Source organism: Hibiscus syriacus, unplaced genomic scaffold, assembly GCF_006381635.1.
Source record: "Hibiscus syriacus cultivar Baekdansim isolate YM2019G1 unplaced genomic scaffold, ASM638163v2 tig00112206_pilon, whole genome shotgun sequence".
NCBI classification, from domain to species: domain Eukaryota; kingdom Viridiplantae; phylum Streptophyta; class Magnoliopsida; order Malvales; family Malvaceae; genus Hibiscus; species Hibiscus syriacus.
The window spans coordinates 4,063-120,084 of NW_024063267.1; the positions used below are offsets into that span (position 1 = coordinate 4,063).

Here is a 116,022-nt window from a genome sequence, read left to right on the forward strand (position 1 = left end):
GAAGAAAATGTCGTACTCCATTAAATTGGTATGAACTCAAAGACCGAAGTGTTCTTGGTCCGGATTTAATTCAAGATGTAGAACAGAAAGTTCGAGAAATTCAGCATAACCTCAAAGTGGCCTCTGATCGGCAAAAGTCCTATTCTGATCTTAAAAGGAAAGAAATTGAATTTCAAGTTGGAGATAAAGTGTTTTAAAAGTGTCTCCATGGAAGAAGGTGTTGAGATTTGGTCGGAAAGGAAAATTGAGTCCTCGGTTATTGGACCATATGAGATTGTAAAGAGAGTAGGACCTGTAGCATATCAGCTAGTTTTACCACCTGGGATGGAAAGATACATGATGTTTTCACGTTTCAATGCTTCGAAAATATAGATTGACCCTTCTCATATCGTGACACCAGAAGAGATTGAGGTTCGTCCTGACTTGACTTATGAGGAAGAACCGATTCAAATTTTAGCCCATGAAGTTAAGCAATTGAGGAACAAGACCATTCCTTTGGTCAAAGTGTTGTGGAGAAATCACAGAGTAGAAGAAGCAACGTGGGAGCGTGAAGAGGATATGCGACATCAATACCCTCATTTGTTCGTGCAATGAAAATTCGAGGACGAATTTTCTTAAGGGGGAGAGATTTGTAACATCCTCCATGCCGGGTTAGTGATTAATTGCAAAGTTTCAACATTTGGTGATTAAAGTAGAACAATATAGTTTAAAAATAAAGGTTGGTAAATATGAGATTAAGGTGAGGACCAAATGGTCATTTGCAAGGGGAATTTTAATTAAATAAAATGTTATGGGGTATATATGATACCCACGTGTGATTTAGATTTCCAGAACCTCCATTTCTTCTTCATTCTTCCTTATTTTTCTCTCTTCTCTCAACGTGGGGCTGCATTTAAGGTAAGAATCTGAACTTGATAGTTTCTTTGATGTTTTATGATTGGAAATAAAAGCTTGGATGTTGTATAAGCTAAAGGAAAGCTTATATGACATTAAAACAACAAGATTAGTGTTTTAGAGAATGATTTGGAAATGAGTTTTTAGATGAGATTTTGATATGGATGAGTTTTGATGTTTGAATCAGAATTTTGACCTGTCAATAAGCTAATTAAGAAGTATGAGGGGTTAGAATTCAAATTAGAACATATTGGAATTTGAGTTGGATTCTTAAATTCTACATGGAGAATTAGATTCTAAGTATTAGAGGTATTTAATGGATAGTAATTAGTTTAAGTAAGTGTATGAGCTAAGAGTAGTAAAAGGATTGAAATAGGTATGTTTGAGCTGAAATGGGATGATTTCCGAGCTCAAATTAGGAATTCTGGGTTAGGGGAATCGGTACCCATTCAAGGGGAACCGATACCCTTCAACAAATATGATTTCCAGAATGCTAGAGGGGAATCGGTACCCCAGGGGGGGGGAACCGATACCCCCTCATCGTATATGAAATTCCAGATGCTTGAAGGGAATCGATACCCTAAGGGGGGGAACCGATTCCCCATGACAAAAAGAAGAAGAAAGAAAAGAAAGCAAGACTAAGCTATAAATTCTTTAATTAGTAAGCTATTAAAGCTTAATTGCAATACATCACATTTGATGATCATCTTAAAAATTATGTTTATGTAGATACCGAGCCTACTCGAGTTCGGGAACAATCTACAAGTAGGATCGATCGAGGAAAAGGCAAAGAAGTATAGGTGAGTGCATATGCATAGCATGAATATAGTCGTATATTCAGTTCTAGACTTGTGATAAGTCTAGATTCCATATTTTGACACATGATTACATTCCATATTATGATACATGACATGAATTTGTATTAAATGTATTACATGACATGAATTCATCTTATATGTATTACATGACATGAATATGCAGAAAAGTTCTATGCACTATGTGATAAAGGTATGTAAATGATACGCCTATGTGTTAAAGGTATGGAAATACTATGTCTACGCGATATGAACTACGGGAAATGTATAAGCCCATGTTATGTAGATGAGAACTATAGGTATAGTTGGCATGCCAAGGGTAGAGGGTATACTCGGTTCTTTAGGACATATGTATATCCTTTGGAACCTGTGTGAAGTCTTGAAAGACACATACTTGATCCATAGTATATGTATATGATTCTTAAAGGATTCTACGTGGTCCTTATGGACAAAATTCTACGGGCACTTCGGTGCAAATTCTACGGGCATTCGGTGCAAATTCTACGGGCACTTCGGTGCATTTATACGAGCTGTGGTGACAGCATAGTGCACAACCTCACATTACTCAAATACCTTAGGTTCTCAATATGCTATCATGGGCCAATAAACTTATTAATACTGAATAATGAATGTTACAGTCATACGCTTACAGGTATGGATATTGTTAAAGTATACTACATTGATTAGTTACATGTTTGCATCTCATCTCATATGATCCTGACATATTCATTACAATACATTGCCTTATTATTGTTGCCTCACTAAGTCGATGACTTAGCGTGTGAGTGTTTCACACGTAGGATCCGAGGAAATTAGACGAGACAGGTGAAGCAGCTTGACAGTATTACTCCTGCAACCATCAGATCAGAAGCAACTTATCAGTAGGTCATTTGTTATGTAAATAGCAGTTGGCATGTAATTAAAGAGTTAAGTTGTGTATGCTCTGAATATTTTTGTAAACTTATATTACAGTATGTATATTATTGTATTTTCTTAATACAAGTCCCATATTTACTATTTATTAAGAGTTGTGTTTTAAAGTCAATGTAGTATCTCTGACTCATATCGGGTCGGGTATGGGTTAGGGGTGTTACAGTAAGCCACGCTCTTTCAAGAAGCTTAGGAATCTCTGACCATTTCCCTCCTGAATTCGAGCTCTCGAGTGAAGAGATCGCATAGTACATACTTGAAAGGTATGATGAGAAGAATGGTTGCGGATGTTAAAAACACTAGTGCAACCTCGGTTGTTATCTGCAAAAAAATGTTTAAATGAATATATTTGATTCCAAATTTGCCAAAGCAGTATAGAATCACAATGTTCTTGTCGTGTTCGCATTCGTTAATCATGGCATCGTACCTGAGGCTGACCGGCGAGGAGGATCGTGCGTAATTTCAGGAGAGTAGCGTTCGGATTCTGGAGAAAATACTCCACGTCTCGGATGCCATCTTTTACTGCTATGATCTTTTGAATAGTATTTGAAGGTGGCTGATCACGTATAGTGACTTTGCCGAAAGATCTACCGAGACGACCTTGCTCCTCGAGGCCTTTAAGCGTTAGCATGCAGGCGGCTAAGACATCAAAGCCATCGGAAAAACATATGGCAGCAGGTTTCTAGAGCATAAATGTTCAACACATCAGCCTACCAGTGCTCAAATGTAGTGATAAGAGGGAAAATAACAACAAAAGGTAGCTGTACAAATAAGACCGCCGCCTTCTATCACAAGAAAAAGCTCACCCTTTAGCCATGAGCTAAAGCTCGAAAGTGAAGTAAAAATTTCTAAATGAAGAGACCAAAATATAGACCACGAACCTGAAAATAATTGTATAAACAAATGCAAGGAAAGAGAGTCAAGTGTGGCTCCTCCCAGCGTCTAAGCTTGTCAATATTCCGAGCAGTGATTGTAAAAGGAAGAATAAGTTCTTGTATAAAGAGAGAGCTTGAGTTCAATCGATGGACGTATAAGGTTATACGTAAAAAATAAACAGGACATGCTGAAACAAGAACAAACGCATGACAAGAAGCCAAAAAACATAGTAAAATCGATGCTGAACCTTGAAAAGGTCGACATTACTGGGTATCACTTCAAGTTTCGCCGCATCGATGGTGGCTTAAGTTTTTCCACTGCCTGGTATTTTTGTTTGCAGATCCTGCTGCCCTTTCAATGAGAGACTTATCAGCCACAACAAGATTTTTATTAAGCACTACTGCTGGTCTACTTGAAGAATGCTTCCAAAAACCAATGGAAGCACTAGAAACCCAAGACGGAGATCTCATCCACTTCCGTCGATGTCAAATACATGATCGCTGATGTCTAACGACGCCGATTCAGAAGGGCTTGTTCCTTCAGCTCGTTGATACCCCGCATCCGTAGCTTTACAACTAATGGTCCACCCCAATAATTCACGGCTAGAGTTTGAAAGACGAGGTCACCATGGGGTGCATTTTGCAAAAAACGAGAAGTGAACAAGTTTGATTGGATCATCCAACAACTTTCGCATGAACTGGAGTGCTTGCAGTCTAGCAATGCCATTAACGGCACCGGTCGTAGCCTTTTGCTTCCCTTTTTGAGAACCGAATACTTGAGACAGCGATAGGTCATTATCATCCGGTCCATACTCACTACGAAACTTGTGCAGAGTTATAATTTCACCGATCGATGCGTGCCAACATCTCGCCTCAATTCACCTCCCAAGTCGACAAACTCCAACACCCATGTTTATGTTCTGTATACAAGTTCAAAAATATAATTATTTGTTTAAGAGGAACTCCAATGGAGAAAAAATGGACCTTCACCTACATGACTAAGTTGGCAAAAATATAATCGTTTGAGCATAGTCCAACACCCTTTAATTATATTATGTAGAAACGAAAAAAGTATTTTGTTTCGTTGCTGCTTTCTAGCCATGTGATTTTGGGTAAATGGTGGGCCATCACTTGGACCCACTTTACTCCCTTCTCTGCAACAAAGGGATCCACCGCCCATGAATTTATTTTATAGTGTAAACCACAAGTTTCAACTTTTAACCTCAGTAGTCAACCCTCCTTCAAAATTCAGCAGTGCATGGAAATTTATTGCCTAGTATCTGTGGTACTTGAAAGTAAGCCTTGTGGACGGGACAACATTTTTGAGTGAATTTGTTCCAAAATAGAATTTGATCCGACACGTCTCGAGCTTAATCAAGACCCTCTCTGGCTACCTGACATCAAGGTCTAGACCCAAAAAATGGAAATTAAGCTGCATATTTGAAATAGAATTATATCATTGCATTCATGTATGAATACGTGCTCGAACATAGGATTGCATTGCCCATTACTAAGGCTTTAGAAATCTGCCCAACAAAATGGGGCTATATGAAAACATTAACCTAATACATCATTGCTTAGCCATGAAGCAGCCTTAACAATGAAATCAAATGTGTTTTAGCTCTTATTATCTAATAGGGACCCATGTTCATTGACCTTAAATCCTCACTTTCATAATTGTCATGTGATCTCTCACATGCCCACTCATGTGGAAGCATAGCATCATATCATGTTCATGACACATTTTGACATTCTTTCGTATCTTTTCACATCATTACATTCAAGGACAGAGCTATCTTATAGTGGGAGGGGCTGCCCCTCATTTTTTTGGGTCAAATTATTTCCGGTCCTTCATACTTTTGAAACTAAGAAAATTAAGTCTTGTCCCAAAGTTTTTGAGTCTAGTTACTTATAAGGTCCATATTAGTTTTGGAAGTAGAAAAATCAAACTCTTAGCCCATTTTTTTCAATTTAAATACTTATTAGGTCCTTATCTTGAAATTAGGCAAATTAAGATTGATCCTTATTTTTTTGGTGTAAATACTATTTACACTCTTGTTAATTTTAAAATTAGACAAAACAGATTCCGACTCTCTAATTTTAAAATTTTATACAGGAGGCTTGACATTTCGGATCCCATTTTATTATCATTTATTTGTCTCTCCTGAAGTTTCATCTTGGTTTCCTCCCTGATCACACGGATTATATATCTTGTGAATTTTCTTTTTCATTTTGGTCAGTTAATTTGTACTGGAATGGGCGGGCATCGGTGGATTGTAAAATAGTGATATGTCCAAGGAAGCAATCACTTACATACAAGCAGTGTGGATTTGATGGATTGAGGGTTTAAAACCCAAAACTTGTTTGTTTTCAGATTGATTGAAGGGGAATGTTGAGAGTTACGTGTATGCTTGTGCATGTTACAGCTGAGATGGTTCTAGAAACGATCTAGAAGTTAGTTAGTTAGTTATCATAACAGATTGTTGTTATGAAATTCTGTTAAGCAGTTTTAGCTTGGTAAGCTAGTATATAAGGAGCAGAATATGTAAGGCTTGTGATCATCTATTAATGATAGAAAAGTGTTTGAATAAATTCTTGAAACTTGTTTGATTACTCAATAGGGAAAATGGCACTTGAGTTCTCTTTCATTGTTCTCCATTCTCTTATCCACAAATGGATCTGAGAAAAAAAGGAAGAAAAAAAAAAGGAAAGAAGGGGGAGGCAGAATTCAGGGGAAGAAAGAGGCACAGAAACACTTCACATGGTTCGAGTATTGCAAAAGTAAATCATAGGCCAAGAAGACGATGAGAAGTCCCTAAATGGGAAAGATCAATTTTTTGTGCCCCCTATCCCTCCGCTCCCCAACCCAAAGATTTTGGTCATTTTTGTATTGGTTACTTGGGTTTTAAGGAAGAAAAAGAAAAAGGGGGTTGTAATTGGCATGTGCAGTGGGTGTATGCTATACTGTTCCTAATCTTAATCAAACTGGCAAAGTATCTCTCTCTCTCTCTCTCTCTCTCTCTTTGTGCTGTGATGTTTCTGCCATGATATATATACTAAAGGCCAATGGGGCAGCCATTCTATGTTTTGATGACAGCTCTTGCCCCATGATTATGGAAGCTCCACTTGAAAGAACATCAACCCCACACTTGTGCAGTGTGATAATGCTCATTACCAACAATAAATGAAGTTCCAAAGGTTAAGCTAAACTGCATACAAGGTAATCCAGGGGGAATGCCTCTTAGGAATGATGTAGTTTAAGACCAATGCCAACATTTTCATCCTGTAGGGAATTGAAAAACACCATCATCAAGAGCAGAAATCGACGGTGCACATCAGCACCCTTAACCAATGTTTCGGACTGGAATTAACAACTTCTGGTTTCTCCACAGCAGTTAAAGATAGAAGATAATGATTGATCAAATTGTTGGAAGTCTACCATCTCATTTCCAGAGCTGGGAAAGAAACCATCAACAAGTGGCTGCCGGAGTTTATTTCTTCTATATGGAAGATGCCGTGTCGTCTGACCATCTTCCGGAAGACACAATGTTGTCCGACTATCTTTTAAGAGCATTGTGAATTTTTCCATAATTGAGATAAAAAAATCGAAGACAACATTTTAGAATTTTTTTTTCCAACTGCCCTATCTGGGGATTCAATTAGAATGATTTGAATTTTAAATATTAATTTAGAATATGAATTCTAATACAGACATGTTGGGGAGAATTCATAAAAAATAATAATGGGAGGAAATGACCTAACTATCCCTACATTTTATAATAATGCGACTAAATGACCGCGAGTACACGTAACCTATCGCCTTGCAGCGCAGGTTCATCTTTCCCTCTTTTCTTCTCTCTCTCATTGCTCAGTGCTTCGCTTTGCGTTTTTTCAGCTTGAATTTTCCTCTTATCCAATCAGCGGAAACAAAGGCAAAAGGCCAAAAAGGAAAGACAGATGAGCAACGAAGTGGAGAAAATAGAACTGAAAATACGGGGCTGTCATGGCGTCTTCCAAGGTGATTACGTCCACGTCAAGGACGAATCCCGACGTGCCACGTCAGCCATCCCTATGCTCTTCGCCCTCCACTCTCCTCGCTGGTCTCCAAAACCAACAAAACAACCAAAACCAATCTCAGAACTGCCTAGGCTCCATGACCATGGACGATCTTGAAAAACATCTATTCGTCGACGCCGCCGCAGCCGACTGCTTCTTCCGACGCCCACGCACAGTTCCTCGGCGCCTCCATCTCACGCGAAGGTAGTTTCTCGCTTCCGAAGGATGTGGCGAACAAGTCCGTCGACGAGGTTTGGAAGGAGATCGTCGCCGGCGGAGGAGGCGATCAGAGGCAGGAAGGTCAGCTGGAAGAGATGACTTTGGAGGATTTTTTGACGAAAGCTGGAGCGGTTAGAGAAGAGGATGTCGGGGAAGTTGTTAATCAGGTGGGAGTAGGTGCAGGTGTTTATCCTGCGGATCCCGTCGTTATCAACGGCGGTGGAAGTCAGTTTCCGGCGTTTGGAAACAACGGCAATGTTTATCATCAGCCATTGGTCGTGGTGCCAGCTGGTGGAGGCGCGATGAGAGGTAAACGACGCGCCGTCGAGGAACCTCCTTTGGATAAAGCGACGCAGCAGAAACAGAGGAGGATGATTAAGAACAGGGAATCCGCTGCTAGGTCTAGAGAACGCAAACAGGTCAGGCCCTCCTTTCTAAATTATGTTTGGTTGCCTAGAAAGTGAAGAGAAATGATATACTTAACTTTATCTCATTGAGATTTTAATTGTATTGCTATCCTTGTTGACATTTAGGCATATACTGTTGAATTGGAATCTATGGTTTCACATTTGGAAGAAGAGAACGCTCGGTTGCTAAGAGAAGAGGTATATATGCAGCTATATTATATGATCTTAGATGATCACATTCAAGAATTTCAATTGTTTCCCGTTTACCCAGCCTAGTGAACTACTTAAGTGCTATGATCAAAATTAAAATGTGTCTCAAAATAATTCCAAAGCTAATCAATATACATAAATCAAAATGATGTATTACCATGCTTCCTTTCAAACGTATTCATTGGTAACATGAACTGAAATAGCGGAGATTTTGGTCCACTTTTCTTTTTAATCTGGTTTTTAGTCAATTAGTATCTAGACACTTAATCTCGATGAATGTATGAATCATCCTTAGGCGTTAGATCATAAACATTTTGATTCTGAATTGATTCTCAAAATACATTGCAGGCTGAGCTGAACAGGAGAGGTTTAAGCAGGTATGTCACTTTGTTTAATCTTTCAATTCAGTTACATTATGTGCTTCAATTGTCTCAAGATTTATTCAATTTATTTTATGAATCATCAATTCATAAAAATCCCATCATTGGTTTTGTGATCAATGTTTGGAGATGTCTTTTATTTGCAAGTAAATGAACATTTCAGCAAACATTGAGTGAATATTTCACTTTGGAGTTGCTTTCTTTTACATAATACTCATAACGAGTTAAGAGCTCATCACTATGACTGCAGTTTGATTTTTTTTTCCTGCCATTATTGTAATGATTCGTATTTAAGATGTGCTATGGCTTTAAACCTTGTAATGTCATCCTCTTTGCTTGAAAGATGATGATGCTAGTACCAATTGATGACACCTTGAGGTTGACTCTAACGCAGTTGATGAAGAACCTCATCCCCGTCATGGAGAAGCAAAGACCACGTCGTGTTATCAGGCGTGTTCATTCCATGGAAAAATGTACGGCAGCAGCTCCTTATCTTTTTTCTTGTCAATTCTCTGTCCATAATTGAAGCTATAGGAAATAACTGCAAGAACCAAGCTGAAACTGAAGTGGGGTATAAGTAATGAAAGCAAAAACCAAGTTTCAAGCTTGATCTAGATTTTACCCATGTGGAAGATCATTTCAGAAACTAAAGTTTGAGGTGTGGAAAAAGACACATTTTGCTTAGGTTAGGTAATTTGTGAAAAAAAAAGGAAGAAAGAATCTCATTAGTCATTTATGCAAGTCCTGTCAGAAGGCGAAGATGGTAGGCCAGGCTCAGAACTGATCTAACACAAATTCTGAGTGTAAAAATTCATTAGAATATTTGAATGGCCTCGCTTCCTTTCCCTATATTATTATGATTGCTATCATTTATAATTTATAGAGTTATAATAAAAGCTGAACGTGGAGCCATTAAGTTTTTGCTGCGCTAAAAATGTAGAGGAATTGATGGGTGGCAGAACACCAAGCACATCTATTATTAACTTGCAGCAATGATCTGACAACAGCAAAGCTAATGGTCCTTCCAATGTCTTCCAACCATCACTGCCATTGCTTTTGCCATGCCAGTTTCCTTCACCAAATGCCAAGGTAACCCCTTCTCCCACCTTTCACATTTTGATTGGGAAAAATATATCAATAAAGTAGCGTGCATCTGATTAGTCAGGCATGAATTAAAGAGAAAATAAGAGTTTCACTATGTTGCAAGCCTGTCATTCTGGTGATGGCATCAAATTAGCTTACAAATAACACAACAGTGTCAATTTTCCATACTACCAATGGTTACCCTAAGAATAAGAAGTGACAAAAAAGATAGGGACAATGAAAGGAATGAAGAGAATTAATGATTGTCATTAATCTTTTTTTCATGTGTTTTAGGGGGACCACAATCATTATTTGGTTTTCATCATATGCTCTAACCACAAGCCAATTTGCTGTCAACTGCTCATGCCATCTTGGGGGCTTGTTTTTGAGGATCAAGGGTTTCATTTTCTAATATCAATACTTCAATAAAAGAAGAAGAAAAACAGAAGGATATGTAGTTTACAAACGATGAAACAATCTAAAACAAAAAGGGGAAATAACAAAACTTTACTCCAACCATTTTCCATTTGTCTCTATCCACACTATTTTCCCTCTAAAATTTTGTAACATATTTATTCCCTTTTCCGAAATCCCTCATAGTTTGGTGAAGTCCTTAACGCGTACTATTGTTGTCGTTGTTACTAATATTAGAAGTGGTATCATCGCAAGGAGCAACGACAACTTGGATAGCTCCATTGTTGGAACAGATCTTGTTTGATGAAACTGATTGGTTCATTCTCTTCATCTCTTGGCCTTTTCCCCACAGTACAACGTATAGTCCCACCACAATCAGCACTGCTCCTATTATGCTGTGATTTAGACCACGTTAAACAAGATAACATGATTGATTAATCGATTGATCAAGGAATTAATTACCTTCCGAGATGGAACTTTTCTTCGAGAAAAAATGCGCCCGCTAAAGCTACTAAGACGAGCAACAAAGGGCTGAAACTAGATGCGTAAAGCGGACCTCTCATGCGCACGCACCAAGAGATCAAGCTAATCATCAACCCCGACCCGAAGATTCCCTGCTAACACACATCAGTGCACATTTAGTCTCCAAATTAAAGCTTAAATTTTGATTAGATCTAAAAAAAGGTATTCTCTCGAAAACGTACCGCATAGGCAACGGTGAGAAGCCTGATATTCCATCCCAGTTTCCATTGACTCCAATCTTTCTCCACGCAAAGTGCAAGAGCAGTTGTTTGTATGGCTGCCATTGTGCATGTCAATGCTGTGCTCGAGTAATAACATGGGTATTTCTCGCTCATCTTCGTCTTGTATGAAAAAAATTCAAATATAAACATTAAAAAAAACAAAGAGATGACCCGCTTATATTATTCATTAGTTTTACATGCAAAGATAATACACAGAGAACAAAATATATTGCAAATGAAATGGAGTTAAAAGAAGACCTGAATGTTCAACCATATAGCATAAGAAATACAGCTTCCAAGAGCTAGCAAAGCTCCCAATACATGATGAGCAGAGCCTGGATGTGAATTAGAAGAAGAAGAAGCCACATGGTGTAGGTGATGTAAAAGATCTAAATGGATGGATCCCATGCCAATTCTGAGTCCTTTGAAGAATGTGAATATCATTGCCCCACCTAATCCAATTAATGTTCCCAACACCTTCGCTTTCCCTGCCCTTGTTCCAAACCCTGCCTTTTCCAATCTGCATGCCACAAACAAACATGGGATTGAAGATGAACCAAACTATTAGTTTGTGGGTCTAATTGTAAAACTCATCCTTGTGCTTTTTAAAAATCCAGAAGTTAATCTCTCTACTTGGATGACTCAAATAAAGGATATACATACCCAACGGTGACGGCCACAATGAAAGTTATGGCTGGAATTAGATTAGTCGTAGCTGAAACAAATGTTGCTGATGTTAATGCCATGGCTTCTATGTACAAATTTTGAGCCACCGAGCACCTGCATAATACCAACAAATTACAGAATTAATCTTCACTTTAAACTTAATTAACCTGTTGGTGGCAAATAACCTTACCCAAGTAACCCACAGAAAAATGCTTGAACTAGTATAGTCCGAGTTAGCTTTGGGCTATTCCTGCGGAACAAACAAACATTGCAAAAGGAAAAGGTTAAAATTACCATACGAGATTAAATAATTTACTTAATTATGATAAGATTCAAACCTCTAACCTAAACTCGTCGGTGTCCTCAGTAGAGTCGAGAAACAAAACCGAACATCATGAAAATAAAGCGAAAGAGAAACGAAAAGAACCTTTCAACAAGGAGAGCAAGAGGGTTCATAAGAGCGGAGGCAAATATGAAGCGATAGGCAACCGTAACCTTCATGCTCATTCCATCGCAAACAGCCAATTTATACAACACATTAACACCTGCAAACACTATTTGAACCACCACCTTCAACATTGCAGCCTTCAAGCCATGCAATATCTCAACAATCTGCTCCATCCCTTCTGTAAATTCACCAAACTTCAAGCAAAACTCTCGTGCCTTGAAGATATGGGGAGCTGACGATTTATAAGCTACGACACTCCTAAATACACTTCCCCTTCCTGTGTTTAACCACGTCACCGTGTACGTAATCGCCTCCGCACATGCTAAACTTCCTTTTCTCCGTAGCCCTAACACTCGGGCCACACGTGTGTTGTTATATATTTGAGATTTCATGGCATGGTTCAACCACGTTACTACTGCGCCTTTCTTGGCGACTCCTTTAAATTGTTTTGTTTTTCTTTTCCTTCTGGTAAACCTGGAAACTCCGAGGATACATACCATATGGTTGTGAAATGAAACCTCTGTAAGTGTGTTTGGTAAGTAAGAAAATGATGGGAAAAGGTTAAAGAAAATGGCGTTTCTAAATAGTTAATATCAGTGTATTTTATTTTACGTAAGATAAGAGTGGTTGGGAGATATGTTTATTATCGTTAATAATGTTTCTATCATTGTAAAAATGGGTTGATTAGCTATACGTGAAAGGTGTTGTTGGCTTGTTCTACTACGCCTTTCCCATAAAAGCAAAATGTAATAAAGTTGTAAAAGGATAACACAGGAGCTTTTTTCCAGGCTGACGATGGACTAACTAAAGTTTGCTATATTGACGCTGTTTCATTTTCTTTTCATTTTCTCTATAATACAATTAAAATAAAGGCAAAATGATATTTTTGTCCGTGTAATAGATCTAATTTATCATTTTTGCTCCTATTGTATATTTACCTCAGTTCTCTAAGTTGCTCGATTGCATCAATGTTTTAAATATTTATTATTATTTAGGGTTTAGGGTTTAGGGTTTAGGGTTTAAGGTTTAGGGTTTTAAGTTAAGATTAGAGTTAGGGTATAGGATGATGCAATTAAACAACTTTGAGGGTTAAATTGATGTGAAAATACTATAGGGCGAAAATGATAAATCGAATCTATTACGGGGCAAAGGTTACCTTTTGCCTAAAATAAATTTATCTATCAATTAATTTAACGAAATAGTGTATGAGAATCTTTTAATTGCAGTCGAGAAAGTTAAATTATTTTGTAATAAATCTTTATAATATTTCATGGAATTAATGACTCGTACATGAACTATCACAGAGGATTATTCTAAAAGAATACACACTCAAACTTTTAGAAAAGATTTTCCACAACTTGGAAAATACTTGGCTTGCTGGGAAACACAAAAAAGCTTTCTAAATTCTATTACCTTTAATTTGTAGGTAAAGCCTTTTAAAGGAACCACTTTTGCTGGCTAATTCTTTTGACGAATTTGGTAAATGGACTAAGAATGCATTGCTTTTACTTTAGAATATTTTCCATCAAAAATGGCGGCTGATTATACATTTAGAAAAATTATAAAAGTTAAATTGATATAAAAATACGATAGAGATAAAAACGAAAACCTTACGTGAACAAAAGTTATCATTTTTGCCTCTAAAAAGAAGCAAATAGTCTTTGTTCTCCCCTAACAAATGAAGGCTTTTAGACCATTAGCGATAACCCCAACAAGCGAAGACGCCGGGCTGTGTCTCAACCTTAATATCCGACGTAAAATAGCATGGTATATATAATATATATTTGTTTTTTAACATTATATATGTTTGATAACTTTAAAATTATTCGATAATAATGTTTATATATTCTTACAGCCGTTTGAACTCAAAAATCTTTAAAAAAATAATTATTATTTTTAACCACTAAAATTATTTGATTCGTGTCTTAGTTATGATATTATACTATAGAAAATCACAGAACGTGAGAGATATGGATAGAATTGAATAGGAGGAAGAACAAAGTCACGTAACTGGCTTGTCCCACGAGATAAGGAGGTGTCGAGTTCATGCAATTATTTTAAAACAAAGGGAAACCATGTCCAAATATAATTTATACACGTAATATGAATTTATACTTTTAATTTATTTATATTGGATTAAGATGATTTAAGCATTTAAAAAAACAACGTAGTCTTTTTTTTATTATTTTATTTTTGAACGACAAAGAAGAGAAAAGAAATGGTATTTCTCTATCTCAAAAATACACAATATTGCAAGGAAAAAGATAAATTCAAGCGGTTAACTTAGGAGGAGCTGGCATGCACATAGGAGAAGTTAGATTAACTGGGTTAATATTATTCTGAAAATTACAATAAAATTCATCATGCCAGGGTGAATATAAAAATATTTTTATTAGAATTCGTCCCGTTCCTAAATAATTTACTTTGTCCTATATTGAGCTAAATAATTAACTCAAAATTAATTCGAGATCTACAAAAAATATTACAGTGTAAGGGAAACTCATCACACCCACATAATGAGTTTTTCAAAATAATTTTTTTTTATTTAAACTCATCACGTCATCGTGACGAGTTCTAATAAAATATAGTTTTTTGTTAAAATTTATCATGCAAGTGTGAAAAATTTGAATAAAATATTTTTTATTAGAACTCGTTACATTGACATGACTAGTTCCAAGTCAATGTAATAAAGGCCGTAAATCCTTAAATAATTTATTTTATGTTGTATTGAATTAAATAATTACCTATTGAATCAATTTTGCCAATATTTAGCCCATAATTGGGCTTAAGTGTCATTGAGCTTCAAGGCTGTTGTTGCCAATGTCAGCCCACTCTAAGATCTTCGCCTCCACAAAACCCTAAAAATTTATGCCATCGTCACTGAGCTCTGTTTTTTTGTTCATGAATCCTTTGATGGAGAAAACCGGTCAACACGAACGGGGGCCGAAACTAGATACGCCGTTGCCCCTTCAACGAACCGCCGGCAGCTCGAAGCCGGCCCCTAAACGGTTCGTCAAGAACCAAATCCCTGACTCGATCCTCAACGACGACTCCCTCAATGCTGCAATTTCGATTCTCCCTCCCAACTACAATTTCGAAATCCATAAATGCGTTTGGCGCGTCCTCTCCACTGGCGCCAAGCGCGTCGCCCTCCAATTCCCCGAGGGTCTCCTGATGTACTCCCTTGTAATCTCCGATATTCTCACTTCTTTCGCTGACGTCACACACTGCTTTATCCTCGGCGACGTCACTTACGGCGCGTGCTGCGTCGACGACCTCTCTGCCGTGGCTCTTGGTGCCGATTTGTTGATTCATTACGGCCACAGCTGCTTGGTTCCAATTGAGGCGACAAAATTCCTTGCCTTTACGTCTTCGTCGAGATTAAATCAACGTGGACGGTCTCGTCAACACGATTGAGCACAACCTTACTAGTTCCAAGGAATCAATTGTACTAGCTGGGACGATTCAGTTTTCCTCGGCGATTAGGTCGGCTAAGCCCGAGCTAGAAAAACGAGGATTTAGGGTATTAATTCCTCAGTCAAAACCGCTATCAGCTGGTGAAGTTTTAGGCTGCACCGCGCCCAAAATCAGTTCCATTGCAAATGCAAATGAATACGTGGCGGTTTTCGTGGCGGATGGGAGGTTTCATTTGGAAGCTTTTATGATTGCAAATCCAGAAATCAAAGCTTTCAGATACGACCCTTATTTGGGGAAGCTGTTCTTGGAGGAGTATGATCATAAGGGAATGAGGGAAACACGGAGGAGAGCTATAGAGAAGGCGAAGGGAGCCAAAAGCTGGGGGATAGTGTTGGGGACATTGGGGAGGCAAGGCAATCCTAGGGTTTAGAGAGGTTGGAAGGTAAAATGAGGGAGAAAGGATTTGACTATTTTGTCATTTTGATGTCGGAAATTAGTCCGACTCGAATTGCTTTGTTTGAAGATTCAGTCGATGCTTGGGTTCAAATTGCTTGCCCTAGGCTTTCCATTGATTGGGGTGATGCATTTGTAAACCTTTACTGACTACATTCGAGGCAGAGATTGCGCTAGGGGAGATATCCGGATGGTGGGAGAGAGATGGTTGTGGTTCTTGTGGAAATGGAATGAGTTGCAGGGAGAGTAAATCATGTTGTGATGGCAACGGAATAAAGGATTTTCACGGTGATTATCCCATGGATTATTATGCACAAGATGGTGGGGAATGGAATTCCTCTTACATGAAAAAGTCGGCTCGTCCGGTGAGGAGAAATATTGCAGCTCCCTCCTGCAACAGTGCTGTCATTTAGCAGCTTGAAGAGACTTTGGAAACACAGTACGTGAGCATTGCTAACTCTACTTAAATGTCATTTCCATGTCTAATTTATAAGAGTTTTGAAGGACAAGATCACAGAATGCCTTATACTGCAATACAAATAGATCAATTGGAGTTAAATGTTTTTGTTGCTGAATTTTTTGTTGTTGCCACGAAGTTATCCGGTAGAATGGAAGTATTGCATTATGGAATCAGGGTTCTTTTTTCTAGATAATGATGATTTGAATATGTGCATGTAATATTCCATTTTAGGCCAATTTTCGGGTATGTGCTTCAGTTACCAGATCATTTTTATGCCTTTTATCTTGCTATTTGCATCGCTTATCCGTACTGTATATAAAATGGCTGGTTGAAATGCTGTGACGATTATGATATTGATTCTAAGATTTAAATTATAGGTTCAGATGGATGATAACAAAGAAAATCTTGTTCTATTAGGCATTGGAGACTTCAAACCATGCCTTGGCTTCGTCCAGATATACAAGTTTTGTCATCATAGAAATGCCATCTTCTGTCATTTTAGCACAGGGAAAGAAAAGCGATGTAAATAGCAAGACAAAATTCCTTGTATCAATGTTTTCGTATAGATCCTTCCTGATATCAGCATCATACTTAATAATGGAGTTATATGTAGTTTCATGGATTCCGGCAGCTGCTGTTCTGATCAGAGATGTCTGGAAGAGTATTAGGGGCAATGAACATCTCTGCTCCAATAGTGATCACTTGCCCATCGGTTGATTTCTCGTTCTGCAGTCTTGAAAGAGTACCTTCTTTCGGTTAAGATCTTCATCAATGAATCCGTAAGATCATGACCAGCAAGGTCTAACTGGAAAATTGCATGGAGAAGGGCATAACCTTCACAAATTGGCAGTATGACTCACACCATCACCAGAATCCAAGGCAATACCCATTCGAATATATGGGAATAGAGTACTATTTGAAAGGAAAACAAATTAACCATGCAGAACAAAACGAGAGATTCACGGCAATATCGAGTTTGCGGTAGTAAAAAAAATGGGAAGATCGATAGAACCAGATAATTGTTGTATCAAAAGAACTGCCTGAACAGCAACGTACATAGCACAGGCACATTGAAAGTTTCAAACACAATCTGGGTCATCTTCTCCTTATTAGCCTTAGGTTGAGTGGCGCTTCCGCGAGAAGTACTGGATGTTCTTCAGATTCAAAGATTGAAAATGGAGTATCTAAGAGATTAACTCATGAACGTTCTTAGGACACAATGGGGTCGATGCCATGTCAGCATATCGGCTAAGAGTTAGGTGGTTGGAGGGTGGTGAAATGGAGTTGTGCCTGTAGCCGACGAAAAAATTAATAGATCGGATCCTAATACATTTACGCAAGTGTTGTGAGAAATATGAAAATATGTAACAATTTTACAGTAAATAAAAAATAAAAATTATACACTACATGGATTAATCTTCAATGAATTAGTTTTACAGTAAATAACAAATGAAAAATAAGATAGCATAGGTATGGCATCAAATGTTTTTCACAATCCTCTTTGTCATCTTCACCAACCGTGAATTCGGTGCCTACTCCTTTATTGCATTGTATAGAACTATATAATTCATGTATCTCGATTCCATCTATCGACTATAGGCTCCGTTTGATAAGATCCGGTCACAAAATGACACATCTAAAGTGGTGGATGTGTCTCTCGCACCACGTTCCCAAATGGAGCATGATTGTTCGTAACACTAATACGGTAATATATATCGAATTACTTACAACGAAACTTGTAGTTCTGAATTCCCGACTTGTAAGGGAACTGATCGTAGTCTTATATCGGTGCATTGCTACCGAATGAGCTTCCTAGACTAGGGTGAGAAGCTTGATGAAGGGAGATTCGGATGGTGTGGCTTTGAGATGATTTGTATATATCTATACACTCCTCAAGGTCGGCATCGCATGTCAAGAGAACCCATTCATCATCGTCGTCCAAGTACTTGAGATCAATTCGGGTGACGTCTTTGATGTTAAAACGCCTAGCAATCTCTTGTTGCAAGTCTAAGAAACCCCAACTCGGTTGCAAGATGAACCGTATTTTGACTTCTCCAAACATAGCTTTTACTTTCAAGGTGCCTCCTGCCGGTAAATTCTGGCTGACAGTTTTCAGGAATGAAGGTCGAGTCTCGAAATTAGGATGTTCAACTATTGTATTTGGGTTTTCGGTTCTTGCAGATAGCTTCGGCTCTTCATGATTCAAGGAGTGCAATTCAGCATCACCGAGAACACTCCTCCGTGCTCCTTCGGGATCTTCCGATGCCAACCCATCTGCACTACCCAAGGCATTGATACTGATACTGTGCTGCTTCGCTCCAGTGGAGCAACAGGTACTCGAACCCGAGCTCTGGCTGGATGAGGAAGATGGAGATTTTGAAGCAGCAGCTCCTCGGCAGAAAATGCCGCTGTCAAGTTGAGGTTCAGATGGCATTGAAAGGTTACTGATCTTCAACATTGAAGATGGACAGCTGCTAGAAAAGTTAGGTGAGCTCAGTTCGGGGAAGCTTGAATAGAACGACCCTAGTTGAATGGCTCCCTCAGCACCTTGAACCGAGTCCATCACAAGTTGGAGTTTTCTTAAGGAGTGGTCTACCTTCTTAATTTTTCGAGACGGCCACCGAGTGATCCCATGTTGCCTGCATATCCTTTTGAGAGTAGTCGGGCACACTGCAATAGACTAAAATCAGTAAGCAACTCGAACGAGCATGGTACTCTTACTCTATACTGCTAATGTATGGATGCCAAGTCCCTTGTCGTTGTTTTCCGTAATTAAATTTCTCGGGCTATAAGATTTTTCCGAGAAATGAGAAGTTACCTTGATCAACAAGCATTATTTAGTTAAACAGAAATCGAGACATCAGGCAAGAATACAAGGCTTGTAACTATAATGGAATATTTTCTTACCACCAATACTCTTAGCAGCATCTTTAAGACTCCTGCAAAGTACTGCCGAAGATCCTGCAAGCTGATTGTCTTCTCCATCTTCTTTCGTCTCTCTCACCTGTTTTTTACCTGCTAAAATGTGATGCTGACCAGAAAAAGAGTCGCTGCCACCCCCATCGACAGTACCGCGGTTCCGGAATTTTGGTTAACATGTCCAAAATCCGAAAGTACATGCTTATTGTATAACTCTAGCTGCGTCTCTTCCCAGTGGGTTGTCACCTTGAATTTCTCTTTCGGTTCTTCCTTTGATATTCCCACGAGACAGAAACACCTTTACCCTTCTTTTGGGCCTCCATCATGTGTGCAATCCATGATGACTCCTGGAGAGTTCTCTTTCGACGAAGAAATCCTAAATTGAGTTTCTTCTTTGTTCGATCTCGAATCCGAGGAAACTTCCATTTCCTTAACCGGAAGTATCACTTCTTCCTCAAGCTCTTTGTCCACAATCACGTGCCAGCTCTGGCAAGCCTGTTGCATAAAACTGGACAATGAGTTCAGCGTATGCTTTTGTGCTTCGCTGTCACAGCAATCCTTCGGCAAGAATAATTCCAAAACGAATGCAACCGATCCTGTAAAAGTGCTTTGTAGCGGGACAGCTACAGCAGCACGCAATCCGAACATCCTTGCATGGTGAGAGAGAGGATAATTCGTCTTACTGAAGGCAGTTATATCAGTTGCAAAACATTGCTTGTTTGTCGTGAATGCTCTGCCAACTATTCCTTGGCCTTGGAACAGGTGATGTTCGGAGCACGCTTCTAGGAAGCCCGAAAGACCTTCATCAGCCACGAAGCAAGCGGAATCCAAGGTGGAAACGCAACGATAAAAGTTCTCATCAGAATGTCGGCATCCACTTTTACCTTGATTGAGGCACGGTGCCCATGTTAGAGCCAAAGGCAGCATATATCTCTTGCAGATGGATCTTAGAACCTCGACTATGTCAGGCAATGCAGCTTGATACAGCTCGTTACGAGCCTGTGAAACCAGATGAGTTGTTTTGTCTCAGAAAGGAACAATAAAAATTTCAAACAGTCGAAACTATAGGCTTAAGATGCCATTGTCTTTACCTCAACACCAGGTGGAGTAAAGCCGTGTGAGCTCCTTAGATCAACGGCCTGCGAATAGATACAGTTTATTTAAACCATAACAAGAGGATAGAAGAGGGCCCTATAGGTGACAGATGAGTAACATAATAAACAAATACATGACCATTGGCTCTTCTGAAAGGGTTTTTTTTTATGTATTTAATTTACTTTTCTAAAAAAATGAAAAGTCAATTACTATATATGGATGCAACAAAGTTATTATAAAAATGAAGAAAAAATGAGAAAAACTAAGGACAGTTGGTGCATTAAAATACGAAAAATCCGTAATGGACGACTATGAAGTATGGCAGCAGCACAACACATCACATACAGAAAGCAATCATAGAATCAGAAAGATGCATAAGTAGAAACAATCCGAATTTAGCAGCTACAAAGATGTCTACGATGCTAAAATGACTCATGAGGTATATTCGAAACTTCCGACTAGCAAACTCTCCTGAGTTAACGGCTAAAGGATCAGAATATCAGACGATAAACAGAGAACATGGAATTATGAAGGAAAAAAGAGGAGACCTCAAGAGCTTTGCAGACGTGTTCAAGTTCCGGGTGATAATTGATCTTTTGAGTAGTTGTGACGACCTCAACAACACCCAAGCAAGTCCCTTTTCCCCTCTCGAAAACAGGAAGAGCAAGAGATCCGCCAACATTGTACTTTTGTGCGAAACTAATACGGGGATATTCGTCGCTTCTGAAGAAACGAACATCAGGTGTCCACTCAGGTAACTTCCCTAAAAAGACACGGCCAGGCAACCCAACAGATTCCTTTGAATCCTCCTCGGCTGGGAAGTTGTAGGATTTGGAGACATCTCTAAAGATTTCGAGACTCTTGCAATTTGTATTGAGTGAGTAAGGCTGACCCTCGGTCGTAAGAACATGCTTCCCTCCTCTTTTTACAGGCACCCAGATTTGTATAAGGACATCCCTATCTTTTGTAGATTCCTTCAAATATCCAATAGCCTGCATTAGTCTCTCTTTCACAGATGACGAAGAACCGGATTCCGCCCTTGGTCCTATCCACCATCTATTCCCCAACTCGGTGCCTTGGACTACAAAACTTCCGGGTTGTGGCATCAAAGTAGCGTTTCCAACAGTTGACCAGTTTTCCGATCGACTTCGAGAATGTCCGGAACCATTGTTTCCACCTGACCTTGATGCATGCTCTGAGAAGGGTCATTCAGATTCGGACCACTAGATGTTGAAGGACCAGGCTGCATAAAGTTGAACACATCTCTAGTCTCCAACCAGCATCCTTCAAACAATAGTTCATCCATAAAATCGAAATCCATGGAAGCGGCAGCATCGGAGAGGTTCCCGAATGTAGAATTCGGTGCGAATCCGCCATCGCCTTCCATGTCGAGAAAATGATTTCGGAATTCGCTTCTAAACCAGAGCCTATTAGCCTATATTACATTCCAATTGCAACACTATCATGAACCGAAACAAAGAAGAAGAGTGAAGATGAAAAACAAAAGATGAATTTCCCAGTAAAGATATTTTCCCCGTATCCAAACACCCAATCTGTCCCAAACTTAGAACAAATCATCCAACATCAGCTTCCGCATGCAATAATCGCAGGCTTTGAAACAAACAACAGATTAAAGAGTAAAACCCCATAGCTTAAACACTCTTTTTTGCTCACAAGTTCCAGATTTTACAGTTCAATGAAAAAGAAAACAGACAAATAAAGACGTAAAAACAAAGAATGAGATGAAAGCTACTCACTTTACAAAGAATCTTTGAGAAAAAAAACCCAGTTTTGGTTCTTTGGCTGTGCACTGTTAGAGTGAAAGTTCCCTTGTTTTACACCAAAATCAACAAAAACACACAGAGAAGCAATTTCAATCAGTGATTTAATCATCAGTTCTTGATGGTACCCTCGGTTGTGCCTTTATATAAACTACAAATCTCAAGCCATGCGCGTGAAGAATATTCTCTCGATGAAAAGAGCATAGGGCCCCGCTTCAAGAGTCAAATAAGATATTCTCATTTCTAAAGATTTAAGATTCCAGTGGTAAGAAATTTGATAGTAAATTTTTATAATAGAAGAAAAAGTAAAAGTAAAAGAACTTCCTTTTCTTGTTTAAAGATCCGATTTTTATCAACTCCGAATATGATCCGACCACTTGACTCAAAAGGATCTTTCCATGATTAGTAAACCCCAATTGGAAAAGTTACATGTGATCGAATCTACGAAGGGTCAGTTTCATGTTTTCATGCAGAAAATAGTTAAAGCTCTTCCCAAGGTGGCTCTCAAGATCTCGGGAGGCCCTGGGGCATGGCTCAGTCGTCCTGTTTTCGCTCGAGTCGCCGCGTCCGAGAAACCGAGTTAGCATTTAGCCATTGAGTTGTGATTTTTAAACGAATTAATTATATGTTAATGGTTCAAACGTGGAATCCTCCTAGGGTTCCTTAACTGTGATTGCTTGAGGAGAACAGGCAGGGCCTACACCTTGTTGCTTTCTCAGGGAACAATTAGCAGGTTTTACCTATGAAAAAAAATGTACTTTTTCTCAAATCTCAAAGCTTGATGACCTCATAGAGTTGATATAAACAATGGATCATATAAGCTTAGGCCTGTAAACGAACCGAACGCACACGAACGGAGGTATGTTCATGTTCGTTCATTTAATAAATAGACGAACATAAACGAACACGAACATAAACGAACAAAAATTTTTTTGTTCATGTTCGTTTATTAAGGAATATAATATGTTCATGTTTGTTCATTTAATAAATAAACGAACATAAACGAACACGAACATAAACGAACACGAACATAAATGAACACGAACATAAACGAACATAAACGTTGGAGACCCTACCTTCCATTGTTCTTTCATGAAAAATAGTCGACAATGCAAATAACCAAATCTACAGTGATAAATAGCGTAAGAGTTTATTAGCAGTGATGAAATGTTTGAAGATATCAAATATTTTGATCGATCTTTTAAAGATATTAAATTATTCACACAACTTTAATTTAACACTATAACATTTATCTTAGTGGTCCATGATTACATATGAACAATCATTTTTCGCTATTACACTCTTTTCAGAAATTGCATAGAAACATTTGTTTGTTTTCTGGCAAATTCTATATATTTTTCTCTTTATTGATGCTCATATACTTCCGATTGTTACCTTTATCTTCCCATCTATTTCTAGAAAGAAGTATGATGTTTTCTTGAGTTTTAGATGTGAAGATACCTACAATAACTTACATATCAACTATTAAGCCAAATAAAACAGAGAAAGAGATGAAAACAGACCTGTAAAACTTCATATTGCACTATAATATAACTTGTTTTGAAGCTTTCAGCGATCGTCTCCACTCTCTAGTGAACACTAGGGTTTGGGGAAAAAAGGGGAAATGAATATAGGTGCGATGTGCCTCACATGTTAACATATTGGATTTAATCTCCAAATAAAATTGGGTTAATTATGGAGTTGGTCATCAGAATATCAGATTAATTAATATTTTAAGATACTTACAAATTGGTCACCAAATTGATTTAAGAAGATTGAGTTAAACATAAAGGAATGAACATAAACGAACATAATCGAACGAACATAACAAACATAACCGAACGAACATAATCGACGTTCACGAACGTAAATGAACGAACGAGACCTATGTTCATGTTCGTTCATTTAATTAAACGAACAAAAAATATTGTTCATGTTCGTTCATTTAATAAATAAACGCACATAAACGAACTTCCCGCCGCACGGTTCACGAACGGTTCGCTGAACGTTCAGTTCATTTACAGGCCTATATAAGCTGATTATGTAACATGAAAACGATGTTCTATTATATTTAATTACTTTGATTAGTCATCGAAAGTGAAAGAAAATGTTATGTTAATCCATCTTCCAACCAATTACTTCCATCCACAAGTTTTAGTTGCTGATTTCATTCACTAAAAAATTGCACGCCCAAATAATTTTTTCTTAAATTATGATAGATTAAATCAAGCAGAGTTTTAAAGATAATAAACTTTAGGGTAAAGTACAAAAATGGTCCTTCAACTATATGACATTAATTTGTTAAGTCCCTCAACTATTAAATGTTACAAAATGGTCACTGAAGTATTCAATATGTACCAAACTTGTCGTTTTCTATTAAAAAATAATGGTAGTCTGAGTTGGATGTTAATATGTTGTTTGAGATATGATAGTCGTTTGAGATTCTGGGATCATATTTATCATATCTCAGACAACATATTAACATCAGCCCAGGTTGTCGTCAATTTTTTAACGAAAAGGATGAATTTAACATAATGAATAGTTTGGCGATTATTTTGTAACTTTTAACAATCGAGGGACTCAACAAAACACTCTTATAATCAAATGATCATTTTATAACTTTTAATAGTCTAATGACTTAACAAAGCAACATCATATAGTCGACCATTTGTATATAAAAAATTTAAAAAAAATGTGCTTGATAGAAAGCAAGGACGGACACATGGTTTTATATTAGGGGATGAATTGAACTTATAAACTTCAGTGGAACAAACTTAAAGTTATAAAATTCTAGAGGGACGAAAACATATTTAATAGAAATAGGGGAGACGATCTCCTCCCAGCCCCACCTAAGATTGGAGGGTGAATTGAAAATTCTAAGTCACTTAGCTACAATATGATGAAATAATAATAATATAGTCAAGGCTGTGGATTGCAAAAGCAATCGGAATCAATGGCAGATACTGATCATTGCTGATGTCTATCCATTATTCTGTTTATAGTTGAAACAGAGATTCTTCTGCTGGTAAGGGAAGATTTTTTCCTAAAATATTATTTATATCGATTTATTACCTATGAATTAAACACTTATTATGAGAGATTATTTATCTCATTCCATTAAACTAATTGATAATTTTTTCTAATATTGATCGGTGGATATTGAAGAAAATCCCATGCAGATTATTGAGTGTTCACCCACATACATCTGACGTGGGTTGAGTTGGAGAGAAGATGAAGATAAAGATTCCATCAGAACTTATATAATATTTACAAATATATCAGATGAGCTTAGGTCATGACATGACACACAGTTGGTTAGCAGTTGGGGCATTTGAAATTTTCAACTTATTTTTCTCATTTATAATTTAACTTTCTTTATATTTCCCAGGTGATTAAATTGATAATTCTATGGATATTTTAGAGTTAATTGCATCATATGTCCTCAAATAACGACTCTCATTTTAAATTGGTCCATAAACTTCTTAATGTTTCAATTTCATCCCGAAACTACGACCCTCTTTCTAGATTAGTCCCTAAACTTTTGAATATTCTGATTTCATCCCCAAATCCATCCATGCATGTAATTATATTCATCATAAATTAACCTAAGATTTGTTTTTCTTCAAACATATAACAATACAACATGGCCTAACGATTTTATGAACAAGAATTTTGATCGGTATATGCGTATAGTATGGGATGAAATCGGAATGCTCGAAAAGTTTGGGGACCAATTTAGAAAGAGGGTCATAGTTTAGGGATGGAATTGAAATGCTCAAAACTTTAAAAACTAATTTAGAATGAAACTCGTAGTTTAGGGATGAAAATAAAATATTTAAACGTTTAGAGATCAATTTCAAATGAAGTTAGAGAACATACGACACAATTAACTCTTATTTTAAAAATAACCATATTTTAAAAGTATTATAATTAATTCGTGATACTGACTAAAGTTTAAAATAGCATCTCAATAATGTAAAGAAAGAAAAGATTTTTTTTCTGAGGTAAAATATTCTTCTCCACTTTACAAACAATATTGAATGATTTGCTTCATACTTTTATATACCACTTTAAAGGATTCATAATATTATGCAAATTTAATTGACTGTTTACATTTTTATCATTTTATAAATTAAAACAGATACGATCTCAATGGTAAAGGAATGATTGTTATTCTTTAATGTTCCACGTTCGATAGTCAGTTAGGCCAAATTAATATTTTATTTATAATCGATTTTTAATCCGACCTGACTCTGAAATAAAAAAGTAAACAGATATGAACTGAAACTATTATTCAACAATTCAATTTGGACCAACATAAATACACTATCAATTATATCACTCACTATACAGAATAATTCTAATCCTACATTACACAAACCCCATTTAAGTTCAACAGAGATGGCTGATAAAAGAACTTTCAAGCGTTCATAGACTTGAACTCAAATCCAAACCTATGCCTGGAGAATAATATGAGGAAGAAGATGAATCGTTTTCAGCAGGTCCAGCAGCAGGCAAATTTAGGTCCAAACTGCTGCAATCTTGCCTTGATTCGATGAGGTTCGGCCCTAGGTTTGAAGACGGCTCATCGGCTCCCAGTGGCATCTTTTGCCCACCCAAGACTTGACCACTGGAGAATACCCTCAAGCAAATGCTGCACTTGTGGCCCAGAAACATCATCAATTTATTCTCGTTTTCTTCCGCATTTTCTTTCGCTAATCCAAAGTCCCCGATGCATTCTTGTACATTCTTGTGGCTTGCCCTGTGGCCACCCAACGCTTGGTGGGATCCAAAAACCTTCTTGCAACTCGAGCATTTGAACCGGAAGTTGGCGGGATTTGACCCGAAATGGTGGGTTCTTGAACCCCGGGTTGATAACTTGTACCATTCGCTCTCACTAACGGCAACGGTACCGTTAGCCAACATCAACAAGGACGCTGCATAACTGATCCTCCTCAGTCATCAAGGCCAACGTATTCTTGATGCTTGGGGAAAACAGGACGACAATTCGGAGGGGGTTGATTCCACGCCATTGTCGTTCGGGTGACACCGCATGTGTCCGAAAAGTGCTTTCCAAGACCAGAACTTCTCCCGCACGCACTACATGCGGAGTGATATTCGGTGCATCAGGGTTGGGTTTTTTGGTATATTAGGCTGGAAAAGGAGTCGAACAGGTCGGAAATTGACCAGTGTCGATCTTAATCAATTGGGTCCGTTTCTTCTGGTGATCCGGATGATATTTGACTACGTTACCCACGAAGAAGCAATCCAGCCAGGATGGTACGTTGGGTAGTAGAAGAATGGAATGAAACCCCGGATCATTGGAACCAACGTTTTCGTTTTCTCGAGACAGAAGCAGAAGGGATGAAGCCAGGAGAAACAATGAAGAATTGAAGAGGGAAAAAAATGCAAAACGTGGTGGAAGTATTGCTTTGTAGGAAATGTCGTGCCAGCAGTTACTAAAGATTAAGAGGGACAAGTTTTGAAATTGGGCGGGTTTTCAGTTAGATGTTGGAACATGGGGTGGTTACCTTGGCCTTAGCCAATTACCCTGGATTATGCTTCAGTGCATTTACAAAAGTAACATCACTAAATATCTTTTTTCTATATATATATATATATATATATATATATATATATATATATTTTTTATTCTTCAAAATAATATATATCAAAAGAAAAAAAAAAGGACAGACAAGGCTTAGCAGCAGCAGCAGCAACTCAAAGGATCATTTCAGCATATGTGACAATACAGTTTCGAAGTCGATACGATCCTTAAGCTTTTGTCTAGGAAAATACATGGAATATCGAGTTTAAAAACTACACTAAGTTATCGCAATAGCCTCCGAATGCAGAGAAACTAGGGAGGAAGGAAAATCTGAACAAGTCTGCACTTTTGTTCGACGGCTTTCTATTACAACTTACAACACTCATACCTGAAGATCGCCTTTTTTTGTATGATTGGTCCGGTTGATTGCAGGGTTGTGCTTTAGCCATCTTCATAATTTTCCCAGGACATTTAAGACGGCAGCACGCTGCAACTCTTTTGCTGCGAAACAGGAAGGAAAAAACGTTAAGAGTTAAATTCTGCTGTACCATAAAACGAAATATTAATGCCACTAATTTCATGCCTTAAACCATTTCCAGATAAATTACCAGCGCTCCGAGTCTCCGATGATGGTATGTTATTATTTATAAACATGGTATACAGCATATAGATACACAGCACACGGAAATTACCTTCCTCCAGTGAGAGCTGAATTGATCTTTTTTCGAGTTCAACAGCTTTACTTGGTTCAACTGCAGAAAGCGATCGAAGCACTGACAACACAACATCAAACAACTTTAGAAGTTTGTAAGAATTTTAAGATCAGAGTCGATATGGTAAGAAGGATTCACTAAGCTAATAGACATACTCTGCGCGTAATCCTCTAAATCGGACTGGTCCAACTTTTCAATGCATCTGCAAATTGATAATACCGTTCTTCAAAGTGAAGCTTTATAGTTCCCTTTGGACTATCCAAGCCAGAGGCAGCAGAAACGACTGTATGCTGATTGGATTCTACAGGTGCTAATCCAGTAGCAGGCTTTCCGGGAGGTAAAGGCATGGAAGGTTTGCAAGACAAAACTTGTCGAGGATGCCATCTGGAGTGGTGCAAATGCCTGAAAACAAGAAACTTTAGGCTCCTTTATTTCGGGATTTTGTTGGTTAATTCCCTCTACTTGACTAGCATGCTTAGGCCGTTGGCAATTATTCATGTTGCTACAGTTGAAAGCACAGTTCTTCCCTAGTTCAGCTTCGGGTTTTCTACGGACATAGACAAGATGCCCGCTTATAGAACTAGTGCTTGGTGATTGGCAGTGCGAAGGACTCACAGGGCATTCGGGGATGGTCTCTTAGTTCCAGAAACCTTAGTAGGATCAGTAGCTGGTCCTCTGTCTTTAGAAATCGAAGAGCTTCCCGTAGAGTAAGGCACAGTTCTATGTTCGTTCTGCAGATCTCTCAATGGCTTCTTCTTTGCACCAACTAGAGGTTGTTTATCACATGTGGCTGAGTTGTTTTCAGGATTCCGCAGTCCGTATTCACTGATTTTGGGGTCTATTGTTTGTTGTCCCATCTGGTGATTTTAATTCTGGTAACAAGAAGACCAAGACCATGATAATATAAACCAAATTAAAACGAATGATGCAGTTCTTAAACTAAGAAGGAAAAAGAGATTGTTGGAGTCTTGGAGATATAATTTTTCAACCCGATTGACCAAATATAGCTTTTTCATGGAATCTAATGCATACTGCTTTCCATAATTGACCAGCAAGAACCCAGACCACTAAATATATTAACATTAGCCTTTGGCTTAAATGGAAAATAACTGTTATATGAAACTAGGCACCCTACAGCTGTAATCATTACCCCGATAGTAGATCACAATGGAAATTTTATCGGATACATTAAAGCCAAGCAAAAATGGCGTAAATACTAGCAACAAGAGACACATTTTGTCAGCCATTAATTCACACAAATAAGTGGTAATACGACTACCACACAAGACCACCAATGTTCTAAATTGGCCAAAAAGAAAATCCTAAGAACCAAATTCTAAAGAGACTGAAACTTGTTTATCGCATACAGCATTTACCTCTTGAACTTTCTCTTCATGTTTGGGATAGTGTAAGATAACAATAATACACAATAGCCATTTAAAACATTACAAAAGAACAAAGTTTATTGATGATTTTCATGCAAGGAGTTTGACCTTAGGCAGAAAATGTCTCAAGGGATGTGAATAGTCAACAGTTTTGGGATCTCTTCCGGTTTGTGGTTATGGGCAAATATCATGACAATTCAATACTAAGGATCGAGGAAAACGACCTACGTCCCATAAAATGTAGGCCTCTGGTTGTGTTTCCTCCCTGATTAGTGCTAATAAAACCCATATAATTTTCTTTACAGACTACACATATTGTTTCCGATGGGAAGATAATGGAAGGCAAATGATTGGAACAAAAGGCATGCAGGTACCACCCTCACCTTTGTCAAATTTGAAATAGTTTTATCTGATCATTAACAACCACCAAACGCGGAGAAGTTATTGCTAGGGTCGTAAATTAAAACGAAATTAATGTTTTAAAAAATGAAACTCATATCATTTGAGAATAACATTTATACTTCAAACCATTTACATTTACATTTACAAATAAATCCTCATGTTTGGAATCAATATACATATATATATATATATATATATATTTCAATTCTAAACAAAGCAAACTATAGATTTCCAATAAGCTCCACTACATTCTGCTGAATTCATCGAACAATATCTAGGTATACTAAGAAATAGGGAATGCAATATGACCAGATGCATACACTCTCCATGCGTTTTAAGTTTAATTTACTCTTTCGAGGAAACAAGATACAAACTTGGCATTACAATATATAACAAATTAGGTTAATTTCACCAGAAATCAAACAAAGAACATTTAACTCAATAAACGTCAGAATTAAAGGTCATACCAATTTAACAAAAGTTAACAGAAAGAAAAAAAATTAAAACTGCAAAAACATGATAAATTGCAGAAAATACAAAGACCCAGTGTCTAAGGTGCTTCATTTAACACAAATTAATCAACTTTTCGGGACATGGGTTCTGCAAAAATTCAAGGAACGATACCCATTGAGTCAGAATGCATAATCAGCAGAAAAAATCGAAATATTCATGAAAGGTATCAAAGTTGATCATATTCAAAACCCAAGATTACCTAAAAAATAAAAATAAGGAAATGAATCGCGGCGAAAGAAAACTAGAAGAAAACATTGAATCAAAATAAAGGCAGACAAACATTTACCTTAGCTCATTTAAACTCGGAGAAGTAGAGAAAAATAAGAGCGAAAGATCGGTATTAGGAGCAAGGGAACTTTTGCCTCTAACGAAGTAGTTTTATTTACCGTTTAGACCTTTCGAACATTTTAATTTTAGTTTCCAGGGGAATATTACATTGTGGCACCCTAATCTATTGGATATTTCTATTTCCCCTAATTAAGAAAACTATATAATCTCGCTATTGCCTTTCTTGGGGTGTGTGGCATATTGGATATAACAGATTGAGTAGCAAGAACTTACAATTCCTTGCATAAGTATTCATGTTTGATTCATGTGAATCACAGCTCAAGAATTCAATATGGACGTTCCTGCAGTAGCACGTAGTGCTCTGATGATCTCTTCCTGTATAGGAAACCGGTTTTCGTCTTCTCGGAGAACTGGAGAAACAAAGAAGATGAACAGCTTGGACGGATTCGATCCTTGCTGATAAGGAAGTAGAGGGTAGCTCCGTGTTTCCAAAGATACTTAAACATGCATAGTCTCCGAGGGCTGAGACACCTCAAGGGATGCAACAATGGAGAACGTTAGGTAGCTACTAATTTTAGTAAAAACTGAAGGCTTACATGTTCACCACCACCAATGGATACATCCTTCATACTTTCTTTGACGGTCGGCCTCTCTGTCGGGTTGCGGCAGGCGTATTTTTGTCGGCCTCTCAATGTCCCTAACCTCATCAGGATCCAGATCAGAGAAATTTTGGGAAAGAACTTGTTGATGGCATGTCACTAAAATTGAAATCAATTTAAATATTCGGGTTAAATTATTTTAAATTAGGATTGAATCATAGAATAGATGAGTATTGAATGTGTTATATACATATCACTAAAACACCAGAAGTTACATCACAAATTAGTCAGATGTAAACATTTATGGAAAAAGTTTCCATTAACAAAACCACAAATGGCTTCGCAAAGCTCGAAAGCTGTAAAAACACGGGTCCTGGTCCTCTTAGTCTTAGCCTAGATCTAACTGAACAATAAGGAGATACACAACAAGTGATTTAGCCGCTAGAATTCAAGATGTTGGCATAATTGTGAGATTCTGGAACCAGGGACTGTACAACTGAGCCAGAACTGATCCTGTGTCCAGTCGCTAAGCATTTTGGGCATTTGAAGCTCTGGTAATTCTCACTGCCTAATGGAAGTTGCAGAGATACAGAAGATAGTACTCTCTTGTCTGATATTTTCTCTTCTTCCATTGCTTCTTCGATTTCTCTTGAAGATTTGGGTGCCGCCATTGATGTCACCAAAGCCTCTTTTGGGCTGCAAAATGAATTTGTTTCCATGGATGATGACAGAGGAGAAGATGATGGAGATGTGTGGTGTTCTTCATTAACTTCAACTCTTCCTCCTTGCTGCCCTTTGCTCAAGAACTTTCAATGATGTTGCCTTCCTGTACACCTTGCACAACACTACATCCTGCCCAATATCCATATGCTTTTATCAGAAAGTCTGGTATGAAATAATTAATGAAAAATTAAGTATCGGAGTCAAAAGTCAAGTCTTTTTAGTTACTAATGAGTTCATAGGTGTAATTATGCTTCCAGTCCCTGTACTCTTTGAAAGTTTGAAATTGATTCCTACTAGTATACCTTGGGCAAGGAGCAACCATCAGGGAGACGGTACTCGTTCATCACCCAATCAGTCTTGCTTCCTCGTGGAGCTCTCCTTTATAGAACACGAGAGTCTTTTTCAGGCCAATAACGTGCTTTGGTTCGGATAAACTCACGATTTTCCGATCGGAGCCGGTGGCTTCCAGAACCCATTCTTGGTAGTCCATTAGGCCTCCCACCACTTCCATGCTTCCTATCTCTCGGCACAAAGAAATACCATTCCCTCTCTCCGATCTTCGACAACCCTATAAAGAAACATTGTTATTATTCGCCTATATATATATATATATATGTATGTATATACGTACCAGGCAAGTCCCAGGGATCGTGGCAATAGATGTTGAGGAATCCGATTACATCGTACTGGAACTTGGAGTCGTAAATCATGTTTTTGAGGTAAAATTGGAGGAGTTCTTCCTCTGTCGGATGGAACCGGAAGCCTGGAAGTTCAATCTTCGAGTTGTTATCATACTGGACTGCTGCTCATTGTGGTTGATTCTTACACTGATCCTATATATAATATAATACGAGAATGTAAGATGAAAACTTATGAAAAATGTTTGCTCAATGCAAAAGACAATGTTTGGTCCGTGAACATTTGCTTATTTATACATGTTTCGGACAGGGATAAACAGGAAGCATTTACCAAGTCATCAAGAAACTATTGGTCAAATTTTATGAAAGGTCCCTGTGCTATTTGATATTTTCTAATCCGTACTTTTTACATCGTCTATTTTCAATTCTAAAGGCATTTTTTCTCATGAATTCCATTAAATAATGTGACATATACATTTGCTACAAAACCAGAACTCAAAAATCTCCAAGAAACAATGTTGAAGAAGAAGTCAAAAGTAGTAATACATTACAAACCTGAAAGCAAGAACCACAGCCAGCTCCTTGTTTGTAAAGGGAAGAGACACCAGCTGCAAGACTTCTACCGCTAAGATTAATGCCAAGGAACCATATCCGCAAGCTCCAGCTGCAAGTAATCAAACCCCGAAAACAAATGTTACCCACCAAATTTTCACAAAACCATGATCTGGGTCTTTGCCAGTTTTGATTTTAAAGTGAGAAAACGAGTCTAGGTTCTCATCTCCAGTTGCCACCATCACAAGGGAGCAACTTCTTGTGCAATATCAGTGATTGAACTCCGGAATCATAAACACTCCAGTTTTCCCAGCTGGGAGCACACTCTTTGTCCAAATCCCTTCCCAACGTACCAGATGTTACCACAAATCTTAACTGCAATGCACCATCTGGGACTCTGCTTGTATCCCAAACTGCCCCATAGTTCCTACTCATGAAACTCAAGTTCGAAGACCACACCTAAGCTACATCAATGGCAACAACCTCTGTTTGACTACCTTGGTACAACAATTTGATTGCCAGGTAATGAGGCTTTTGGCTTGATTCTTCTACTCTAACAGCTAGTTTCTGGTTTTTTGTACTACATGGTATCCTGTTTTCACATATTCATCAGCTGAACATTGTTTATTGGGTTACAGAAAAGGAATTTAATGAAAGATATTGGACCGTTGTAGCCATTAATGAGCCTGTAGCCTGTAGGGTGTCTTACAATATGTTAACTGGGTCCATACAGAGCTTGACTTTTTTATGTGGTGGTTGGAACAAATCATCGTAGGGTAATTTTTTCCATTATTTAATGTTGAATGAAGCTACCTTTACATTCCACGTCCACAATCCCAAGTTTCAAAACTTCTCGGGCCATGCCCTGGTTAGCCAAGGCCATGAAAGCTCTGCTGTAAGAACAAAGTCAGTTTGGTTATTGCGACTGAGATCAGTTAGTGTCACCTTAGTCCCTCTACTGCTGCACAGTTTTGGATCCTTGCATCTTATCTGCAAAACAAAAACATGTTACAAAACCAAAACTCAAATCTCCAAGACACAATGTTAAAGAAGAAGTCAACAGTAGTGATACAAACCTGAAAGCAAGCACCACAACCAGCTCCTTGTTTGTATAGGGAAGAAACACCAGCTGCAAGCGTCCACCTCCAAGACTTAATGCCAATGAACCATAACCACAAGCACCAGCTGCAAATAATCAAACAAGAAAAACAAACGTTACCCACGAAATTTTTCAGAAAACTATGATTTGAGTCTTTTCCAGTTTTGATTTTAAAACTGAGAAAACGAGTCTGGGTTATCATAGTTACATGAAAGTGGAGAGTCTGAGGAGAAATAAGCAGAGCCTTGGATTGGTGTACGCATCGATCACAGGCAGTAGCAGAAGAAAGGAGAACGAAAAGTAACCAAAGCGAGTGAGCCATTTTTGGTTTGTGCAAGAAAGATGGGGTTTTCAGTGTATTTATAGGTGAAGATCAGTGTGGACTACAGTTCAGCATTTCCGGAAAACCATGGATTGGTATTTTTTTTTATACTTTGAATATTGTTTGCTAAGGCTTACATAAGAAAGAGACGGGAATTGTGCTTAAACGCGGAGGGACCAGAAAAGTGGACGAAAGTAAATGGATATTTGTCACCGACTCTTTGCCTATGTCTGAACAGCTGTCTCTGTAGCTGTAGTAAGAACTTAAAGACCGAAAAAAGATTGAAATTTGTCACTTTTAAAGTCATTACTTTTAATGAGATGAACTTGATAAATTATTAAATTGTTCTCAGCTCAGTGCCGCAAACTTACACCCATTTGTTCCCTGTTTTTAAAAAACCATAAATCCGAGTATAGAAATAATGAATTGGATCCACTATCTGCCGACTTTTGACCATCCAATATATTAAGAAAACGTGTGCCTCTTGCATTATATAATGCGGACACAACTTGTGCTTTATCTAGCGGCCTGAAGCTTGATACTTTATCCATCCCCCTTTCGGGTCACAGTCAAGCAATCCTGTCCCTTAAATTTTGTAGCAATGGATATGGGATTTGACTAACAGCAAGTGCTGTCCATGGCCGAAAGCTTATTGGGTTTTTGCTTCATCTTTAGGCAATAAAACCTGCCAACTACCAACCGAGAGGGTGCTGACAAACAAAAATAAAGGGAAAGTTGGTGCCTAATAATAGTAGGATCACCATGAATGGGATGACATGATTTATCAGAAAAGGGATTTAAAAATAAAGAAATGTGTTTTATCCGGCCGCCCGACACCTAACTGAGACCCGTCACATGAGAACTCTTTACTCCTTGCCCAAGGATACCTCGTGAGTCAACCTTTTGATAGGCGAGAATACATCTTGTTTGACAGAATCTGTCTGCAATCTGTCCTCATCAGTCGCCACCATATCATGTGAGTTTCATTCATGTATCCTTTTATCTGATACATGAAATACAAAAAGAGATCTTATGATCTCTAAAATTAAAGTGAATAAAACATGGGGAAAGGGAATATGATGAAGATATTGGACCGTATAGCCATTAATGAGCCGTTGGGGGTCCCATTGTAGGTTGATTCAAGCAGGGATTGACATTTTTTTTATTATTTCAATGACACGGGCCACACGGGTGGGTGTCCCATTTGCGACAATTCTAAGGAGAAAGCTTCTTGCTTGGAGCCTTGGAGTGATTAGGTTCGTCCTCCTTTCATTGCTCCTGCTAAACCGGATATTAAGAACGCTCCTGGGTTGTGGTTGGAGACTAGGATCAAGAGAGAGTTCCTTGGCATAAATTGGTTTGGTTTCCGCTTCATGTGCCAAAGCATGCTATTATTGTCTGGTTGGTCATTTCGGGGAGGCTTAATACAAGAGACAGGCTCATTCAAATGGACATGATGGTGGATGAGTCATGTATCCTTTGTGGTGGTGCTGCCGAGACAAGGAATCACCTATTTTTTGGCTGTTCTTCTCAAAGGCTATTCGGAGGAAGGTCCTGGCTACCTGTGGCTTGCAAAGGCCTATGGGTGGGTGGGACTTTGGGCTATAGTGGGCTGTTAAGAAGCTGAAATGTAAGTCCTCTACATCATCCTCAAGCTTGCCTCGAATGCTCTCATTTATTTCGTTTAGCTTGAGAGGAATGGAAAGATTTGGTAATCATGTGAGCAGTGGTGATGATTTTTTTGAGTTTTTTTTTGGGAAATTGTTAGAATTAAGGCTGATGGTAAATATATAGATAGAAATGATGGGGTAAATTCTTCTCTCTGTATAGTTTGGGGTATACTTGAGTTAGCTCCTGTTTTTTTGTATGGTGCTCTGTTCCTACTCGTGGAATTCCAGTAGTAAGACCCAACCTGCAAATCATAATTAACATAACGAAAAACACATTAAACACTAATGAAAACAAGAGTTATATAAGCAAATAAGCATATAGTTTTAGGCTAGCCTCAGTCAATGGCTACAATCTCAGTCTGACCGCCTTGATAAAGCAATTTAATTTGCAGGTAATATGGCCTCTGGCTTGGTTCTTCAACCCTAACAGACAAGTTAGGTTTTCATACACAAGGTATCCTTTTGTATTCCACGTCCACGATCCCTTGTTTGTAAACGTCTCAGGCCATGCCATCGTTAGGCATGTCTAGTAAAGCAAAGAAACCAAGAACAAAGTCGGTTCGGTTGTCGTAATTGTGATCGATTAGTGTCACGTTAGCCCCTCTACTGCTTCAGAGTTTTGGATCCTTACATCTTATCTGCAAAAACCATGTTGGTTAACAATCAAGAAACATAAGAAATGTTTTCAAAAAGTGGTTATACAAAATACCTGAAAAGCACCACAACCAGCCTCCTTTGTAAAGGAAGAAACACCAGCTGCAAGGTTTCCACCGCTGAGGCTTATTGCGAAGGAACCGTATAAGCTCCGGCTGCAAATTTCAAACGCAGAAAACAAGTTTTACCCACTGAATCTTACGCAAAAACTATGATGAAGATCATGAAACTCGGCAGATTATTATATGTAAGTGCAGAGACTGAAGTGGCGAAAGAAGCCTTGGATTGGTGCACGCATCGATCACAAGCAGTAGCTGAAGAAAGGAGAAGGAACAGCAACCGAACCAAGTGAGTCATTTCTTCTTTGTTTAGTTGCAAATGTGAATGAGATACGAGTAGCAAAGAGAGATTTTTATACATTAAGGTTAGTATGAACAATAAGTTAAGCATTTCCAGAAAACCATGGGATTTGAAAACATGTGCTAGGTTTATATGAGGAAAGAGCCTCTAGTTGTTGAATAAGAACATGAAGACTTGTGTAGTTTTAAATAGGTTTAAATATGTAGGAGCTCCTTGATTTTTTGAAATTTTAAAATTTAGTTCCAATCCTTTAATTTGGAGACATTGAGTTGTGGATCGCCACATCAACACATGTAATGGTAAACGAAGGAAAACATTGGTCAGAGGGTCACATTGAATTTGTTTTATGAGTTGGAGGACATAAAAGAAAAATAATACGATGTTCATATTGATTTTTTTAAAGTACACAGCTTGGGGTGCTTTTTGCTAAGAAAAACTAAATAACTTTTAGCATTCAATGTTTATAGTTTGTCAATCCGGTCCTTACCTTTTAACTGCTCGGCGGCAACTTTAGTGAATCAGCATCCACATCAGGACTCAACCAGCACCCTGGAATGGAATGTTCGAAAGAAAAAGTCGAGAAAAGTCGTGACGACACTTTACTAGAGTAGCACATTTACCTGATTTGTGATGTTCCTGCTTCAAATGCTTTGTTGCAATCATTAATGCTTTAAATACTGCTGCTTTTGTACGCAAATCAGCAACTTCATTTCTCGACGTTCGTAACTCCTCTAAGAGTTTTCTACTCTAGGAGTCACTTCTTCAGCTTTCACCTGCAAAACAATGCTAAATAACATCAAAATCTCTAATGGTGGTTAAAGGAAAATGTTTCAAGGATGAAATAGTTATCGTGTTTCCGGATGGGCATTAATCTTTCACAATGAAGCATGTTGGGAGAAGGTTTCAAGTTATAACCACAACTCACCTTGAGCATCGAGCATAGGTTCTTCATTTGTGATTCCCTGACATTGATATTCGATAAATGCTTCGCCGGCAACAGCTTCTATACATCTGACCCCAGATGCAATCCCTCGCTCGGAGATTATTTTGAACACATGTATTTCGGACGTATGACGCGGGTCCCACCCAAGCTCCATGGATACACCAGGAACTTCCACGACTTACCTACTGTATTATAAAATTAGGAAGAACTATATCTATTAGCAAGTACAAAGCCTGTAAACATCCAAGTTCTAGCTGGACATTTCATGGTACTAAAGAAATGGCTAGGGTATATGGGTGCAATCTTGTCAAAAGATGAACTGAAAATGATTCATAGACGAGCTAAACGATGCATGCATAAACTGCGTTGGTATTCTGAAGAATGACACATACCTGCTTGCCATATTTCTCCCGAACATTGCAATGGCACCAGCTTCTTTTGCATCCTTAAGAGGCATCACCTTTGTTTTAAGAAATGTTGAAGCCTCGATCCAATCATTGATCAGTCGTTCAATCTCTTCAAGCTCAGTCAGCAAGGGCATGGCCATAGTTGAAATCAAACCTGAGCCGATCAAAAGCCACTAACGAACCAGCTTGTGATATTTCCTGGCTAATTAATTTCTTAAGTGCTGATTGTAGCAAATGAGTAGCAGTATGATGGACCTGAAAGAAGAAAAGAAGAAAAACAACTTATGATAGTTTATGTTAGATGATATGGGTAATTGTCCTTATGACATTGAAAGTCACATAGCCATAGGGAAATTTGTTTAATTCTCTCTCTCTCTCTCTCTCTCTCTCTCTCTCTCTCTATATATATATATATATATATATATATATATATATTTTTGCAAAAGAAAGACCTAGGCCACAATTAAAAGCCGGTACGCTGCTGCAGTTTTGCATCCACGGCAGCTTGCACTTCTCTGCCAACTTCCAGAATTCCTTCTTTGATAGTCCCCTTATGAACAAATAGGTCACCTAGGGATTTTTGGACATCCTTAATCTCCACAACAGCTGTATGTTGCTTTTCACTTCCAGTAACATATAGAACGCCATGGTCTCCAATTTGACCACTGGATTCCGCATAAAATGGTGTTCTGTTCAACAAGACCTCTACATCATTTTCTTCGGAAACCTGTATCACTGGACTCCCATTCACCATGAGGCTTTCTACTACTGCTTGAGTGGAAAGGGTGTCATATCCAACAAATTCAGTTTCGTTTATAGTATCCGTAAGATTAGCACCATCTTCAACTGCAAGTTTAACAACATTATGTGCAGCCCGAGATAGGCACCTTTGGTTTTCCATCTCTATATCAAAACCATCCATATCTACAGTAACGCCTTGTTCTTCAGCGATTTCTGTGGTTAACTCCACCGGAAATCCGAAAGTGTCGTACCAAAGAAATGCATCTTTTCTAGATAAGCAAGGCACGGTCCCACTTTTATTGGCGTTTGATAATGCATCCACTAACATCTTTCCGAGTAAAGTTTCTCCTCCCTCTAGAGTTTGAACGAAATTAAGCTCTTCCTTCTTCAGCTCCTCAAGGACGCTTTAATCTTAACATCTGAATCAATATGGTTGCTTAATTCTATTACTTTTCGGCAATTATAGGTAAAAATGCTCCTGCAGCCCCTTTATTCCAAGGGGCCTGCCAGCTCGAGCAACCCTTCTGATAAGCCGTCGAACCACGTAACCTCTACCAATATTTGATGGCAAAACACCATCCGATATGAGACATACTATAGCCCGTAGATGATCTCCAACAATCTGTAAGCATCTGTAAGCAACAGAAAATTTTAAAAACTGAGATATAATTATAAACAAAGAAACTTTTTTTGCAACAATATCTTAAATCTAACAAAGGTTGTTACAAGCAAACCGAAAACTTTACCTTTAATTTCACTTTGTTTGCTCATCTGCCGAGGGATACGAGATATTAGCCATTGTCGATGCCTTTTCTATGATTGGATAAATCAAGTCGGTCTCATAGTTGTTTGGAACCTGCAAAAAAAAGAATGAGAAAAAAGCTTATTTTAATTTTCAAAGCATATAACCTCACAAATGATGCTAATGAGGTATAACTTCGGTGAAATATGATTTTAGTTGGACATGAGAAGAAAAGAAAGAGATCATAAATACCTTCTGAATAATACGAGCCAAACGCTCCAAGCCAAGGCCAGTATCTATGTTCTTTTGCTTTAAAGGCTCGAGTGTTCCATCATCCTTTTTATTGTATTCCATGAATACAAGATTGTAGAACTCTATAAATCTCGTATCATCCCCGAGATCCTGCATATGACTCACCCAGGTTAAGGGAAACAAAAGAACCGGAACGAGTAACCTTACCAATGGCTGACAGAACCTTAATAACCACCTTCCTAAATGAAAGAAATAAAAAGAATTGTCTGGAGTAAGTACCAACCGCATCAGCAGTTCCCCTCTCAGGATGAAAATCATAATAAATTTCAGAGCATGGACCACAGGGACCAGTAGCACCACACATCCAAAAGTTGTCGTCTTCACCCATTCTTTTTATACATTCAATGGGAACGCCAACCTGATGAAATATTATATCATCAAAACCATTTAACATAACATGTAAAATATCATAGTCCAATCCATCCAAAGTTAAAGTTGTAGCTTCTAGAACACCAGGCACGATGGAAGAGACACGTTGATACATGTACGACAGGAACATTCATAAAAGAAAAACTCTAACAAGTGCCTAATGCATCCTGGATTACCTCGTTGTGCCAGATTTCAAAAGCTTCGTCATCATCCTCGTACACACTTATCCATAATCTTTCAGGTAGCAACCCAAATCTGTAAGCACAAGCAACTTTCATCTTCATATGGAAGAAACTGAATGTGTGATAAGGAACGACCATCCTTGAGAAAACCAATGAATAGATCGACCTATCTTAAATTTGCATCCAAAAGGGAATACTATATCCGTGCTTACCCCTTGGTGGAAAGCTCCCATGACCATTTGATTGCTTCCTTCTTAATGTAATCTCCGAAGGAAAAATTCCCAAGCATTCCAAAAAATGTATGATTTCTTGATGTTCTGCCGACATTCTCCACGTCGTTTGTGCGTATATACCTTTGTGCAGTAGTAGCACGAGGTACTTGTCTGAGAATCTGAATATAAAGAGATAGTTTCGTCACATCAAGGTAAAACAATCAAAATAATGCCAATTTAAAGTTTTATCCCGTTTGACGAGAGATATTAGCAAATCTCAAAATGGATTCATTAAGGATCTTATCCATTACCTTCCCAAGGAATATTGGCTTGAAGGGAAGCATTCCTGCAATTGTCAGTAGAACTGTTGGGTCATCTGGCACAAGGGAAGCACTAGGAATAATCTTGTGACCACGAGAAGCATAAAAATCAAGAAACCACTGACGAATAGAATCTCCGCTGATAAAAGAATCCTTTGATTCATCCTCCGTCAATTCCTCAGTTACACGCTGTACCGATGCTGAAAATTCACATGGTAACGAACATATCCACTGATAAAGAAAGCTAAAGCATGACTAAAAGTACACATAATTGACTAAAGCAGTCTGATCTAATTCTCGATCTATTGCTCTTAGCTCCTCTCAAAGAACAATTTCTGCACACCAAGATGCCAGGAGAGAAACGCGTTAAGGTTCTTGTATGAAAGCCTGCATTTACTCGAACACAAAATATCTAGGAATTAATGCATAACCCTAAAAGATATTCTGCCTAACTAGGGAAAAAGAAAACCAGTGGAAGATTAAAATTAAATATGCAAATGTAGATTTCAAGAAATTAAACAAATATAATTGCAAAGACTACGTAAATACTCGAAAACAATGACTCCAGTTGTACTTATTTAGAGGAAGAAGAGACAATGATGACCCGAAATCAACTGAAACATGATAAGACAGGTTCAAAGAGCATTCAAACAGAAAACTCATATGATCGAAAGAGCTCAAAAAACTTAAATTCCAGAAGAAGAAAAATCTGGGAATGCATAGAATGAATCAATCTTTCCCCATCTTGAAAGTGTTATCTCCCTGCTTCCCAAGCGAAATCAAGGACCCAGGAACAAACACCTTGTGAGCTAAAAAAACCTTAAAGCTAACTTGAACTAAATAGAAAACACTTCCACCATTCAAATAACAACAGTTTTCACTCAATAACTAAAACTACAGCTTAAATTTGAAGAATTTGCATTTAAAAAAACTAAAACTTAGTGTTCTGTTTTCTTATCATGAACCATAAAGAGAACAAGAATGTAGAAGATGAATTTACAAATTAAAGAAGAGAGAGCAACGATTAACTATATCAATCACTTGGGTCTTGTCCAAAGAAGTTGTACTTCATCAATAAACATTTTTGAATAATGAAGAACAGTGAGAAAGGACGAGAAAAAGAAGGAAACTTTTGCTTACCAGTTGAAGTGGAGAAACTGTAATTAGAGAGGGGATGGGAAGGTGGCCTTGGAATCAACATGGTGGAGTCGGGAATATGAAGGAGAGATTGGCGTCCATGAACGAGGTTCAGGGATGCCATTTTTTTTTTTAATAAATTCCTCATATTATTATCCAAAAAGTAGTAGAACTCAACAATACAATGCCCAAAAACAGCACCCACCTCCTAGGAGGAGTTAATTCCCCAAACTAAACAAATATCCCTGTTAACTACGCTACTCTTTATGGCTATACGAATAGATTTCATCCTAACAATCTCTTTAATACAATTCACAATATTATCAACACCTCTGTTGTTACCCTTAAATTGCCTATGATTTCCTTATTCCCATATACATATGCATACCAGGCTATTCTAAATATAAAAATAAGAAAAGTTTTGCCCTTAAATCTAGAGATCGCCCATCTTAATTCCTCATCCCAGCTTCCCACTGTTCTGTCAACATTACACAGTCGAGTGATTATCCCCCAAGCAACTTTCGAATAAGTCTGTCAGCCGTAGGTAATATGTTAAGGATAGCCATCCAAGCAATGAGAGAGTGCTTGAGAATATGCATAGGGAACCAAACAACCTTGTGCCATTCCACCTTCACTGTCATCCCCCTAATCTCCTGCCACAGCCAATGAGCATTAACCTTCCCCCAGTCTGCAATCCCCGAGAATAGAGGTCGCACTTCCTCTCTAACCTTCAAGATTTTACGTATGCTCCAATTGAAAGATGGTTTACTTTCAACAGAACAGAGATCAACCCCTTTAAAAACGTAAAATCTCACCCAAGCAACCCAAAGTGACATCTCTGCCATAAGAAGCTCTTTAACCAGTAGCAACATGCAGGCCTTGTTCCAGCATGTTAACTGTTTTAGGCCTAAGCCCCCCCTCAGATTTAGGTGAGCATATGCATTCCCAACTCACTCGAGCTCCCTTAGCTGGAATGTCACCTTCTTTCCAAAAAAACCTTGCACAGAGCTGATTCACCCTTCTAATCACAACTTTGGGTAGGATAAGTTGTCTACACCAAAAGTTGGTAATGCTCAGTAACACAGATTTCACTAGCTGCAATCTACCTGCATAGCTCAACCATCTGTTAGATCAGAGCCCTATTTTTACCTTGATTTTCTCCACCAGACTAACACAATCTTTCTCAGTTAGCTTCCTAGGCACAAGGGGGACCCCAAGGTACCTAACAGGTAAACAACCTAGTTTAAATCCAGTAACCTCATGCACGAGAGTCCTCATATCATCATTAGCACCCGCAATAAAGATTTCAGTCTTTGAAGCATTTAGTCTCAACCCTGACATCTCATAAAATTTTTCCAAAACACAACTCACCCCAATTATTGAGTCTACATTACCTTTACAAAATATGAGCAAATCGTCTGCAAAGCATAAGTGTGTTAAATTCACTCTTTTGTACTTAGGGTGGTACTGGAAAAAATTTTCAAAAGCAGCCACATCCAAGAGTTTGGAGAGCACATTTATGGCCATTACAAACAAGTATGGGGATAGGGGATCCCCCCTGCCTGATACCTCTTCTACCTCTAAAAAATCCCACTAGACTTCCATTTAATACAATAGAAAATCTAGAGTTCATCACACAAGCTTCAATCCACCTCATAAATTATTCAGGTAGCCCTAAACCTTTCAAAACAGCAAGAAGGAACTTCCAGTTTAAGGAGTCAAATGCTTTCTGTAAGTCAGCTTTAATTACACACCTAGGTGAGATGGAACCCCTACCATAACCTCTAACAATCTCTTGAGCCAAGAGGGTGTTATCTTCAATTTTCCTTCCCCTCACAAAGGCTGACTGGTTAGGAGCTATCATCTTGGGGAAATAATTGATCAGTCAGCTCACTAGGATCTTTGTAACTGTTTTATAAAACACTGAGCAACAAGATATAGGCCTAAAATCCATGGCTCTACAAGAGTTGGGCTGCTTAGGAACTAAAGCAACAGCAGTAGAATTAAAAGCATGTAACATTCTAGAGGTTTCAAAAAAAATACCTCACAGCAGCCACAAAATCAACTCCCACAATGTCCCAGGCAGATTGAAAAAACCCAGCTGTGTACCCATCAGGGCCCGGGGCCTTATCCTTGCCTTAACTTCAAATGGCCACCCTGATTTCATCACTTGTGACAACCTTAACCAGATCAACCTTTGCATTTGCTGGCAAGGCATAGCCCAACAAGTCTCTCAGGAATAGGTCAAAGCACCCTTGCACATTACCATTCACAGTGCCAATCTGCCTTGTGAAGTAATTCACTAATTCATCAGCCATTGAATCAAAGGTATCCAGCTTATTACCCCTCTCATCAATCAACACTCTTATAGTATTCCTTTTCCTTTTAACTGCAACTTGGGAGTGGAAAAATTTAGTGCATTGGTCTCCATCAAGCAGCCAATCAACTTTTTCTTTCTGTTGGTAAAATAGTCTTTCTGCTTTTTCTAAATCCATGAGCTCAAAGTATATTTGCCTCTCTTCAGCCAAATCACCTGGGTTTCCACCAGTTAAAGTCATAATCTGTTTTCTCTCTAACTGTTCTCTCTTCTCAGCAACTTTCCCAGAGATGTTAGAATAACACCTTTTATTGAAAGCTCTAAACTCAACCTTCAACCTCTTCATTTTGCAAAATAAAGCTTGCATAGGGTCACCCTGCACAACCTCAACCCAAGACTTCCCAACAACCTCCTTGAAGTCAGGATGTAATGCCCAAAAGTTGAAATACTTAAAAGGCTTAGGCCTTGAAGCAAGGCTCTCATGAGAGTACCAAGTGACAGCCAAGCTATGATCAGAAACTCCAGGGGCTTGAAATTCCACATGGGAGTTAGAGAAGCCCTCACACCAATGATCATTCACTAACACTCTATCCAGTTTCCTAGCCAGAAACCCCACTCCATGCTTATTTGACCAGGTAAAGACAGGTTCAAAGAAAGGGTGGTCCACTAACCTCAAATTAGTCATACAATTTTGTAAGTCCTCCATATATGAGGATAGGTGCCCATCCTCAAAGCTAGAACTTTCCAAAGCTTCAGCAGTAACATTAAAATCTCCCTCAACAATCCAAATATTACTACCTACCAAATCATTAACCTCATAAAGCTGATTCCACAGTTCTTTCCTTATAGCTCCACTATTACTGCCATACACAGCAGAAATATAGACATTTCTGCCACCCAAATTACCTTGAATTGTAATAGATTGATCAGCCACTTTCAAAACAGAAAATTGTAGATTCTTCTTCCAAAGAATCCATATCCTGCTATTATCATGCAATTATAATTCCAACAGTAGTTCCAATTAGAAGTAAACTGTGCAATGACGTCTTGAGCTTTATTCTCCCTTATTCTGGTTTCAAACAAACAGAGAATTTCCACTTGCAACTTCTCTACACGATCCATAACATTTTTTTGCTTTTTGGGATGGTTAAATCCCCTTACATTCCAGAAAATCACAGTCATGAGACAGAAAGATTTACTACACCTCTCACTTGCTCACCAGTCCTCTTGATTTTATCCAAGGAGTCTTTCTTTTTGGTTTTCATTTTTAGCAATATGTTTGCTACACCCTGAGAAGCAAGCCTAGGCTTCCTCCCCACGCCCTCAACCTCTTCCAATATAGACCCCAAGACCTCAAACTTATTGACAGAACCAATACCAGATGATCCATTTACTTTCTCACCTTTTTTGCCCTTACCTCTTCTATCAAGAGGCAATGAAATGTCAACTTTAGAGAGCATACTACTACCAGCCTTATCCTCAGTACTCCCCATTTTTAAATTCAACCCAACAGCTGGCTGTTCCTTAATGGACACCTCACTAACCCCTATATTATCCACCATTTTATCAGCATTCAGATGTGATGCAGGGTTAGGAGGCAAAGAAGCATTAGCCTTAGAATTCACAGAGCCATTAGCCTTATCCTCTACAATACTCAGCTCCACATTATTCACAACAACAACAGAGCTTTGCCCAACATTCAGAGCTTGTTCCTCAACCTCAACCACTGGCAATCCCATATCAATTCCCTCTTTCTCTCGAATCAAACCGCCCAAACTAGTTCCAGATGCCTTATCCTTAACTCTTAATTCCCTCTTTCCTTCACCACCACCAGCATTGCAAGTCTTATCCGAATGCCCGAATATCCTACATTTTGAACAGCTTGTAGGGAACCAGGGAATGACCACCTTCACAGTGCAAACTGTTCCATCTTGCAGCTTAACTTCAATTAACTGAGGCAACCGAGCACCAGCCTCAACTTCAACACAGACATTGGCAAATTCCAACCATTCCTTAGAAGCTGTAACTGAGTCCATGTACAAAGGAACACCAAGGGCACTAGCAATATAACTAATCCCTTTTCTGGAAAACAGCTCTAATGGAACATTGAAAAGCTGAATCCACACAGGCATCCTTTCCAGATTAAAATCGAGACACTTCAGGTTAGGTTCCCACTTTCTCAACACCAACGACTTGTGCTGGAAGTGCCAGGGACTATTCTCAAGGACCCAGTCTCGACTAGCACCATTTAAAAAGGAGAAAACGTAAAGATTAGAACCAGCAATGCTCACCTTAGTTGTTAATTTCCCCCACACTATTTCCACCAGCTTCTGCAAGGAACCAAAATTGGGCGCCGATCCAATAAATTGTCCCACTAATGAGAACTTCCACTCTGAAACCCCTTCCTCAAACACCGTCTTCGGATGAACCACCGTCAAGGAACCCTCATGACACTCCGGGGGAAAGAAATCTAGCGACTGTTCCTCAGCACCCGCGAATAACCTCTGCCAATCCATAGCTCAAACAGTCACCAGGAATACATCGCGAGCCAAACGCACAGTCCAAATCAGCAAGAACCAGGAAAGAAACCCTAAAACCCAAGCATAATAGACCATCTATCGAGAGAGAGAAACGATTTTTCCTATTTTTAGGGATGCCATTTTGTGTGGTAAAATCATATGTTTTCTTTCGTTTTTTTTGAAGTGGTCGTTTTAATACGTTGCTCTAACCATGACAGCTGCAAAGATGTGAGTGGATAAAGATAAGCCTTTGTCAAACAACCACCTAATTTTTTCTTATTTATTTGCCTTTTCAGACTAAAATTATATATAAAATATAAATAAATCACCTTGGAGGAAAATAAGAGAAGAAATTGGGAGACAAAAGTTATAAAATGGTACTTTAACTATATAGTGGTATTTTGTTGAGTCTCTTATTATTATAAGTTATAAAATAATCACCTAACTATTCATTATATTTTAAATTCATCATTTTCTGTTAAAAAATTGATGATATTCTCAACTGAATGTCAACCTACTGACTGTGATATGATAAAATATGATCCTAGAATCTCAAACACATATTCTATCTCACTTATCATGTTAACGTCCAGCTTTGACAACTGTCAATTTTTAACGAAAAAGGACATGTTTGAAACATAATAAATCGTCGAGTGGTCATATTGTAACTTTAATAGTTGAGTGACTTAATAAAGCAACATTCTATAATTGAATGACTATTTTATAACTTTTAATAATTGAGAGACTTAATAAAGTATTACCCTATAGTCGAGAGACTTTTAATATTCGAGTGACTATTTTTTAACTCGTGTATTTTTTAAGTTGTGAGTTCAACACTTATTAGAAGTAAAATTCTCTTTCCCGATATTATTCAAAAAAAAATTAAAATAAATTTTATAATTAATAAGATCGACTTAAATTCGGATTAAGGTAAAAACTTTGTAACACAAAATAATAATATAATTATCATTTATATCGTTAATAATAATTATTTAATGTCCGTCTTTCTATATTTTATTGTTTAATTAGTTTTTTAGTTTTCTAAATACAGTGAAATGAAGACATGTTTGGGCTTAAAAACGTGTGGTGGACTTACCGTAATGTATCTTAATCCAATGGTCTTTGAGCCTTCATGAGTTAATGTATCATAATTGTCTTGTTTCATTGCATGTCATAGTATGGATAAATCTCGTATTTACCTCATAATAATAATAAAAATAGTATCAATAAATCTAATATTTTTAATTTCTGTAAATTCTGAATGTAAAAATTTATTTTTAATGTTTGAATCTATATATTTCAACGCATATCAACCATTTTAAAACTTTTATCTATTAAAATTATCTCAGTGGTTAAAGAGATAATTATTATCACTAGATTAAACTTAACGGTCCGTCATAATTGGATTCATTTTGAATCACAAAATAAAACGTTAAACATCCAACTAGAACAAAATAAACATTAGACACTAAATTAAAAAAATAACATAAATTAAACACATTTTATATATTTAAACCTTTTTTTTTCAATCATCAATACATCACATCGATATAGTTTCATAAATGTCTTTACCTTTCATATTCGAAATGTGTAGTATCCGACCAGCCGACCTATGATGTTTCTCTACGCCTCATCTTAAATTCTCGATCACGTGAATCAAACTCCACATCTATAAATTATATGTGTTCTCGTTATTATTATTACGTCCAGTAATTAAATAGTTATAAATGAGGTATCCGATCCCTAAGAGACATGTAATTTCATCTTATGTTAATTTTTTTTATCTCAAGATTTTATTTTGATTAATTTAAATCAATTTATGTTGTACATCAAATTTTGATGAGTGATTTTATTAACGAAGATTTTTTATATACAAAAAAACTCGAACTCACAACTTACTTAAATAATAACAAAAATATTTATCACTTAAATAAACCAAATTGATATTACACCTATGTTATTAATCATACTAATTTGTGTTCATATATGAGACGTCAGCCATATCCCACATCGATTGTGGTATGTATCTTCTGCACGATGTCAGCCTTTAAGCAACTAAAGATTCTTTTCCATTCCCCGCATCCCAACCGTTAAATAATAATTTACAACTCTCACTACTTTTAGCGGTTCAGATTCCATATTAAATAGACCAAGATGGAATCTTTAAATGTAAACTACGTGTTTATTATTTAAATTAGATCCGTTTTAATATTTAATTTTTTTTAAAAAATTATATCTAAAATTTAATTTTTATTTTATTTTAATATATCGCCATTAAAAATTTAGCTTTTGTTTTATTTTAGTACTTGAAAATTTATATACTAAAATGAATCAAAACTGATAGTTTAAGTACTAAACATGATTTTAATAACAGGTACTAAAATAAAATAAAAATTAAATATTAGATATGATTTTAAAAAAATTAAATGTTTAAGTACTAAAACGGATTAAAATTGATAGTTTAGATATTAATTGTTTAGTTTACCCAATCTTTAAGTCCAGTTAATTCCTTTAATCGATCGACGCTTATGGATGAGAGCACATATCATTGCAAGTACAAACGTCCGCTCCCTAACCCTTCACGTTCCCCGGCAAGAGAGTTAGCGGCCGTTTGGTCCCTTTCACACGCAAACAAAATTGGCGCCATGTCATCGACTCACCACGGGCTTATCTGATTTCTTCTTCTTCACTGCCACAACTGGTAAAGAGTAAAAACCCAACATTTCTCCTTCTTTCTTAGCAAATGTGCGGCTAAGGGTTTTTTTTCTTTCTTTCTTTTCAAAGCCGGTTCATTCTGTTAAACATCATGGCAAGTGAATATTCCGACGACGGATCCGGTCAGCAGAGCGAGCGGTGCGGGATCTACAGTATGAGCGCCGACGTCAGCGAGTCCGAGAGTTGCAGTAGCTTCTCGTGTCGGCGTCCCGACGGAGAAGGTTGTTCGAGTTCGATGACGTCATCCCCGAGGTTAATGGCTGCCGGAGGGTTCGGCTTTCAGGTGCCGGTGATTGGCGGGAGGGATGTCGTGATTTGGGACGATGATGAGAAGATTGAGAAGCATCACGCCGATTTGTCCGGTATTTCCGGTTTCTTCTTTCATTCTGCATTTCCCCCTATTAAAAGTAGAATAAAAGATTGCACCTTTCACTGCTTTTTGTTCCTATTATGTGCTGATTCTGGGTTTTGGATAATTAAGCATTCATCTGGGTTTTGTACCGTATTCAATGTTATATAGGAATTGAGATGATGAAGGAGAGATTTGCTAAGCTTCTTTTAGGAGAAGACATGTCGGGAGGTGGGAAAGGAGTGTGTACTGCACTCGCCATTTCAAATGCAATCACGAATCTCTCCGGTTAGTTCGATTTTTCTTACAATTCCTTATAGTATGTAAATATGTAAACGGCTTCTCTTCTTTGTAATGTCAGCTACCGTGTTTGGCGAGTTGTGGAGATTAAAGCCGTTAGCACCGCCGAAGAAGGCCATGTGGAGGAGGGAAATGGAGTGGCTCTTGTGCGTGAGCGATTCGATCGTTGAACTTGTACCATCGATTCAAAATTTCCCCGGAGGAGGCACTTATGAAGTCATGGTGCCAAGGCCAAGGTCGGATCTGTATATAAACCTCCCCGCCGTCAAGAAGCTCGATGAGATTTTGGTCACCATGCTCGACGGGTTTTGTGAGACGGAGTTTTGGTATGTTGATCGTGGGATAGTTGTGGGCGACGGTGGGGACTGTGTTGCTTATTCTTCATCTGTTTCTGGAGGGAGGCCCTCGATTAGGCAGGAAGAGAAGTGGTGGTTGCCATGTCCGAAAGTGCCGCCTAATGGTTTGTCGGAGGACGCGAGGAAGAAGTTGCAACAATGTAGGGATAGCACAAATCAAATACTGAAGGCAGCCATGGCGATTAATAACAGCGTGCTCGCCGAGATGGAGATACCTACTGCTTACTTGGAAACATTACCAAAGGTTAACATATTTTCCTTGTCACTTTGGCCTACTTTTTCTTACATTTGCTTGAAGGATTAACACATTTTCCTTGTCATCAGAATGGAAAATCTTGTCTGGGAGATATTATCTACCGCTACATAACAGCGGATTGTTTCTCGCCTGAATGTCTCCCCGGTTGCCTTGATCTGTCAACGGAACATCATGCTCTGGAAATAGTGAACAGGATCGAGGCAGCAGTACATGTTTGGAAGCAGAGAGACCAGAGGAAACACATGAATCGCATGAAAGGTAAGCACTCTTCATGGGGAGGAAAGGTCAGAAGCCTTATGTCCGACAGTGAAAAGAACAACTTTCTATCTCGAAGAGCCGAGACCCTCTTACAGAGCTTGAGGGTTCGGTTTCCTGGTCTTCCACAGACAGCATTGGATATGAACAAAATTCAATATAATAAGGTATTTTGAACCGGCATTTCTAGTTTTTGAACGTCATCGGAGAAATATTCTGACCTGTCTGCCTAACCATGTGGCCTAATAAATGGGATCTGGTAGCACCTTAGGAAGGATAGGACCAACTTAATGCTGCTTCCTTGTATCTTTTACCAATGTGTACCATCCATGATCTTGGGAGCACAGCATTTTCATGGGGGATAATGGGGCCTATATTGAGTGAATATACAAATAACGTTTATCTCGTTTCCACTGTCGCTAGATTTGAGGTTTGAGTCGACCTCGTTGTTTTAATTGCAGGACGTTGGCCAGTCAATTCTAGAAAGCTACTCAAGGGTGCTGGAGAGTTTGGCCTTCAACATTATGGCGAGGATAGATGATGTCTTATATGTTGATGATGCTATCAAGCACTGTGCTGCAGCAGAATCGAATTCCCTTTTCAGCAGGAGCGGCTTGAGAAGTCGTCCGATCCAGAGGCAAATGTCTCCCAGCCCCTTCTCAGTTCAGCACACCCCTAATGCCTCTCCTTTTGCGACACCAACCTTTTGTTCTTCAACTCCACTTTCCGGAAGTCCAGGAAGGGCAGCTTCCTCTTTGAAGAGAAATGGTTCTGAGGAAGAACCTGAATGGAAACACGAAACACCATATGCGCCGAGTTTGAGAAGTGTGGTCTATACAGGTGACCTCAGCGCAAAAAGAGTTTCGGAAAATGCTCTCGTAACACAGATTATATGAACAGCCGAAAAAGAAGTTAGTTTCATTGGGTGTTTGACAGGTTAAGAGGTATGGGCTAAATCTAGTATTGTATTTTCTTGCATATTTCTTCCAATGGTGAGTAACTAGAGACTGACCCGAGGACCGAGTTCGATGGTTCACACATGCATGACTATGATGAGTTCGGTAGACTAACTCGCGCTGAAATTCGTGTTATTTGATATGAAAACCCAAGAGCAATACAAACTAACTCGAACTAGTTTCAGCAAAGATCAAACAAAATAAAAGCAAACAAAATAAGAAAATTGCAGATGTTATTGATTCAATCCGAGGAACTTACTGATCTTGATTCCATCAAATATTAACCGAAACCTGATCTCCTACATCAGCTGGGATAACCAATTCTTCACAACTTGTCCTTTGGCTATAAAACAACCGATGTTCTTCCAATCAATTTTCATTGGACTCTTCATTCGAATCATCATCTCTTTGATCAAAATTTTCACAGGTGATTCTCCCCTAACACTGCTGTGCTTTCCAGATCCACAAACAATAGTAATTTGTGCAGGAATCACGCATTCTTCGACTTTAAACCTGCGTTTCATCTCCTCAATCCACAGCAACATTATCACATAAGCCGAACCGAGATGCATACCATGTAAGTCTAGTTTTAGCTCCAAATCAGTCCATTCCATTACCTCATCCAATACTGAAGAAGATTCAACCAATTCCTTTACCCGAAAATCTCAACCAGCTCCGCGAGCAAAACCGGAAATCTACCCTAGCCTCGAACCAAAGACATGATCACAGGACATGAATTCAAGACAGAATTGCAAGTCCTTACTGAGAAAGGAATTCCCAAAGCTTTCATTTTTTGCAGCCAATGAACTATCTCGGAAAGTTTCGTATAAGCCCCGTAAGACGAAAGAACCATATTCGAGCAAATAGTATCCACTTCAACCCTTCCTTCTCCATCTTGTTCGCCATTCTCTCCATATCTTCAAAAACATCCCATTTTCCCATACCCATACAAAACAAACCTAAACTCGAACAATGAAGGTTTAACCCCATTTTTTCTCATATCTTCAACCACATTCTCAGCCTCATCAGGCTGACCCATTTCACATAAACTACTAACCATTGATTTATAACCTTGGCGTTTGACATACACCGATGAAGAATTACGAACAAGTTCAGACAAGTAACAGTAAGCTTCATTAAACCCTTGCTTTGATTCATGTTTAGAACAAGATTCGATCAAATTGCAATAGAATTGAACAAGATCTCGCTCTCGAGACTTTAGCTTCGAAACGGCTTGAGAGATTAAAGCCTCGGATTCATCGTGCTTACCTTGTATATACAGCAGAGGAATTAACTCTGCAACTAACTTTGGGTTCCAAAGGTACCATGATGTTTCAGTTATCCTAGTATACAACTGTTAAAAAAACACGACCCCGTGTCAGAATTAAGGGGAAAAAGTGGTTTTTGCTGTCGTGGAGGAGCGTTCAAAGCAAGGGAACTTACGGGAAACGCGAGGTCGGAGAGGTGAGGGTGACAATTGCGGGGAGAGAGAAGATGAGACAGCGCGTTCAAAGCAATGGACTTTGGCGATGATGCTACGAATTTCTTTATCAACCGGTTAGTGGTTATTGGGTCGTCGACGTCGGCCGTGGACGCTAATGAAGAGAGGAAGCGGTGACCTTGCTTTGGTAGTGGCACTCCCCCGCTCTCACATTTGATTAACGGTGGCGTTGGCCGGAGGCGGTGGTGGTTCCATGGCGGGGGAATACTTAACGTTAAGCTTACTGCTATCATCTGATCCTCTCGAGTTCCTTGTCGTTGAAAGCTTCCTTCTTTGTAGCAAAATCTGACCGTTGAAAACACTACGTGTCAAAAATCACTAAACTCCAAAGCATCCGATTATACCTGTTGAAGCATTTCTTGGATTTCAATTAACGGTCTCTTACTCGTTAAAAAAAATTTGTTACTCAATCTGATGTTAGTTATGTTTATTAAAATTTTGTTCGATTCATATTTGTTAAAAAAACATATTGTTCAAATCATTACTTGTTAAACTCATTGCTCGTAAGCACGATATTCATTGTTGGCCTCGTTACTCGTTAAATCCATCAAAACTTTTATCTTATTTTCTTAATCATATATAAAATTTAATAATATATATATTTATATAAATATAAATTAATAAATTTAATCGAAAAAATATGAAAGGAGCGTATAAAACAATTTCAAAGTATAAACTTCATGGTAACAATTCACAAATAGTTTAAAATAATAAATAAGGTTTGATTTTTTATAATAAAAAATATTAATTAATAATTTAATATTTTTTATTGTTTATTAGAAAATTAATAGATTGATACCTTATCATCTTTTTAATTATTTATTTAAATTAGTTATATTTTAACGAAATATTTTTTTAAAATAACTATAAAGAATTATATAAAAAAATTAAATAATTACTCGTAAACTTATTGAGTTGAGTTCGAACTTTACATGATATGCTCATAAAAGTTTTTAAACCAAAAGTGTTTTTCTTTATGAAAAAAAGGTAAATTCTACTATTCTATCGTTTACAAAAATAAAATTTTAAGTTTGTTCAATTATAATATTAATTTCAATTTCGATTATATAATTAGTTAAATTTTAGGGTTAAATACTCAAATAATCCCTTAACTATAAGATGATGTTTTGTTAAATCCTTTAACTATTAAAACTTACAAATTAGTTCACCGACTATAAGATGTTGCTTTGTTGAATCCTACGACTATTAAAGTTACAATATAATTACTCGACTATGCATATGTTCCAAACTCATCATTTTTCGTTAAAAATTGATGATCTTTTAAGCTATAAATTAACATATTGATTGATAGATAATAGTCGTTTAAGATTTTGCGATCAAATTTTATTATATTACAGTCAACATGTTAATGTTAACTCAAATTATCGTCAAAATTTTAATAAAAAATGATGAGTTTAGAATATATGAATAGCCGAGTGACATTTTGTAACCTTTAATAGTCGAAAGATTCAACAAAAACAACGTTATATAGTCAGATGATTATTTTGTAACTATTAATAATCAAAATATTCAACAAAATAATATCCTAACGTCTATATAATTTACACTAAATTTTAACAGCACATGACGTAAACAAAACAACATTAATTTTAACAGCACATAACATAAAATAATGTACTCAAGAGGCGTTGTCCTAGACTATAATTTTACTAGACATACATACATCATTTTTCACACGCTTCTGTCTAAACCCCATGCACCTCGCTGCTGTTTTCACTCGAATCTAAAGGAGCATTCCCTATCGTCAAGCTCAAGACGAAGGCGATCGCCTGTGCCATAAAAGCCGGAAAGAATCGGTTTAGTTTCACAAGACCGGATCGGAAACTGTAAAAAAAGATGGTTGCTTTTATCCCAAGTAAGAAGTTCATACTATTGTGATAGAAATGCAGAAGATACTAAAGCCAGGGAAATGAAATGGTGCCTCTTCAGATAGGAATAATGCTGCATAACAGAACAAGTCGGTGTTTATTTGGCCTTCAACAGTTAAAAAAAGAAAGTAATTTATTAGAAAACACCAAACTTCACAAACCTGTGAGAGGACTAAAGATCAGTGGAGCAATGATGTTGGCCAATGAACTCACTCCTGAGATGCATCCTTGAGCCTTCCCCTGCTCCGTGGCACCAACTTGTTTCGAAACAATGCTGCGTAACTGTATAATTCGTAATTAGTCGAAGTCTTTCTGGTAATAGAGCAAAGCTCACCATGAGATGGCATCAAAAGAAACAACTTACAGATGGTAGTACAAAGACCATGACCGCAACGAACGCAGTACTTGCATATGGAACCTGCAGGAAAACACCGAATCGTTTGAAGGAAAGAGTTAGTTTATAAATACGGGTAAGCGGTTATCACGGAATCGTGACAGTATGAAAGAAACATGAGGAAATTACCCAAGGTGACCAGGCCAAGCCGTGAAGAATGGCCTGCAAAAATAAAAGCAGGTAAAAAAATTCATCGGTAACTTGTCTTCCAAGCATGGGTACAATGTGATCAGCATAAGTTGAGAAATACAACTCACATGTATAACTGAAGCCAAGAGTCCTATTGAAAGCAACATTCCATCTCCTATGCGAGATACCAACAAGGGCATGATAAACAGCTGCAGGAATATGATTCAGAAACATATAGGGAATAACCATGTTTCACCGTTTCTAGATTGACGAACGAATCGGAATAGGTACGAGAAATGTATCGACGGTGTTTTCATACCTGCGAAACGGTCCCTATAATTCCAAAAATTGCACTCAAATCAGCAAACTGGTTCTTGTTAAAGTGGAAACGAGCCTTCAAAAAGTACTGCAGGGTTTGAACTATAATAAGAGACTATAAAACTATGGTAAAAGTGATCATTATTTTCACATTTGGAAATGAAAAAAAGCATACCAATGTCGAAGTTGGCAACACACCCTCTGCAAGATTATAGAAGAAAGCAACAGCTGCTGCTCGGGTAAATGATGGACTGAAATTACAACTTCATCAGCCATATCGATAAACCAAATATATGTATGTATGTATAGCATAGCAATACCTGCTCTTGAGAAAACAAATAATGTCCCGAGGGATGGGATTTTCTTGAACACAGGCTTCTTCCTAGACAAGCATCGATGCCTTCGCCTTCTTTCAAGATCGGTTGTGTCATACTCATACTGTCATCTCCATCGGTATACTTTCCTCGAGGAATACTCTCATGTAGATTACCGCGACCATCGATACAACCGTAGCGACCAGAAATGCGGAGCCAGGGGAGAGCAAACGAGCCGCAAAGCTTGCACATACAAATGCAGCAGAGGAAGTACCTGTGAGGATCCCAAATGCAGATGTCCTTTGGCTATCTGGTATAGTGTCCGCCTGCAATTGCAAAGTAAACACCACAACAACTTGAGCTTTATATAAACAAAATATGAAGCTTGTGATTTAGGGATGGGTACCAGATAAGCAAGGGCAAGGCACTGGGTGCCGTTTTCAGTGATCATGGCAGTGAGTGTCTTGAGCACGTAATACACATAAAAGTAACTGGTTGTTCTGCTGCATGCCAATACAGCTGCAACAAGACAATCCATGTATATAACTCAAAGTATCCGTATTCAACACAATTCTGATAATATATATATACACTTACCGAAGGGGATTATGGACAAAGTCAAGGGTAAAGTGAGGAGAGATTTGCGGCCATACTGATCGGAAAGATTCCCAATAAGTGGCAGCATCAGGGCCGCACCTACTCCCGTCACCTGCAGGCTTCCATCACATCACACTCGTCACAAGTCACAACACTGTTGTGACTTCAATTATTTTCCATGCTCTACATGTCATTTGCTTCGTACCAACACTACGTCTACATCCTTCTCGATAATTAATTTTAGGTAAATTAAGCGTTTAGTACTTAAACTATCATTTTTAATATGTTTTAGTATATAAACTTTTAATTTTTTTTAAATCATACCTAATAATTTTAGTTTTTATTTCATTTTAATATCTATTGTTAAAAACTTAACGCGTTTAGCACCTAACTATTAGTTTTGGTTCCTAAACATTTATTTTCTTCAAAACTTAACGTTAAATTTTGAACGGGTATTAAAATGAAACAAAAATTAAACTTTAAGTATGCTTTTAAAAAATTGAAAGTTTAAGTACTCAAACGAACCAAAACTAATAGTTTAGGAGCTAGATATGTAGTTTACCTTTAATTTTAAAACAATAAGAGTTGTTCTGTTGTATGACAACTAATTTAAGATGATTTTTACTTAAAATCTTATCATGTTAACCCTAAAAAATTATACAAAATTTTAACATTCTTAGTTGCAAAATAAAACATTAACATTGTGGTGATTTATACTCAAGTAACAATGAAGTTAGAATATCCTACGGTTACTGATGCTCGAACTTGAAACTTCTAAAAATAACAATCATCATTTTAACCACTAAGATCACTTTGTTCGTATATTAAAGATAAACTTTTAAATGACCCTTTTGTTTAAGCTGTCCCAAGTTGCTTGGATTTTCATAATAATACGAAGTTTTTGTCACGTTTAGCTAATGTGACACAACAAAGACACATGATGTCCAGTGACCAAAGAGGGACAAATGTTCGAATTGCGACCGTTTTAATTGAATATGTATTAAGGTTGCACGTTTCAATTTATCCCAAATAGCACCTTGCGTATTAGGGCATATGTTTGCTTACAATTGAAAGGTACCACCCCACCAAATATACCATTCATTTTAAATATTTAAAATATCAACATCATATCAATAAATTTTATCTTAGTGGAAATTGTCCCTTGACTATAGGGGAACTACTTTATTAAGTCACTCGATTATTAAAAGTTACAAAATAGTCCTTCGACTATGGAGTATTGTTTTGTTGAGTCCCTTGACTATTAAAAGTTACAAAATGGTCGTTTGACTATTCATTATGTTTCAGACTCGTCTTTTTTCATTAAAAAATTGAAAATTGTTTAAGCTTAATGTTAATATGATGATTAAGATATTATACTCTTTTGAGATTTTGGAATCAAATTTTATCATATCACAGTTAACCAATTAATATTCAACTCATAATATTGTCTATTTTTTAGTAGAAAAAGATAAGTTTGGAACATAATGAATAGTCGGGTGACCATTTTATAACTTTTAATAGTTGAGGGATTCAACAAAACAACACTCTATAGTTAAAGGACAATTTTATAACTTTTAATGGTCGATGGACTTAATAAAATAGTACTCTATAGTCGGGGACCATTTACATTCTTTACCCTTTATTTTATTAATTTAATCGTTAGATTAAGTCTAATGTGAAAAGGCTGAATATTTTAAAACGTGCATACCTGTTGCAGGGGTAGCTCGGATCAAACATGTTAAAAATAGAGACCATGTTAGTAAAGTTTAAGAGGGTTATTCTTTTTAGGGTCAATTACATCAATCATCATTAAATTTTACTTCTCTCCTATTTCACTCACTGTATTTTAAATTTGTTCAATTTCTTCATTGAATTTAACACAATTAGCATTTCTGGTCACTTAGTCGTTTTTTCACTAAACGGTGTTATAAATCAGTTGTTATATAGATGCAAAACGACGTCGTTTTAACGCCGCTAAATATTTAACGGCTGAGTTACCAAAAACACTAATTGTATTAAATTCATTGAGAAAATTAAACAAATAAACAAATTTAAAGTATAGTGAGTGAAATTGATAGTTAATTAATTTGAGCTTGTATTTAATGTTCAAATCGATAGTTAATTAATTGAATGGCCTAATTGATATGATATTAATATTTTTTATGATTCAATTAAACTTTTAGAAGCTTAGAGACTAATTAGAAGTTTAAATCATAGTTTGATCGTTTATGTAATTGACCCAAATAACAACTAAATATTTTTTTACCGTTGTTTACAATCACTTATTAACTAAAAATTAAATTCCGACTCAAATACAAAATAATTCTCGAAAATATATTGTTTTTTACGAATATGTGTCTAAACTAATTTTTGAATGATCACAGTGTATAATGTTACAGATGTTACCACTTTAAATGTTTAGGCTGTGAACAACATTAATTTCTTTCGTTAAGAGACAAGTGTCACAATCTAGTAATTTTAAAATTAATTTTTTAAAAAATATTAAAAATATTATTATAGTTATAAAATCCTAATTTCTCTTAAATTATAAAAAGTTCAAAATCCCTGCAATTCTCAAATACTAACCCTAACTTGTCATCGCCGCCGCAACCCTTTCTAGCCACGACACCGCAACCGACGTAGTTCCTGTCATCTTTCTAGTCATACGCCGCTATAATTTTCATCGATTGTCGTTAGAATCGCGTGGGATCGCGATTTTCATCCTAGGGTTTGTTTGTTGTAAAACATCGATTTGTCATCAATCGATCGTCAATCGATCACAATTTCATGGGGATTTCGATCGCAGGGTGATGTCAAGTATAGGGGTGTATTCGGTTCGGTTCGGTTTTTTACCAAAAATTGAACCGAACCGAAATAAACGGTTTTTCAATATTTAAACCGAAACCGAAATCGAATAGTTAAAAAACCGAAAAAACCGAAACCGGTTTTTTCGGTTCGGTTCGGGTTTTTTAACGGTTCGGGTTTTTCGGTTCGGTTCGGTTCGGTTTTTCGGTTTTTCAATGAAAAATCACTTGAAACTATAATTTTTTACAAAAATTGCCTATTCGGTTCATATGGAATAAATGGGTTCCATATGGAAAACCCGAACCGAACCGAATCAAAAAAATGAAGCCTTTAAACCGAACCGAAACCGAACCGTTTAAAACCAAACCGAACCGAACCGTTTTACTCGGTTCGTGTCGGTTTTTCGGTTTTCTCGGTTTCGTTGCTCACCCCTAGTCAAGTAGAGCTTTATCGACGACAAATGAATGTGACCGACATGGGTTTAGGGGTTGAAATTGATGTTTTCAAAATTTTTGGTTATTTCAAAACTTTTATGTGTTTTTAAATATAATTTTAGTCGAAGAAAATTAATATTGTTGATGGTCCAAATATCTAAAGGGATAATATTTAGTATCGAAATTATTTTAAAATGGTTTAAATACCTTCGTGAAGAATAGATTGGACATTTAATAGTACTTCATTATACTAAGTTAAAGACCACACTCAAGGAAAGTCTGAAAATGGTAAATAATTTTTTTTAAATATCTATTATTTTAGTTTTCATACACTTCAATTGCAAATTCATTTGTAATTATAGAAGTTAATTAAACAATTTATTATCAGTTTTGCTCTAAACAATTTGAAGTTTTTATTTGTGGAGGGGAAAGGAAAAAGTGAAACTTTCCCGGAAATTCCTTGCATAAACAGAAATGGAAGATGATAAATAAACGAAGGGTGAAGAAGAAACGTACGGCTTGCTGGAAACCGGTCAGGTAAATGGCGAAGGAGCATTCGTCGGTGCCGGGGCAGACGGCGAACATGGTCACATCTGTCATTACCGGACTCACTATGCAGATCGCGAACACCGACATGAAAACGGTGACGTATAGATGGCTTAATGCTTGTATCGTCTTCTCCATTTTCTTCTTCTCTCTCAGTTATTCTTTGAATAAATGAAAAAAAGAAAAAGAAAAAGAAAACTTCTATATATGAACGCTTGGATATGTGGAAGTGAGAATGGATATGGGGATTCTCCTTCATATAAGATAATGGACGAGTCTAATTTGCTTTCAGTCCCTGTAGCTTTTTTATTTTTTAATTTAGTCTCTCTTCGTTTATTTCCAGAAATATATGTTTTCTAGGTTCATATTCACACTAATTAAATTGCCTTAGTGGTTAAAAGAAATATTATTATTTTTAGAGATTTCGGGTTCAAGCACTAGTGACTGCAGCATGGGCAATTGAGTGTTCATTGTCAAATAATTGATAGTATTAAGAACAAATACTATTTTGTAACCATCTTAGCTTAATAAATCAAACAAGTAGGAATTAAATTCTTTGAATTAAAAGTAAGGAGAATAAATTTCAAAATCTCAGAAGTACAAGGACTGAAAACATATTTAAACCATTAAAAGTGAGTGGTAAGAGATTCATGACTTAGAAGTTAGGTTTTCTTTGTTTTTTCCCCCTGATTATTATCCTAAAAACAGAAATTGCACCAAGAAAAATATCAAACATAATATTTTTGTTTTAGTATTTGACTATTATTACTTGTACCGACATGCGACTCAAATTAAATTTTATTTTTTTAATTCAAATTAGTCATTCTGTTATTAAAAGGATCGGTTATATTCTTATATCAGTAAAAATCAAATAAAGTTGTTATTTATTATTTAATATATTTTAATTTTTAAAAGGTCCTTACGAGTTTATAAATGATTTTTTTTTAGAATTAAACTATGAATAATTGAATAAAACTAATAAAAGTGTTATGTTGCACTTACAATTCATTGTACGGTTATCATCATCCAAGGCAGCCGGAGGTGGCTTTCCACAGCCACTTCCATGTCAATTTTATCTTTTTTTCAGATGAATATAAATTTTGTATTTGTAACACCCCAATTTAAGAGTTAAAATTAAGAAATTATAAAGGGTAGATTTAATTTGGTATTTTGAAAGAAACTGTGGGTTAAATTACAAAATATTAAAGTTGACAGACCGTTTTATGAAGTGCAGGAAGTTTAGTGGCTAAACTCTTGTTTTAACCATTTTTAATTATGAGATGATATAAACCCTCAATTTCTCGTATATTTCTGAAAAAAATTTCAGTTTTTCCTCTCCCGTCAACCCTCTTTCAACTCCGATCTACTCACCATCCGATCTCCGATCGACGAGCCGAAACCATCATCGTGTTCGTTGTCGAGCAAGGAAAAAAACCCCTCAAAGCTTTTGTCGTTAATCGTCGCCGTTCGTCGTTAATTTCAGTCGGAAGTATCGTCGGTAATAACTCAATTTCAATTGGTTTTTCTTCGATTCACGACGATTCGAGCATCTATTTACGACACCTCCCGCACCATCGTGTTCCTTGCATCGTTTCGAGTCTGCCGGTGTCATCCTTGGTCTCCATCGACGGCGGAACGTGAGGAGGTGAAGCGGTCAAAGTTTCCGATTTGTTGAAATTGAGCTCTCCGCCGTTCGAAATTGTGAACCGAGCTTTGTAAGTATCTCGAAATCGCTCAAAATAATTTTTAAGAATTTTTCCGGGAATTTAACACTGTTCACGCGCCGCCACTGCGCGTGGGGACAGAAAAAGTGACCGGTTTGACTGGTCACAACCCGATCTGTTGACCCGACCCGACCCGTTGACCGTTGATCGGTATTGACCACTGTTGACCAAAACATTGACAGGCTTTGACCGGGCATTAAACGACATTTGACTTTGACCAAGTATACATATCCTGACATTTTTCGACGTTCTAAATCCGATTCCGCAGTCTGTTTTTCAAAAATCAAACCCGAAGACCTCGAAATTACCGGTCAAACCTGTTGACTTTGATTTTGACCGAAAATTCCAAATTTCTGAAAAGTTATATTTTATGCTTTCGACGTCCTAAATCCGAATCCGAAGTCTGTTTCGCCAAATTCAAACCCGATAAGCTATTTTTCACTGATTTATCACCCGATTCGATCCGTTTATCGCAATTAAGCTCAGTTTCTGATATAATTTATGTTGATATGTATCTGAGGAATTATTGGAAGTTGAATTGAAGATCAAATGTGTTCGAATGGAATTTTTATGGCCAATCAGTATTGCACGAAACTCGAGGTAATACTTTACTACCTCTTTATGCTTTATAGAACATGTTGGTATTGGTAAATGCATGAATGAAAATGTTTGGTCTCATATGTGTAATTAATGAAGATCTACACTAGATAACCCATTCTGATCTCCTGAACTCAGTCATCCGAAATATTTGTCTGAACAGAAAGTTCATTGTCCGTTACCATCTGAAATATCAGTAGGATATCTGCTCAGCATAAAAATCTGTAAATGTTCGGGAAATAATAAGGATATGTATGTTTATCTGTATCTGCACGTTCTTCAGTATCATCTGGTAGTTCTGTATTACTGAGCTTTTCGAAGCTCACTCTATTACTCACCTTTTCAGGTTAAAAAGAATTGTACCAGTGCATCTATCGACTTCAGTAAGGGAGTTCTTCCGGCGTTGTTGCAGAGTATGGTACATGTGATTAGGGGGCATGTAATTATATTTTGATTTATATACGAGTCTGGAAATCTGTTTTATTTTTAAATAGCGACAACTGATTTTATTAGTTTACATGTATTGATAAAAAAATTTAAATTTTCCGCTATTTTTACAGTGGGTCGCTCCGGTGGCCCAAATGTGACATCCTGGATCGGATCTGGTTACTCGCATCGGTATGGGGGTTACATTTAGTGGTATCAGAGCTTTGGCTTGAGTCAAAATTTTTCAAGATAGACCGGCCGGTCGAATGTCAAAATATGTCTGATCAGTACATTCCCCTAGACTGCAATCGTACTTCTCTGAGCCGGAACTCCAGGGCTGAGTCCCTATCTGTAGCGAGTAAACCAAAGTTTCTATCGGTTAAGGCTATACTTGTACAAAAAGGAATACCAGTAACATCTGTTTAAACGTTGTGAAGTACCTCACGATCCATGTGAGAGTTATTTATCTGAAAATTTCTGACTTGACTCCAAAAATGAAATTGAGATATGCCACTGCTCTATGAGTCTATTCTCGTGACAAAGACTGAATTGATTATTCAAGGAAATTTTCGTTCGGATTCTTTGATTGAAATGAGGAAAAGTTATGATAAGAATGTATGCTCAGCTGGTTAAGGATTAGTGGAGGATCTATACTTTTGTAAAAGCTACTTAAAGATATGAGAGAACTGATGAAAGTTTTATTTATGCAATTATGTGACATAAATGAATTTCTGGGACGAAATTCTTTTTAAGGATGAGAGAATTGTAACACCCCAATTTAAGGGCTAAAATTAATAAATTATAAAGTGGTGGATTTAATTTGGTATTTTGAAAGAAACTGTGGGTTAAATTGCAAAATTTTAAAGTTGGCAGTCCGTTTTATGAAGTGCTGGAAGTTCAGTGGCTAAACTCTTGGTTTAACTATTTTTAATTATAAGATGATATAAACCCCCAATTTCTCGTATATTTCTAGAAATTTTTCCAGTTTTCCCTCTCCCGTCAACCCTCTTTCAACTCCGATCTATTTGCCATCCGACCTCCGATCGACGAGCCGAAGACACAACGTAATTTATACTTATTCCACCGGAAAATTCAAGTTGCATAGTGTTCTTGGAGTCATCTTCTTTACACTATAGTAATAATCGTAGATCAATAAATAATATGATGAGAGTTTAATATGAAAAATTCTTTTTTCCCACTGCTCTACACGAGCAAAATTCCCGAATTTATCGGGACAAGACAAGATCCCACAACACATATTTATTATTTATTTTTTTTATGTCAAATCTTCCTTATAGATTATATTTTTTTTACAAACGATGTGCCATTATGGAGCTTTAAAAAAAGCCCTACATTTTGGGATTGAAGTAGTTCATTTGGGGTCCTACAAAAAACCCAACTAGCTCCTCTTTCCATAAATGCAAAATAGAAGAAGAGGATAATAGCAGTAGTGTGGAGGGTAGCATGTCGTTATTAAAACCAGAAAACCAGATCTTACAAACCTTACGATAAGAAGATAGATCCCACGAGTGATGTGTCCAATTCTAATGAAAACTACAGTACATATAAAACCATCTTCTCTAGGTTTGGATAATTGCTCAACTTTCAATAATGTTGAATTTTAGAGATAATTCGGGGCAGTGGTGGGACTTGGTGATAAAATTTGGGGTCAACTACTCGAATCAACTTACCTCAGTGGTTAAATGAATCGTTGTTTTTACTAGAGGTAACGGATTCGAGCACCGACGACTGCAACAACGTGATTGAACATTCTTTATTAAATGGTTGAGAGTATTTAGAACATATACTACTTTGTAATCACCTTAACTTAAAAAAAAATTGAGGTCAACTTAAAAATTTAAAGAGTTAGAGGTTTAAATTTAATTTTTAATTTTTTAAAGGGTTCAAATTACATTCTTTTCCCAAAAAATATGATCTAACTAAATTTTTTGAAATTTTGAGAGGCATAATGAGAAATTTTATAAAAAAAAATATGAGAGGAGATTCAATTAAGAACATTGAATATTTTATAGTTTAATCTGAATTTCTAAAAATTTCAGAAGATCAAATTAATTTTTTTGAAACCTTTAATGGTATATATTATAATTTTTAAAATATAGAGAGGCTATAGTCCCACTAACCCCTCTTGTATTTAATCATTGATTTGGGACATAATTTAAAAAAAATTAAAAGGATTACTATGATATATTTTTTTTTAAATTTAAAGTATGCTTAAAAATTTCCTTGACACAATTGCATTCCCTTAATTTTTTAATCCTAATGAATTATCTGGCTTAAAGAGTCTTCTTGCTTTTATATATATATATATATCCTCTTACAACCAGTGTTTACACTTTGTGTAAAACTTTTAATTTTATATAATTTTAAGATCATTGGACGAGGAAAATTCAAATATTAAGATTAACTCTTTGTTTTTAGTGAATATCTTCTTATTTTCTACTATTAATCTCAATATTTTATTTCTCTTATCTAACAACCCTAAAAATTTAAAACTTACAAGTTTTACATATGTAATTGGATCCTAGTTATACACAACATTTATATATCGGTTAAGATCCACTTACATTGTGTAAAACATTTTTAATTTTATACATTTTTAGGATCGTTTGATTGATTGAGAAATCCCAGTTTTTCAGTGAACATCTTACAATTTTCTACTGTTAATCTCAACTTTTAATTTATTTCAACTGATGGTCCTAAAAAAGTGTAAAACTAAAAGAGTTTTACACATATGTAGGACTGTTGGATGAGTGAAACAGATGATTGAGAATAAAAATATGAAATGTGAAGATATTTATTTGAAAAAATTAAAGAGTCAATCTTAGCCATATACTTCACTCATAAAACGGTCATAAATATGTGTAAAATTAAAGAGTTTTACATTATATAGGTGGATCTTAACACACACACACACATATATATATATATATATATATATATATATATATATATATATATATTAGAATTTAGCAAAATTGTGAGGGAAATACCTATTTGATTTATTCGGGCCTTGACCCAATGTAATCAAACTTTTGTAAAAGGGCCTTGATCCAATATAATCAAACTCGGATCAAGAAAACTGACCCGCTCTTTTCTTGGATCCGATAGTTTTGAGTTAACCGTGACCACTTGAAGCCGAATTCAATATCCAGCCCTAGCGGTACGCAGCAGGCAGCGCTGCTACTGATTCTTGGAAAAAGAGGAAAATAACAGAAAATCTCTAATTGGTCGCGTTGAATTTTTTGCTTTGTTTCAAAAGGTAAATTTTTAAAATTTCGCTTTCTAAGCTCTTATTATTTCACTGCTGAGAAATTACGACGAACAATAAGGTATATCTTTTAATTTGAATTTCGGATAAGCTTTTCTTGATTTAGCGTTTACTTAGTCGTAAAACTAGGTTTTAGCTATAAATTTGAGTAAATATTAGGTTAATCAGTTGAACGTAGTGGAGTTATAAGCTTCTTTAATGTTTCAGTTCGGTGTTTATTCTGTGTTTAAATTCCTGTTTTTTGTTTGTTAATAGCATATTAGAAGTGAGAAGAATATGGATTTTGATGAATATGAGTATTTAGAAAAGACAGTTGAAAATCCTGAGCATCAAAAGGTGAAGAAGGACGATGGTAACGGCAGGGTTGATAATGTTAAATCTGATGAGAGGAATCGTAGTCGGATTTCGAAGCACAAGAGGGGAGAGAGAGCCTATGACAGTGATGATGATCATAGTCACTCCAAACGCTCAAAATCACGTGATGAACCACTGCATGATATTGACCGGCGCAAGGAACAAGGTTCATCTTGTCACAGGTCACGGTCTAGAGATGGTGAGAAGGATAGGCACAGGAGTAGCAGAGAACATAGAGTCAAGGACAGGGACAAGGAGGAGAGTAATGGGAGAGACAAAGAGAAGGAACATGAACGAGATAGGAAAGAACGTGATCGCGAGAGGGACAGGGAGATAGAGCGGTCAAGTCGAAGCAGGAATCGACCAGAAAGTGAACGTGAGAAGAGTCAGGACCATGAGTTTAGAGAAAGAAAAAAAGAGAGAGAGCCAACGGAACGGGACAGAGAAAGCAGGTAACCATTCATTTCATTATCATTTACATTTGTTCAGCTTTTGGCTTTTTTGTGCATATTTGTCTTCTTACATTTGGCTTGAGAATTGCTGTAATAGTAAACTGTAAATATTGGTTTGGTGTATATATATAATTATTTTAGTTTGTTCATATTTTATTAGTAACTTTAACAGCCAGATCTCTTTCTATCTTCATTGAAGCAGTACTTGTGTACACTGGTTCAGATGCAACATGGCTTTATCCTAGATTGTACATTTTACATGCCAATCTTGAGTCAAAAAGGTCTAAATTGACAGTGTCTATTTGCTTGAACAATTTTCCCATATTTTTTTTGTGTGTTGGGTGGGGGGGGGGGGGGGGTTAACAGCAATCATTTGCTTGATACTTAAATTTGTGAGGTATTTTTTTGACTGATTTTATTCAAAAGTCAATTTCATCTATAACTATGAAAAGGTTGAAAATTTCATTGACTATTATAGCTTGCTTTTATTATTATCTTATTGAGAATGCTAGTGTAGGATTCTGTCAAAAAAGGTGACCTACCGGCTAGTGAGGCTACATCTCATGCTGGTTGCAATTTATGGTATATCAAGGAAGTTATTATTGAGCTGCCTATGTGATTTTAGCCACCCCTAGTTTGAGGAGACATGGGAAATGGGATCTTGGGTTGACCTTTACGTACATTAAACATTTTTTCCTAGTTAAAAATGTAATACAAATAGGGGTGGCTGAAATTGTATATTATTTGCAGTTTATGTTGTGCACTGATATTGTGATTTGATGATTGTTGCATATGACATTAGAATTGATTAATAGGTGGGTTTTCTTCTCCCTCTGATTGTGAGTAGGTTATGTTTGAGAGCTTTTAACTTTGAAGATAGTGAGTTTCTTCATTGTGTTCTAGATGCTGCGATTGGTTATTGTCAGTGATGTGAGCAATAGTTTATTAGTTCATTTAAGCAAGCTATGTTGTTCTAGTGAGCAATGTGATATAGATATTTTTTCTCCCTTATTGGTGTCCTGTCTCCCTTTGTCTCTCAAAAAGTTGGCGTTTCTGTATATGAGACCCATTCGACACCACATCCATCTGACGTATAACCACGTAGAAGATCTAGATAATCAAAAGCTTTACTCTGCCATAGATACGCTCTACCAATTGTTTCCTTGAAGTATAGTTCTCCATTGCTTAACGGGTTTTATACTTTATCTAAATCAGTTCTTGAGTTTTTTCTACAGCTCTTAAGTTTTGTATAGCTGTGTTATTTATTCGGTCTTCTAAATTCTGAATATTGAACATTAGATTCTGGGAACTCGCAGATGTGCTAGAGCAATGCTCAGATGGTCTTTCTGGCAATTGGGCCAGCCACTGGAAAATCGTGTTATGGGTTTTAAATGTTTCTTCCTAGACTGTATTTGAAAGCTTGCATTGCAAGAACGGAGTTTCAGTCTTGGAGGTTTTGACCGGAGTGGTGATATCATGTTATGATTTCCGTATCCCCCACTTTTAAAAAAATGAGTTTCTTAATCGTATCTATTATGTTGCAGAAATGCTGGTGAGGGTATGATGGGCTTTGCTTAAGCTTTAAAGAAGCAGTTCATCATCATGTTCTGTGGAATACAAGATTGGCCACCCCTTTTTATTTTTATTTTTGCAGGATAAATCATTAAAACATTGTCTTGAAGTTTTAGGTTTTAGGTAACCATGGTGTTTCCTTCTATTGTCTCATGTTTGATTTCGATGTTATAGAGTCAAGGTGTAATGTTGACTTTGTGTAGTTCCCTGCAAGACCATGGAACAAGGGTTTGACATTTTTATGCATGTTGGAGAGAAAATATTTTGCCATTCTGGATTTTCCTTTTGTTTTTGTTATTTTTTGGGCAGTGATTGCATGAATTGTAGGTTCGAGATATTTCTTCACTTCCCAGAATCAGAAACACTTTTGCCCCTACTCGTCTTCACCTTTTCTTGCACATCTTTATAACTTGTGTTTTGTCCCTTTTAGACAATTAAATAATTTTTGTGTTTTCCTCCCTTTTCCCAGGAGGTATAAAGAAAAAAGGAAGATGCGGCAGAGGCTGAGGTTGATCCAGAAAGGGATCAGAGGACTGTATTTGTGTATCAGGTATTAACTCATTCTCATTTTTGTGGACCTGATGTATTTTCTTTCTAACTATTGATTTGTGAACAATTCTTGACAGATATCCTTGAAGGCTAACGAAAGAGATGTTTATGAGTTCTTCTCTAGGGCTGGCAAGGTGATCTCTTATTAACTTCATTTTCCAATCTCCATTTTTTATTGTCGTGAAACTTATTTTCATTTCATTACCGTTTATTCATTTATTGAAGGATTCGTTAGCAATTGTAATCTGTATGAAGGATATTAAATTGGACTTAATTACCTGAAGGTTCTGCTGTAATTCTCTATAGCGATTAGTTTACATGTAGCTATAGTCAATTATTTTTATTATAATTCATGCCTTCAAATTGCTTTTGATGTTATATTTAAACTGGTTTACTGATCTTTTAATGTGGAATCTGATTGAAACTATTTAAATCACATTTAATTCATAGAATGATTTATAGAAAGAATCTGTTGATTTTGTTTATACAAAATTTTTGAAGAGGTTAAATATATTTATAATTTGAACTACCCAGATTCTTTCAACAGTAAACTTGAATCATCTCATATGTAGATAAATACACTGACAAGTTTGTGTGTGTATCTCTATGATGAATGCTGTTGTGTTTTCCTTTCTTTTTCCCCTGCATGCTTATTAATCACAATTTTCAGGTTCGAGATGTTCGCCTCATAATGGATCGAAATTCAAGACGTTCCAAAGGAGTTGGGTAAGTATAAAGTACTAAACCTTAATGACTAACTTGCCACTTTTAGGTGCTAGTTAGTTGTTGCATGGTATAAACCTTCTATTTTGTTATTTAAAAAATATTTATTTGTTTATGTACCAAACAAATCTTTTTCTTCATTTGTCTATGCAGGTATGTTGAGTTCTATGATGTAATGTCAGTCCCTATGGCTATAGCACTTTCTGGACAGCCTCTTCTTGGCCAACCGGTGATGGTGAAACCATCAGAAGCTGAGAAGAATCTTGTTCAGCCAACTACATCTGTGGCAGCTGGACACACCGGTCAATTTGCTGCCGGGGGGAGAAGGTTATATGTTGGGAACCTACATTTCAACATTACAGAAGAACAACTACGTCAGGTAAAGATTTTAGGGAGTGTAGTGATGTAAACCTCAAAGTTTGAGACATGATCTTAATTATTGGTTTCGAATGCTCTAATTTTTATTTACACGGGGTTTGGGTTGTTATCTAGAACCTTTGTTTATGATTTGGCTAACATGCTGATCTTACTGAAGAAGAGTTAAATAAAAGATATATGGAGGGAAATATTCAAGAACGTACAAGAGTGCAAAACCTAGGCATGGCATTCATGCGTCTTTAGAGCTTCAAAGGATGTTAACTATGGAAAACAGAAACTCTTAAATGTGGTAAAAAACTTGGTTGCAATGTTGAGTTGGGGAGAAAAGTCCCAACTTAAGAGACTAAACGATCTAGTGTCCCTTTTCTTGTTCCTTTTCCATGTTGTTCATGACCAGTTCTTACAAATAACAATAATATAGCTGTTGACCTCAAGTCTCAAGTTTCCTCCATTTTACATTCATTTGCATCGGTTTGACCTGAATAAGTGATCAAGTAGGTTGGTAAGCAATATGAAATGAGTCCTTAGATATGCTTTTTTACATGATGTATTTAATGTTAGGTTTGCTAGTCTTCTCATTCTTGAGGTATTTTGATCAATGTAGCTTCTCTTTGTCATCTTCTATAGATTTTAGTTCCCCTTTCTATCTAAACCTCAAATGAAGTATTATCACTATAACATACTTCCTTTTGATCCTCTATACTTTTTGCTGAATTGATATTGCTCATTTCCTTCTTGTATAAAATGCTTAGGTTTTTGAACCTTTTGGTACTGTGGAGCTGGTTCAGTTGCCCCCGGATGAAACTGGTCATTGTAAAGGTTTTGGTTTTGTCCAGGTAATACTCTGCGAACAATCTTAGAATCGACTGTGATTTTTCTTTTTATCTGTACGGTATATTGAGACTGGCAGTGTATGTACTCCCCCGGACCCCCTCACCCCCCCCCCACTAAAGAAAAAAGAGAGGAGAAACTTCGATCCTTATTAAGGAGGACCTGGTACATGCTTAGATTACTCTTGAAAAATGAGATGGCCTTATTTCCAAGATACTTAATGGTGTCTTCTGGAAAGTAATTGAATACTTGTTCTTCTTGCAGTTTGCGCGACTGGAGGATGCTAAGAATGCCTTGAATTTGAACGGACAGCTGGAGATTGGAGGTCGAGTAATCAAGGTTAGAAGACATAATGAAATGATGTTTTAGTTTCTTGTGGGCAGCATATATTCATTAGTATCTTATTTAAGGTTCCTACCTCATTTGGACCATCAACTTCTGAACTAAATTAACTAGTCCTTTAAACGTCTAACCATTTATATTCTTTTGTCAGCAACTTTTCCTTTAGTTTCTGTTATGTGAACCTTAAATACGGTTGTCAATCCCACCCCATTGGACAACTTAAGATTGATTCCAATATACACAAGTACCTCAACTAAGCTTTAGATCGTAATAAGAGGAGTGTGAGAGTTAATCTGAATGACATATACATCGATTGCATGATCAATAATAAACATTATTATCATGTAAGAGCAATTTGGACAATAGAAAATTGCTTCTCTCGAGTACATATTGAATACCCAAAAAAAATCTTTTCCGAATGGTTTAGAGAGATATATAAAATTTCTGATAACTATATACTTTGATAAATTTTAACTAAATAAATTAAAACATCAACGTATATAGTATAAGACTAATCAAATACTTTCCACACAAGACAGGCATTATAGGATGCAAATCCTTCCTCTCCTGTAAACCATACTTTTAAACTTAATTATGATAACATAGACTAGAATATATTCTTTTACTTTAGTCAAGCTTAGATTAATCTTAGAATAGACTTAATAGGTGACTAATCACACCTAAATACTCCCCGACTTGCGATTTATGCCTAGCTTTCCAAATTCACGTTCAACATGTCAGAACAACTCTCAAACATGATACTCTAATCATGCGAGCTAAATCACTTTCAATATGGAAGCAAAGGAACCTCGTTATATTCACCGGTGGAAATTCTTGTTTTGATGATATACTTTTGTCTGGTTATCTTCAAATTTCACATAGGAATAGAGGCCCTTAACTCCAATCATTTACCGTGAAAAAAAAGGCAAAAGAAATGGACCTACAGAGATTTTAGTTATTATTTATGTGCGTGTTTTCTTTTCCATCTGTTTAGGTATCAACTGTTACTGATCAAGGTCCACTGCAAGATGCTGGGACAAATGCAGCTGATCTTGATGACGATGAAGGTGGCTTGGTTAGTATTATTCATTCTCCTCCCTTCTCTCTTTTTCGGCAATGCATCTAAAGAGGTATCGAAGGGGCAAGAATGGTTGCTGTTGAACCCAGCTTAGAAGATATAGTTCGATTTTGAGAATGCATATGAAGTAAGATGTAAACTCACACAAGCATCCTCAGATAGTCAGACACCAACATATATTCGAGAATAGGCCCTTTGGTTGTCTTAAGAATGATAGACAACCAACCAGAAGTCATAGAGTACCCTTGGCTGTCCTATATTTGTCATTGTTTTGCTAGTTTTATATGTATTTTACGGTTTGGATAGTTTTGGCACGTTTTTTCCCGATTTTTTAGGAATCTAACAACATTGTTTATGATTCAGTCTCTGAATTCATCATCTCGAGCACTTCTCATGGCAAAGTTGGACCGCAGTGGCACTGCATCTAGGTTTGCCTCCAATCCTGTAGTTATTTTATTTATAAGTTATTTGTCTGACAATGTGTCTCTATTTGCAGTATTACTGGCTCCATAGGCATGCCTTTTAATAGCACCAGCCATAGTGCTACAACAGCACCAATCCTCGGTGCTGCACCTTTGGCACAATCCCTCGTTCCTGCTACTCTACAGGCCTCTATTCCTACCATTTCTGGACTTCCAGGTGGTCTACAAATCCCTACTAACGGCATCCCTATTATTGACACGATTGGAGTCCCTAGCGAATGCCTTTTGTTGAAGAATATGTTCGATCCGAGTCTCGAGGTTGGTATTGTAGCTAGAATTGCGTAGAGTTTCTTTTTAATGTTTTTGTCTAATCATATAGTATTCTTGTGACAGACGGAACCCGATTTTGACTTGGATATCAAAGAAGATGTTAAAGAAGAATGTTCAAAATTTGGAAAATTGAAGCATATCCATGTAGACAGGTAATTCCTCGTAACCTGCCGCCTTTTCTTTGTTGCATCTCATTTTTAAGAAGAAAAAATCATTGTTCCCTTGAACAGGGACAGTGCTGGGTTTGTCTACTTACAATTCGAAGATATGCAAGGTGCGATAAACGCACAACGGAACCTACATGGAAGATGGTTCGCCGGAAAAATGATCACCGCCACATACATGGTGCCACAAACCTACGAAGCGAAGTTTCCAGATAGTAACAAATAGTTGAATGGTATGTATATAACCCGACACTATCTTAAATCAAGAGGGTTATATCTCTGTTGGGAACTATATACAGTACAAAGATATATCAGCAGGGAAGTAATTTGTATGGTAACTTTAAAAAAAAACTATATTTGGAATTAGATGCACTAATTTCATATTTCTGTCTGATTAATATACCAATCTGTGGTACCTTGGCTAAATGTGTAAATTATGCGTTTAGTACCTAAACTATTAGTTTTGATATGTTTTAGTATTTGAACTTTCAATTTTTTTTATAACCATACCTAAAGTTTGGTTTTTATTTCATTTTAGTACCCACCTTAAAGGCTTTAGTTTTTGTTTTATTTTAATACATGCTCAAAATTTAACGTTAAGTTTTGAAATAAATTAATTATATTCTTATTAAAATTAAAATTAAATAATAATAAAGGATTAATTGTTGATAGGTCATTATATTTTTTAATATTTATTTAATAAGGTGTGCATCGGTATGTCACATTAGTGGTGTATTTCAGTGTACAACTTGCACTCTAGGCTCATCATTCTATTAGTTGGTAAATTTTCTAGATAAAAATAATATTAATGTTTAGAAAAAAAATAATATTATTATTTTTAAAATATTAAAATAATTTTTTAATATTATTTATGTTAATATTTTTTAGAATATTATTTCTATAATTTTATAAATAAAAATTATGAGTAGTATATTTTTTAAAATAAAATATTATAAAATATAAGTCTAGGTACTAAAATGGATAAAAATTAATAGTTTAGGTACTAAATGTGTTAAGTTTTTAATGTGGGTATTAAAATGAAATGAAAATTAAATGTTAGGTATGATTTTGAAAATATTAAAAGTTTAGGTATTAAAATTGATATTTAGGTGCTAAATTAATGTTATGAAACATCATTGTTTTGTTCTTTTTAATGGTAATATTATCATCAGTTTTGGTCAGATTATTTGAAAGGTTTGTTTTCTTACGATTTAGTATTTCTTTAATTATTTCTTTTATAATTTGATCATTTATAGTTTTTTTTTTTGTTACAAATGATTAGTTTTTTTAATTAGTTAACGGATAAATTACATCTCTGGTTAAAAATATTACATAAATTTGCATGATAGAATTAACATAAATGAAGTCAATTGAACTTTTTTTAAAAAAAAAGTGATTGAACAATCATGAACGATACAAAACCTTTGAAACCAAGGTATGTTTAGGTAAAGGGTACAAAATTACCAACGGAGTTTCGTAGCATAGCTCTAAGATTTTGTAAAGCTTTGAACCCAAACCAGGCATCATGCAGCCGAACTCAACCCAAATGACTTGACAATGGTGCTCACTCCATCTGAAAAAGTTCTGGATGCATTCTTTTTACTGGGAACGTGAAATGGGTTCCAGACGGCATCGACATATGCAGAGCGTGGAACCTCCTGAAAAACTTTACATTTGAAAGCAAAAATGAGTCTGGTTCCATAATAGAAGTCCTTGAACCATGTAAGAATGATCATTTTGGTAAGCAACCTTTCGAATGTTACAAAATGGTCTTTAAACTTGTCAAACTATTACCAATGGACCTTAAACTTTATCAGAATTTATTACTATTTTAATGTCGCAAGAGACCATTTTGCAACCCTTAGAAAGTTGGAAAAAGGGTAACTTTTGCCCTTGTAGTAGAATCAACTTATCAATTTCGCCCCTATCATATTTTCGCATCAATTTAGCTCTGTAAGTTGCTCAATTGCATCATTCTATGTCCTACCCCCAACTTAAAACCTTATATTATAAACCATAACACCATAACCTCTAAACCTTAAACCCTAATTTAGGAATTATGATTTAGGATTTTAAATTAGGGGTAGTAGGATATAGAACGATGCAATAAACAACCTTGAATGACAAAGGTGCCCTTAAGCCTAGAAAGTTAAATGACCATTTTGTAACAAGTTAAAGGTCAATGACCAAAAAGATCATTTTTACATTGTTCAAGTGTACTTTACCCTAAAATGTTCAACAACCATTCCTTGATAACATTCCTCCACTTTAAGATGCATAATTACTAGCAACGCAACATCCTGTTAACTTCATCACCGATATTCATCCAACAAGATAACATAGAACAATCAAAGCTACAGTTCTATCGAGTAATTTTAGCCACCTCATCCGAAACAATAACAAATAATACAATCCCACATGGTTAAATCTACAATAGAGCCTATAAAAAACTAGGAACTCAGCAAATATGCATAGCTAAAATATGTTTAGTTTCAGCAGAAACAACCACCGAAATTTCCTGGAGTTTCTATAGAACTTAAAAGTTTACCCCTCCAGATTTCCCCGTTCTATTATTTCCATAGATTGTCATCATCTCAGACTGGAGAGTACAGCCTTGCATTACCTCTAGATGACAGGCTTATAGCTAAATCCATTCAATACCGATATAAACTCAATGCAACACTAGGGCACGCATGCTTTCTAGATTACCAATGTTCTTAAAACATAGCTATACAGTATGGAGCCATAGTGTCGAAAGCTCTGATTACGATAAGCGATGACGGAGAGGCGAATAAATATACCACGAGAAACAAAGCATCACTACAAATCAATATTGTCCATCTCCGCCGCATAAAGCAAACAAAATCGAAATAATAGATTCATAGGCTTATAATACAATCCTAAACTCCTACCATCATTGTCAGGAACAGAAATACTTACATTTCTGACATCGGCATCTCTAACATCTAAATCAGTTTTCACTAAAATGAACTTCACCTTCGTGTTAGTTAAATAACCATAGCTGCATCCAACACCACCATACACAACAAGTTAGACTTTGCAACACTCACAAATCACAACATCATAAGAGCTCCAAATCAAACGAAAAACGAAGTATTGAAGTTAACTTCTTACACTTTATAATTTTCAGTAGGATAAAGCAAGCCCAAGAACGTCTCGTTCAATGTCGGCCGGATTTTTTTCGGATTGTTCACCACAAATATATATATATATATATATATAAACAATAGTATGATCCATAACCTTATCGATCTGTTCGATTTTAGTCCTTCAACCATTAATTTTTGTTAACCTCCTTTTGTCTAAGTCCATAAAATGCCTGAGGGATTAAAATCAAACGAGAGTTAGCGATTGAGGGACTAAAATCAAATAGATTGATAATGTCAGGGACTAAAATCAAATAGATCAATAACATTAGGGATCATTCTCTCTTAATTTTTAAATTAGTGACCAAAGTCGATCGTACCAAAAACATAGGGGACTATCTACATAGTTTATCCATAACTATTTAATAAAAAATTAATAGATTTGTTTCCTATTTTGTAATAATTTGAGAAGTTTAATGATGATTTTGTAACAGAAATTGTTTTTGATAAAAAAATGTTATTTTGATATAATTCAATGACCTTGATATATTTTATATTAAGAATTATAATAATGTCATATTATAAATTAGGATAAAATATATAAAAAGTTATTAAGCTAATTGTAATATGATACTTCAAACATATCAAAAGTTGGATTGATTTCGATTCAATTAAATTAAGGATAAACTATGCATTGGATACCTAAGTTAACAGTTTTAGTCTGTTTTAATACTTAAATTTTATTTTTTTTAAAGTATATCAAACGTTTAGTTTTTGTTTCATTTTAGTATTCGTTCAAAATTTAACTTTAAGTTTAAAAAATTAAAAATTTAGGTACTAAAACGGACCAAAACTAATAATTTAGATACTGAACGCGTTAAGTTTTTAACGGCACGATACTAAAATAAAACAAAAAATAAACATTATATATGATTTTATAAAAATTGAAAGTTTATGTATTAAAACAGACCAAAACGGATAATTTAGGTACTAAATACATAGTTTACCCTTAAATTAAAGTCAAAATCTTCAATTAGTCCCTAAACTATGCATAAACCATGAAATTAAGAAATCAAAACCTCTATAGTGGCTTTCTTTGCTGTAGTACAAAGAGGGCAACAATCAAGAAAAGCTGCACAATCTTGGCATGAACAAAGATGTCTGCAAGGAAGGAACAAAACACACGAGCTTCGAGAATCGCAACATTTGCACACCATTAATGTCTTCTTCTTCGTTTCGACAAATCCTCCGTTGTCGTTCTCTTCCTCTGTTTCTCCACAGCAAGACTCCGCATCATCGTTGAAACAACACCCGGCTTGGTCTTGTTGTAATTGTTCGAGCGTGTTTTTCAAAGAAACGACGATCGCTTCGTTCTCTTGCGCCACTCTTCGCAATGCTTGATTCTCCATCTCCAGTCTGTTCAAGAGATTTTGAAGCTCCATTGTCCTGTTCGCTGCTTTCGCGAGCTCTGCTTCTTTGTGGTTGAATAAAAGAGTTGCCTTCGATTCTAGCTTTTCCGCCATTAACGAAACTTGCCGCTTTCTTTGCTCTTGCAGTAAGAATCTCAATCTCTCATTCTGGGGGGGGGGAATCAAAACCTCAATCATAAATCTGGTAAAAAGAGGACAATAGCTTCGTGATATTTACACATACGCTCAAATTCTAACCTGGGAATTGATGAACTGATCAATCGATTCATCACTTTCTTCAAAACAAAAACTTTGATTTCCAGGCTGCTGGATTTGAAGCTGCTGCTGTTGCTGTTGTTGTTGTTGTAGTTGTTGATTGCCGAAACAGAATTGATTAAACCCACCGTTACCATTACCATCAAGGGAACAGCACAACGGAAACCCGATATTATCCGAATACAACTGAGCTTGTATGGCCATCTTCTTCAACCTTCAACCTTCAACCAAACAAAGAAAAAACCGAAACTTTTTTCTCCAGGAAACCTCTTTCCTTTTCACACAGAGAGAGAAAACGAAACGAAAGTGGAGGGTGATGGGTTATATTTATAAGGCCGAGATGAGAGTTATGAACATGTAAACATTATATAATATTAATTCCTGGCTTAATTTTCTGTCTAATTAAACAACTACGTACACATGCAGATTTTGTGACTAAACTGTCGGGTCAGAGATTTTAGAGGGCATCTGTTTTGCTTGCCTTTGAATCAAAATTATACATAAAAATGGAATTTCTAAAGTGGATATATTTTATCAAATTGGGTGAATTAAAATTAAACTAAAACACTTGAATCGGTCAAATATTTTTTATTTTCTTTATTTATAGAATTGGATTCTCATCATGGCTCTCCCTTATTTATTTATTTTTTATAGAATTTTATAACAGTTTAATCTAATAATTGTGAACATTTATTTTGGTCTCTATAGTAGATTAAATTTAGACAGAAGGGTAATTTTTGTCCTCGTTGTAGACCTAATTTATCAATTTTATTCCTATCGTATTTTTGCATCAATTTAACCTTCGAAGTTGTTTCAATTGCATCATTCTATACCCTACCTCTAACTTAAAATTCTAAATTACAATCACTAAACCCTAAACCCTAACCATATAACATCTCAATCATGCATTCTAAACTCTAAACCTAACTTAGGGTTGCTAATTTAAGGGTTTAAGTTAGGAGTAAGGTATAGAATGATGCAATTAAACAACTTCGAAGACTAAATTGATGTGAAAATACGATAGGGGCGAAAACGATAAATTGGGTCTACTACGGGGGCAAAGGTGACTCCTAAGCCTTAAATTTATCATTTCCGTCACTATCGTATTTTACATCGATTTAACCCTCAAAATTATTTAATTGCATAATTCTATATCCTACTCCCTAATTTAAAACCCTAAATTATAAACTATAAGTTAGGGTTTAGAGGTTATTGTTTAGGGTTTATAATTTATGGTTTTAAGTTAGGGGTAAGATATAAAATGATACAATTGAACAATTTCGAGGATTAAATTGATGCGAAATACGATAAAGACGAAAGTAATAAATTAAGTCTACAACAAGAGCAAAATTTACACCTTTTACTATTTTATTGCACCATTATTAAGCACTCTTAATATACATAGTTTAATCTAATTAAGAAAATCAATTGTGCTCAGCCATAGTTGAGTATTTAATTAGTTTGGTCACAATCAGTGGTGGTTTAGTCCGTTTGATTGATGACCTAAAATTAATTATAAAATAAATCTTTTCGAACTGATAAAAATAAGGGTAAATTACACCAATCATCATTGAACTTTACTCTTTTTTTTTACTCACAATACTTTAAGGTCGTTTACTTTTTTCACTGGCTTTAATACATTTTATTTTTTCTGATCAGTCATCATTAAATAGTTAACGTCGTAAAACGATGCAATTTTAGAAAAATGAAAATTTCACCAAAATGACATTGTTTTGTATTTATATAACAATCAATTTATAACGCCGTTAGTAAAAAAACGACAGAGTGACCAAAAAAACCAAATGTATTAAGTTCAGTGAGAAAATTGAATAGATTTAAAGTATAGTGAATGGAATATGAGAGAATTAAATGCAGTGATGATTGGTGTAATTTACCCTAAAAGTAGAATTGTAAAATCTTTATTAGTCGTAAATATTGACCGTTCAATCATCTAATTGTAAATTAATTTATCCTCCCTATTATTTCATTAATCTATTTAAATAAAGTCAGAAATATGGGTGAAATTAATTTTTCAATGAATTAAAATATTTTTCATATAATCCAACATTTAAATTTGGGTTGGTTTCTGATTTTCGTCCATTAATGCTGTTCGCTAAAGATAACAATAATTTTATGCATATCTTCTAAAGGTTTAACTCTGTCTTCAGTCCTTGTACGTTTCAGACTTTGAAAACTACTCCTTTGATTAGTTCTAGGAATTTATTCTTTGTCTAATTTAAAAATCAAAATCCAATCGATAAACGTCATTAATTCTAGGATAAAGTACATAAATGGTCCTTTGACTATGGGATAATGCTTTGCTGAGTCTTTTGACAATTAAAAATTACAAAATGGTTCTCTGACTATAGGAAGTTACTTTGTTGAGTCCCTCGACTATTAGAAGTTACAAAATGGTCATCTGACTATCAATTATGTTCCAAACTTGTCCTTTTATGTTAAAATTTTGATGGCAATATGAGTAGTACGTTAACTTATTGATTGAAATATGATAAAAGCTGATCGCATAATCTCAAATTAATATCATATCTCAATCAACATTTTAACATCCAACTCAGACGACCATTCAATTTTTAACAGAAAATTTGGAACATAATGAATAGTCGAGTGACCATTTTATAATTTCTAATAGTCGAGGGACTCAACAAAACAACTCCCTATAGCCTAGGGATCATTTTGTAACTTTTTATATTCAAAGGACTCAATAAAGCATTATCTTATAGTATGGGGACCATTTATGAACTTTACCCTTAACTTTAATGGAAACTCATTAATAAAATTAGTGATATCGATTAAACTTTAATTATTAAATCAAATGAGTAGATGGTCTAGACTCTGAAAGTCCAAAGAGTTGAAGGAGTAGGGCAGAATTAAACCTCTTCCAAATGGTGAAATTATGAGTTTCTGAAATTGTCAAACAAGGCAAGGGAAGGTAATTTTCACGTACAAGACAAATATTTGTCTAGAAGAATCATTTGTAAAAAAGGCGTGTAATGTTCCGAACCCATAACTCTCTAGTACTCCACATGGACAAACCTTGTTGTGTTTGGTAACCAGGGATGATATCATAATTTTACGTTAGGTAATAAATTTAAACATATAAAATTTTAAGGAATCAAAAATATATTTTAATAAAAAATACATTTAAAAATATAAAATATAAGATGATTTTAAAATTTCACGATATGACTATTTTGACCCATTAGGTCAATCCCTATTTATGAAAACACGGTTATTAAGGATTTTTGTTTTTTAGGACGTACTGTTATTTTCACGTATGAAATAAAGGGTAGCAAACGGCAAAATCTTTAGTTTGAAAGCAATGTTTCCGTTTGGATTGGAGTAGGAAGCAGAGGGGAAACTTATGGCGAGGTGAGAGAGAAACAGCACATCGGCACTAAGAATTTGTGAAATGTGTAAAGTTTAGTTATTTTTTTATACACAAATTATCAGTTTTGATCTATTTTAATATTTAAAATTTTAAATTTTCAAAATAACATTTAAAGTTTAGTTTTTGTTTTATTTTGATACCCGTCGTTAAAAATTTTAGTACCTCCGTTCAAAATTTAACTTTAATTTTTGAAAAAATTAAAAATTTAAGTACTAAACACGTTAAATTTTTAACGACATGGTATTAAAAATGTGAAGACACCAAGACCAAAAGTGTTTGCAAAAGGACCAAAAGACAATTCAATCTGGTATTTGGTGCTAACAAATGCAGCTTCCCAACTAATTCTCTTTGCTTTTAGGCAAAGTGGTTTAGTGATATTGACCCAAGTCCCATAATGGAGGGCCGTCCCCACTTCAGAGCTTGTGTTCGAGTGGTGCATGCCGAGAGCCTATGGCTAAAGCTATCAACGTACATAGAGACAGAGGTTGAATTTTATGCGAGGGGGATGGATTTTTTAAAATTTAAGAATAGTCAAGTTTATAAAATTAGAAGGGCAAATGTAAAATTTCAATTAAAAATACATAAAAAATTTAAAATATATAATAATTTTAAATTTTTAAAAATGATTGTGCCGTCTGTCCCTCGATCCGTCGTTGAGAGCATAGGGCAAAAAGGTCGCCGAGCTTTTTGTCCATGTTTTCTATTTGATAACGACGTAACCCTCTTTTTCTTAGTTTCTTGTGTAGGAAACACGGCTTTGCTTTGTTTTCTTTTTCAAGTGAAATAACTTGGAAAGAGGGGAATATAAATCATGAAAACCCATGTTTTGTCCGGTTCAAACTTGATAATTTGTATTGATAAATATCTGGGTAAAGTACACAGATGGTCCCTGACTATAGGATACTTCTTTATTAAGTCCCTATATTACTAAAAGTTACAAAATAATCATCCAACAATGGAATGTTGCTTTATTAAGTCCATCGATTATTAAAAGTTACAAAATAGTCATCTGGCTATTCATAATGTTCTAAACTAGTCGTTGAACATTAACATGATGATTGAGATACGATAGTCATTGGAGATTTCAGGATAAATTTTATCATATCACAGTCAGTAGGTTAACGTTCAACTCGGAATACCATCAATTTTAACTGAAAATGACGAGTTTGAAACATAATGAATAGTAATGTGACCATTTGTAACTTTAATAGTTGAGGACTCAACAAATCAACACTCTATAGTCGAATGACCATTTTATAAGTTTTAATAGTCGAGGGACTTAATAAAATAGCACCCTATAGTCGGGATCATTTGTGTAATTTACCCTAAATTAAAATTGCATTTAGCATCCATTTTCTTGGAAGCACATGAATTGCGCCAAAAACATTTTCACTTGGGCAGGTGGGGCTTGTTTTTTCTACGTGCCTTAATTAGGCATGCATTGACAAATGACAAAATCCACCCTGAATTAGGGGATTTTATTCACTTTTATCATTTGTTAAGACATTAAATAATAGGCGAACGATTAACCACTCCTACTTTCTTTGGTTTAATTCAAATTCCATTTTGAGTTCTCAACCTAATTCTTCAAATCATTTCTAACTGCTGACCAAACTCAAATTTCAACGTATAACTATAAGGGTAAAGTACACAAATGGTTTTCGACTATAGGATACTATTTTATCAAGTCCGTTGACTATTAAAAGTTATAAAATAATTTATTGACTATAGGGAGTTGCTTTGTTGAGTCACTAGACTATTAAAAGTTACAAAATGATCACTCGACTACTCATTATATCCTAACTTGTCATTTTCAGTTGAAAATTAACGGTTATCTAAGTTGGACATTAACATGCTGACTGAGATACGATAGTCATTTGAGATTATGATAACATATTTTATCATATCTCAATCAGTAAGTTAATGTATAACTCATTATGTCGTCAAATTTCTTACGAAAAATGATGAGTCTGGGACATAATGAATAGTTGAATGACTATTTTGTAACTTTTAATAGTTAAGGGACTTAACAAAGCAACTTTTTATAGTCGGGGATCATTTTATAACTTTTAATAGCTAGATACTTAATAAAGCAAGGATAAAGTATACAAATGGTCCCTTGACTGTAGGATATTGCTTTATTAAGTTCCTCAAATATTAAAGGTTACAAAATAGTCCTCCAATTATATAGTGTTGCTTTGTTAAGTCTCTCGACTATTAAAATTTACAAAATGGTAAATCGACTATTCATTATGTTCCAAACTCGTCATTTTTCATTAAAAAAATAACAATATGATGAGTTGAACATTAGCATTCTGATTGCGATATGATAAAATATGATCATAGAAGCTCAAACGACTATCATATCATAGTTATCTGTTAACGTCCAACTTCGACAAACGTTAATTTTTAACAAAAAATGATGAGTTTGAAACATAATAAATAGTTATATGACCATTTTGAAACTTTTAATAGTCAAAAGACTTAAAAAATAATATTTTTTATAATTAGAGGACCATTTTATAATTTTAAATAATTGAAGAACTTAATAAAATATTTCTCTATAATAAATGTACCATTTGTGTACTTTATCCATTAAGCGAAATCATATAGTCAAGGTATAGAACTTGAATTGTTTAGTTGGAGCACGGAGGCTGCACCTGCACCTTAATCGAGGTCCCATCCTCGTGTGACCCACCGCCACCCTTTGCATTTATTAAAGCCGTATCATGTGAACCAGCTATCCCCAATTGCCCACAATTTCAGACTTCAAATGGCATATTCATAATCATGACCGCTCCCATTGTTCAAATGTCACAAACAATCACGATTGAGGCATGAAACGAAATGAAGGTCTACTCATGGTGCGACATAAATCTACTTAAATCCAGGAGACGATGACCCATCAAATTTGTCGACTTTCTTAGAGAGTTTAAATAAAGATAATTTAATTTAAAGTCGAGAAAAAATGTGATTGAAAATGTTATTATTTTTATAATATTTATTAGTTGCATTTAGTTTTTTATTATTTTTTAATTTTAAATTAGATTAACGTAGAATAAAACTATCTCATTCACGGTATGCATCTTGGGACCATAAACACACATGCAAGCCGTGTTAATTGTGACAAATATTTATGTAATGAAAATTATCATTCAAATCGGAGATAGCATATTGGTCCCGGATGTGTAGACGAGTATTAATGCGTAACGTCTCCATTGTCGTTATTCATGCATGTCTACATAAAAATTTAGGTTCATACATGTACCAATAATACCAAAGTCCATGAAATTATAAATATAGTGATGGCAAATATCGTTATGAAACCTTTGATTGATGTTACTTTTAAATCTGATTCGAGAATTATTAATTTTAGATCCGATTCGAGTATTATTTATACTATTTATCTTTAAAAGGTTAATAAATTATCTTCGTGTGTATAAGACATGCAGATGTTTACTTTCTAACGTAATTGAAAGCCAGAAAATGGAAGCAATGAGTAACTTGTTGAAAACGAATTGGAAAAACCATTCAATGAAGCATGATCACAAAACCAGTACTCTTATATCCTTTTAGACTTATTTCCCATTTTTGTGATGATATATACGATAATGTATATGAGATGATCGCTCTCTTGTTAGGGTTTTGAGCCATGCATTGCATTCTGCAACTCATGAAGACAGTAAATAAAATACTGCTCGTGATGGTTTAAAACTATGGTTCCCAATGCTCGATCATCATCATCATCACGTTACAGAAGAAAAAAAACAAGAGTTGCAATATGTCAGGTTTCTCTTTACCGACACACGCAACTCATGTTTACTGTAGACTATAGTGTTTTCTTTAATGGAGGTGTCTCAGTTTGGGCAGTCTGCCTCTGCCCACTCATCCTTTTTCAATGCTCTTCACGAAATATATATATGTGCTTTGCTTTGCATTGAGTGCTGCTCGTGCTGCCTTGACCTACTGTGCATAAATATATATTTTCAGTCTGTCTGTTTATGATGCTTTATTCTAGGATATAAATAGCTGATATTTACACATGCTATCTTTATGGAGAAATTGTGGTTTTAGTCCTTCATGATGTTAAAGTTTAAGATTGGATCTTTGTGTTTTGATTTGGCTTAATACTAAAAAAAATACTTAAACTATGCTTTTTTTGCTTTAGGTACCTTCACTATTTTTTTGGTCAAACTAGATACTTAAATTATTATATGTAGCCACTTTCAACCCTCATTCAATGGTGTAGAAAACTTGAACGAAAGCCCTTGTCATCTTTTGTTTGAATCTCCCCGTTAATGGGGTCGTAACGTTTCTTTGAAGTAAGCAAGATCTGCTTTTTTATTTTTCCAAGTTTGACCAAGAAGCACAGTTCCACCATTATAACTTAGCCACCAACAAAGGCATTGACCCTGACCCTGACCCTTCTTTTATTTATTTTCTTTTTCTATTGGGTACCAGGTTTTTCTCTCTTCTGAGGTTTGAAAATTAAGCAAGATAATGGATCGGTTTTGTTGAAAATGACTAATCCAAAGTAGACTCCATATAACAAGAGACTCGAGACACCGATGCTATTGCAGATTCTTGATCTATATATGTATCAAAGGCCAGTTTAACTATACTGCTGTAAAGCTAGTATACGATGGCTGCTTGGGAACAAGACAAGAGTCTCTAATGCTACGTGACTCAAAGAACAAGAGTACCGAGTAAATCTACAACATGAAGACGAACAAAGATTCAAAAGGAATTTCAAGATCTAATAGTTATTGAATCCTCAAAACCAACTACAATTTGATACTTGATAGCCACATTTTGCTTTCCAAAGTATACATCTTGCAGCCTTCCTAAACAGGATGCCTATGGCAAAAGCAAGCTTTCTGTGCTTAGTCGATGCCATGCAAAACAGGAATAGGAATGGCTGAAAGCGATGCAAGCCAACCTGCAGCCTCCCATGTGAATCACATGCTACATCTACAGTGAGTATAAGCTGTAAACACCCACTAGGGGCTCGCGGGGCTGAAACATCAAAGATATTCCATCTTCCCTAGTTCTGTAATTCAGCAATAAAAGAATCCACGAAGCTTAGAGAGAGTACCATAACCTCAACCCAAGCAAAAGGTGAAAACAAAAAAACGCCATTCCACACAACAGAAAGCACAAATAAATCCTCAAGCAATAAATCCTCAAGCAAGGTGAGTAAGAAGATGAGATAAGGCCTTTTATTCACTTGAATTTAGCTTGCTAAGAAATCAGACTGTCGGTCAAACGATCGTAAACGGTACAATGTATACAAATCCAGAGTTTGAGCTTTACAAGTCTGTCTGCTTTAAACCATAAACTAAGAAGACCATCAACCAACCTCTAATAACCCATAAGTAGGGTTAAAAACCAAAAACAATGAGCAGACACTGAAAAAGATAATCAAAAAGCAATGCACCTGAGGGAAGAAGGTTATGCATCCCAAGGAAAAAGCCTTTTGGAAGACATATTTAAACTCCATGGACATAAACTAAAACCACAGCAAACCTATAATGACCCATTATTAGGGTTAAAATGACAGCACAAAATGATAAAAGGAATAATAAAAAAGCAATGCAACCTGAGGCAAAAAGGTGTTTCATCCCAAGAAAACTGCTTGTTAAGGACTGGATAATGCTCATCTCAACAGTTTTTCAGCCAGCTGTAGCTCGTCGAACTCCTACCAAGAAAACGAATATCAGTATCATAGCCAAAGCATACTCGAAAGCAGAGTGCTACACATTGTATGCAGCAAGAATCAGTTTGGAAACAGCCAATACAGCTCACAATATTCAGAAGTTCCAACATCTTCTAAGTAAGGCTCGTGCACCACAAGGATTTGGGCATTTCATACATTCAACAACAAATATGCTACTTTTCTTTAAAACATATAGCACTCACCATTTTTTAGCTTTGAACAACTAATGCAGCTATAAAACAACCCCTAAATATTCAAATAATGTTCCATCAGTCGCACGAATAAAGTGACATTGGTGGGAAAGGAAATGTTATTATTCCTTAAGGTTCCGGGTTCGAGCATCAGGCATGTCAGGGATGTGAGCGTCCAATGTCAAATGGTTAAAAATTATCTTTGAACAGATACTGCCTTGTATTTGCTCTAGATTAATAAAAGAAATGTTTCATCAGTCATTTTAGTCCTCATTTCTAAAGCAAATGTTCTCTCATTCCTCTATTAATCATTCTAAAATTTAATAATTGATGTCATTATAAACCAGAATTACCATATGGTTGACATGCTTAGAAGTTAGAACAACAAACAAACTATATATAGTTATAGCAAATAACTTCAACATAACAAGAAAAATACTCCTTATAGCAGCCTTGACCAGGTACAAGAACAACAAATTGAGCAAAAAAAAACACCTAGAAGATTAAAAACACCAAGCCACAACTAGATAAGTAAATAACTACAAGCAATATAATAGTTACAGATGATAAAATAAATTAAGAGAAACTAACTTTCCAGTATTTATCATAAACTATATAAAGAAATTAAGAGAAAGAACTCTAAATTTTACCTTTCCTCCTTTTATTGCCAGAAGAATTGCCTTTTGACCCTGCACTTCCAACCCCACCTGTAGAAAGCTCCTCTGCTCCAGAGTCATGGTTAGCAAAACACTGATAGTTGTCAATGTCACACCCATTAAATCCTTGCCCATTCAAGGCTGCATCTTCTCCTGCTCTACTTTCAACTCCAGGATGAGGGCAAAACATCTGATCATTGCATTGTACATTGCAAGGATTCATCACATAAGCACCAGGAACGTTCATCGGGTTAACAGTAGTGGCTGGTTTCTGATACGGAAACGATCCGATCTCGCCTTCAATTCTTCCTCGGATATTGACAAGCAGACACTTAAGCCTTGCAACCTCAGCCTCCAATGCAGCCTGACCTTGCAACCTCTTCAACAGCTGCTGGTTCACAGCCCTCAATCTCATAACCTCATCCTCCAACGAGGCGGCTCGCGCCTTAACCTTCTCCCTATACTTCCTGGCAGCTTCTCGATTACCCAGAGGATGTTTCTTCGATTTCTCCTTAGACCCAGCAGTGTCATCACTAGCAGTCCTGTCTTCAGTTGAGGCAGGCACAATTTTGGTATGAACATGGAAACATGTATGTGTATGAGAGTTATCAGGACCAGGTGGGTTGCACGTATGTGTATGGGTACAGGCATGAGAATCATTCAGCAATTCATCGAAAAAACTGTCCATTGAACAACTGCTTGGAATATCACCCATATCATTCCCGGAAAACACTTCCTGGTTCGAAAAATCAAGCTCCCCGTCGTCCATTACAGGCAGAAAACCTAGGTGAATCTAAGGTAAACACTTGAATGCAAATAAGGAGAGACCAATGTTCGATTTTGAAACTGACCCAGATAATAAATTGTGCTCAATTACTAAATTGCAGGGAAAAAAGTCTTACTCAGATTGAACAACCTGGGATGGCCCGAACAGATCGATAAAATAAAGGTTCAAGAATAAACCAAAGCAAAGAATGGAGGACAGAGCAGCAATGTTACCAGATATTCGACAATTCGAAACCCTAAAATATAAATGGCGGCTTAAAAAAGGGCACAAAGACTTGATAGCGAATTAGAAGAAAAGTGATGATTGGGTACCAAGAAAGTGAAATCTTTTACAAGAGAGCAAAAATCTGAACTTTTTTTTTTTAAATTTAACAAAAAAGGTCAATAAAATTGTGAGTTTATGATCCTGAAATGGACGGACCAGAAACAGAGCATAGTTTCAAGGAGTATTATAGTATTATCTTAAGTAATATCATATATTTTTCAAAAAAAAAAAAAATATTTACTCAATTTTAAATTATAATTAATATTACTAAATTTGTAACCTTACCACGTTAACTATAATTTTTAACGATTCTGTTAATCAAAACTGTTTAACATTAATGATTGGATTAATTAATATGTTAAATGAACATTTATACTAATTAAGAGTTAAAATTAGCAGTTATAGATTTTTTTAAACACCCTTACTGTGAATTTACAATAGAAGTATGATAAAAAATATTTTATAAACATCCGATTGTTCAAGTACATCAACTTTATACAACTAAAACAAGATTAAGGTTAACAAGTACATAAAAGTACATAATGAAAATCAACTAGAACAACCTTGTACATTACATTAAACTATGACACTTTGTTCTTTCCTATTTCACTAACTGTACTTTAAATTCGTTCGATTTTCTCACTAAATACATTTGATTTTTTGGTTACTTCGCCGTTAAATAGTCAACGGCGTCAAAATAACACCGTTTTAGAAAAATGAAAATTTCTCCAAAATGACATCGTTAACTCACGATTCTCCCGTAACAACATATTATTTTTTATCATAACTTTGAGAAGAATATTATTTTCATATTTATCTCCATCAATCCAACAAAAGAATTTACATTTATCTTCTTGCACCACATTTCATAAATCCAGTTCAAAATAATAATAAAAACTCATTACCATTATCACAAATTTCATAATAGTGTCACATATCATCAATCCATGAAGAAGAAATAACCTAGAACCAATTTGGGCAATCAAAGAATAGTTGGCCTTTGGTAAATTCTTTTATGAAAACACATATTTCAGCTTTTTCCCACAATTACAAAAAAATTATCGACGATTTCTTTCTTTTAAGTTTGAGGAATATGGTGACATCTTTTAAAACAATTGAATGAAAAACAAAATCAAAACAAATAAGCAAGACAAAATTCATATAACCCAAATGAAATCGAAAAAACCCTAGAAACAATTTTGTGAGAATACACGAATGAAATCAAAAAGAACCCTTAATCATTTAATATCAATGCAAAATCGTGAAAATATTCAAACAAAAACCTAAATGAAATAAAAAAGAACACTTGTTTACATGAAATTTTAGAACACAAACATTGATTGATTCCAAATCAAATCCCTCAATTTTTTTTTTGAAGAAAGTCTTTATATAAAATGTCTGTTGCAAATGTGGAAAAATGACACTGTTTAAATTTCACGTGAAAAATAAGGGGAAAATGAGTTTTATTTATTTCAAAAAATTATTTGTTTAAAATGTCACGTGTCATTTTGCTAGTGGTTATAGAATTTCATGTCACTTTCTATGATAGAAGTGGATGAATCCGTTAACGATAGAAAACATTATGTATGTATAAAACTGAAAATTTTAAAATATTATGTATGAAATTGAAAATTTAATATACTTTCATGTGTGAATGGAATAATTAACCCTAAAGTTATTCTCCTATATTCATACTTTTATCGTTCGTGATTGTTTACATAAATGCGTACTTTTATCTTTATAATAATTTTTCTTTACTTGATGTTATCTTAATTGACTAATCCAGATCGGGTGTTGTAAAGGTGAGGGTAATCTTCTCGGCCTAATTTGTTCCATCCGTAATGACCAATATTTAAATCCTTGACTTTAGTTAAGAGATTTAGTGCCTCATCCCACTACACAAATAGATTGTTGGTAAATTCAATCATTTTTAATCAATGTGATTTATCATTTAGTCCAAAATTTAGTATATTAATCAAATATATTAGACAAGGGCTAAGTCAAAGATCTCCATAATTAATTACCCAAAACAGAGAAGAAATGCCTTCAAAATCGCAACAGATAAACAATTCAAATTAAAAAAATAGGAATTTGACATAACAGAAACCCCAATTTTCATGCAACACCCGGGACTCAATCGTCTACTTCTGCCTTCCATAATGTGTGTTTCACGTAGATTGTTAAAGGAGCTTCGCAGCCATAGAGCTCCCCCTTTTATACGGTTCAAAGAAGATTGCTAGTATCTTCTAGACATACATTTCGGTCCGGCAAAAATCATTTTGGACTGATTGCTTAACGAGCAACGACGGAGGCAATGTCGATATCGAAACGTATCCTTTTAGTAACCTTTTTGTCAACCCTGTTGATTGCTTCCAGATTTGCACAAGGCAATAATACGACCGATGGCGGCGAGGAGGAGGAGGAGGACGGTAGCGCAGATGAAGAGGTAAAGGTTGCCAATGCGAATACAGGCGTCACGTACGACGGACGATCTTTGATCATTAATGGCAAACGAGAGCTTGTGTTTTCGGGTTCCATTCATTACCCTCGTTGCCCCCCAGAGGTAATGTTGTGCAGTTGTGCTAATATGCTTTTCATGTGACTGATGCTAGTATGTTGTGCTGGACTATTTGGAGTGCAGTACTGGGAGGACCTCATTGGCAAGGCTAAACGTGGAGGCCTCAATGCGATTGAGACGTACGTTTTCTGGAACGGTCATGAGCCGGAGAAGGGGAAGTACTATTTCGAAGGAGATTATGACTTGATAAAGTTCATTAAGTTGATCCACAAGCATAAAATGTTTGCGATCGTGAGGTTCGGTCCGTTTGTCCAGGCTGAATGGAACCATGGGTAAAGGTTCAAAGACTTTCTCACATCCTTATTCAATCCACACAGCTTCAAACATTCCTAACACCGTAGCTTTTATCATGTTGACCTTTCAGAGGATTGCCTTATTGGCTAAGGGAGGTTCCCGGCATAATATTCCGTTCCGATAACGAACCGTTCAAGGTAATCTAACATAAGCAGAAATCATAAGATGACTCGTAAGTTTCTATAACGAACTCTTTTATGTTGTGCAGCATTACATGAAGAAGTTCGTTACCATGATCGTTGACAAACTGAAAGGAGAGAAGTTGTTTGCTTCTCAAGGAGGACCTATCATTGTAGCTCAGGTTTGATTGATAATACTCTAATTCTCCCATGAAGCCTAGATATATCATTGATTCTAGTTTTGGTTCATCATACGTTTCGTAGATCGAGAACGAATACAACACTATTCAACTAGCATTCAGAGAAAAAGGAGAAAGCTATATTCAATGGGTTGCAAAGACAGCCGTCGACATGAACATCGGTGTCCCATGGATGATGTGCAAGCAGAAGGATGCACCAGATCCAATTGTATGTTTATCATTAACTATAAGGAAAATGTATGCATTTTTTGTTGCTTTATTAGTAATTTACACTTTCATTGTTATGCAGATCAATTCCTGCAATGGCAGACACTGTGGAGATACTTTTGTCGGTCCAAACAAACCCAACAAGCCTTACCTGTGGACCGAGAATTGGACTGCACAGTAAGCGTTTGAAGACGTTCACTCGAAAATTCAGAAGTTGTGTATTTTCAGGCTAATGATGTGATTGTTTCATTCTGGTTCAGGTACCGAGTATTTGGAGATCCGCCATCTCAACGGTCCACGGAAGATTTGGCATACTCGATCCTTCGGTGGTTCTCCAAGAATGGAACTTTGGCTAACTATTATATGGTAGGAGGAATGACAATCTTCACTAAATGGCAGCCTTTTTAGACATAGTTCTCACCGTTCCGTTTTCCCTGTTTTGCAGTACTACGGTGGCACAAACTATAACAGAACAAGCGCGGCTTTCGTGTCGACACGATACTATGACGAAGCCCCTATCGATGAATATGGTAGGATTATGAAACATGTTTATCTGATGACCATTGGATTGAAGTCTTTTATACAAGCTAGTGACATATTTTTCTCTGGATACTGTAGCATTAATCAGAGAACCAAAGCATGGCCATCTCAAGGACGCTCATAGGGCAGTAAGCTTGTGCAAGAAGGCACTACTTTCAGGGACTCCTTTGGTCGAAAAGTTGGGCCCTAAGCTAGAGGTAAGCGTTTATATATACAATAATCTAGCTGATTCAATCGAAGGAATCGGTTATGGTTACTTGGAGCTTAAGCTATTCTACAATGCAGGCTCGAGTCTGGCAGGTGCCGGACACAGCAATCTGTGCTGCTTTCTTAGCCAACAATGACACGTCTACACCGGCTACGGTTCGTTTCAAGGGAGGAGAATATTATCTGCCAGCTAACTCCATTAGTGTCCTCCCTGACTGCAAGACCATGGTTTACAGCTCCCACTTGGTTATCCCTCGAACCGTTCTTTTATATCATCTGATATCTACATTTATGTGCTCGTTCGACACGGTTAAACATCATTTGATTGTTTAACACAGATCACAGCACAACATAACTCAAGAAACATGGAAAGATCAAAAGTTGCTAACAATTTTGAGTGGAAGATGTACAAGGAATCTCTTCCAACCCAATTTAAAAATAAGGCCAACCAGCCGGTGGAGTTCTATTATTTGACCAAAGATATAACGGACTACGCTTGGTACTCGACCACCTTCCCTTTGAGTGAACGCGACATGCCACTTAAAAAGGATGTCCGACCGATCATTCGGATCGCGAGTGAAGGCCATGGTATTTATGTCTTCGTGAATGGCGAATACATAGGTTTCGGACATGGTAGCAAAGTCGAGAAGAACTTTGTGTTTCAGAGAGATGCAAATTTTAAGACTGGGAAAAACACCATTCATCTCTTGTGTTACACTGTGGGATTTCATGTGAGTCTTTCTTGCAACTTAAATGATACTTAAAACAAGCATACCGATGAGAAATTTTCTTCTTCATGAATTATAGGATAGCGGTGCCTACTTGGAGCGTAGGTATGCCGGGCCTCGTTCGGTCACCATTCTCGGTTTAAACACCGGTACGGTCGATATATCGATGATCGGTTGGGAAACCCTGGTGGGAATCGAGGGAGAAAAGAAGCAAATATACACCGAGAAAGGCTCACAATCAGTACATTGGGCAACTCTTACCGGTGATAAACCCCCTATAACATGGTACAAGGTAAAATCTAAATCCACAAAACCTGGGAATTGAATTTCAACGTTAAAAAGAAAATACTCTAACATGTCGTTTTTATAGGCATATTTTGATGCACCTGAAGGGAACAACCCCATAGCCATTAGAATGACTAACATGGGCAAAGGCATGGTGTGGATCAATGGAAGAAGCATTGGCCGATACTGGATGTCTTACTTGTCTGCTCTTAAACAACCAACTCAATCAGAGTACGTCTAGACCACGACACACACACCGATTGTCGCATTAGGCCCCGATTCCCGGCTAAATCCGTTATTCATGCGTCGTGTTTTCAGGTACCACATCCCAAGGACATACATAAAACCAGAAAAGAACTTGATCGTGGTGTTCGAGGAAGAGGGAGGCAATCCTATGGAAATCGAGATCGTACTGGTCGACAGGAACACGATCTGCAGTCTCGTAAGCGAAAAACACACGCCGTCACCGAGGCTATTCAAGAGCGTAAACGGAAACCTACGTGCGAAGTCGAATGAGTTGAAGCCCAAGGCAAAACTAGTATGTCCCAAGGAGAAGAAGATCGTCTCCGTCGACTTCGCCAGCTTCGGAGATCCCTACGGGACTTGCGGAAACTTCTTCTTCGGCAACTGCACGTCCACGGTATCCAAACAAGTTGTGGAGAAATTCTGCCTGGGAAAACCGGACTGCACGGTTCCGGTGGACAAGGGGCACTTCGGCGGCCAAAACGATGCTTGTTCCAATCTGAAGAAGAAACTGGCCGTCCAAGCCCAGTGTGGTTAGCAGCTTGACAACATTTCCGGGCATTGGGACAGAGCCGAAAACTAGTTTCTGAACCATTAACATTTTGTAATAGGATAATTGTTCACTTTCCAAACATCGGAATTTATTTATTTATTTTATTCATCCAAATTTTGTTTTGTATATATTTGTCTGTCTCTCTTAACACAAACACACTCGTGTGTCTGTATATTCAATTTTGAACAAATAAACAAGCCAAAATGGCCATTTTGCAGACTCATTATCATCTGGAAAGCCATAAAAGTAAAAATGTATTATAAGTATATATTCATATATAACTCTCAACATTTAGATATTGAAGGTTTTTCTAACGTCTATGGTGCTCGAACCTAAATCCTCAAAGAATAACAACAATTTCTTTATTACGGAAGTTAGTTGGTGTTGTGCTATGTATGTTGTGATATGTATTTCATATAGATGATTGAAACAAGGGTTTAGAAGGTATAATATAAAAGTGGCCCCCAATATTTATTAGGTCTCTTATTCTAATTTTTTTAGACAATTTAATCCTCAACTTTTCACTTGAGACAAAATGATCTCCTTATAGATGAAAATCAAACACACGATTAACACTCCAAGATAAGAGTTTTTTTAACTTAAAATAAAACGTTGAGGGCTAAAATACCCCTGTAAAAATAAGAGATAAAGTGATTATTCTTTTAAATGTTAGGACTTTTTTGACCTAAAATTAAACGTTGGAGGCTTATTTCAAAAAAAATAGAATAAAAGACAAAATAACCATTTTTATAAACATCCAAAAAAAATTTAACATCACGCCTACAATAAAATTTATTTTCAAAAAATATACAATAGCTTTAAAATAAAAAAAATAGTGTTCAAATTTATTATTCAAACTTTATTCGATTCAATTCGAAAAGATGATAATATAGCCTATTCATAGAGAATTAAATTTAAATAAAAAATTAGAATCTATGATGATGCTATCTAAAGAGACTTATAATATTGTTGTTCATATGATAAATTTTTTATATTGTATCTAGTAATTTTGACATCAAAAGTAAAACCAGTGTAAAAAATAGTAGGAAAGGTGAAAAAGTAGGTGAATTGTGACATATATATGCTACCATCCACTTGATTTTAATGATGATGAGGTAAGAGAGAATTAAAGATAGGAAAAGTCATGTGTAGTAGTTGGTAAGTAACAAATACTAATAGGGAAATTTGTAGGCTAATATTCAAAAAGTTTATATTATAAACAAGTATCTAAAGTTTATTTTTTTATTTATCTAAAATATTTTTTGTTAAAATAAATACTTAAATTTATCTTTCTGGTACGTATTTAATTTTTTTTATCTAAGTTCTAAAAAATTGACATGTGATATTAATTAAATAATACTTCAGATACTTAGATGAAAAAATCAGATACTTTAGATACCTATTTTGATAGAAAAATAAGTTTTAATATTTATTTTAACTAAAAAATAGTTTAAATATTTAAATGAAATAATAATATACTTTAAGCAATTGTTTTTGATATAAGTCGTATTCAAATGAGGGTAAAGCTTGGTAACTAGGAGGCTATATATTAAAGGTTTGGGAAAAAGCAAAGAAATTGAAGTTTATCTTAGGGGTATATATGTATTAAGAGTTTTAGTTCAGTTGACATACATGGGTATTATAGATATGAATGATTTTTTTAGATTAATCATTAGTATTTAATTTATTAATTAAAATTAAAATTTGTTCTTTTAATTTTATTTGAAAGATTTAGTGTTTCATCTCATTTGATCAATTAATTACTAATGAATAATTTTAAATATAATTATCTTTTATTTAAAGACTTGAAAAAAATATAGATAATTTAGATATTATATTTCAATAATGTGTTTTATATGGTTCATAGATAATGTATAAGTTAGTGTATTAAAAATATATTTAAATAATTATTATATTAGGGGTTAGATCCTCACCCACTTTATTTAATGTATTAATTTATTTGAATTATTTTTCTATGAACATCAAGAGTGATTATTCTTTAATGGCTTGGAACGAATCAAGTAGTCTCAATGATTAAAAAGACAATGATTATCCCAAAAGTTTTAGATACGAACACCAATGATTATAGTATATTTTTAATACATTAAATAAAGTGGGCGAGGATCAAACCCCTAATATAATAATTATTTAAATATATTTTTAATATACTAACTTATATATTATCTATGAACATCAAGAGTGATTATTCTTTAATGGCTTGAAACGAATCAAGTAGTCTCAATGATTAAAAAGATAATAATTATCCCAAAAGTTTTAGATACGAGCACCAATAATTATAGTATATTTAAATTTTAATTATCAAATGATTGACAGTCTTTAAAACAGATATTATCACTTATTATCGTTTTAAATTAATTAAAAAATTAAAAAAAAAGTGGCAGGTGAACCAATGACCAAAAGCAACAAAAACCCAACCTCCAAGTCTTCTAGAAACCCTCATCTTCCCCCTATCTTTAATAGTATACGATTCTCTATATGCATTATATGGTATAATTATAGTCTTATAGATCCTTAGTATACCAACCCAATAAAGAATCACAACTACCATCTCCCTTTTTTATTTATTTGTTTACCTTTATGTTGAGCGGTCATTGTAATTATCATTAAACCTAGAGTATATTTAAATTAGTTTTCACGAGCATAGACCGACTTATCTCAGTAGTTAAAAAATTTATTATTGTTTTTAGAGATCACGGGTTCGAACATCAACAACTACAGCAAGTTGATTGAATGTTCATTGCCAAATGATTAAGAGTATTTAAAACACATACTACTTTTTTTATATAATCATTGATATTCGATCTATTTGATTGACTAATCCGAATCAGATACTGCAAAGGCAATGGCGACCCTCTTACCCAGTTTGCTTCATTCGCAATTGTCAAGATTCGAACCTCTGACATTGTTTAAAGGATCTAGTGTCTTATCCCACTAGAGAAACTGGTTTGGTGGTAGAATAGATATTACTTTGTAATCACTTTAGTTTAATAAAAAAATAGTTTTAGGGTAAACTATATATTTAGTACCTAAACTTTCAATTTTTTTAAACACATACTTAACATTTAGTTTTCATTTCATTTTAGTGTCACACAGTTAAAAAACTTATTGTGTTTAGTACCTAAACTATCAGTTTTACTCCGTTTTAATATCTAAACTATCAATTTTTCAAAACCTAAAATTAAGTTTTGAACTAAATACTAAAATGAAACAAAAACTAAAGTTTTTATCGAAGGATACAATGTAGTAATTTAAACAAGTATAATCATTTAAAAGTTCGTTCATATAAAGGTATAACATTTAAAATGACCTAATAATAATTTAACGTTTTTGAAACGGTTCAAATATGAGAATAATCTTTCAGAAAATCAATTAATGCTTTAATATTTTTTAATCTACTCAAATAAGAACATAACCCTTCAAAATGTTCAAAGAAATGCCTAATATTATGAAGCCTACTTAAACAAAAATCAAGGGTAAAGAACCCCAAATCATCCCCTAACTATATGGTATTACTTTATTAATTCTTTTGACTATTAAAAGTTATAAAATGATCATTTGACTATGGAGTGTTGCTTTGTTGAATCCCTCGACTATTAAAAGTTACAAAATGATCACCTGACTATTAATTATATTTCAAACTCGTACTTTTCCATTAAAAAATTGAGAGTTGTTTTAACTGGATGTTAACATGATGACTGAGATACAATAGTCGTTTGAGATTTTGGAATCTAATTTTATCATATCACAATCAACAAGTTAACTTTCAGCTCGGAAGATCTTCTATTTTTTAATGGGAAAGGACAAATTTGGAACACAATGAATTGTTGGATTATTGTTTTCTAATTTTTAATAGTCGATAGACTCAACAAAGTAACATTCTATAGTCAAAAGATCATTTTGTAATTTTTAACGGTGGATGTAATTTTAAAAGGTTAGCATTTTATTTTAGTAAATTTGAAACATTTTATATTTTAGTGTTTATAATTGTTCTCTCAAATATTTTATAATTTGATATTTAAATTTCGTACATATGTGTCACAATAATATATATTTAAAATTTTCAGAGTGACATCCCCTTAATTCGATTAGTCTGTATATATATGCATAAGATCAGCAGCATAGCAACAAGATATAGATTCCATTGCTGTAATCTGGACTTTTCTTTCTTTTTCTCTGGGTATATCTGATGGGAAGGTCTCCTTGTTGTGAGAAAGCTCACACCAACAAAGGTGCATGGACCAAGGAAGAAGACAATCGCCTCATAGCTTACATCCGAGCCCACGGCGAAGGTTGCTGGCGCTCCCTCCCTAGAGCCGCCGGCCTCCTCCGCTGCGGAAAAAGCTGCCGACTCCGGTGGATCAATTACTTAAGATCTGACCTTAAACGTGGCAACTTCACTGAAGAAGAAGATGACCTCATTATCAAGCTCCATAGCCTTCTTGGTAACAAGTAAGGAACCCCTCTTTTTCCCATTTATAATTGCCTCGACTTTCACTGGATATCATAATATAAATTTTGGATTAATTGCTTCAAACGTCCCCAAACTATGGGATGTTCAAAATCTGATCACTTGTCTTATTGGAGCTAAAGTTTAATGCCCAAATTAACGATTAAACCAATAAAAGGATTAGATGAACATGATAGGGATATTATGAGGACTCAAATAGAATGTGTAAAGACTTAGTTTAAAGACATGCAATTAATCTGTAAATATTTTAAAATACTGCTTGATTTTTTTCCCTTTCTATTTAAGTAGGTGGTCTCTTATAGCTGCAAGATTACCGGGAAGAACAGACAATGAGATAAAGAATTACTGGAACACACATGTAAGAAGGAAGCTACTGCGTCGAGGGATCGACCCCTCGACTCACAGGCTGCTCAACGAAACTGCAGCGGCTCACGATGTTAACACGATATCTTTCACCGGTGCTAAAGATGCTGCGAAAGATTACCCTATTGAAATATCCCTAAAAAAAGATGAGAATATGAAGAAAATCTCAGTTGAAGAAAGGTGCCCAGACTTGAATTTGGATCTCAAAATTAGTCCCCCGACAGAGCCATCGACAGAAACCGGCAGGAAGTCGACTCTTTGTTTCGTTTGCAACCGGGGAGTGAATAACAGCAAAGAGTGCAGTTGCTGCAACTTTGCTGCTACTGCTCATGGCAGCTCTAGCAGGCAATGGAAACAGTAATGGTTATGAGTTCTTAGGGGTTTTTGGATTTTAGAAGTTTGGAATTGAAATAAAGAGAAATTAGTTTTTTTCCTTTAAATTATAATATATGAAAATGTGCAAACACGAGTTGAACAATTACATCATATATAAGCACTAAAAAGAAGAAAATATAAGTCTTGAAAGTAGCTAAAACTCAAATCGACATAACCAAATACGTTTCGACCGCAAAGGGATGCCCGGGGCGATGGAGATACGAGACATCAAACTACGTTTCTTTAGGGGCCGGGGCCGGGGGCTTCTTTGCAGCCTCTGCAGCTGCTTTCTCGGATTCAATCTCAGCAACAATAGCATCGATTTCGGCTTCTTCTAGTTGCCGCAGTCCATGCTCTTTTGTCATCACGGCTACTTCTATGTTCTTTCCACCACTCTCGACAACCTAATTGTTAGAGAAAGAAAAGTGGAAATCAAAGGCTAATACATGATCACCAACCATTAGCAAAACATTATAAAATCACCATTGCCACTGAAAATTTTGTTCCACGAACACAATAACCAGTGTATGCGGAGCAATAGAACACAAGTAACCAAAAACAGGCAGAACTACATTTGACACCGAACCACATTATCATGACGAATACTAAGCAGTCTAGGCTCTAGATTGCAGCTCAGTTCAACTTTACACTATTTTGTTTTTAATTAGCTTTTGAGCTTTCTTATAAATGTCTCGACATCAAGTTACAGTAACAGCACTCTCAGAAGTTACAGCAAGAAACAAGTTGAGATAGTTTCAAATGGGTAAATTGTTTATGTACAACCAGTGGGATTGGGGTGGGTGGTGTTTGACTGCAGTTCACCCCTTTGGATTTGAGTGGAGAGCCGTTAGAGAGGACTTGGAGACGTCGGTTAATGGCAGTTCACTCGATTCTGTTTGGGCGGAGAGCTGCTGGAGAATGATGGCGACCGGAAGTAGGGGCACAGTATCAACTCTCTCTCCTCTAGAGGGATACTGTCATCCCCCAACCCCCGTCGGTTCTAAGCCCAAACCAGATGGGGTGAACCGTCATTGACCTGTCTCCAAGTCCTCCCCCAGCAGTTCTCCGACCAAACCCAAAGGGATTAACCACAATTAAAAACCACAAACCTCCATCCCACTAATTGTACATCAACAGTAACGATCAATTTAATATCTCTTTCTTTATGTCCACGGAATGTTCATGCAACGCGGTCAGTAACTCATATGAGCATTCCTCTATAAACCATAATATAAACACATGAAACACTATACACACAAACGAAACACCGCGTTTTATAAGAAGAAACAGCTCCACGTTAAGTATAACTAATGAATACTGGAGCAAATAGATCACACAATCTATTCGAGACAAGCAAATCCAATATAGATCACATCGGTTTCGTTAATGTAAAACTACTAAACCAAAGCCATTCATGCACAAGTGAAAAGCAAAACTCACTTCAAGCAAAGCGCGAATCGCTAACTTCACCGTTTCCTGTCCAGAAGATTCTTTATAATTCTTCTCCAGAAACTCCCTCATCGAATTAGAGTTTCTCCCAGTTGCATTAGCTTTCCAAGCTGAAAATGTCCCAGATGGATCGGTCTGGTACAGAGATGGAACACCGGTATAGGGATCAAACCCGATGATCAACGTGGAAAGACCGAATGGCCTAACACCGCCGCTCTGCGTATACTTCTGTTGCAGACCAGCAATGTATCGTGTTATATATTCAACAGTTACAGGATCCTCAACCGTAAGCCTATGGCTCTGGCATTCGATTCGAGCCCTATTAATCAAGACTCGAGCATCGGCTTTTAAACCCGCGCAAGCCAGAGCAACATGATCATCCAAAGACACGATCTTTCTAACGCTTCTGTTAGTACAAACGATAAATAAATCACGGTAAGCACATAATTTGAAAATCCCATCATTACAAAAGTGGCGATTCGATAGATTAACCCTAATTTGAGAAGATCGTGTGAAAGGGGAATTTGTACCTGGAGTCTTGGAGCTTGGCGGCAGATTTTTTCTCGACGCCGAGGACGACGATATCGGTGCCGCGGACACCGACTGCGGCGTTACCTTTACGGACGGCTTCGAGCGCGTACTCCACTTGGAACAAATGACCATCAGGGGAGAAAACTGTAATTGCCCGATCATATCTCGCCATTTTTCGGTAAGCTTTTTCTCTAAATAACAAAAATTAGGCCTTTGAAAAGGTGAAGAGAGGAGTGATTTTAACTGTGAGAACTTGGGGGCCAAGCCAAGACACCGAGAAGACTGCGTGCCATGAAAATCTTTAAAACGACGGCGTTTAACTTACTTTTATTTTTGGGTAAAGTACCTATTTAGTATCTAAACTGTCAGTTTTGATTTATTTCAGTATCTAAACTTTCAAGTTTTTCAAAACCATACCTAACGTTTTTCATTTTAGTACTCCACAGTTAAAAACTTAACGCGTTTAGTACATGAACTATCCGTTTTGATCCATTTTAGTACCTAAACTTTATATATTTTTTAAAAATTTAACGTTAAATTTTGAACGATGAAACCAAAATGAAATAAAAACTAAACTTTAGGTATGGTTTTATAAAATATTGAAAGTTTAGGTACTAAAACAAATTAAAACTGATAGTTTAGGTATTAAATACTTAATTTACCCTTAGAATTAATTGTGTAAATATTATAACATTGGACCAAAAGTGTCTTTCCTTAGAATTGTGTAAATAATTTGATTAATAATTATAAAAGGTCCCTATACTTTCCTTTTGGTATGGATTTTAGTCCTACATTTTGATGGATTAAAGTACACTATAGGTCACTAAACTATGTAAAAAGATCTTTTTGGTTAGATATCTTTCAAATATTACAAAATGATCGTTAAACTTCTTGAATAGTTACAAAATAGTCCCTATAATATTAATAGTAATACTTTTATAAGTTTAAGGATTATTTTATAATATTTTGATAAGATTAAAGACCTTTGTATAATATTTTGATAAATTTTAGTGATCATGTTATAATTATTTAGTTAGTAGTTTTTCAAATGTTATAAAATACATATTCCAAAAGGATAGAAGATTAGAAATTATCAAATTAAATTAGTAAAGTACAATACAAATAATTAAATGATATAAAACTAATCTTTTTAGTTAGTAATTTTTAAATATTATAAAATAATTATTAATATATTTTAAAATATCACAATACACAAATTAATCACTAAAGAGAAAAACAATACCATATGACAAAAGGATTAAAAATTCAACCAAATAATTTGATATAATGATATATAAACAAACATAATTGTCGATGATGAACGATAAACATCATCAACACTAACATAAAAATTCATATAACAATGAATTAATGATAGCATGTTGACAAACTGACTTTATTATGCCGTAACCGTGACATACCACTGGCGATTGTAAATATCTATCAATATAATAGAACTAGTTCAATATTTCCAAACAAGTATAGATCAACAAGATAACCAAATAGAGGCTAATTATAAAAACCAATTCTTCTTCTTCTTACTTTACGCTACGTTTTCTATAAAAATACAAATTTTACTTAGATTGAGCTCAAGATCTCCCACTTACTAAACGAGGTGCTTTAACTAACTGAGTTATCAGAGCTTGTTGAGCATCGTGTATTTATATTGTATCGGGATTTGTCCCTTGATATCAGAGCAACTTAAACAAATATTTAATTGATTTTCAATACATTTAATTCAACTAAACTTGAAAATGGTTTGATCAAAAGAGGCTCAATATGTTTGCTTAGGCAAGCCCCGCTTGATAAAAGTTGGTCAATTTTTTTTTGGCGATAAAAAATATAGGAAGTATTTATTTGAGTTTAAAGTCGATATTGAATGGTTGACAATCAACTGATTTAGTGGGATGAGTTATTAGATTTCTTAAGCAATGTCAGATGTTTGAATTTTGATTTTTGCATATAAAGCAAACTAAGCTGGGAGGGTTACTCCATAATGAGCCTCTACAACATCTAATTCAGATTAGTCGGTGATCCTGTAACCTGACATTATTCATGTCTTTAAAAAATTATAGAATGATCATTAAATTCATTGAATTGTTATAAAACGATGACTATGATATCATAATAAGTATAAAAATTCAATAAATTTAACAATGATTTTGTAATAGTGTAATAAAAATAATGATCATTTTGTGATAGTTTGTTAAATTTTAACAGTTATTTTATAATAATTCAATAAATTTAATTATTATTTTATGATATTGGAATATTTAATAAGTAAAACGATTATTTAAACAATTATTTACATAATTAGTTGGTCTAGTGGGATGAGACACTACATCCCTTAAGCAATGTAAGGGATTTAAATCATGACGATTGTAAATGGAGCAAACCGAGTTAGTAGAGTCGTCATTCCTTCTGTAATACCCGATCTGGATTAGTATATCAATAGATCAGATACTATGGTTATAAAAAAAAACTAGAAAATTAGTAACTACCATATGGGTTTACATGTTGGATAACGTAAGTGAAATTAATCATCCGAAAAGGACTACTCACCAATTAAATCCATTATGTTTTTGGTGTCATGAGCTGGCAAACTTGGGGTCTACCAAGAAAGGAAAAGTTAATTCAAATGGGTACCAAAAGCCATTTCATTTGTCTCATCTTTTATTTTTTTCTATAATTATCGATATTTAATTTATTAATCTAAATAAGATAGTATAAAGTTATATTATCAAACAGGTCCTTAAATCTCTTACATATATTCACATTGTTAAAATTCGTACCATAGCTTTATTTAAAAGACGTGACACTATGATTTGACTGAATTCGTTATGTATTGTGTATTCGTTATGCGTAAATAATATGGACAAGAGAAAGAAGAAGACTGAACAAGTTTTGCTAGAGAAAATAATCCAATTTAGGGTTTGATTACCCCACAAGCAATTATTAGAGCTTTCGTTAAAAGAAAGAGTTGGTCCATACTTAGTAGTGATAATTCGAATAAAAAAAGACTCGAGTAAGTGATATAAAACTATTAAAATTCAGAGCGATTAGAACTCTGAAATACCTCGAAAATTTTAAAATTCAAATTAAACTCTCTCAAAAGGACCAAATCTAAAAATAATAACTAAAAGGCATAATGCAAATAAATACCCCTAACGTTTGGTAGTATTGTCAGATTTTTTTGTATTGTTTTTGCTTTTGGAACATTTGACCCCAAACGTTTCATTATGGGTCGAAAAGAACATTGATGTGGCGTGTCCGGATCATGATAGATGATGACATGGCACTGTCACGTTAGATTTTTAAATAAAGATTAAAATATTATTCTTAATATTTATATATTTTTATTTAATATTTTTTGTCCAATGAGATAATGATACGTGTCAATACCATATTGGTTTAAATTTAAACCAAACAACCTCTTAACTACGTGATTTTACACATAACAACACACTGAAAAAGTATATTCTTCAATCTGTTACATTGTTTTGTATTGATTCTTCTTTTCAAGGTATCAATACCTACCGATAAGCTAAGTTTTTCGGTTGTTAAATATTTTAATATTTCTTCATGATTTCCACCTACAACATTATTATTACTCAACATTTCTGGTAGCATTAAATTGATTTTGTTAAGTTTCTTATTATGTTTCTGGTAATGTTGTATATTAACCGTATATTAATCCGCATTTCTTGACACTTCTCCCAAGCCAATGGGTTAGGGTTTCAAGATATAATCTAATAATAAAAAACATTTGCAACCCTAATTTCCCTTTTTCTAAATTCTTTATAGTTTTTTGTTGGGTACTTTTTAAGTTTTAAATTAATTAAAAAAATATTAATTTGTCAATATAAGATTCGAAGAAAAAAATCACAATCTATACTAACACTTTTAATATTTTCTTGGAAATAAATTCTAATATATATGCTCGTAAATCTAACTTTAAATCACTAATTTTGTGTATTGATTATGTATTACGAACATTTAAATTTTATGTGCTTCATATATAAATTTTTAGAAAAAGTGAACTAAAAAAATAAAAAGTATATGAACCAGGTACTCGTGATCCAAAAATGAGAATATCCGAATTATACAAGTACCTGACTAATGGGTACCCGGAGAATTAGGTATCCAATTTTGAACACCCTTGCGAAGTATGTCTGCAGCTAACTCAACTGTATGGCTAACTTGCTGTTGTAGTATACTGGTGACAATTCTACGATGTGAACTGGGCTCGAATCCCAGCAGCCACATCAATTTGTTTTTTTTATACAAGACAGAACCACTCCATCACATGGGCTGCCAAATAGATAACTAAATGAAAAGGGGTCAATGTCTTTGAAGCAACAATGTCTTAATTTTTTTAAAAAAAATAAGAACGTCTTAAAAGTTTAAAAGAGTTCTAAAAACTACGTTTAATCTCAATGTCAATACAAGAAGCCTTGAAACACAACAGACACTAAACCACCCATCTTTCGGTTACATATTTTTCTTACACTGCTAATATAGATTTATAGACCTCGTCGATACTCCAGTTGCTTGGTATTCTCTAGTAATACCTGCCGAGCAAAGCAATCGACGTTAATCTCAAGTTGCTAGGCACGGTTGCCATACAATTCATGGACAAGAAAATTTCAAAAGAAATGGAGGACTTGACAGATAAAAAGGAATGCCCTTACTTCTCTAATGTAGTTAGCTACAGCCTTGCAGCCTTCGACCGCAAGTCCCATGACGTTTTCGAAGATATCCACCGGTAACTTAGCATCCATCTGTATTTTGGCTTAGTCGATAGTCTCATGTAAACCAAACCCGAATAAAAAAAGTGAACAAGAGAACGGAGTCATAGCAAGCAAAAACCTGAAGTAGAGTCACTTTGTCCAACTTAGGCAAGATCCCCACGGTGACATCGGGGCCTCCAGCACTGTCTTCAATGTAGTTCAAATCTGCATATTCAACAAATATTAATTCAATTATCCAAATAGAATAAAAGAAGAAAAAAGGAAGTGGAGGAAGAAGAAGAAGAATTCGATTGACCTAGCAGAGGAGTGCTATTTAGATACCCAGCACTGCAAGAAGTGACGATATCACGCATTGGGATCCCAGCATCAGCGAGGGCTAAAGTTGCAGCATTGATACATGCCGATCTAGTTCCTGAAGATACATTTATTTTTCTTATGCTTCTTTTTTCTTTTATGCAGAGAGAACCAGGTAATAGAATAAAGAAATAAAGGAAAAGCACAGAACTACGTGGTCGAACTGTGCAATGGTGCCATTAAAACACAAGTTGTTGGTTGGGGTGGAGAACAAAGTTGCAGTTGCATAATATGAAAATGTAAACTAAGCCAATGATCAACAAGAAGTTTGGATGCGCTTCATTTTACCTCCATCGGCTTGAAGAACTTGAACAAATATATCTATCTGGTAAAAAAATGCGAGTAATCAAGAACAACTCAGAAGAACAGAAAATAAATGCTAGCTGTGGTATATAATTAGGGTATAACTCGAACCTGAGAACGAGGCATTAGATGAGTCAAAATGCATGCCTCCATGGTCTGGCGGATGACAAGAGATATCTCTGTCGAACGCCTAAACATAGAAAGAAAGATCCATGTCAACGAGTTATATAACTTATTCTTCACAAACCTAGTATCAATCAACTTATCATGCATAAATACTCTGTAATTCTAACATCTCCGTGTGAAAGACATCACCGTTGACACTACTAGAACGCCTTTAAAAACATGAAAACGGGCATAATTCACTTGTCTCGATCCAATGTTCCACAAATAAATCATTCCTCCTATCGGATTGAACACATTGTAGTCTAACTTTAACATCATTATAAAAACTAGAAAATAGAAAAATAGTTCACCTGTCACCCTTCGGTTTCCTCATTCGATCTCCGGTACTAAAATTAGCCATACTGTATTCACAGCGCACCTGATACCCATCACATATAATCAAATTCGAAGTCACAACTACAACAATCGGACATACAGACGTATAAGAACATTACCAGTGCATGGTCATTAAGTTGTTGGCTCCTATTTTGCACCTGGAAAACAGATAATCAAATTCAGAAAAAGAAAAGAAATCTCAATGTGAAGATTTCCATGGAAGCCATGAAATCAAAAGGTTACCTCTCGAGGGCCATACACTGCTGCAATGACTTTGGTGTTGCCCATCTCAAAAACAGCAGAGCTGTGAATATTAAAATAAGAAAAACAAAGAGAAAAAGGCTGGGAATTATGGAGATAAGTAAAAACAAGTAATGATTTCGGTGCTTACCCATTAGCTTTGGCGACGGTACCGATCTCTGCACGAAGTTGTCTCATCTGAGAAGGAGAAAACCAATGAAAAAAAGGGTAATGAATCAGAAGAAAAATGAAGAGAGGAAGAGGAAAGATTACTTCCATGGGACGGCGACCGTCCAATCGGAGACCTTCGGGGCTCACGTATTCTGTCTTCGACATTAGAGACTACCTACAACGACCCAAGTGCTGATGTTTTAGGGGAAAATTGACTAAATCCTTCTGGGTTTTTGCTTATCGGTGGGCTTGGGCCTACGTTTATACTAGTATCGTTGAGATTTTTTTTTTTGAGGTCAGTCTTAGAGTTGTTCAGATATAAAATTATTATTAATGTGGACAATTACAAGACAATCCTCAAGTAATAACAATTCTTTCATCGACACCAAATTGTTAAGTTGTAACCGTGGTGATGTCATGGAGCGTGCTCATATCAAAATTTAAATTTTCTTCGATTAATTATTTATTTTATAGATGGTCTTCGATTAATTATTTATTTTATAGATGATGTTCATTCTAAAATTTTTTGTACACACTTTGAAATCTAATTTTTCTTCGATTAATTACTTATTTTACTAACGATGTTCATGTTGAAATTTTATTTGTACCAACTCCATTTAAAAATTTTATGTTGTTGGCATATATGTGTTCACTCTTAAAAATAGTTTTGAATCTACCACTGCTCACTGCTCCTACCATCTATGCTACGGCACTGTTTTATATTTATAAACTTGAATAAAAGAAATGAATCAAAAGTGAAACAAAAAAAAAATGAAACAAAAAACTAAAGTTTTTAAATGGTGGTTACTAAAATAAAATAAAAACTAAATTTTAAGTAATGTTTTAAAATATTGAAAGTTAGTAATAAAATAGATCAAAAGTGATCATTTAGCTACTAAATGTATAATTTACCTTTATTTTGACCTTGAAAATCCCGTGAAAGAATTGCAAAAGCATGGAAGAGGGAATAGAGAGAAATAAAACTATAATGCTGAATTCAGAGATAGAATCAATATTTTATGTTAATAGAGTAAACTTAAACTTAAGGGAGCGAACTAAAATTTTAAAGGGTGAGGAAACATATTTTCAATGGAAAATACATAGAAAATTTTAAAATATATAAAAATTTTAAATTAAAAAAAAACAACTGTCCCCACCCGCCCCTCGATCCATCCTAATGATGATTCTTTTTGTTATTTTTATTCTATTGTAAAATTGAAAAAGTATCCTAGTTATCATTATTTATGGGCCATTAAACATTAAATGGTAGTTCAAATGTCATTGTGATGTGATAATTAGGTATGAAATTGGTGTAAAATCTTTTAAATACTATATAAGCGGAAGACAAGATGTAATATAGGAAGATCAAATACAATGATGATTTAGTCACTTAATTATAGTTCTTTAGGTATGAACGAAATATTATAAGATAAATTATGTATTTAGTACTTAAATTGTCAGTTTTAATCTATTTTAGAATCTATATTTTTATTTTTCAAAATCATACCTAAAGTTTAGTTTTTATTTCATTTTAGTACCCCATTCAAAATTTAACATTAATTTTTTTTTAAAAAGTAGAAACTTAGGTACTAAAACGGACCAAAACTAATAGTATAGTACTAAACACATTATTTTTTAAATGAAAGGTATTAAAATGAAATAAAAACTAACTTTTAGGTAAAATTTTAAAAAATAAAAAAAAATAAAATACTAAAACAAACTAAAACTGATAATTTAGATATTAAATATGCAATTTAACCAATATTATATTCTAACACATAAAAAGAGGATTCATAAAAAAAGTAGGTATAGATATAATGACGAATCAAGCCCTTTGCTTTTTGAAAAGAGAAAATCTACCAACGTTTGGATCATTATGAGTGTATTTTCTTGCCATATTAGTTGGTTGGGTAAAGTACACAAATGGTCCCTTGATTATATGATACTATTTTGTTAAGTCTCTCAACTATTAAAAGTTATAAAATGATTAGCTGACTATAGGACGTTACTTTATTGAGTCCCCCAACTATTAAAAGCTACAAAATAGTCATCTTACTATCCATATGTTACAAACTTGTCCTTTTTCGTTAAAATTGATGATCATCTGAACTAGACATTAATATTCTGACTGAGATATGATAGTCGTTTTAAATTTTGGGATCAGATTTTATCATATCTTAGTCAGAAGGTTAACGTCTAACTTAGATTGCCGTCAATTTTTTAAGAGAAAATGACGAATTTATAATATATGAATAGTTAGCTAGGTGACCCTTTTAATGGTTAAGGGACTCAACAAAACAACTCCCTATAATCAATATATCATTTTGTAATTTGTAATAGTTAGAGCATTTAACAAAACAACATCATAGTCCATGGACTATTTGTGTACTTTACCATAGTTGTTATGTAGTAAAATGGTTACTTTCACCAAATTTTCTCACCTATCAACTATTCAAAATATTCTTAATATCATCGACAATATTAAATAATGTACAATTATAACTCTTCGCATATCTATATGAACAATGACGGATTTATAGGAAAATGCGAAGAGTTACAATTGTACAATATGAATATTTGTGTTGAAGAGGATTGGACCTCATGATATCTACTTATAGGTCCTTAAATTGAAGAGAAGATATCATTTGGACTAATTTAGAAAAGAAATTATATAATTTGGACTAATTAATTAAAAAAATGTCCTTAACTGGAAGATGGAACAGTTGAACAGGTACATATCCAAGTTAGAAATTATGCTTAGCTTGTGCATGGACTATTATTAGTACACATGATTAAACCAACAAATTAACTACCAGCACTGGTCGGTCTCCCAATTCCTACCACTGTTATAACCACAAAACCCCGACGCAGACGCCGGTGTTGCGGAGGAATAAAACTGGACGTTCCGTCGGTAAAGCTTCCGGTCATAATCCGCACGTTTGTTCGGGTCTGATAAAGTCGAATACGCCACATTGATCTTCACGAATAGGGTAGCTGACATTTCTTTCTGGTTCATGGACACGACATCGGGATGACACGTTCGCGCTAGTCGTCTATACGCTGCCTTGATCTCGTTCCCGTTCGCACTCATCGGGATCCCAAGAACTTCGTAGAGTGATGTGGATGAGGCCATTTCGAAGGCGGAGATTTCGTCGGAGGAAAGCAAGCTGATGGTTTCGGGGTTGAAGGGATGTGGTGGGGATTTATAAGTGGAACCAATTTAACCTTTTGGTCGCATATGATTGTGTTTTAGTTTCTTATCCACAGGGTGATGCTGTCGCTTGCTGAGTCATCCCACTGTTCCATGTGGATAGGCTTACCCTAAGTGATCATTGGTCCCAGTCCCACATCGATCAGCCAGCCCATAAATGATGAGTAATGAAACCTTGTTCCACTGCAACTGGGAAACCAATTTCACTTAGGATTCCATTCACCTCTCCTGGAGATAAATTCAAGGAACACGTTTAAAGAAAAAATTTCACCGAATTTTCTCCAGTCGTTTTGGTATTTATTTAGGGATCTAAAACAACGTCATATTAATGAGTCATCACGCTTAGGGATATACACGGGACTAAAACCCGATCGGTTTCGATCCAACCAGATTGAGACGAGCTTTTTTTTAAAAAGAAATTGAGTTCGGGTCAAAACGGGTTGGATTGGGTTTTTAGAGGATATATTTGGATTGGGTCGAGTTCTAGTTTATAGTAAAAAAATATTCAACCCGATCAGAAAAATAATATAATCACACCTTATATATTTAGGGATAATTACAATAATACATATCTTTATATTATTTTTTCAATTAAGTCACTATTTTATTGAATAAAAATTAATAATTTTATATTATTGTGGATCAGGTCAAAGTCATGTTTTATCTCAAAAGTCGAGTGAGTTTCGGGTCAGGTCGGTTGAAATTACTCTAAACTTGAACCGGGTCGAATTTCATGTAAAGGTTCTAAAATTTTCAGATCAGGTTGGCTGAAAACCCGACCCGACCCAACCCGATCCATGTCCATCCCCAATCATTCTCTTATCCATGTCATCGCACCATTTCGTATTCAGCAATAAAGTGACCAAAACATGAATGATATCAAAGTCCAGTGATTAAATTGAAAGTTTTAAAACTTTAACTAGTGTTTCTTATAAAGACGACTTAAATTTCACATGGAATGTCACAGACTCCTCTTTGTAATCTTCTCTCAAAAACTGGCAAGTGGCAAGCCCATTATTTTTCACTTGGTATCAGCCAGAACTCTTCTTTGTCATTTCCCTTTGTCAGCACTTATCTCTTTTGTCAATGCTACATATATTCTTCGTCTTTATCACATAATTTCTATGTCAAAATCACATCATTGGAAAAGGATATTTATCTACCAAATCGCAGGCCCGTTCCTGAGGGGTAAAAGGGCACTAGCCCAGGATCCCCGCTCGTTCAGAAATTAAAATTATAAATTTATACATAATTTAAAAAATAAATTATTTATTTAGTCACTCAATCATTATTTTATTTCTGTTTTGACCATCTAATTATTATTTTTCTTCAAAATCATATGAATTGTTACATTTTTTTGTTACTCATCATTAAAAAATTAATAACGATACTAAAGTGACATTTTTAATTTTTTTTTTCACATTTCACTTAATTATTCTTTAATTAATTTTTTTAAAATACTAGTTATTATGGGTCTAATTTCTATATTAACCCCAGGCCACTAAAATATCATAAATAGGCTGCCAATACGATATTGTCGGCATGTTCTACTCACTGAAACTTCATTTTATATACAAAATAAGTTATCTTTTTAAGTGAAAAAAATACAGATTAACCAACTTTAGCATTCAAGGGTTTTGGAGCAGGCAGGTGCTGCTGCCTGATGCGGTCTTGGATAGAATTGATCAATTTTGTATAAGGCTTCTTTGGAAAGAGGAGAATAGGCCTGTGAAGGGAGTGCGAGTGAACTGAGCGAAGATTTATTGTCCCAAAGCTGAGGGGGTGGCTTGAAGAACATTCGGAATTGAAATCAAGCATGTTTGATTTATTTGATCAGACGGCTTCTTCTTAATGATGACTCGACATGGATAGTTTGAATTGGCTTATATACGTTGAAAGGTAGATCCTTTTAGCAAGTGAGCAGTTCGGTTAATTGTGGTTGGGTTTGAAAGTCGTTGCTGAATTTAAGAGATAAAGCAGCTGTTATTAGGATGCCTTGGTTGGCCCCTCAATGTCGATTACTGACATCTGAGAGACTGTTCGTGAGCGTGGAGAGCGGGTGTCCTGGATAGACTGATATGGTAGTCGAGCCATATTCCCATGAACTTTGCTATCGCTTGGATGATAGTTTTGGACAGACTGCCCACAAGCCTGACGTCGTTTGGCATGAACATTGGTGGTATTTGTGTTTTATGTTCAAATGAGATTGAGTTCAGAGACCACCTGGTTTTTATTGTG

The 116,022-nt window shown here is 35.7% G+C and overlaps 12 protein-coding genes, 1 long non-coding RNA gene and 11 pseudogenes across 17 annotated transcripts; 6 read left to right on the plus strand and 18 right to left on the minus strand.

The window, feature by feature from the left end:
* Window positions 1-2,799: 2,799 nt before the first annotated feature.
* LOC120175671 lies at window positions 2,800-7,088 on the minus strand (annotated as a pseudogene).
* Window positions 7,089-7,362: 274 nt separating this feature from the next.
* Window positions 7,363-9,666, plus strand: LOC120175680 (annotated as a pseudogene).
* A 788-nt stretch (window positions 9,667-10,454) lies between these two features.
* LOC120175675 (WAT1-related protein At1g68170-like) lies at window positions 10,455-11,962 on the minus strand. The gene is made up of 6 exons (XM_039182275.1): window positions 11,883-11,962; window positions 11,690-11,806; window positions 11,285-11,546; window positions 10,988-11,146; window positions 10,746-10,897; window positions 10,455-10,678 (listed from the first exon to the last, which is right to left on the minus strand). The coding sequence occupies exons 2-6, from the start codon at window positions 11,770-11,772 to the stop codon at window positions 10,483-10,485; spliced, it is 852 nt and encodes a 283-aa protein (XP_039038206.1). The 5' UTR covers window positions 11,773-11,806; window positions 11,883-11,962; the 3' UTR covers window positions 10,455-10,482.
* A 3,071-nt stretch (window positions 11,963-15,033) lies between these two features.
* On the plus strand, window positions 15,034-16,579 carry LOC120175674 (annotated as a pseudogene).
* Window positions 16,580-17,917: 1,338 nt separating this feature from the next.
* On the minus strand, window positions 17,918-21,934 carry LOC120175679 (annotated as a pseudogene).
* Window positions 21,935-26,703: 4,769 nt separating this feature from the next.
* On the minus strand, window positions 26,704-27,408 carry LOC120175678 (annotated as a pseudogene).
* Window positions 27,409-27,974: 566 nt separating this feature from the next.
* Window positions 27,975-28,586, minus strand: LOC120175681. Its single transcript, XR_005521267.1, has 2 exons — window positions 28,506-28,586; window positions 27,975-28,314 (listed from the first exon to the last, which is right to left on the minus strand). It is a non-coding gene; the product is annotated as an uncharacterized LOC120175681 (long non-coding RNA).
* Window positions 28,587-31,931: 3,345 nt separating this feature from the next.
* Window positions 31,932-35,235, minus strand: LOC120175677 (annotated as a pseudogene).
* Window positions 33,932-35,047, minus strand: LOC120175478 (annotated as a pseudogene).
* Window positions 35,236-38,261: 3,026 nt separating the features above from the next.
* On the minus strand, window positions 38,262-43,220 carry LOC120175479 (annotated as a pseudogene).
* A 379-nt stretch (window positions 43,221-43,599) lies between these two features.
* LOC120175480 lies at window positions 43,600-44,960 on the minus strand. Its single transcript, XM_039182106.1, has 3 exons — window positions 44,777-44,960; window positions 44,246-44,676; window positions 43,600-43,992 (listed from the first exon to the last, which is right to left on the minus strand). Exons 1-3 carry the CDS (start codon window positions 44,958-44,960, stop codon window positions 43,600-43,602), a joined length of 1,008 nt encoding a protein of 335 aa, XP_039038037.1.
* A 280-nt stretch (window positions 44,961-45,240) lies between these two features.
* LOC120175481 lies at window positions 45,241-46,595 on the minus strand. Its single transcript, XM_039182107.1, has 2 exons — window positions 46,447-46,595; window positions 45,241-46,393 (listed from the first exon to the last, which is right to left on the minus strand). The coding sequence occupies exons 1-2, from the start codon at window positions 46,593-46,595 to the stop codon at window positions 45,241-45,243; spliced, it is 1,302 nt and encodes a 433-aa protein (XP_039038038.1).
* Window positions 46,596-50,497: 3,902 nt separating this feature from the next.
* LOC120175359 (rop guanine nucleotide exchange factor 1-like) lies at window positions 50,498-53,335 on the plus strand. The gene is made up of 5 exons (XM_039181992.1): window positions 50,498-51,009; window positions 51,168-51,284; window positions 51,358-51,896; window positions 51,977-52,330; window positions 52,625-53,335. The coding sequence occupies exons 1-5, from the start codon at window positions 50,739-50,741 to the stop codon at window positions 53,057-53,059; spliced, it is 1,716 nt and encodes a 571-aa protein (XP_039037923.1). The 5' UTR covers window positions 50,498-50,738; the 3' UTR covers window positions 53,060-53,335.
* Window positions 53,336-53,396: 61 nt separating this feature from the next.
* Window positions 53,397-54,853, minus strand: LOC120175360 (annotated as a pseudogene).
* Window positions 54,854-56,155: 1,302 nt separating this feature from the next.
* On the minus strand, window positions 56,156-62,264 carry LOC120175395 (annotated as a pseudogene).
* A 5,704-nt stretch (window positions 62,265-67,968) lies between these two features.
* On the plus strand, window positions 67,969-75,684 carry LOC120175633 (RNA-binding protein 39-like). The gene is made up of 14 exons (XM_039182240.1): window positions 67,969-68,073; window positions 68,338-68,888; window positions 70,941-71,010; window positions 71,087-71,143; window positions 71,680-71,735; window positions 71,886-72,111; window positions 72,863-72,946; window positions 73,206-73,280; window positions 74,278-74,358; window positions 74,725-74,789; window positions 74,858-75,101; window positions 75,177-75,265; window positions 75,344-75,570; window positions 75,626-75,684. The coding sequence occupies exons 2-13, from the start codon at window positions 68,359-68,361 to the stop codon at window positions 75,501-75,503; spliced, it is 1,737 nt and encodes a 578-aa protein (XP_039038171.1). The 5' UTR covers window positions 67,969-68,073; window positions 68,338-68,358; the 3' UTR covers window positions 75,504-75,570; window positions 75,626-75,684.
* Window positions 75,685-76,799: 1,115 nt separating this feature from the next.
* On the minus strand, window positions 76,800-78,576 carry LOC120175482 (annotated as a pseudogene).
* An 854-nt stretch (window positions 78,577-79,430) lies between these two features.
* On the minus strand, window positions 79,431-80,360 carry LOC120175453 (probable BOI-related E3 ubiquitin-protein ligase 3). Its single transcript, XM_039182079.1, has 2 exons — window positions 80,052-80,360; window positions 79,431-79,961 (listed from the first exon to the last, which is right to left on the minus strand). The coding sequence occupies exons 1-2, from the start codon at window positions 80,271-80,273 to the stop codon at window positions 79,449-79,451; spliced, it is 735 nt and encodes a 244-aa protein (XP_039038010.1). The 5' UTR covers window positions 80,274-80,360; the 3' UTR covers window positions 79,431-79,448.
* Window positions 80,361-86,092: 5,732 nt separating this feature from the next.
* Window positions 86,093-91,253, minus strand: LOC120175444 (basic leucine zipper 23-like). 4 transcript variants are annotated; one of them, XR_005521256.1, is made up of 4 exons: window positions 90,944-91,201; window positions 90,036-90,824; window positions 88,770-89,176; window positions 86,093-86,104 (listed from the first exon to the last, which is right to left on the minus strand). XR_005521256.1 is itself a non-coding variant. In XM_039182071.1 (3 exons), the coding sequence occupies exons 2-3, from the start codon at window positions 90,808-90,810 to the stop codon at window positions 89,151-89,153; spliced, it is 801 nt and encodes a 266-aa protein (XP_039038002.1). In that variant the 5' UTR covers window positions 90,811-90,824; window positions 91,249-91,253; the 3' UTR covers window positions 88,695-89,150. The 4 variants fall into 4 exon arrangements, 3 of the variants coding, with proteins under 3 accessions (XP_039038002.1, XP_039038003.1, XP_039038001.1); XM_039182071.1 differs by lacking the exons at window positions 86,093-86,104; window positions 90,944-91,201 and adding an exon at window positions 91,249-91,253 and having other exon boundaries at window positions 88,695-89,176; XM_039182072.1 differs by lacking the exon at window positions 86,093-86,104 and having other exon boundaries at window positions 88,695-89,176; window positions 90,958-91,201.
* A 2,925-nt stretch (window positions 91,254-94,178) lies between these two features.
* On the plus strand, window positions 94,179-97,031 carry LOC120175483 (beta-galactosidase 13-like). The gene is made up of 11 exons (XM_039182109.1): window positions 94,179-94,265; window positions 94,348-94,491; window positions 94,573-94,667; window positions 94,751-94,856; window positions 94,936-95,020; window positions 95,109-95,227; window positions 95,316-95,483; window positions 95,576-95,968; window positions 96,045-96,257; window positions 96,336-96,481; window positions 96,569-97,031. The coding sequence occupies exons 1-11, from the start codon at window positions 94,179-94,181 to the stop codon at window positions 97,029-97,031; spliced, it is 2,019 nt and encodes a 672-aa protein (XP_039038040.1).
* Window positions 97,032-101,249: 4,218 nt separating this feature from the next.
* LOC120175414 (myb-related protein 308-like) lies at window positions 101,250-102,269 on the plus strand. Its single transcript, XM_039182036.1, has 2 exons — window positions 101,250-101,516; window positions 101,824-102,269. Exons 1-2 carry the CDS (start codon window positions 101,254-101,256, stop codon window positions 102,257-102,259), a joined length of 699 nt encoding a protein of 232 aa, XP_039037967.1. The 5' UTR covers window positions 101,250-101,253; the 3' UTR covers window positions 102,260-102,269.
* Window positions 102,270-102,303: 34 nt separating this feature from the next.
* LOC120175412 (proteasome subunit alpha type-7-like) lies at window positions 102,304-104,485 on the minus strand. The gene is made up of 3 exons (XM_039182035.1): window positions 104,253-104,485; window positions 103,714-104,128; window positions 102,304-102,677 (listed from the first exon to the last, which is right to left on the minus strand). The coding sequence occupies exons 1-3, from the start codon at window positions 104,423-104,425 to the stop codon at window positions 102,507-102,509; spliced, it is 759 nt and encodes a 252-aa protein (XP_039037966.1). The 5' UTR covers window positions 104,426-104,485; the 3' UTR covers window positions 102,304-102,506.
* Window positions 104,486-108,700: 4,215 nt separating this feature from the next.
* LOC120175382 (exosome complex component RRP41 homolog) lies at window positions 108,701-110,783 on the minus strand. Of its 2 annotated transcripts, XM_039182010.1 has the most exons (11): window positions 110,676-110,783; window positions 110,554-110,600; window positions 110,406-110,466; window positions 110,282-110,320; window positions 110,138-110,205; window positions 109,773-109,851; window positions 109,647-109,683; window positions 109,300-109,416; window positions 109,123-109,208; window positions 108,945-109,034; window positions 108,701-108,824 (listed from the first exon to the last, which is right to left on the minus strand). In XM_039182010.1, exons 1-11 carry the CDS (start codon window positions 110,736-110,738, stop codon window positions 108,777-108,779), a joined length of 735 nt encoding a protein of 244 aa, XP_039037941.1. In that variant the 5' UTR covers window positions 110,739-110,783; the 3' UTR covers window positions 108,701-108,776. The 2 variants fall into 2 exon arrangements, with proteins under 2 accessions (XP_039037941.1, XP_039037942.1); XM_039182011.1 differs by lacking the exon at window positions 108,945-109,034 and having other exon boundaries at window positions 108,702-108,824.
* A 2,599-nt stretch (window positions 110,784-113,382) lies between these two features.
* LOC120175484 (chaperone protein dnaJ 11, chloroplastic-like) lies at window positions 113,383-113,706 on the minus strand. Its single transcript, XM_039182110.1, has one exon. It carries the CDS (start codon window positions 113,704-113,706, stop codon window positions 113,383-113,385), a length of 324 nt encoding a protein of 107 aa, XP_039038041.1.
* Window positions 113,707-116,022: the final 2,316 nt, after the last annotated feature.

Bases quoted from the DNA above. Each gene is read 5' to 3' on its own strand.
- LOC120175444 (XM_039182071.1), bottom strand. From the start codon at position 90,810: ATGGACGACGGGGAGCTTGATTTTTCGAACCAGGAAGTGTTTTCCGGG. The intron at 89,177-90,035 runs GTAAAATTTAGA...TTTTCTTGGTAG, and splicing joins TGGCAATAAAAGGAGGAAAG to GAGTTCGACGAGCTACAGCT.
- LOC120175480 (XM_039182106.1), bottom strand. From the start codon at position 44,960: ATGATAGCTCCTAACCAGTCAGCCTTTGTGAGGGGAAGGAAAATTGAA. The intron at 44,677-44,776 runs GTTTAGGGCTAC...GGGATTTTTTAG, and splicing joins CCTTCTTGCTGTTTTGAAAG to AGGTAGAAGAGGTATCAGGC. The intron at 43,993-44,245 runs GTAAAAATAGGG...GGCCTAAAACAG, and splicing joins GTCTGGTGGAGAAAATCAAG to TTAACATGCTGGAACAAGGC.
- LOC120175382 (XM_039182010.1), bottom strand. From the start codon at position 110,738: ATGTCGAAGACAGAATACGTGAGCCCCGAAGGTCTCCGATTGGACGGT. The intron at 110,206-110,281 runs GTAATGTTCTTA...GATGGGTATCAG, and splicing joins AACTTAATGACCATGCACTG to GTGCGCTGTGAATACAGTAT. The intron at 108,825-108,944 runs GTAAGGGCATTC...TTTGCTCGGCAG, and splicing joins TAGCTAACTACATTAGAGAA to GTATTACTAGAGAATACCAA.
- LOC120175675 (XM_039182275.1), bottom strand. From the start codon at position 11,772: ATGGCATTAACATCAGCAACATTTGTTTCAGCTACGACTAATCTAATT. The intron at 11,547-11,689 runs GTATGTATATCC...TGTGGCATGCAG, and splicing joins ATTGTGGCCGTCACCGTTGG to ATTGGAAAAGGCAGGGTTTG. The intron at 10,679-10,745 runs GTAATTAATTCC...TCTAAATCACAG, and splicing joins GAAAAGTTCCATCTCGGAAG to CATAATAGGAGCAGTGCTGA.
- LOC120175453 (XM_039182079.1), bottom strand. From the start codon at position 80,273: ATGGCCATACAAGCTCAGTTGTATTCGGATAATATCGGGTTTCCGTTG. The intron at 79,962-80,051 runs GTTAGAATTTGA...CCCCCCCCCCAG, and splicing joins ATCAGTTCATCAATTCCCAG to AATGAGAGATTGAGATTCTT.
- LOC120175484 (XM_039182110.1), bottom strand. From the start codon at position 113,706: ATGGCCTCATCCACATCACTCTACGAAGTTCTTGGGATCCCGATGAGT.
- LOC120175633 (XM_039182240.1), top strand. From the start codon at position 68,359: ATGGATTTTGATGAATATGAGTATTTAGAAAAGACAGTTGAAAATCCT. The intron at 71,736-71,885 runs GTAAGTATAAAG...TTGTCTATGCAG, and splicing joins AGACGTTCCAAAGGAGTTGG to GTATGTTGAGTTCTATGATG. The intron at 75,102-75,176 runs GTTGGTATTGTA...TTCTTGTGACAG, and splicing joins TGTTCGATCCGAGTCTCGAG to ACGGAACCCGATTTTGACTT.
- LOC120175483 (XM_039182109.1), top strand. From the start codon at position 94,179: ATGAAGAAGTTCGTTACCATGATCGTTGACAAACTGAAAGGAGAGAAG. The intron at 94,857-94,935 runs GTAGGAGGAATG...CCTGTTTTGCAG, and splicing joins CTTTGGCTAACTATTATATG to TACTACGGTGGCACAAACTA. The intron at 95,969-96,044 runs GTGAGTCTTTCT...CATGAATTATAG, and splicing joins GTTACACTGTGGGATTTCAT to GATAGCGGTGCCTACTTGGA.
- LOC120175412 (XM_039182035.1), bottom strand. From the start codon at position 104,425: ATGGCGAGATATGATCGGGCAATTACAGTTTTCTCCCCTGATGGTCAT. The intron at 104,129-104,252 runs GTACAAATTCCC...TTGTACTAACAG, and splicing joins GCCAAGCTCCAAGACTCCAG to AAGCGTTAGAAAGATCGTGT. The intron at 102,678-103,713 runs GTGAGTTTTGCT...TCTAACAATTAG, and splicing joins CGATTCGCGCTTTGCTTGAA to GTTGTCGAGAGTGGTGGAAA.
- LOC120175414 (XM_039182036.1), top strand. From the start codon at position 101,254: ATGGGAAGGTCTCCTTGTTGTGAGAAAGCTCACACCAACAAAGGTGCA. The intron at 101,517-101,823 runs GTAAGGAACCCC...CTATTTAAGTAG, and splicing joins CATAGCCTTCTTGGTAACAA to GTGGTCTCTTATAGCTGCAA.
- LOC120175359 (XM_039181992.1), top strand. From the start codon at position 50,739: ATGGCAAGTGAATATTCCGACGACGGATCCGGTCAGCAGAGCGAGCGG. The intron at 51,897-51,976 runs GTTAACATATTT...CCTTGTCATCAG, and splicing joins ACTTGGAAACATTACCAAAG to AATGGAAAATCTTGTCTGGG. The intron at 52,331-52,624 runs GTATTTTGAACC...TTTTAATTGCAG, and splicing joins ACAAAATTCAATATAATAAG to GACGTTGGCCAGTCAATTCT.
- LOC120175481 (XM_039182107.1), bottom strand. From the start codon at position 46,595: ATGACTGTGATTTTCTGGAATGTAAGGGGATTTAACCATCCCAAAAAG. The intron at 46,394-46,446 runs GTTTACTTCTAA...TGATAATAGCAG, and splicing joins GCTCAAGACGTCATTGCACA to GATATGGATTCTTTGGAAGA.